The sequence below is a fragment of the Salvelinus alpinus genome, chromosome 12 (genome assembly GCF_045679555.1).
Source record: "Salvelinus alpinus chromosome 12, SLU_Salpinus.1, whole genome shotgun sequence".
Taxonomy (NCBI): Eukaryota; Metazoa; Chordata; class Actinopteri; order Salmoniformes; family Salmonidae; genus Salvelinus; species Salvelinus alpinus.
The window spans coordinates 50,123,296-50,267,474 of record NC_092097.1 but is presented as its reverse complement, the minus strand read 5'-3'; the positions used below and the strand labels follow the sequence as shown (position 1 = coordinate 50,267,474).

Genomic DNA, 144,179 nt, shown 5'->3' with positions numbered 1-144,179 from the left:
GAGGGTCGGAGGAACACGAGGACGGCTCAGAGGGTCGGAGGAACACGAGGACGGCTCAGAGGGTCGGAGGAACACGAGGACGGCTCAGAGAGTCGGAGGAACACGAGGACGGCTCAGAGGGTCGGAGGAACACGAGGACGGCTCAGAGGGTCGGAGGAACACGAGGACGGCTCAGAGGATTGGAGGAACATGAACTGTTAGCCACTAGATATGTTAAAATGTTAAATAAATCACTTGGCATAAAAGTGTCTCCCCTAAATTACCACATCATTAAACAATAATGTTGTTCAATTCACAAAGTACAGTACATTCTCAAGTGACAACAATAGGGATTTAATTTCACGCTCAGGTTTTCCCTTGTAACTCCCCCATAAATTAGTGTTAACGTAGTGTTCAAGTGAATTCAATCTTGCCATGGCTTGGGAGAGATAATATGACATTTATAGATGGGCTTTCCACAGCCTTTACTAGCCTGTTCAACTGTTTTAGTGAGGAGCTCCGGTGTGAAGGGAAATGGGGAGGGAGTCGGCTCCAGATGCCCGGGATGTCTGTACAGTATTCACAGTGGTGTAAAGTACTTAAGTAAAAATACTTTAAAGTACTACTTAAGTCATTTTGTAGGATATCTGTACTTTAATTTACTATTTATATTTTTGACAACTTTTACTTCACTACATTCCTAAAGAAAATGATGTACTTTTTACTCCATACATTTTCCCCGACACCCAAAAGTACTTATTACATTTTGAATGTTTAGCAGGACAGGAAAATGGTCCAATTCACACACGTATCAAGAGAACACGTGGTCATCCCTACTGCCTCTGATCTGGTGGACTCACTAAACACAAATGCATATTTTGTAAATTATGTTTGGAGTGCGCCTCTGGGTATCCATAAATGTTAAAAACAAGAAAATGGTGCCATCTGTTTTGCTTAGTATAAGGAATTTTAAATTATGTATACTTTGATACGTAAGTATATTTTGACAATTACATTTACATTTGATAGTTAAGTATATTTAAACCAAATACTTTTAATCAAGTTGTATTTTACTGGGTGACTTTCAGTTTTACTTGAGTCATTTTCTATTAAGGTATCTTTACTTTTACTCAAGTATGACAATTGCATACTTTTTCCACCACGGAGTATATTCACAGTGGCTGTACAGTATTCACAACCGGGCGGGGCTGTACAGTATTCAGTGGCTGTACAGTATTCACAGCCAGGGGTGGTTTTACAGTATTCCCAGTGGCTTTGTACACGGCAGCTGTGATGTGCTCATCCATATTAGGGACCATCACATTCAGCTTGACCTCTGCCCCCTGGATCCCACCCATCCCCCTCTGACACACACACGCACACACACCCCTCAGCAGTAACATCTAATTTAGTTGAACCAGTACAGGCTTGCCAAGACCTAGTGGAAGATTAAAGAGAGGAAGATTAAAGAGAGGAAGATTAAAGAGAGGGGCGTAAAGAGAGAGGGGGCGATGGCATGAAGAGAGAGGGAAAGAGGGAGGTCAGAGATTAGGGTGAGGGAGGAGAGGGGAAATATGAGAGGAGGGGTAGAATGAAAAGGCCAGACACAATATTAACAACAGAGTAAAGTAAGCCTGGCCGACATATTTAGCCCATTATCAAAAGCTCAAGGCAATTGTTCTCACTCTCGCTCTCTGACAGACCGACAGACTCATTCAGAAACACACACAATGTCTGACAATGTAATAATACAAAAATCATATGCTTGTGTTTCTGATGCCAAGTGCCTTGTCCAAGAGTCTCATCAAACTCAATAGATGGTTATGTCAGACATTTATAAGGCTTGGTGCAGACGACCCGAGCCAAACTTCCTAATCACACTTAATGATGTCCATTCGTTGGCTTCAGACAGAATCACTTTATCTGTAGTGCTACAAATCCTGGAAGTACATCTATATTAGGACAGCTTCAGTCTATTCTTTCAATTCCTGCTGAGACTAAGGTTATCCTAATATGGACATCCTAGGGAAGAACACTTGCTTGACAGGAGTCTTCATGACTTCCATCTGCTTTCATCAATAAGGTGACACTGAGTCCAAAGTGTAAAATAATCAGAACGAGTAGGTCTATTGGTATGTTTTCAAGTCAAACCATACTAAAAACAGCCTGCATCTATGGTACAGCATCTTGGAAACACGACATTGATTTCAAATCATACAAGACAAAACGTTTTGATACTTCTTCCACAGCAGTTTTCAAAGGCAAATCAAATGAGAAATGAACATCAGATATAATATTGTCCTCATAGCGTGAAGCGCTTGCTTACCTAGCTAGCTACATTAGGGGAGAGTGCGGTATGTTGCCATTTTTTTACATTCAGCATCACTACTTCAATGGAAATATAATATTCTTTCTAACAAAGATATCTTCATATATTTCAGAATGTTGTGCATCCCTGAAAATAATCACAATTCATGTTAACATAGCTTGTCTGAAAAAAAGTGGTCTCTTCGCACAATTTACGGCAAGTTGAGCCTCTATTCTACAAATTTCTTTGCTGAATGAAAACTTACCACCACCTTTTTAAAACCATGTCTATCTTTATTTCACAAAAACGTTTCAACACAATCACATTTTTCTTTTAATTGTTTTAAGCTTCTTTTAACACAGGTTTAACACTTAAAGATGCGCTCTCTAACTTTTGATTTCAGCCAGTAGTTTTGAAAGTGGTGCTCACGAGCCAAAAGTGGTCCCCGTTTTTTGTGTACTATGTCATCAAATTGGGTACATCATCCATTTCGTATATATGTTACATCCTGCAATGCCAAAAATATATACATATTGCCAATTCGTATGATTCGTCCTATATGTTAAGAATTTGAGTGCATCTTTATCATAGGCTTAACACCTAACGCTTTGTACTTTTTAAAACACTTTTAGCATAGGCTCAGGCTCTGGTGTAACCTCATATCACAAATACCTGTCCATCACTGATGCCAGATTATCAAAGAACTCACCCACATTGTGTTTATTGAAGGCAGTGGCCCTTGCCAAGGATGTGGCCTGTGATGTCTGGCATGATAGATGTTGAGTTTAATGAATTGGAATGGGGGTGTGGTAAATTGTATATCTTAAATGTTAGCCTACATTCAGATATAATGTAGATCTCTCTGTTTAATATCACTCACCCGCTTTTCCATTTCTTGACCAGTTGTCTGGGACGGGGATGTTTTGATGTGCCAATTCATAGGCGAGTTCTCTGCATTTGAGGCTACTAAGCCCATGAAACTGGTCCTCAGAATACTTGATATGTTTAGCAAGCTCAGACACGATGTCAACAGATAAGTGACCGATCCCCTCGATTCGGTCTTATGAGGCAAACATTTTAAATTGTGTTTTTTACATTGGATAAAAGTAGAGACTCAGAGCTAGAAAATGGTATATCATACACTGCAGTTGAGGAACAATAGGAAAGTAATTCTGCTTTGAAAGTTGATAAACTTGTAACCCTACATTTGAGAAAATGGCCCTTGAATGTTTTAGTACACCTACTTTGTCTACACCTATTCAGCATCGTTCACACCCTCATACGCCTTAGTCCCATTCATCTCTTTAAGGATTCATATGTGAGGCCATGTGGGAAACACATGTTATATCAAATAAAATATATGTTTATTTGTCACATGTACAGGATACAGATGGTGTAAACGGTACAGTGAAGTGGTTACTTGCATAGTAGCGATATCAAAAACAAAGTGTCCAGATAAAAATATTGTAAAAATATTTTTGCATTATTAGGTGACGCTTACCAGACACACTTGTCTAAATTGATGGATCATGTGAAGGAAATGCTATAACCACTCCTCACCCACATCTAGCTAAGTGGATGGGTCACTATTGTCTAGAAATGTACACATGTTCATTAAATACAATTGATAGCCATAATCACCCCCAGACACACCTGCTAAATTGATGGGTCATGTAATAATCCAGCCGAAGTCTTTTGTTTAGACATGTAGGTAGCTAGCTAGAGAAACAATGAACCGCCATAATCTCAACTCATACTACTACCAATACAAACATTGTCATAGCTGTAGTATGAATCTGCAGGTAGCTAAAGCTAACAAACTAGGTTTAATGTTAGCTAGCTAACATTAGGCTATAACTAGCATTTTTCTTTTTCTCTGATTCGAAAAATATTACTACACAGATCATAAACGTAACGTTAGCTATCGAGCCAGCAAGCTAATGTTTGCTAGCCAACTAACAGTTGTTAGCCAACTAACAGCTACATCTTGTTTGGCCAGCATTGTGTCAAGTCACTCCAGTTCACACTGACCGTGGCGTGTGCAGAAAGTAGCCAATCACTTTTTTCAACTGATCTGTCAATCGCAGATACTAAACTCAGTAGCAAAACTTTTGTAGTTTCTCGATGGCTAACATTATATCTTTCAAAAACGGCGCAGTAGAAATGACTGTCAACACATACTGAACAGCGCCCTTTATAGACGGAAGCATGTTACATGGCAGACCAATCCAAACTCATCTCCCGGCATGTCCAGCCCGCCCATTATCTCAGCCAATTATGGCTAGTGGGAAGGTTCCTGACTTTTTCCGTGGTTACACCAACTAGGCTCGTAATTTAAAATTTTTATTTCTGTTTATGGATGGAATACAAGTTTGCTATTAAGACACATTGAAGTCCACATGTTCCAGAAGGCATTTCTGCCCAAAAAAAGCATTTTGATTAAAAAAATACATGTTTACGTTCAAATGCCGCTCCTGTGACATACACCTAGTTTCCTGAAACGAGTCACAGAAGATATTGTGCCTCTGCTTCTCCAGCATAGCCCCTCTTTTGCACAGATACATGTTTGTGTTTATTTTTTTGTCAATATAACTCTCCAGTGTCATTCTTTTTCATCCCTTGCTGCTGCTCAAGTGGACTACTTCCCTTCCCTCACTTGCTTGGCTGCTCCCTTCAATAACTTCGGGGGGGGGGGGGGGGGGGGGGTAGACCCCTGCTTGTTTTACATTTGTATACACGGGACATGATGATGTCTGCTCTGTAACAATAAAAATGCAATATCTTGAGTTCAAATTATGTCATCTTAATTTGTATGGAGTACAGTATGTTGAGCCAATCTCTGGCCAAATGACACAATTTACCATGAAGCAACCACTTTGACTATATTCACCCACAAAGCTACAAGGATGGACTTCCATGCTAGGTTAAGCTTACAAAGACCCCAACTGATTAATAAAACAGTCTTAAAACGATCTACTTTGGTTTAGATACAAGCATACAATACATTAATTTGACTTTCTGAAAATCTGTATTATAGGCCAAACTTGCTTACCACATTTTCCATGTGGTTAATTCTTTCAACTACTCCATGAAATGATGACCTCTTCCTAAACATCTGGTCACATGATTCATTTTGTATATGGTTTCCTAGAAACAGGGGGTGGCTCGACTAACCATTTGGCACAACTTACCCCAGTCTCCCCTACATCACTCCCCCAAAAATAAGTATCCACCCTATGGCCCCGTACACACTCAGCTTGTACAACTGATGTACAAACCATTTGACACAACAGTTGTTATACAACAGATATTTTGTGATATAATGGAGAGTTTGTCTACAAAAAAAGGATTACACAACCATCTTGTGGTGTCTCGACAACTGTTGTTTACATTTTTGTGCATACAAATGATCTGTTGTATCAAAACAGTTGTGTCAAATGTGTTGTACATCAATCAATCAAATGTATTTATAAATCCCTTCTTACATCAGCTGATGTCACAAAGGGCTGTACAGAAACCCAGCCTAAAATCCCAAACAGCAAGCAATGCAGGTGTAGAAGCACGTACATCAGTTGTGCAAGCTGAGTGTGTACGGGGCCTATGAGATTCCCTTGTACTGTCTGCATTGTAAGATAACCATCGATTTAAAGAGCAATGGGGTTGTGGGAGTTTTTAATTTCCTGCATTGTAGGAACGTTCTCCTGCAACAGGGTGTTCAAGATCCTTTATCTGTAGTGCACTACTTTTGACCAGAGCCCTATGGGCCAGGGTAAAAGATTGTGCACAATAAAGGGAATATGGTGCCAGTTGGGACTTAGCCGAAGAGAGGGGAGTATAGAAGAAGGCTTTGTGAAAGATCACGGAGTTGAAAAGCTGATAAGACTCTGGTCAACAAACAATCTTAGGGAGATGATTTCATGTTTTTTTGGCAAAGGATTGTCTGGCTCAATGTAAATTCTCTCATATGTACGTTAATAATAGAGCTTTAACGTCCAACTAATGTTTAATGAAATGTTTTCAATGTTGCTGAAAAAAGAAAACATTTAATCCTAAACTGTACGAAACACAGGTCAAATCTAGTCTTTTGGACTAAGAACCACTTTCAATGGGGAATCTCCATTGAACATGATTCTTATTTAAAATACATGACTAGGTTCAGGGCCAGATTCAATCGTTTTTGTGTTGTGTACTGGCCAAGTCCAGTGTGTCTGCCTGCACAGTATTCAATCCTTTTGTTCTGCTGCAGGGATGGATGATGAATTCTCCTGCAGGGATGGATGGTGGGAATACATTATTTATCACCCTCATCCTCAGTCTCTGTCTGCGTCCCACATGGCACCCTATTCTCTATATAGTGCCTTACCTTTGACCAGAGCCCTATGTAGAAAGTAGGGTGCCATTTGGCCCTGGTCAAAAGGATTGCACTATGTAGGGAGAAGGGTGTCATTTGGCCCTGGTCAAAAGGAGTGCACTATGTAGGGAGTAGGGTGCCATTTGGAATTAGCTATGGAAATTGGTCACTTGCCTTCCCTTGCTCAGTGTGTGTCTCACATACTGTACACATACTCTCAGACAGGCAGACAGGAAGGCAGACAGACGCAGGCATGCATGCACACAGCACACGCACACACACTGCAAACAACTATCTAGCTAGGTTGAACAAACTACACTTTACACTGTCATTGACTCGTCCTCTGTGGTGGTGTCTTTCACTGTGTATTAGCCGTGGAGATTCCGGCCCGTCTCTAGCACCTTGCTAATCAGGCTTCGCTTGCTCTTTGTCAGTGGCATGTGAGGCCAGGCCAGGTAGCTGAGCGATGTGGAATTTCACATAGCTTCCCTGGCATGTTATGTAACCCCTCTATGGTAAGTGTCACTAGACGGGTATACGGTACGTGTCACGGACAGGCTTTCCCAGACCACAACGCTCCGTGGGATTGATTTTCCACAGCCATGAATATGTTTTTATAAAGGATAATATCGCACCACTGTGGATAGCTTTATGGGTTGTTAGGAAGGTTACTCAAGGGCTGAGGGGAGCAGAAAACGGCATGTATCCATAATGCAATATTCACAGATGTCCTTGGTTTTTGACACAACGTTGGGTCTGTCAATGACTTCAAATGAGCAAACCTAACATTTTGTTAGAGCAATCCATTGAGGATAATGTATAGTAATAGTAATGAAAACCCTACAGGGCGTACTACTGTATTTTTTTTTTCACCTTTATTTAACCAGGTAGGCAAATTGAGAACACGTTCTCATTTACAATTGCGACCTGGCCAAGATAAAGCAAAGCAGTTCGACACATACAACACATAGTTACACAGTCCAAGTGAGTAAAACAAACATACAGTCAATAATACAGTGAAAAATAAGTCTATATACAATGTGAGCAAGTGAGGTGAGATAAGGGAGGTGAAGGCAAATAAAATATATATATAAATATAAAAATATAAAAAAAGGCCATGGTGGCGAAGTAAATACAATATAGCAAGTAAAAAACACTGGAATGGTTGGTTTGCAGTGGAAGAAGGTGCAAAGTAGAGATATAAATAAAGGGGTGCAAAGGAGCAAAATAAATAAATACAGTAGGTAAAGAGGTAGTTGTTTGGGCTAAATTATAGATGGGCTATGTACAGGTGCAGTAATCTATGAGCTGCTCTGACAGCTGGTGCTTAAAGCTAGTGAGGGAGATAAGTGTTTCCAGTTTCAGAGATTTTTGTAGTTCGTTCCAGTCATTGGCAGCAGAGAACTGGAAGGAGAGGCGGCCAAAGGAAGAATTGGTTTTGGGGGTGACCAGAGAGATATACCTGCTGGAGCGCGTGCTACAGGTAGGTGCTGCTATGGTGACCAGCGAGCTGAGATAAGGGGGGACTTTACCTAGCAGGGTTTTGTAGATGACCTGGAGCCAGTGGGTTTGGCGACGAGTATGAAGCGAGGGCCAGCCAACGAGAGTGTACAGGTCGCAGTGGTGGGTAGTATATGGGGCTTTGGTGACAAAACGGATGGCACTGTGATAGACTGCATCCAATTTATTGAGTAGGGTTTTGGAGGCTATTTTGTAAATGACATCACCGAAGTCGAGGATTGGTAGGATGGTCAGTTTTACAAGGGTATGTTTGGCAGCATGAGTGAAGGATGCTTTGTTGCGGAATAGGAAGCAAATTCTAGATTTAACTTTGGATTGGAGATGTTTGATGTGAGTCTGGAAGGAGAGTTTACAGTCTAACCAGACACCTAGGTATTTGTAGTTGTCCACATATTCTAAGTCAGAGCCGTCCAGAGTAGTGATGTTGGACAGGCGGGCAGGTGCAGGCAGCGATCGGTTGAAGAGCATGCATTTAGTTTTACTTGTATTTAAGAGCAATTGGAGGCCACGGAAGGAGAGTTGTATGGCATTGAAGCTCGCCTGGAGGGTTGTTAACACAGTGTCAAAAGAAGGGCCAGAAGTATACAGAATAGTGTCGTCTGCGTAGAGGTGGATCAGAGACTCACCAGCAGCAAGAGCGACATCATTGATGTATACAGAGAAGAGAGTCGGTCCAAGAATTGAACCCTGTGGCACCCCCATAGAGACTGCCAGAGGTCCGGACAACAGACCCTCCGATTTGACACACTGAACTCGATCAGAGAAGTAGTTGGTGAACCAGGCGAGGCAATCATTAGAGAAACCAAGGCTGTCGAGTCTGCCGATGAGGATGTGGTGATTGACAGAGTCAAAAGCCTTGGCCAGGTCAATGAATATGGCTGCACAGTATTGTTTCCTATCGATGGCGGTTAAGATATCGTTTATGACCTTGAGCGTGGCTGAGGTGCACCCATGACCAGCTCTGAAACCAGATTGCATAGCGGAGAAGGTATGGTGTGATTCGAAATGGTCGGTAATCTGTTTGTTGACTTGGCTTTCGAAGACCTTAGAAAGGCAGGGTAGGATAGATATACAGTGGGGCAAAAAAGTATTTAGTCAGCCACCAATTGTGCAAGTTCTCCCACTTAAAAAGATGAGAGAGGCCTGTAATTTTCATCATAGGTACACTTCAACTATGACAGACAAAATGAGAAAAAAAATTCCAGAAAATCACATTGTATGATTTTTTATGAATTTATTTGCAAATTATGGTGGAAAATAAGTATTTGGTCAATAACAAAAGTTTATCTCAATACTTTGTTATATACCCTTTGTTGGCAATGACAGAGGTCAAACGTTTTCTGTAAGTCTTCACAAGGTTTTCACACACTGTTGCTGGTATTTTGGCCCATTCCTCCATGCAGATCTCCTCTAGAGCAGTGATGTTTTGGGGCTGTTGCTGGGCAACATGGACTTTCAACTCCCTCCAAAGATTTTCTATGGGGTTGAGATCTGGAGACTGGCTAGGCCACTCCAGGACCTTGAAATGCTTCTTACGAAGCCACTCCTTCGTTGCCCAGGCGGTGTGTTTGGGATCATTGTCATGCTGAAAGACCCAGCCACGTTTCATCTTCAATGCCCTTGCTGATGGAAGGAGGTTTTCACTCAAAATCTCACGATACATGGCCCCATTCATTCTTTCCTTTACACGGATCAGTCATCCTGGTCCCTTTGCAGAAAAACAGCCCCAAAGCATGATGTTTCCACCCCCATGCTTCACAGTAGGTATGGTGTTCTTTGGATGCAACTCAGCATTCTTTGTCCTCCAAACACGACGAGTTGAGTTTTTACCAAAAAGTTCTATTTTGGTTTCATCTGACCATATGACATTCTCCCAATCTTCTTCTGGATCATCCAAATGCTTTCTAGCAAACTTCAGACGGGCCTGGACATGTACTGGCTTAAGCAGGGGGACACGTCTGGCACTGCAGGATTTGAGTCCCTGGCGGCGTAGTGTGTTACTGATGGTAGGCTTTGTTACTTTGGTCCCAGCTCTCTGCAGGTCATTCACTAGGTCCCCCCGTGTGGTTCTGGGATCTTTGCTCACCGTTCTTGTGATCATTTTGACCCCACGGGGTGAGATCTTGCGTGGAGCCCCAGATCGAGGGAGATTATCAGTGGTCTTGTATGTCTTCCATTTCCTAATAATTGCTCCCACAGTTGATTTCTTCAAACCAAGCTGCTTACCTATTGCAGATTCAGTCTTCCCAGCCTGGTGCAGGTCTACAATTTTGTTTCTGGTGTCCTTTGACAGCTCTTTGGTCTTGGCCATAGTGGAGTTTGGAGTGTGACTGTTTGAGGTTGTGGACAGGTGTCTTTTATACTGATAACAAGTTCAAACAGGTGCCATTAATACAGGTAACGAGGGGAGGACAGAGGAGCCTCTTAAAGAAGAAGTTACAGGTCTGTGAGAGACAGAAATCTTGCTTGTTTGTAGGTGACCAAATACTTATTTTACACCATAATTTGCAAATAAATTCATTAAAAATCCTACAATGTGATTTTCTGTATTTTTTTTCTCATTTTGTCTGTCATAGTTGAAGTGTACCTATGATGAAAATTACAGGCCTCTCTCATCTTTTTAAGTGGGAGAACTTGCACAATTGGTGGCTGACTAAATACTTTTTTGCCCCACTGTAGGTCTGTAGCTGTTTGGGTCAAGAGTGTCCCCCCCTTTGAAGAGGGGGATAACCGCAGCTGCTTTCCAATCTTTGGGAATCTCAGACGACACGAAAGAGAGGTTGAAAAGGCTGGTAATAGGGGTGGCAACAATTTCAGCAGATAGTTTTAGAAAGAAAGGGTCCAGATTATCTAGCCCGGCTGATTTGTAAGGGTCCAGATTTTGCAGCTCTTTCAGAACATCAGCTGACTGTATTTGGGAGAAAGAGAAATGGGGAAGGCATGGGCGAGTAGCAGAGGGGAGGGCAGTGCTGTTGACCGGGGTAGGGGTAGCCAGGTGGAAAGCATGGCCAGCCGTAGAAAAATGCTTATTGAAATTCTCAATTATAGTGGATTTGTCGGTGGTGACAGTGTTTCCTATCTTCAGTGCAGTTGGAAGCTGGGTGGAGGTGTTCTTATTCTCCATGGACTTTAGTGTCCCAGAACTTTTTTGAGTTTGTGTTGCAGGAAGCAAATTTCTGCTTGAAAAAGCTAGCCTTGGCTTTTCTAACTGCCTGTGTATATTGGTTTCTAGCTTCCCTGAAAAGTTGCATATCACGGGGGCTGTTCGATGCTAATGCAGAACGCCATAGGATGTTTTTCTGTTGGGTAAGGGCAGTCAGGTCAGGAGAGAACCAAGGGCTATATCTGTTCCTGGTTCTAAATTTCTTGAATGGGGCATGCTTATTCAAGATGGTGAGGAAGGCATTTAAAAAAAATATCCAGGCATCCTCTACTGACGGGATGAGATCAATATCCTTCCAGGATACCTCGGCCAGGTCGATTAGAAAGGCCTGCTCGCTGAAGTGTTTCAGGGAGCGTTTGACAGTGATGAGTGGAGGTCGTTTGACCGCTGACCCATTACGGATGCAGGCAATGAGGCAGTGATCGCTGAGATCTTGGTTGAAAACAGCAGAGGTGTATTTGGAGGGCAAGTTGGTTAGGATGATATCTATGAGGGTACCCGTGTTTACGGAATTGGGGTGGTACCTGGTAGGTTCATTGATAATTTGTGTGAGATTGAGGGCATCAAGCTTAGATTGTAGGATGGCTGGGGTGTTAAGCATGTTCCAATTTAGGTCGCCTAGCAGCACGAGCTCTGAAGATAGATGGGGGGCAATCAGTTCACATATGGTGTCCAGAGCACAGCTGGGGGCAGAGGGTGGTCTATAGCAGGCGGCAACGGTGAGAGACTTGTTTTTAGAGAGGTGGATTTTTAAAAGTAGAAGTTCAAATTGTTTGGGAACAGACCTGGATAGTAAAACAGAACTCTGCAGGCAATCTTTGCAGTAGATTGCAACACCGCCCCCTTTGGCCATTCTATCTTGTCTGAAAATCTTGTAGTTAGGGATGAAAATGTCAGAATTTTTGGTGGTCTTCCTAAGCCAGGATTCAGACACGGCTAAAACATCTGGGTTGGCAGAGTGTGCTAAAGCAGTGAACAAAACAAACTTAGGGAGGAGGCTTCTAATGTATGTACGATTACCACACTGTACCACACAGGTGGGAAACCAGAAATCTTACTGATATGGCAAATCTCCTAATTAAGTCGCACAAAAAGAATGCTTTACATCCCACCAGATAACATATGCCCAAGTAAAAAGATGAAGGGAATACTGCAATGACAGACTAACCCTCCATCCATCTGTGTGTGTGTGTGTATGTGTGTGTGTGTGTGTCTACCGTCCCCCTCTAAGGACCCCAGCTGACTGGAAGGAATGTGGGACTGCGATGGGGGGGTTGTGTGATTTATGAGTGGGGTGGAAGGAATGTGGGACTGCGATGGAGGGGTTGTGTGATTTATGAGTGGGGTGGAAGGAATATGGGACTGCAATGGGGGGGGTTGTGTGGGGTGGAAGGAATGTGGGACTGCGATGGGGGGGTTGTGTGATTTATGAGTGGGGTGGAAGGAATATGGGACTGCGATGGGGGGGGTTGTGTGATTTATGAGTGGGGTGGAAGGAATGTGGGACTGCGATGGGGGGGTTGTGTGGGGTGGAAGGAATGTGGGACTGCGATGGGGGGGTTGTGTGATTTATGAGTGGGGTGGAAGGAATGTGGGACTGCGATGGGGGGGTTGTGTGATTTATGAGTGGGGTGGAAGGAATATGGGACTGCGATGGGGGGGGTTGTGTGATTTATGAGTGGGGTGGAAGGAATGTGGGACTGCGATGGGGGGGTTGTGTGATCTATGAGTGGGGTGGAAGGAATGTGGGACTGCGATGGGGGGGTTGTGTGATTTATGAGTGGGGTGGAAGGAATGTGGGACTGCGATGGGGGGGTTGTGTGATTTATGAGTGGGGTGGAAGGAATGTGGGAGCACCACATGTCTGAGGGGTTACATGCTTACACACACAACATACACACCCACCCACACAACATACACACCCACCCACACAACATACACACCCACCCACACAACATACACACCCACCCACACACACACACTCCCCGCAAGCAACAGTTGGGGTACTGCGGGTGGTTGGCACCCCCTCACTAGCATGGGCATCACCTTTCAGCTGTGCCACTCTGCCCCCCTCGTACCACCAGGGGAAGTGTGGTCGCGTGATGTATGGCTGGGCATATAGGAATGGACAATCCATCCCAATCACTCAATCTGAGCAACCGAAGGAGAACAGTGATGCTCGTTATTCTGCAACTGTCCGGTATTGACACACCATTTACTGTATATACTTGACTGTATAGTCATTATTGTGTCTGACCTGGAAAAGCCTAATCTAATGCTTGTTTTTTAATCTGTGATCAAATGTCAGGTATTTTATGGCTTCTCTTTAGCTTCTTCTGTAACTGAACTGGTTAGACTTTGTTACTCTTTGACAACTTCTATCAGACCAAAACCTCCTACTAATGGAGGTACGTATGTGAGGAGGAAGAAGTGAAAAATATTTGCGTTGTCACCAAGAGACGAACATCCATTAGAGAGCTAAAGTACTTTTGTTGTGCTAAACAGTCAATAAGAGACTAGAATTGCACAAGAACATGAGTACTAAATTGCCATCTTATTAGACCAAATTACAATTATACAGTTAGACGATTGTATATTTGAAATATTCGCAAAACTTAAGTGTAGTGTATTCGAACTGAGGTCGGGGATGGCGTGGGGCCGCCGTGGGATGTGGGGCGGGAGAGTAAAGATTAGTGCAATGTCAAATAAAAACATTTGTTCACAAAAAAGTAAACGTCAATTCAACGCAATAAAATGACACAGCACCTTCCAATCCACTGATGTGAGCATATAGTGTATCCTCTTTAATTACAGGACCTTTAATATGTGGAGCAGAGGACGAGATGTACCAGTCCAAGTGAGGATTTTCAATGGCTTCAGCTGAAATATAGTTTAGTTGTCAAATTCCAATTTAAATTGTTACCTGGGTAATTAAGGTGGGTATTTGAGTAAAGTAGAACCTCAGAGATACAGCCTGACCATTCAACCGAATAGGAAATATAAAACTCTATGCTGCTTACATGTGCTAAAACACATATTATAAAGCAGGTAGTTTGTGTTCTGTATGCTGATTGGCATCCCTCCCCAAATTTGTCCAATGGAAACTTAAGGTTACTTTTGTAACGCCGGTTCTCTGAGTGAGATGTATCACTATGGGATTAGCTCCAGGTGAATCACTTCTAGGAAGAACCAATCACACAACATCTGTCGGAGACAGACAGGTTGAGTGGCGAATGAGGTGAGCCCCTTCTTCTTTATAATGCACCACTTGCACACGTTCTGGTTATGTGCTTCTCTTCCTGGCACCCTTGCGAGCAGGGAAACGCAATGATACATATCAGTCATATCAGAGAACCGGGGTTACGAAAGGAACCTTAAGTTCTCTTTCAAATATTTGTTTTCGATACACTATACTATTATCTTGGCCAGGTCACAGTTGTAAATGAGAACTTGTTCTCAACTGGCCTACCCGGTTAAATAAAGTTGAAATAAAAATATGGTCAACTCCAGTCTCGCAGACGTGCTCTCTGTAGCCAGGGTAGTCCCAACAGTATCACCCTTCAGACATGCTCTCTGAAGCCAGGGTAGAACCAACAGTATCACCCTTCAGACATGCTCTCTGAAGCCAGGGTAGAACCAACAGTATCACCCTTCAGACATGCTCTCTGAAGCCAGGGTAGTCCCAACAGTATCACCCTTCAGACATGCTCTCTGAAGCCAGGCTAGTCCCAACAGTATCACCCTTCAGACATGCTCTCTGAAGCCAGGGTAGAACCAACAGTATCACCCTTCAGACATGCTCTCTGAAGCCAGGGTAGAACCAACAGTATCACCCTTCAGACATGCTCTCTGAAGCCAGGCTAGTCCCAACAGTATCACCCTTCAGAGATTCCAACACTGAGGACAGAAGGTGCCAACGAAGGTGAAGTGATATCCAGTCGGTAAACACCTCATCAATGCATGAGGAATGGCCCAACATGCCATATGGGGCGGCAGGGTAGCCTAGTGGTTAGAGCGTTGGACTAGTAACCGAAAGGTTGCAAGTTCAAATCCCCGAGCTGACAAGGTACAAATCTGTCGTTCTGCCCCTGAACAAGGCAGTTAACCCACTGTTCCTAGGCCGTCATTGAAAATAAGAATTTGTTCTTAACTGACTTGCCTAGTTAAATAAAGGTAAAATAAAAAATAAATAAATATCCCAAATCTCCTGTAAAGAGATGCCTTTGGTGTTAAAACAGTGGAACGAGCCCTCAGGCCCTCCGGGGGCTGTAAACCCTTGCTATTATAAGCCAATATGAGTAGCCTCCACTATCCAATGGGATAGCAGTTTGCGAGAGAGGGGCCAAGATATTAAGAGAGGTAATTCTTACTTTATACTCTTGTTCTATCCAAGTAAATTTGCAAAGCGCATACTGGACGTAAACATTGGAGACTCTCTCTTCTTCCGTAGAAGTGAAGGGCGGCGAGACAATTATAATTCTCAGAGACCATAAGCAAGGTGCAAACAGCAGGCACCAATGGTGGACTGATAGTGCCTACAGCTCACTCCTAAGGGCAATCAGTAAAGCGGTTTTAAAAGGAGAGATATTTCATCTCCCCGCTTTCCAGCGGCTCAAAAAGGCTGCTGCGAAATAGCCTCAAGCACAAATCAAATCAAATTTTATTGGTCACAGACACGTGATTAGCAGATGTTATTGCGGGTGTAGCGAAATGTTTGTTTCTCTAGCTCAGACAGTGCAGTAATATCTAACAAATTACACAACATATACCCAACACACACAAATCTAAGTAGGAATGAATTAAGACTATATACATATGGATGAGCGATGTCAGAGCTGAACGGACTAAGATACAGTAGAATAGTATAGAATACAGTATATACATATGAGATGAGTAATGCAAGACATGTAAGCATTATTAAGTGACTAAGATACCATAGAATACAGTATATACACATGAGATGAGTAATGCCAGATATGTAAACATTAAGTGAATGAGATACCGTAGAATAGTATAGAATATAGTATATACATATGAGATGAGTAACGCAAGATATGTAAACATTAAAGTGACTAGTGTTCCATTCCTTAAAGTGGCCAGTGATTTCTAGTCTATGCCCATAGGCAGCAGCCTCTAATGTGCTAGTGATGGCTGTTTAACAGTCTGATGGCCTTGAGATAGAAGCTATTTTTCAGTCTCTCGGTCCCAGCTTTGATACACCTGTACTGACCTCGCCTCCTGGATGATAGCGGGGTGAACAGTAGACGGGTCCCAAGATGGCGCTGAAGGCTTGGAGAATCGGCATAAGTGACATAATAGAGGAGCTTTCCCACCGTGTTATTGTCGAGGCCTATATGACAGGCCGAGATAGTGAGTAAATAGACCTTTACAGCGGAGAACCTTCCCTCAGTCCAAAGAAGGTCCTACAAAAAGCATAGAACCTCACATACAAAGCATTGGTAAGGAATGATCTGCCTTAGATCGCACCATTTCTCAAAAACACACCACTTGTTTCCTTTACACTGTGCATGTAGAAGGGGCTCTGGCACTCTGGATACTCAATGACCTAGAGTTGCAAGCCTGTCACATTCAGATCCATCCTCTCACTGCCAGGCCCAAAATGTCCTCTTTTGCTTGGGTCAAAAGATTCCTGTGTAACGATAGCTGCCAGCTTCCCTGGTCATGGAGGGGCTCTAAGATGAGGGATACGCCTTGTTCCCTTGGTTACCAAAGTGGAGAGTATAAGGCATAGAGGAGGAAAAAGTGTCACCCTTGCCAGGGGTGCGCTAACGCTTCCACCCCTAATGGTGCGTTTTCACCACTTGGGGATGGAATCTCCAAAAACCCTCACAGGGTTGTCACTAACAGTCTGGGTGTCAGTCTGGATAGACTCGAGAAGTGGGTGCTCTAGAGGCTGGAATACCCCAGCCTCTTTTATGCGCACCCCAGTGTGCAACCATGCTGCAGATGGGGTGGAGAGTGTGTCCCAGTAACTGGGATACCTTGTAATGTGTCTGAAACATATCAGCAATGCGTTCTTTTCTTGATAAACATGCTCAATCCGCTTGGACTGCGCCCCTAGTGAGCGGTGAAAGGTATGGCTTTACCGAGCGGGAAAGAGCAGCCAATCCCCATTAGTTCCTGCTAGGGCAGCAGCTACTCTTGCTTGGGTTTATTAAGAATCTCCATTTGTTCATGCCCTTTCCTGTTTCAGCATGACAATGCCCCCATGCACAAAGCGAGGTCCATAAAGAAATGGTTTGTTGATATTGGTGTGGAAGAACTTGACTGGCCTGCACAGTGCCTTGACCTCAACCCCATCGGACACCTTTGGGATGAATCGGAACGCTGACTGCAAGCCAGGCCTAATCGCCTAACATGAGTGCCCGACCTCACTAATGCTCGAGGCTGAATGGAAACAAGTCCCCGCATCAATGTTCCAGCATCTAGTGGAAAGCCTTCACCGAAGAGTGGAGGCTGTTACAGCAGCAAAGTGGGGACCAATTCCATATTAACTCCCATGATTTTGGAACGAGATTGTCAACGAGCAGGTGTCCACATACTTTTGGTCATGTAGTGTAACTTCTTACTTGTAAATAAATCTAAAACTGCCAGTTCTGGAGAGTGTAGTTTTTTGATAGATTCTCAAATGTATTTATCCCCTGGTGATACCTAGTCAGTCCTCTTTCATCCCATAATTGAAATGTATCACCAATCATACTTGGTTTAAAGTCACCATTCATTACAATTTCTTGCTGGTAGATCAGGTTTGTTTGGATGCTTTTTGGTTATCTTTGTCCAGACCTTTATGGTGTTATTTATACAAGTATTTTCTATTTTCCTAGTGTGTGTATTGATTGTTTTCATAAATATAGTTGTACCTATTGGTGTTTCATCTTTCTCCATTTACTTGTTGATACAAAAATGTATTTTAGTTGGGTGGCTATATAATAATTCATTATGTTTTTGGTAATGCTAGTCCCTCTGTTGTTTACGTTGTTTGATTGTTTTAAGTTTGACAAGCCTTTAAGCAGTAGATCTCAGCTTGCTTTTTGACTGCGAAAGTGATCTTGACTCACTTTTGCGTTGTTTTCTCAGTCTAAATTGCAAGTCATTTCTGGGCCTTTGGCCCACTATCGTAATATTGCTGTTTGGTAAATATCAACGCTTTTCTATATTTTCCGAGTTCTTTTTTTTCTTTTGTTTAATATTGGTTTTTATTTTGACATTGTAACCTGTTCAAGGTATTTTGAAGATCAAATGTTGCTTTCTCTTTAACAAAAAAAAGAAACGTATGATATTATCTCTCCTCAAAACACTGCTTTGTCCCATTCCCATACCATTATGGGGGAGACCTCTCCATCATCATTTATTTGCAGATATTGTTTCAGTGTTGCCCTGATTCTACTCTTAAATTCATTGTCATGAATTGTTAAATCTCCAAACTGTCAAGCCTTTCTCTAGTCCTATATTTACTTTCATATTAGCAGCTATTGACCAATGAATATTCATGTGGGTGTGGCCTTACACAAATGCCTACAAATCAGACAAGGATCTTGATATTGTTTTCCAAACACGGTCAAGACTCAAAATATCTAAGCAAATTTAGATTGACCACATGGTGGAGCTATAACAGGCAGATGTTTTTCTCTTGATCTGTTTGACTCAGATTGATGAAAGTTGATGCAGATGCTCAGGGATAAGAGTCTAGCTAAGTTGTAAAGTATGATTTAGTTCGGTACATGGTGGTGTTATTTACAGGAAAAGCATTTCACCCAAGCTCATTGGCTTGTAGCGGCCATGTTTGAGATAGAGTCTTGTAAATTCCTGTGTTTAAAGACAACTGCGGATAGATGCTATATACCAAATGGGGTGTTGATCAGTCCCGCGATTCTGGAGAAGAAGACTTTTAAAGTAATTGAAATCATTGGAAAATGTCCAAAACAGGCATTTTGTATGATCTGTTCGATTTGGCAAACAGGGTATAAATTAGAAAGTATTTCATCCTACGGGAATGGGTGCAATTTGTCATGATGGTGGTGCTATGGAACCAACAATGCACCAACAGCTTCCCCACACAATCACAATCATGAAACCAACACTTTACATGTTCAGGTTATATTTTTGTTCAGTATAGCTAGCTAAGTAAGGGTGTTGTACAACTATACTCAGCAATGTGACGTTGCACGAGCAGCACAACAGATATTGCGATAAGAGCGATGCAAGACTTAGCGCTCACACAGTCACACACAGTATCTGCACATGTGCACAAGCCCCTTCACACAGTTACAATGTGATAGATACAGGACCACTACAGTGGAGAAGTTGAGCCTGATCCTTCTAAACCAGGCCTGGGCAGTCCCAGTCCTCGGGGGCCTGATTGCTGTTTGACTTTTCCCCCATCCCTAGCAAACACACCAGATTTAAACTAATTGCATTTTTTACTGAAGATCATGATTAGCTGATTGTTGGAGTCAGGTGTATTAGCTGGGGCTGGGGAAAAACTGTCACACTAATCAGGCCCCCGAGAACTGGAGTTGTCCAGGCCTGCTTTAAACTGTGAGTTGCGGAAATTTACCCATTTGGCAGTTTACATACTGCACCAACGTCACATCACTGAGTCTATAACAAGTTAGCTAAATTGTTTGGCGTTTTTGCAAGTGGTTTTATCTAAGTTATTTGTTTGCGCCTAGTGTTTGAGACTTTGACAGTGCCACAAGTTGAGCTCAATTGGTTAGGTGGTAGCTAGCTAACTTAATCTTAGCTGGCTAGCTAGCTACGCTTAGACATGTGTAATAACGTTAGCTGCGTAATGTTACTTCACGATGCTTAGGCCTCTAGCTAGCTACGCTTAGACATGTGTAGTAACGTTAGCTGCGTAATGTTACTTCACGTTGCTTAGGCCTAGTCTGTTTTTAAGTGTATTTGCCACAGACCACTAAACTTCATCTAGCCATAAGGCACTAATCGAATTAAAGTTAGGTTTAGAAACGAGTGTACAGTTTCATAAAGGTTCAGATGAAGCATAACATTTACAGTGGGTTAAAAGAGACTGCTGTCAGCATGTTGTAATACTAAGAACTGACCTATGTAAAGGTAGCCACAATAGTTGATTTCACGGATTACCTTCAAAATAAAAGTCCCTCGGACAAACTGATGCAAACGGACTTGTGCCATATTTCAACCAAATAATCCTAAACAAGATTGGAATACATTTACATTACATTTAAGTCATTTAGCAGACGCTCTTATCCAGAGCGACTTACAAATTGGTGCATTCACCTTATGATATCCAGTGGAACAACCACTTTACAATAGTGCATCTAACTATTTTAAGGGGGGGGGGGTTAGAAGGATTACTTTATCCTATCCTAGGTATTCCTTAAAGAGGTGGGGTTTCAGGTGTCTCCGGAAGGTGGTGATTGACTCCGCTGACCTGGCGTCGTGAGGGAGTTTGTTCCACCATTGGGGTGCCAGAGCAGCGAACAGTTTTGACTGGGCTGAGCGGGAACTGTACTTCCTCAGAGGTAGGGAGGCGAGCAGGCCAGAGGTGGATGAACGCAGTGCCCTTGTTTGGGTGTAGGGCCTGATCAGAGCCTGAAGGTACGGAGGTGCCGTTCCCCTCACAGCTCCGTAGGCAAGCACCATGGTCTTGTAGCGGATGCGAGCTTCAACTGGAAGCCAGTGGAGAGAGCGGAGGAGCGGGGTGACGTGAGAGAACTTAGGAAAGTTGAACACCAGACGGGCTGCGGCGTTCTGGATGAGTTGTAGGGGTTTAATGGCACAGGCAGGGAGCCCAGCCAACAGCGAGTTGCAGTAATCCAGACGGGAGATGACAAGTGCCTGGATTAGGACCTGCGCCGCTTCCTGCGTGAGGCAGGGTCGTACTCTGCGAATGTTGTAGAGCATGAACCTACAGGAACGGGTCACCGCCTTGATGTTAGTTGAGAACGACAGGGTGTTGTCCAGGATCACGCCAAGGTTCTTAGCACTCTGGGAGGAGGACACAATGGAGTTGTCAACCGTGATGGCGAGATCATGGAACGGGCAGTCCTTCCCCGGGAGGAAGAGCAGCTCCGTCTTGCCGAGGTTCAGCTTGTCAAATACTGTCAAATAATTGTGTATTTGTGCTTGACTATGTGCATTTATGTATGTGAAATGTTTCACTGTGAAACGCTATCAATACTCCGAACGCACCTCTTCAGGTAATACGAACACTTTTGCCATCTTATAACAACTGCTCAACTCAATTCAACATTTACCAACAATGGATAACAATACCTGAACCCCGGCTACACTGCACGCAGCTTCAATTGTACTTTTATTTGTTCCGTTGGCCGTGTTTTTTTTCAACACAGTCTTTATATATTGTTTTGTTCATATTGTACTTTAAGACATTAACAAGCCCAAGCGGAAGGCTATTCAAAATAAACTAAATTACCTCCAATGGTGCCCCCACTTCCCTTGGGTAGCACTTTTTGATCTTCACATGGATCCTATAAGAAATTGGAACACTTCCCTTGAAAAGAGCTCAAAATACCACATACAGCACAAACACAGGTTAGCACCGGTAAGCATTTACAACGCTGTCACCTCAGTTGTACTATATAACATTTGTAAAATTATTTTAGAAAATAAATTCCATGAATGCATTAATTCCTTTCAAATTAGATAATACACGTAACAATGTAGGCACTTTCTACAAAAAGATAATTACCTTTAACCAGGAGCAGTTCGTAGAAATGAACCATTTATAATATATTATTTATTATTATTTTATATTACAACATGAGATTCAACGTAGTCCGTGTATCTGGTCATACTTCATACCAATAATAACGATAGGTAGGAACAGAAGTTATGATTCTAGCGTACATTTTTTTTACTATAAAGTGTATATGGTATAATTTGTCAAGTCATTATCTTCCAAAACTGAGATTTAAGAGATTTATTTAAGCTGCTACGTTCCTACAGTAGATCCTTGGATAATTCAGGTCTGTTTTTCGATTTCAATCATGCCCACTAACATGGGATGGTAAGGCCTAGTTAGAATGACCACACCCTGTAACTCTCCAGGACCAGGGAGAATGACCACACCCTGTAACTCTCCGGGAACAGGTTTGATGGTCACACCCTGTAACTCTCCAGGACCAGGGAGAATGACCACACCCTGTAACTCTCCAGGACCAGGTTTTATGGTCACCACCCTGTAACTCTCCAGGACCAGGGAGAATGACCACACCCTGTAACTCTCCAGGACCAGGTTTTATGGTCACCACCCTGTAACTCTCCAGGACCAGGTTTGATGGTCACCATCCTGTAAATCTCCGGGAGCAGGTTTGATGGTCAACATCCTGTAACTCTCCGGGACCAGGTTTGATGGTCACCACCCTGTAACTCTCCAGGACCAGGTTTGATGGTCACCACCCTGTAACTTTCCTGGACCAGGTTTGATGGTCATCACCCTGTAACTCTCCTGGACCAGGTTTGATGGTCACCACCCTGTAACTCTCCTGGACCAGGTTTGATGGTCATCACCCTGTAACTCTCCAGGACCAGGTTTGATGGTCACCACCCTGTAACTCTCCGGGAGCAGGTTTGATGGTCACCACCCTGTAACTCTCCGGGAGCAGGTTTGATGGTCACACCCTGTAACTCCCCAGGACCAGGTTTGATGGTCACCACCCTATAACTCTCCAGGACCAGGTTTGATGGTCACCACCCTGTAACTCTCCGGGATCAGGTTTGATGGTAACCACCCTGTAACTCTCCAGGACCAGGTTTGATGGTCACACCCTGTAACTCTCCAGGACCAGGTTTGATGGTCACACCCTGTAACTCTCCAGGACCAGGTTTGATGGTCACCACCCTGTAACTCTCTGGGAGCAGGTTTGATGGTCACCACCCTGTAGCTCTCCGGGAGCAGGTTTGATGGTCACCACCCTGTAACTCTCCGGGAGCAGGTTTGATGGTCACACCCTGTAACTCTCCAGGACCAGGGTTGATGGTCACCACCCTGTAACTCTCCGGGACTAGGTTTGATGGTCACCACCCTGTAACTCTCCAGGACCAGGTTTGATGGTCACCACCCTGTAACTCTCGAGGACCAGGTTTGATGGTCACACCCTGTAACTCTCCAGGACCAGGTTTGATGGTCACACCCTGTAACTCTCCAGGACCAGGTTTGATGGTCACCACCCTGTAACTCTCCAGGACCAGGTTTGATGGTAACCACCCTGTAACTCTCCAGGACCAGGTTTGATGGTCACCACCCTGTAACTCTCCAGGACCAGGTTTGATGGTGACACCCTGTAACTCTCCAGGACAAGGTTTGATGGTCACACCCTGTAACTCTCCAGGACCAGGTTTGATGGTCACCACCCTGTAACTCTCCGGGACCAGGTTTGATGGCCACTGTACATACATAGATGTAGAACCATAACACAGCGTTGTACTGCCTCTACACAGGGGCCTGGACTTTTGTTGTACAGTCTGTCAGGCTTTCACCTCTGCACTGTACACGCTACTGCTCAAGTCCAGCTTTATTTTCTCTCGAGACACAACTATTAGGCTGTGTGAGAGGAGATTGGTATTCACTAACTACTAGCATGCAGAACAAGTTCTGACTAATCGTTTATATCATACAATCACCCAGTGTGTATGTTTGTAATCATTAACCACTAGCAAATATTTGGGGTGTGTGTCTGTTATCATTTATCTTTTGTCTGCAGTATCTGTCATAGTCAGTCGGCTCCTAAGTCCAAGACCGGGTTCTCCTTTTCTCCGCCTACGATGTCAGTGGACAGTTATTTTAAAACTCAACCTCTTGTTGACCCCAAATGAAATACATTTTTCTGTGCAAACAAAATGTCCCTTCTACCTCCACAATAGAATCTTAACAACATGGTAGGATATCAAAATAGATTGTTTCAACATGGTAGGATATCAAAATGCCTGAAGCTGGTCAGCATCATTGAAACCCAATCAAAATCAACTGAAACTTCCATTGCTTGCATTTCTGTTGAGCATGAGGTGGCCATTTTGTAAATGACTCCCTCTCAGTGGAAGAACTATCAGGTTTTCATCACATTGTGCTCCATCATACTTCGGGGCGTCTTCTTCCCCCTTAGAAACGTACTGTACACTGCTGCAAAGCATTAGGAATCTGACTCCAACACTAAATTCCTGGGGATGTTTGCTAGCCCCTGTAGCCCTGTCTACAGAGCCCTTTCTTGCTCCATGATTAATGGGCCAATAGAATGCCACGGGTGGGATTTGTGGAAGTGGAGGTCAAGGTGAGGCCCGAAAAGTGAATGTAGCGCAAAGTTGTGAAGAGCGTGAGAGAGAGGGAGATGGTGTGTTGAGAGAGAGAGCAAGTGAAGGGAGGAGAGAGGACAAAGAGCAGGGAGGAGAGAGGACAAAGACCATAGAGGAGGATGGGGTTGAACAGGGTTGTAATCACAGTAGGGTGTGGAGAGAGGGACACTTTAGAATCTGTGTGGGTGTGTTGTGTGCATGCATGCATGTGTGTGATGTAAAATGTTTATATTCATATGAATTTATTCTGGAACTGTAAATGCTAGAAATGTACATGTCTTTCCCACTGAATACGGAGAATCCGCTGAATAGAATGGTATACGGCTGGTCGAGTTCCAGGTATCACAGCCTACGTACAGTAAGGCGACTGCAAATGTACAGTTCATCTGAATTACCCTCGAGACATCATGGGATGGTATTACATCTTACCTCGATGTATACCGATCTAAACTTTGTTAGCCAATCACAGACTTTATTGTGCTCTTGTCCTAGGTGGTCAGACAGCCAATAGGAAGTCAATCAGTGGTTCTCAGTAATCCGTTACTGTTACTAGTTACCTGTCCAAAATTACCCAAACTCAGTAATGTAATCTGATTACTTTCCCCTTAAAGGGGAATTTCACTCTGGGGGAATCCGGGCTTGTTTTCATCATGTCTGAGGCATTTCTATGACAGTGAGATGTGTTTCACACATAATTGCCCAGGAGAAAGGCAACTAAAAATAAATGTAGTCCTGCTATGGCATTTTGCGAAGAATCTATGTTAAACTGATCACACAAAACGTTTTTGTGGGTGTAGATATGGACGTCTTTCAGCGATGTTCCTATCGACGGATTCATTGCTAAATATCTCTGAAAGACTACAACTTGTGTTGGGCGGTGCTTCGTGCTCTGGCCCCTGTCCCTCCCCCAAGACGGGCTTTTTTGAAAAAGAGGCGGACACTAACAACAGTCCTTTGGGCAAAACTGAATGAACTGACCTTTGACGATGGAGTATCCATTAGCTACGTATTGACATTCAACCATAAATGTTTCAACTGGAATAAAGTGAAGATTCAAAACAAAGAGTTGGATTTAGCTAACGTTAGAAACTCAGCTGACGCCAGGACCAAGAGGGCAGATGACAAATATGGTGCCTAGCTAAGTAAATTATGTTTCCTGTGAGTCACCTAGCTAGCTAACTTTAGTTTATCTACTGAAACCCATATTGTGTATTGCCGGCTAACATACTACTGTGCTACAGTGGGAGGAAATCAAATATTTTTTCTGTTTGCTAACTTAGCTAGCTAGGTATCTAACTAACTAAGTTAGCTAGCTAAACAACTACTGGTAGCCATATTTATAACTAAAAATAAAATAGGTTTTACAATTGGAGATCTATTGTATCTCGCTTGTAAAACCTCTTCTCTTTTTAGTTGTAGATATGGCTAGCTAATAAACAGCAAGATACAATGTTACAACCAGCCACCTAAAAGCTAGGTTTACCAGCAAATGTTAACACATGACTGGAGTTGGCTAGCTAGTTAGCCTGGTGCCTGCTAACTTGTTAAGCACCACACCTCGCGTTTGTAACTTGTTAGCAAACATGTGTAACATCAGCAACTGTAAATTTTACTAGCTAGCTATGTAACATAATGACCGTGGATGCATTAACATCTCACAGAATTATAGGCATGATGCAAGATGTAATTTACATCTGTTTGGAATCCTACGTATTGCATATCCAGTGAGGAGAAACAATAATACAACAATTTAACGGTGTAATTCTCTAAAACTGAAGCTGGTTTGACTATAAAAAAATATTTGCCTAAGTATGCTTGATAGACATGGCTGTAGGCAGATACTGTCTGCCTACCTACAGTTGAATTCGGAAGTTTACATACACCATAGCCAAATACATTTAAACTCAGTTTTTCACAATTCCTGACATTTAATCCAAGTAAAAATTCCCTGTCTTAGTTCAGTTAGGATCACCACTTTATTTTATGAATGTGAAATGTCAGATTAATAGTAGAGAGAATGATTTATTTCAGCTTTTATTTCTTTCATCACATTCCCAGTGGGTCAGAAGTTTACATACACTCAATTAGTATTTTGTAGCATTGCCTTTAAATTGTTTAACTTGGGTCAAACATTTCGAGTGTCCTTCCACAAGCTTCACGCAATAAGTTGGGTGAATTTTGGCCCATTCCTCCTGACAGAGCTGCTGTAACTGAGTCAGGTGTGTAGGCCTCCTTGCTCGCACACATTGGAAGTATGCTTGGGGTCATTGTCCATTTGGAAGACCCATTTGCGACCAATTTTAACTTCCTGACTGATGTCTTGAGATGCTGCTTCAATATATCCACATAATTTTCCTTCCTCATGATGCCATCTACTTTGTGAAGTGCACCAGCCCCTCCTGCAACAAAGCACCCCCACAACATGATGCTGCCACCCCTGTGCTTCACGGTTGGGATGGTGTTCTTCAGCTTGCAAGCTTCCCCCTTTTTCCTCCAAACATAACGATGGCCATTATGGCCAAACAGTTCTATTTTTGTTTCATCAGACCAGAGGACATTTTTCCAAAAAGTACGATTTTTACCCCATGTGCAGTTGTGACCAGTAGTCTGGCTTTTTATGGCGGTTTTGGAGCAGTTGCTCCTTCCTCGCTGATCGGCCTTTCAGGTTATGTTGAAATAGGACTCGTTTAACTGTGGATATAGATACTTTTGTACCGGTTTCCTCCAGCATCTTCACAAGGTTCTTTGCTGTTGTTCTGGGATTGATCTGCACTTTTCGCACCAAAGTATGTTCATCTCTAGGAGACGGTGGTGTGATGGCTGCGTGATCCCATAGTGGTTATACTTGCGTACTATTGTTTGTACAGATGAACGTGGTACCTTCAGGCATTTGGAAATTGCTCCCAAGGATGAACCAGACTTGTGGAGGTCTACAGTTTTTTTTCCTTGGCTGATTTCTTTTGATTTTCCCATGATGTCAAGCAAAGAGGCACTGAGTTTGAAGGTAGGCCTTGAAATACATCCACAGGTACACCTCCAATTGACTCAAATGATGTCAATTAGCCTATCAGAAGCGTCGAAAGCCATGACATCATTTTCTGGAATTTTCCAAAGTTGTTTAAAGGCACAGTCAACTTAGTGTATGTAAACTTCTGACCCACTGGAATTGTGATACAGTGAATTATAAGGGAAGTAATCTGTCTGTAAACAATTTTGGGAAAAATGTTGTGTCATGCACAAAGTAGATGTCCTAACCGACTTGCCAAAACTACAGTTTGTTAACAAGAAATTTGTGGAGTAGTTGAACACTTTTTAAAAAACTTTTACTGACTCCAACCTAAATGTATGTAAACTTCCGACTTCAACTGTACGTGGGCTCATTTGTACGGTCTGGTCACTGTGAAAAGGTTGAGGGTTATGACATATTTCTTTATTAGGCTAGATATTGTTGTAAATCTAATCTCCGTGCCTGTCCACATGTATGCTTGTTCATCTAGTCTACCCTAAAGTTGATGTTATGCTGGCACAGTTCAACTGTTGCTCAAACTGTACAAAGGAAAATAGACTGGAGATGATCACACAAGCAGCAAACTAGAGGGTTCTCTACAGGGAGAGAAATAACTAGGCAGTCACCACAAGTGGTGAGAACTCTGAATAAGACTCACTTATGTGGCAAGCTGAGGGAAAATAATATTATATCTTCACCAACAAATCCCAGAAAACATACCCAATAGATCAACAATAAAAGCATGGCTAACTTTACCTCAATGACTTCAAAAAGCACAGGCCATGTTGCCATGAACTCCTCTACAACGGGTGTGTCACGGACAACTTCATGTCTCCTGTATGCAAACGTCTTCTCCATTTTGAACTTCACTGTCTCTCTGTTGTTCCTTTTCTTTACATCAGACAGTGTAGCTTACCGCGTGTCCTCGAGGCTCTCTTCGGTTTCTCCTGAGGGATATGTGGGGCAAAAGTTCACTTCTGCTCTCTTTGACTTTTTAACACCATAGGCTGCACTTGACTTCCCTGCAGGTTTGTGCCTCAAGTAGGCCCCTCTGGAGATCCCGGTCTTCTCAGGCGAGTGCGGTAGTTTGCCAGTTTGTATTTCAAACTGGTTTTCCATCCTCCACATACAGTGAAGGAACACTTCTCAGTCAGATTTTTAGTAACCTCTGTTGAGTGGACATTACTTTGGTGCACAATTAAGGCATTCCGGGTCTTAAATGCGCATGGACAGTCAATGTATGTACATGGGTAACGGACAGTATGGCCGTAATGTGGGTGCTTTAACTTGTAATGATGCAAAAGTTTGGACCTACTTGACACCAATTCTGAACACCCCTTACATTTCCACAACACTGAAAAAGAGAGAACAGAAATACCATAAGAACTAAAGACTGACATTTGGAGCAATTTTTTTATTAAAACAACCTCTGATAACAGTACTCACCAACACTATATAGCATTTGAATTGGTAGACAAAGCAGCACAAATGTGGTAGGCAAATATCATGGACCTGTAAATATATATTTTTTTCATTATTAATGTTAGACTCAATTATCTATTGATTTATGCATATATGCACATACGTTGAATTATTAGTATTTTTGTCAAATAATTTTAAACGTATTGATAAATGGACACCCATAATATAAAGTAACACTGTTCAACTGCAAAAATTAACTCCACATCCCATTTCAATAAGTCTACAACATGAAGGTAGCCATGGGCAAACTGTTAAATTTCATTAAAGCACCAATCTCATATGAGTAGGTGTATAATCATTAGATCTTACATATGTAAAGAAAAACAATTTACTTAAAAAAAAAAAGTAAATACATTAACTTTTATCATTTTTAACTGTTACCTCACAAGACAAAAAATATTGCTGCACTAAATGCTGCTGTAAAGTGATTGCAGATGATGTCGTGCACAAGCATTAGTTAGCGAGCAAGTTAGCTAGCATGTTAGTTAGCTCAAGCGGTGTGCAACTAAGAAAACCTTAGTTCTTGGCTTGGTAAATTCAAAGTTCTTGAAAAATAGGTAACTATCATGGTGTTTTGCCAACTAACTTTACCTTCTTGCAAAATGTTAATCTTGACCTAGTCCTGTTTTACTGTTCACAGAAGCTAGTTAGCAACATCGTCTTTTACCATTAGCTGCCATGCCAATATGTTTCAGACTCAAGAGCACAAAATGAGGATATGGAGCAATCACTAATGACATTACTACTTACAATCCTGACTATAACCTTGACTATGACCAATCCTGACTATAACCACACAGACAAACGTTGAACAGAACCAACCATCATGCTTACCTTGACCAAGATTCTAGCTACTGTCTTCTCTGCTAACGTGCCAGCGTTCTTTCTGGAAGATTCTTCTCTCGCGCGGCTTGAATTGTTCCTGATTACTAGTCATGAATTAACTTCATTGGTTCACACTCCCCCTACATGCTTCAAACTAGTACATCTGATTCACATTGAGAAACAAAACATGTTTGAGTAAATCACACATAATATGTTTTCGTAAATCTGACAGTCCACCTTGTCCCGTTTTTTCAGTGTACAGGAGGTTAGCTCTCCAGGAACAGGGTAGGAGACCCCTGTTCTACATGGTCTTATGCTAAGCCACAGTGTCTGTGTTTGCACAGGCGGCCCAATTCTGATATTTTTTCCACTAATTGGTCTTAATCACATCAGATCTTTTTCAGAACTGATCTGATTGGTCAAAAGACCAATTAGTGAAAAAAATATAAGAATTGGGCTGCCTGTGTAAATGCAGCCATAGTCTTTTATCCGGGAACGGTACAATGGAAATGGTGTTTGGCATAGTGGGCTGTGGAAGCTGAGACTATTTGTGCTTATAGCGAATGGTATTGTCCTGTCTGCAGTGAACGACCAGCTGAATAAGACTCTGCTGAAAGTGGTGTAGGGCTTCTTAACCATCAGCTGTTTGGTCCTCTTGCAGAAGATTTGCTGGTACTGCACGTCTCTTGGAAAGACATGGTTATAGTGTTAGCATTTAACACTTTTTGTGGAAGGGACGTAGTGCAACACGCCTTTGTTGGTAAAGGTTTCAACAGAACTGGACCGGCTAGCGTATTGTTTAGGGACAATGAGGGGACATTGGGAGCTGCTTTTGAGAGGAATGATCAGTCAACAAAGGAAATGGGCCGGGGGGCCAAAGAATGTGTGAAAAGTCTTAAAAATGGCAGTTCTTCCACAGAATGAACTGTTGTGTGTGGGAGATTGAAGACAAATGGCACCTCAATCGCTCTCATACACAACAATACATTTACTGTTTAAGCACAACACTGCACAACCAAAAACACCTTCCTCATCTCAAAGTACGGTATGTAAACCTCCCCCACCACATTGACTTTGACAGATCATTCTTGTCAATAGTAGCCCTTTGCAGGGGAATTTTGTAGAGGTGTCTTTGTATTGTGTTTTGAGAATCTGCAGAGAGAAGAATGAGGTGGTTGTGTCATTACCGTTGTAGTCTTGATTTATACCTTTCAGAGTCCCTTGCCGGTTTCTATCCCACAATATTGTTGTGCTCCATAACCGCAAGGTGTGGCCGCTCCCTCATGCTTGTGTACCCAGAATGCCCCGCTTTGGGGTATTTTTCAGCAGGGCGCTATGGAATGACTCCAGATAACCAGAGTTTTACGAAAATAAAAGACAAAAAGAGAAGAGGGGTAGACTAAATTGATTACATGGTCTGGAAGGTACTCTGTGGTCCTCAGGCTACCTCTAACCACCTGTAACCCCATAACACCAAACCATACCAACACTACCCAATTCATGTTTATACCATGCTTACTGTAAATTGAGCCATCTTAGCCGTCAGATTTTGGCCAATTTACCTTCACCTTGTGCAGAGCTAGGGGTTGGAAACGCATGATGGTGGAATCAGATTCTGTACCACCTACAACAAAACACACAACAATTACACAATTTAACCACCACACTAATTCTATTGATCTCTATTAGACTGGCTAACTAAGCATAGCTAACATGGACATTTTAATATTGTCAGCTTGCTGTTAGCTAACTAGCGTCACTAAATTAGCAGCAAGATTGCTAACCAGCTGAGACTGGCTGAGAAACAACCATAGATGATTTATACACATTCATCATTGCTACCAACACACAAACAGAGATTTAGGTAGTTATATCGACAATTATATTTTTAGTAACGGAGTGTTTTCCAGACAAGGATGGAATAGATGGCTAGCAAATTGAGATACTCTTATTTGGTAACATTAGCTAGCTTACGTTAGACAACGCCAGTCAAAGATAGAAAGAACAAACAAACATGTTTACTCTGTTGAAAGTCTAGCATTGAGTACCATGGCATAGGCGATTGACCGTGTGTATAACAAAAGATAGCTAATATGATTTAGCTGACGGCTTTCAAAGTTCAATAAAGGACTGTATCGGAACTTACTCACTTAGGCAAGCAAGATAGCTAACATTGCTACCTCTAATTGAGACTCTTCAGTTTTCTTGTGAAGAAAAAAAAGTTAATGGTATCGCATCATTTCTCAGCTGTCCTTGAAATGGATTCCCCATCAGTTCAGCCTGAAAATCCCTCTGATAATCTTTGGTCACCGCATCATTCTTGATAGCCGCAAGCCACTGGCAGAATTAGCACAGCCAGGCACAGAACACCACACGGTATGATAACAAACAGTGATAAACAAACTTTTTCATTTTTTTTTTGCATTCGTTATGAATGCCAGACTTTGTGGTTCACTATGAGCAGACATATACATAGGGAGTCCAAACTTCATGATTTCTACCAGTGAAATGAACATTTGCTAGTTCTAGCTTGTGGAATGGATAATTGTGATGTTTATGATAAAAGCGTAATGTTGTTAATATGACTAAATGCTGTGGCAGAGCCCGGGTGAAATTACCCTTTAACGCAAATTGTTCATTGGGGTCAATGGGAGAGTTGTGTGTGAATAGTTAGATGCACTATTGTAAAGTGGTTGTTCCACTGGATATCATAAGGTGAATGCACCAATTTGTAAGTCGCTCTGGATAAGAGCGTCTGCTAAATGACTTAAATGTAAATGTAAATGTAAATCTCAAGTCAGAGTTCCGCCCACACTGAATAAACTGCATTTAAATACAATAGACACAATTAGACGTATAAGCACTGAGAAAGTTTCAGTAGGCTCCATAGAATTAGGATTTAGAATACTAATTTAATAGGATCTCTATGGTAGGCCTATTCACAATGCATTGCATTCGAACACAGTTTATTGAATAAAATGTAAAACTGTGACATTTCGTATTTGTAGATGAAGAAGAAGACCAGAGACAATATATGAATAGCAGTGGAGGCTGCTGAGGGGAGGACAGCTCACAATAATGTCTGGAATGGAGCTAATGGAATGGGATCAACCACATGGAAACCACTTGTTTGGTACCATTCCATTCACTCCATTCCAGCCATTATTATGAGCCGTCCTCCCCTCAGCAGCCTCCACTGATGAATAGGCATATGATTGTTGTATTATTCAAAACCAAGCAAAATGGCCTGCTAAAGTAAGAGAGATCATTTCACAACGTTCCTTGAAAACCTGACCTTGACAAAAGGTGAAACACCGTCTCCATGCAGGAACAACATCAAAGTTGGGCTGAGAACATGGTACATATTTCCAGGTCTCTTGCACGCTTTTTCATGTGTATCATAATAATCTTGAGACTTGCACGCTGACAAGTCAGGACTTCTTCTGGTTTAATACTCTTGCCAGTGCGCTTTGATATACACAATAGCCAGCGGGCACAGAGCAGAGCAATGTCACAATGAGCTCACACGCCACAAGCCAAGCAGGAAACCTTTGAGACATGCAGGTAAAAACAACGACGGAATCCAAACCCATCTGTCAACAATCACAGTGCGTGCCTCTCTACAATGAGCATATGATTACAGTTTTAGTTTGTAACACACCTGCTCAATCAAAAGATAAAGGGTGGAAATTCTCCTATCTTCTCATGATGACTTTGAAGTTGAGTTTTAATGTCACATGCAGTACAGTGAAATGCCTTTCTTGCAAACAGTACAGTGAAATGCCTTTCTGCAAAAACCAACAATGCAACAATCACTAACAATCTATTACTAGAAAAATATGAAATATGAAATGTACAGTAAAGTAAGAAAGTAAGCATAGTATATACGGGGAATATTTAAAAATGCCAGATTTAAATTCAATTCAACCAAATAAACTGAAATGGGTTAAAGGGACAGTTGACAAATGTCTATGGACATAGTCTTACTAAGTCTATGGACATAGTAAGACAGCAAGGTAAAGAAAATCACAGCATGATTGCCGGCTTACCTTGTCTATAGACTGCTTACAGAGTAAGGAAACCAATGCAATTTTAGTGAACTATCCCTTTAAGATTGAATGTTGAATAGTAATTTATATAGAAGTTGAACATTTTTATTCTTCTTTTTTTTGTCTTTGAAACTGTAGGGTAAATGTTTTATAGAGTGATTGATTAACACAGCTTTTTCAGGCCATTAGGTCCGATTGGAAGGATATACTGTTTCTCCGAGACCAGGCCCAAATCCCCATCATTTGCATGAAGAAAAGACAGAGGTACAGGGGGGCGGAGATCGTGGGTAACCCGCCTCTACAATCTGTTCTATTGGCCAACATGCAATCACTGGAGAATAAACTGGATGAGCTCCGTTCGAGACTATCCCACGAACGGGATATTAAAAACTGTAATATCTTATGTTTCACCATGTTGTGGCTGAACGATGACACAGATAATATACAGTTGGCTGGGTTTTCCGTGCATCGGCTGGATAGAACAGCTATGTCCTGTAAGACGAGGGGTGGTGCTGTGTGTCTATTTGTCAATAACAGCTGGTGTGCAATGTCTAATATTAAGGAAGTCTCGAGGTATTGCTCACCTGAGGTAGAGTACCTCATGATAAGTTGTAGACCACACTATCTACCAAGAGAGTTTTTATCTATATTTTTCGTAGTCGTCTATTTACCACCACAAACCAATGCTGGCACTAAGACCACACTCAACGAGCTGTTTAAGGCCATAACCAAACAAGAAAATGCTCATCCAGAAGCGCCGCTGCTAGTGGCCGGGGAATTTAATGCAGGCAAACTTAAATCCATTTTACCCAATTTCTACCAGCATGTCACATGTGCAACCAGAAGAAAAAAAAACTTTAGACCACCTTTACTCCACATACAGAGACGCATACAGCTCTCCCTCGCCCTCCATTTAGCAAATCTGACCATAATTCTATCCACCTGATTCCTGCTTACAAGCTAAAATTAAAGCAGGAAGTACTAGTGACTCACTCAATACGGAAGTGGTCAGATGACGCGGATGCTACGGTACAGGACTGTTTTGCTAGCACAGCCTGGAATATGTTCCGGGATTCATCCAATGGCATTGAGGAGTATACCACCTCAGTCACCGGCTTCATCAATTAGTGCATCGACGACGTCATCCCCACAGTGACCATACGTACATAAACCAACCAGAAGCCATGGATTACAGGGAACATCCGCAACGAGCTAAAGGCTAGAGCTGCCACTTTCAAGGAGCAGGACACTAATCTGGACGCTATGCCCTCAGACAAACCATCAAACAGGCAAAGCGTCAATAAATACAGGACTAAGATTGAATCCTACTACACCGGCTCTGACGCTCGTCGGATGTGGCAGCGCTTGCAAACTCTTAGGAACTACAAAGGGTAACCCAGCCGTGAGCTGCCCGGTGCCGCGAGCCTACCAGACGGGCTAAATGCATTTTATGCTCGCTTTGAGGCAAGTAACACTGAAGCATGCATAAGAGCACCAGTTATTCCGGATGACTGTGTGATCACGCTTCCCGCAGCCGATATGAGCAAGACCTTTAAATAGGTCAACATTCACAAGGCCTGCAGGGCCAGACGAATTACCAGGACGTGTACTCAGAGCATGCGTGGACCAACTGGCAAGTGTCTTCACTGACATTTTCAACCTCTCCCTGACCAAGTCTGGAATACCTACATATTTCAACAGACCACAATAGTCCCAGTACCCAAGAAAGCAAATGTAACCTGCATAAGTGCTTTGGAAGGCTGGTCATGGCTCTCATCAACACCATCATCCCGGAAACCCTAGACCCACTCCAATTCACATACCACCCCAACAGATCCACAGATGACGCAATCTCAATCACACTCCACACTGCCCTTTCCCACCTGGACAAAAGGAACACCTATGTGAGAATGCTGTTCATTGACTACAGCTCAGCATTCAACACCATAGTGCCCACAAAGCTCATCACTAAGCTAAGGACCCTGGGACTAAACACCTCCCTGGACTTCCTGATGAGCCGCCCACAGGTAGTAAGGGTAGGCAACAACACATCTGCCACGCTGATCCTCACAGTCCCCTCCTGTACTCCTTGTTCACCCACAACTGTGTGGCCAAGCACGACTCCAACACCATCATTAAGGTTGGCCAGGACAACAACCTCTCCCTCAATGTGAGCAAGACAAATAAGCTGATCATGGACTACAGGAAAAGGAGGGCCAAACACGCCCCCATTCACATCGACGGGGCTGTAGTGGAGCGGGTCGTAGAGTTAAGTTCCTTGGTGTCCACATCACGACAAACTATCATGGTCCAAACACACCAAGACAGTCGTTAAGAGGGCACAACAACGCCTGCATGCTTCCCCCTCAGGAGACTGAAAAGATTTGGCATGGGTCCCCAGACCCTCAAAAAGTTCTGCAGCTGCACCATCGAGAGCATCCTGACCGGTTGCATCACCGTCTGATATAGCAACTGCTTGGCATCCGACCGTAATGCGCTACAGAGGGTAGTGCGTACGTCCCAGTACATCACTGGGGCCAAGCTTCCTGTCATCCAGGACCTATATACTAGGCGCTATCAGCGGAAGGCCCAAAAATTGTCAAAGACTCCAGTCACCCAAGTCATAGACTGTTCTCTCTGCTACCACACGGCAAGCTGTACTGAAGCGCCTAAGTCTAGGTCCAAAAGGCTCCTTAATAGCGTCTACCCCCAAGCCATAAGACTGCTGAATAATTAATCAAATGGCCATCCGGGCTATTTACATTGACACCCCCCCCTGTTTTTACACTGCTGTTACTCGCTGTTTATTATCTATGCATGGTCACTTTACACCCTACCTACATGTACAAATTACCTCGACTAACCTATACCCTCTCCGTGTATATAGCCTCATTGTTGTTACTTTTATTTAATTTTTTTACTTTAGTTTATTTAGTAAATATTTTCTTAATTCTATTTCTTGAACTGCATTGTTGGTTAAGGGCTTGTAATTAAGCATTTCAAGGTAAAAGAACATTTGATTTGAAATAAATTGGATTTACTTTGTAAGTAAGCATGCGAGGGAAAAAAGAAACCACACACTGCTCTTGATAGTATCACTGATCTTCAATAAGTTTACGTATCGGCCTCACGGCCTTCGTCAGAGCTTTTCAAGGTAAATTAACATTTGATTTGAAATAAATTGGATTTATTTAACTCAGTGGGCATGATGATGAACAGGCATTGGAAACTGTGGTTGATGTTTCGAGAAAGACAGAGACGCTGATTTACATATCCTTAATGGACTTCCAACTTACGATGTGACTGCAATAGGTACTACGAGCCTGGTAAAAACAAGCTTAACAAAACAGATATTTTTGTCCATAATACTCTCAATCACAATGGGCACTCGGCTAACTTTTTACATAGCATCATTTTGGACATCTTATGATGTCGCAACCCCAGGGTGAGGTAGGGGGAGACGGTGGAGGGAGGAAGAGGTAGGTTTTGGGTGAAGAGAAAGGGTAGGGTTACAGACTCATAAAAACATACCCTGCTAGTTACTCTTGGTATCCGCTCTCCACTGTTACAGTCCAGATGGGAACGAGTGCCTGCTTCCCTCTGTACTTTTCTGCCCCCACCCTCCATCTTTCTTCTTCCTCCTTGATTCCCAGTCATTCGTTGTGGCTCTGGCATCCCTCTCCCTCTCCCCTCATTCTTATCCTTCCCCTCGCCACCATTTACTAGCCATAAATCACAATTGATACCAGACTGCATGTATGGAGCGTTCTCAGTGCTAACATAAATTGTATTTGGATATTGAATTTAATATTTTTTTATTTGTAATGCACAAATAGAATCATTGAATTAATAAATTGAACTTGTATCTCATGATTTCAAACTGAATTGAATGAATATTACATTCAGTTTTACATTAATTTAATTGAATATTCCAATTGAATATTTATATATTCAGTTTCAATAAAGTAGATATTGCATTCATTGTCTGTATCGAGTTTACAAACTATAATTTCTAGTTTATTAAAGTTTCATATACTGTATTCAACTTCTCAGATGCATTCAGATTCAGTTCTCTAAATTCAGATTCAAAACCAAAAACAACATCCTGGTACTTTGCAAGGCAGGAAAGGTAGAGGAAAACAGATAGAATCAAATGCTCTTTGTGGTAAACAGAAGCTGCTGGTGGTTTCTGAAGCCAATGTTGAATTTATTTTCTTCCTATGAATTTGACTCTAGCATTTGAACCGTTTTGCTATTATGACCCCATTCCTAAAAGCTAAGATTCTCTGGAGCATGGATGTGCCTTCAGTGTGTGTGTGCGGCTGGGGTCCAGGTCTTGCACTAAGCTCCCATGCCTGGTATCGATAGCAGTTACTAAGAGTGGTGCAGGAGTGAGTCAGTGTGTTTACTGTTTTCACAGATGGAGTTCTGACACTGTCAGGGTAACTGAGATAAATGACTAGCACCCGAGAACAGCAGATGGGGGGGGAAACAACAGCTGCGCACACACACACACCACACACTCAGCATGAGTACCTATGTGCCACAAACATGCATGCTTAAACATGTGCACACACACACACTCAGCATGAGTACCTACGTGCCACACACATGCATGCTTAAACATGAGTGCACACACACACACACAGGAAAACTCCAATAAACAAAAGGTCACAGTTCAGGTGCACACATAACTCACACCAAAATAATCAGAGAGAGACACTAGTATTCTGCAACGGATGGCATGAAATAAAAAAACTTGTTGCCTACATCACCTCGGATATATTTTTCCTTCCTAATTACAGTACAACAGTAGACCGCAGAACAACTTAGACACTCGTTAGTCGTGTAGTTTCTGCACTAGATTGATTCAATATGGACCGATTCTTGCGGAGAGAGCCCATCTGTTGTCAATTAACAGTTCAATAAATACATGTTTGTTAGGGTATGAACCTTGCAGTGAAAGACACAGCCAGTATCTATAATCTACTGATGAAATGTTAGCGTTCGTGAATAGGTTCGATAAAAGGTTAGATGAAAGATTATTTCATTTATTTCAAAAGCTACCAGTGATCAATGTTTTATTAGTAAGCCTACAACATGTCATACATCCATGCCTTTGAGTTTTGCATTCTTGTTTGTAAATAAGTAAATATAACAAAGAAACATAAGGAAAGTAGATTAGATCTATCTTTACTGGACTGTAATCTTGTTTGATTAGGATAATTTATGCAGGCTAATGAGGGCGTCGCTTCACAGCTAGTGGCCATGCTACAACAGTTAGTGGCCATGCTACAGTCAAATGCTGCCTCCTTGTGGTTGACTAAAAAGAACATCTTGAGAGTACTGTGGAGCGTCTCAAATGGCACCCTATTCCCTATATAGTGCGCTACTTTTACCAGGGCCCATAGGGCTCTAGTTAAAAATAATGCACCTTATTCCCTATATTGTGCACCAATTATAGGGAATAGAGTGCATTTGGGACATCCCCACTCTGTGTAACTGCTGCGTCAGTAACTTCCTGTACGCGTTGTATCTGATTGGTCTCCTCCTCCTCATAACAGCAGAGGGAAGCAAGAAGGGCATTGGAGAAAATATTCTACTCATATCTTCTCATCCAATACCCTCCTCGCTTGAATCCAAATACTTTTGAAATTCACTCCAGGGCTTTTTCTGAATTCCTCTTTCCTTGATCCCTCACATCCTCTCTCCTTCGCCACCTCCTCCAAATCTGTAGGAGAATAAGGTCAGAGAGGAGGGACCCTGGACCTTGTCTTCCAACATGGTTGAGGAGGAGATAGGATGCAAGGACTCGCAGAAAGACAAATTGAGATCTGGAGAACAAAACTTCTCACTGGACTCATTATCAAAACAGGCGATATGCATGGAGGGGAAATTTAAAGTGTCAACAATATAGGATAAATCATCCCATATATCTCGTAGGATAATACAACAATCAGAATAACTTGCATTTTAAATTATAATGTTGGTCATTTATCCAGAGCAACTTAGTCAGTGCATTCAACATACACATACCAAGACTTAGCCAGCTGGCTAAAACTGGCACTTTCACAGAAATGCAATAAAGTCCATTAAAAGGACACAAACACTGAGATATGAAAACATTGTATGAAAACGCTCTTGAAATATAATTTATTGCACATTTAAAGATAACATAAAGTGGCACAATACCCATTTCAATCCAATCCTGATACGCACAAAAAAAGAGAAAATAATATTGTTTACAAAATCCTCAATCTTCTGATATTGTCCATTTCAAATGAATAAAGTTTTAGTAATGGTAAACCAGAAACTGCATAGGTTAATAAAACATGTTGGACAGGGAATCAAGAATCTAGTCCTTGGCTTGAAATTATTTGAAAAATTTGTCCTCTATTTCATCCAACAGATTTGAAAGAAGCGGTGGTCCATATTTCAATATATATTAGAATACATTTCAATGCTTTACCTGCAGTACAATGGCCTCAAGTTGTCCTTGTCAATGTACCGACAGGTTCAAATATTCAACTGAAAGTACAAAGAAGCCTATGCAGAATTTGGCCATGTTTTGATGTTTATCTACCCCTCATTCAAAGTACAAAAAGCTACAGAGATTATTCAACCCCCCAAAATAAGTCATGTACCCCATTTACAGTATCAAGGGGCCACAAATCAGCCCAGGCATTTCTACATTTTTTATTATTATTTTTTTCATTGAGGCCCCCATACTGGCCCATTTTGTTCCTCGAGGCCCCCATTATTGGCCAGATGATCATTTTGCGCAATAAACCAAAGTTAGATAGGCCCACTGGGCCAAAGAATTGACTGGCCCATCTGGCATTTGCCCCAAAATGTTAGATGGCCAGTTCGTCTGTGTCATTGCATCATGTTGGGTGAAAGAAAATGGCAGATTTAGGGAAAATAAACAATCAAATAACAGGATCGTCAGTCATTCATTTTAGAAATATTTACACCTACATCACTACCACACATTTCGTACTTCTATTATTAGATACTGGGACCCATTTTTCAGCATACATGTCAACATCATATTGATCAAGATTGTTGAACACTGTTTCTCACTGAGGAAGTTCTTGATTTCAAAGCAAACCATGGACAGCACTGCTTTCTTATTGCTATGTCACAAGTCATCTTGTTTGTGTAAGGTCTTCAATAACTTTTACTGTAATCTAAAGTCTACAGCAGTTCGCCTGAATACTCAATTAACTCTTCTGTACTCTTATTCCTGGTGGGTGAAGGGCATCAACATACCAGTGATGCCCTTCACAACCCCTAGGCACTTAAGCGCCTTTCAGAGTCCAAAACGTGTGCTTGTACACACAGCAGTGTTCTAGAATATTGGACCGTTGGCTTTCATACTTCTTCAAATTCTCAGCGCGGCTCAAGCTATTTCTCCAACTGTCAACACATTCAAATGAATAGAGGACTTGGGGTGGTCCGGGCAGTGCGTACCCCGCTGACACTGGTCTCAGAGCCACAAAGCTGGTCTCAGAGCCACAAAGCAATGGACGCCGGACTGTCACGTCTCTGTGTCTTTACACTGAATTACGCTTTATGCAGATCTGAAATGATAAGATCCGTATAACTATAAACAATATGGAGAAAATTCCGACCACATGGTGAAGCAATTGCCATATTGTAAAACTTATCCGATTCTTTTAGATCTACAGGAGTACCTATGGAAGAGTGGTGGGGGGGGGGGGTATCTGTACTATACTAGTTTATATTTGATAACTGACTTTTACTTCCCTACATTCCTAAAGAAAATAATGTACTCTTTACTCCATACATTTTCCTTGACACCCAAAAGTACTCGTTAGATTTTGAATGCTTAGCAGGACAGGAAAATGGTCCAATTCACACACTTATCAAGAGACCATCCCTGGTCATCTCTACTGCCTCTGATCTGGTAGAATCACTAAACAAATGCTTTGTTTGTAAATGATGTCTGAGTGTTGGAGTGTGCCCCTGGCTATCTGTAAATAAATAAAAAATGTTGTGCCGTCTGGTTTGCTTACTATAAGGAATTTGGAATAATTTGTACTTTTACTTTTGATACTTAGGTATATTTAAAACCAAATACTTTTAGACTTTCACTTGAGCCATTTTCCATTAAGGTATATTTACTTATACTCTTTACTTTTGGGTACTTTTTCCACCACTGCTATGGAGTAGGGGCTAGGGTCCTGTTCAAATTCTGTAGAAATGCATCCTTCCTTGTTTCCTCCAGTTAAGCATAGGTCAGACTGGATAGGTGTAAGCAAGATTTCAACAATCTCACCAATTCTGATCTGTGATAACTTCAAAAGGAGGTAAGAAGGAGATATTAATTTCTGAAGTATTTAAACCAGGGCCATGTTCTCACCTCAGTGCACTCATATGACCCATCTAGACCAGAGAAATCTAATGCATGATCAAGTAGGCAGCTCATCATAGCTTCAAAATGGTCCTACTGCTTCTACCCGGGGACCAAACTACTCCAACACAAACAAAACAGCAATGAATGCACTATGCAGATTGGCTTCTTGAAAAAGGGACGATACAAAATGCATCCTACTGGGGGTTATATATACAGTATGTGACAACTGCGATTGAAAAAGACCATCTGACATTGTCGAATCAATTCAAAAGAACAGTATCAGTTGATGGCACAAACATTTTGAAGATTATTCTCCCCCAGAGTCACCTCCCCGTCCCTAATCCAAAAGTAAACACGCAATCTCAAGGTACAGTACAAATACAGACTAGCCAATGATCAAGAGCATCCTTATTTGACTAAATACAACAGCATGCTAAATAGCTCTAGAATTAGCTAGAGTTCAAATGATTAAAATCCTCGCTATTCAGGTTTCGTCGACTTGGTAGCATACTGTGTCGGGATGGAAGATAGTCAGTTGAAAAATCGTAGGCCGAACCGTTAATGCCGTTAACATAGTCTGTACCACTGGTAGTTATAGACTAGTACATCAGGCTGATTGGTTGCCCATTGAACTACAGTGAGTTCAGGCGTAACAAAAGTACACTATGTACATGGACAGCAGTACAAATATATATATATGGCTTTCATTGGCACAAAATGCAGTAGGCTTTCAGGGCCAGTGCAATCAGCTGAACTGAACAATGCAATCAGTAGCCATTTCACATAAGACCAAGTGTGGACCAATTCGGTTTCTTCTTTCGAGGTCTTTTGGTTATCTTTAGCAGTAGAGGTTTAGGATTGCAAAACTCCGGATATATTCCCAAAATTCAGAGGGAGTAAGCAGAAAATCCGTAATCCTCCGACTAGGATTTCTGGAAAAACTGGGAATTTAGGGAATGTTACTGGAATTGTACAAACCTAGTTTTAAGTTCCCATGTCTTTCTCCTTTGAGCTGCCTACGTAACACTCTGCAGCATCTCCCAGGAAATGTATTTGTCATGTGTCACTCTCAGATCACGCTACATTCCAGTTAAATCAAGGTTGATCAAAATGTACACGTTGGAAACCACCGAAAGCTACTCTCTGCAACCCATATCCGTTTCACCTCGTGAAAACCCAAGGTAAGGGATTCAAGCAAAAACACATAAAGCTACTCTCTGCAGCCCAGATGTTTCACCTTGTGAAAACACAAGGCATCGCAAGGAAGAAATTAACTGGTACTACAGTTTCAAGAGGGAGCAGAAGAAAATTCGGAGACAGGATTGATCTGATATCCAACTCACTTTGTCTGGGGAAACCAGCCCTCAGATTAAGCCTAGTTTCTCACTAAGAAACACTTTTTTTTAAAGCATGCCCTTTGGTCCAGGACTAGGCTTAAAGGTGGAATTTGCTCTAGGGGAAACAGCGCCATCTGCCTGCCCCCCCAGCCGTTGTTCTGGTTTTTGTTTTGTTGACGATGCAGAGCTGAGGAGCATCGCTCCGCTTCGTCAACAACACAAAACCAACAACAGTGGCTGTGGTGAAAAAAAACATACAAAACGTGCATATGCTGCTGTTCTATCACATGTGCAATGATGTCCAAGGGGGGGGGGGGGGGGTTCGTTGTTTGCAGTAATATTTTGCAGTAATACTTTGTTGTAATATCACAAACGGCCGAGGCAGTTTCAACTGGATTCCAGCTTTAATCTAGGTCTGGGAAACTAGCCCTTAATGTTGTGTTGCTGGGAGATGTATTAGTTACAATATATCACTAATACATGCATTCTACTGGCTGAGGTTAGATGGCAGCATTGACTGTATATACATCATACACCTAATGTCCTCCAGATCCATTGAAATAGTCCTAGGTCCTGTTCGGATATCTATAAAATGCATCCTTCCTACCTTCCTCCCTTACTTGAGGTAATCACTGATCTGTAAGTGAGTGGATTGGTGAAGACATGGTTTCCACTCCATTGCTTTCACTAATCTTACCGTGTTAGATCAGTGATATTTGCACTAGAACCAAAAATGACAGCAACGCCCCCTGCAGGTCCCTCTCATTGTCAGTTCAGAACACCAAATCACTCAAACCCTTTTCACACTACTGAGCTTAGCCGCACTGTACTGGCCTGGTTTCACATCCACCATAATGGTATGGTTCGGGACAGTACAGTTTGGGTGAGCACAATAGTGTAAAAATTGTGTATATTTCCCCACCCGTCTATCTGCCTGTGAAGGATTGTGGCAATGTTACGATTTATAAGGGATTTCACAAGTCCAAGGGGCTTTCTAATCATTAAACATATTACTTAATTACCAAAAAATATTTAGTCGTGGTTCATTACATAATTACTGATCATTGGGGGATAAAAAAGCCACCTAAATCCCAATAACGGATGAACGGGGTTATTATTTAAAGATGCATAGCTTCTAGTGCCAGATTTGATTAGCAAAGATTTAGGGATTGAATTGACCCACACACAGGAATTCACACAGCATTTAACTCATTGTGCACGTTTGCAATCCTTCATATTTGACTGGCTCTCAGTACCCTGCTTATTTCACAAACCACATTAAAAAGGAATGCATTTAAGAATGAAAGTTTTGGGGTCCTCAATAAGCCTTTCTAATGATTGTACAACTGAGTCACAATAATCTCAGGGTGATTGCACACAACAACAAAATAACAGGGCTGTGTTCAATAGGCACCCAACGGAATTAAACGGACGGAAAAAGGCATGGACAAAGTGGGCTTATCTAATAACAAACCCTACATTTTCATTTTCTGTTGCAAAATGTTTTTAAAGTCGTGAACATGACCCAGGTGCAATTGTACTAACAGGGAGTCTATTCGCACCCAGTATGCTTGACATCACTTCTATGAGTATACAATGCTGTCATCCGATACATTTCATGTGAAACTGTCTGGGAGCTTTACAACATTTCAGTTTTATTGACAGAGGAAGAAAGAAAGAAGCAGCATCTTTAGACAACAAAACAAATAAAAACTTTCAAAAAATTCAATGTGAGAGTTGGAGACCTGGAGGAAGCAGCACTTGAGAATACTGGAGAGAGGAGGAAATAGACAAAGAAAGGGAGACAGAGAGACAGACCCACAGAAGTTACATCCCTAATGGCTCCCTATTCCCTACATAGTGCACAACTTTTGACCTGAGCCCTAGTGTCCTATTTTTGACCCTATTCCCATAGGGCTCTGGTCAAAAGTAGTGCACTACATGTATGTAGGGAATAGGGAGCCACGTTGGTATGCACAAGAGAGAGGGAAAACAGACGGATGTTCCTACGGCACCGGGGCCACGTTGGCAGCGCTCTGCAAGAGGAGAGGAGGTGGAGGGAAAACAGACGGACGTTCCTACGGCACCGGGGCCCCGTTGGCAGCGCTCTGCAAGAGGAGAGGAGGTGGAGGGAAAACAGACGGACGTTCCTACGGCACCGGGGCCCCGTTGGCAGCGCTCTGCAAGAGGAGAGGAGGTGGAGGGAAAACAGACGGACGTTCCTACGGCACCGGGGCCCCGTTGGCAGCGCTCTGCAAGAGGAGAGGAGGTGGAGGGAAAACAGACGGACGTTCCTTCTGCACCGGTACCACGTTGGCAGCGCTCTGCAAGAGGAGAGGAGGTGGAGGGAAAACAGACGGACGTTCCTTCTGCACCGGGGCCACGTTGGCAGCGCTCTGCAAGAGGAGAGGAGGTGGAGGGAAAACAGACGGACGTTCCTTCTGCACCGGTACCACGTTGGCAGCGCTCTGCAAGAGGAGAGGAGGTGGAGGGAAAACAGACGGACGTTCCTACGGCACCGGGGCCACGTTGGCAGCGCTCTGCAAGAGGAGAGGAGGTGGAGGGAAAACAGACGGACGTTCCTTCTGCACCGGTACCACGTTGGCAGCGCTCTGCAAGAGGAGAGGAGGTGGAGGGAAAACAGACGGACGTTCCTTCAGCACCGGGGCCACGTTGGCAGCGCTCTGCAAGAGGAGAGGAGGTGGAGGGAAAACAGACGGACGTTCCTACGGCACCGGGGCCACGTTGGCAGCGCTCTGCAAGAGGAGAGGAGGTGGAGGGAAAACAGACGGACATTCCTACGGCACCGGTACCACGTTGGCAGCGCTCTGCAAGAGGAGAGGAGGTGGAGGGAAAACAGACGGACGTTCCTACGGCACCGGGGCCCCGTTGGCAGCGCTCTGCAAGAGGAGAGGAGGTGGAGGGAAAACAGACGGACGTTCCTACGGCACCGGGGCCACGTTGGCAGCGCTCTGCAAGAGGAGAGGAGGTGGAGGGAAAACAGACGGACGTTCCTTCTGCACCGGTACCACGTTGGCAGCGCTCTGCAAGAGGAGAGGAGGTGGAGGGAAAACAGACGGACGTTCCTACGGCACCGGGGCCACGTTGGCAGCGCTCTGCAAGAGGAGAGGAGGTGGAGGGAAAACAGACGGACGTTCCTTCAGCACCGGTACCACGTTGGCAGCGCTCTGCAAGAGGAGAGGAGGTGGAGGGAAAACAGACGGACGTTCCTACGGCACCGGGGCCACGTTGGCAGCGCTCTGCAAGAGGAGAGGAGGTGGAGGGAAAACAGACGGACGTTCCTTCTGCACCGGTACCACGTTGGCAGCGCTCTGCAAGAGGAGAGGAGGTGGAGGGAAAACAGACGGACGTTCCTACGGCACCGGGGCCACGTTGGCAGCGCTCTGCAAGAGGAGAGGAGGTGGAGGGAAAACAGACGGACGTTCCTACGGCACCGGGGCCACGTTGGCAGCGCTCTGCAAGAGGAGAGGAGGTGGAGGGAAAACAGACGGACGTTCCTTCTGCACCGGGGCCCCGTTGGCAGCGCTCTGCAAGAGGAGAGGAGGTGGAGGGAAAACAGACGGACGTTCCTCCGGCACCGGGGCCACGTTGGCAGCGCTCTGCAAGAGGAGAGGAGGTGGAGGGAAAACAGACGGACGTTCCTACGGCACCGGGGCCCCGTTGGCAGCGCTCTGCAAGAGGAGAGGAGGTGGAGGGAAAACAGACGGACGTTCCTACGGCACCGGGGCCACGTTGGCAGCGCTCTGCAAGAGGAGAGGAGGTGGAGGGAAAACAGACGGACGTTCCTTCTGCACCGGTACCACGTTGGCAGCGCTCTGCAAGAGGAGAGGAGGTGGAGGGAAAACAGACGGACGTTCCTTCAGCACCGGTACCACGTTGGCAGCGCTCTGCAAGAGGAGAGGAGGTGGAGGGAAAACAGACGGACGTTCCTACGGCACCGGGGCCACGTTGGCAGCGCTCTGCAAGAGGAGAGGAGGTGGAGGGAAAACAGACGGACGTTCCTTCTGCACCGGTACCACGTTGGCAGCGCTCTGCAAGAGGAGAGGAGGTGGAGGGAAAACAGACGGACGTTCCTTCTGCACCGGTACCACGTTGGCAGCGCTCTGCAAGAGGAGAGGAGGTGGAGGGAAAACAGACGGACGTTCCTACGGCACCGGGGCCACGTTGGCAGCGCTCTGCAAGAGGAGAGGAGGTGGAGGGAAAACAGACGGACGTTCCTACGGCATCGGGGCCACGTTGGCAGCGCTCTGCAAGAGGAGAGGAGGTGGAGGGAAAACAGACGGACGTTCCCACAGCACCGGGGCCACGTTGGCAGCGCTCTGCAAGAGGAGAGGAGGTGGAGGGAAAACAGACGGACGTTCCTTCTGCACCGGTACCACGTTGGCAGCGCTCTGCAAGAGGAGAGGAGGTGGAGGGAAAACAGACGGACGTTCCTACGGCACCGGGGCCACGTTGGCAGCGCTCTGCAAGAGGAGAGGAGGTGGAGGGAAAACAGACGGACGTTCCTTCTGCACCGGTACCACGTTGGCAGCGCTCTGCAAGAGGAGAGGAGGTGGAGGGAAAACAGACGGACGTTCCTTCAGCACCGGGGCCACGTTGGCAGCGCTCTGCAAGAGGAGAGGAGGTGGAGGGAAAACAGACGGACGTTCCTACGGCACCGGGGCCACGTTGGCAGCGCTCTGCAAGAGGAGAGGAGGTGGAGGGAAAACAGACGGACGTTCCTTCTGCACCGGGGCCCCGTTGGCAGCGCTCTGCAAGAGGAGAGGAGGTGGAGGGAAAACAGACGGACGTTCCTACGGCACCACGTTGGCAGCGCTCTGCAAGAGGAGAGGAGGTGGAGGGAAAACAGACGGACGTTCCTACGGCACCGGTACCACGTTGGCAGCGCTCTGCAAGAGGAGAGGAGGTGGAGGGAAAACAGACGGACGTTCCTACGGCACCGGGGCCACGTTGGCAGCGCTCTGCAAGAGGAGAGGAGGTGGAGGGAAAACAGACGGACGTTCCTACGGCATCGGGGCCACGTTGGCAGCGCTCTGCAAGAGGAGAGGAGGTGGAGGGAAAACAGACGGACGTTCCTACGGCACCGGGGCCACGTTGGCAGCGCTCTGCAAGAGGAGAGGAGGTGGAGGGAAAACAGACGGACGTTCCTACGGCACCGGGGCCACGTTGGCAGCGCTCTGCAAGAGGAGAGGAGGTGGAGGGAAAACAGACGGACGTTCCTACGGCACCGGGGCCACGTTGGCAGCGCTCTGCAAGAGGAGAGGAGGTGGAGGGAAAACAGACGGACGTTCCTACGGCATCGGGGCCACGTTGGCAGCGCTCTGCAAGAGGAGAGGAGGTGGAGGGAAAACAGACGGACGTTCCTTCTGCACCGGGGCCACGTTGGCAGCGCTCTGCAAGAGGAGAGGAGGTGGAGGGAAAACAGACGGACGTTCCTACGGCACCGGGGCCACGTTGGCAGCGCTCTGCAAGAGGAGAGGAGGTGGAGGGAAAACAGACGGACGTTCCCACAGCACCGGGGCCACGTTGGCAGCGCTCTGCAAGAGGAGAGGAGGTGGAGGGAAAACAGACGGACGTTCCTACGGCACCGGGGCCACGTTGGCAGCGCTCTGCAAGAGGAGAGGAGGTGGAGGGAAAACAGACGGACGTTCCTTCTGCACCGGGGTCACGTTGGCAGCGCTCTGCAAGAGGAGAGGAGGTGGAGGGAAAACAGACGGACGTTCCTACGGCACCGGGGCCACGTTGGCACTTGCACACTCCCCCTTGTGGATTTCAACAATGAGGGTGGATTTCAACAATGAGGGAGACTTCCTCTAGTCTAGCCAATGCTTACACTAATCCAATGCTTGACAGGTAGTGCACAAGTGCACACTTTGGGAAAAGTTTGAACGGATTCCGGGCAAAACCTTTGATGAGAAGGGGACGAGGACAGAGAGGGAGGGTCAAAACAGTGGCCATGTTCCGTCTCACTATCCTCCGTCCTTCCTTAGGACACTTTGGGTTGAAGTTTCTCCTAGCTACAGATCTAGGATCAGCTTCCCCTCCCCTGATCTTAACCATTAGTGGAGAAAATGCTAAATTGACCCAAGATCAGCATCCAGGGGCAACTGCACCCTACTCCACCTTAGGACACTTACCATCTTTCCTCCACAGATCTAGGATCAGCACATTTCGCATCAGTCCAACCCTCAACCACTATGACAGTCCCCACAAAACCGGTCTCTGTAGCTTCAGGTTAGAAGTCACTCATAACAACAGGTCTAGGATCAGCTCCCCTTTTCTTCCCACTCCTAAACCATCCTTAACCATAGTCCATTACAGTGGGGAAATAACACTAACCTGACCCGTGATCAGCGTGCAGTGAGGGGTGGGCAGTGACATGGGTGGGCATTGGGCAGGGGTGGGCATTGGGCAGGGGGGTGGGCAAGTACATCCATGAGGCCCGGGGGGGGGGGGGGGGTGTTGATGTCCCTGAGCCTTATAGGTTCTCCCCAGGCTGGTACTGGGGCTCGGTGGAGGTGAAGTAGTCTTCCAGGAAGCCCTGGAGGTACTCGAAGGTGGGGCGCTCCTCTGCGTCCTTCCTCCAGCAGGTGAGCATGAGCTCGTGCATGGAGGCTGGGCACTCAGCAGGGCAGGGCATCCGGTAGCCACGCTCCACCTGATCCAACACCTCCCGGTTCACCATGCCTGAAGACAGTGTATGGAGGGGATAGATAAATAAATAAAAGAGGGAGAGAAGAGAGAGAAACACATTCGACAGTGTTTTTCTATAAAACCTGTTAAACTTTTGTACAGCACATGATTCCACTAGGAAATCAAATAATAGCTGAAAATAACATAGCATTCAATCCAACACCCCTCTAATATATATTAGAAATAAACACACAGAAAAAAGACCAACCCTTCACTTCCTTCTAAGTGCAATTGTATGCAACTCCTCATCTTGGAAGACTGTTTAGTCAAAGTATACGGTATATGTAATCAAAGTATACGGTATATGTAATCAAAGTATACGGTATATGTAATCAAAGTATACGGTATATGTAATCAAAGTATACGGTATATGTAATCAAAGTATACGGTATATGTAATCAAAGTATACCGTATATGTAATCAAAGTATACCGTATATGTAATCAAAGTATACGGTATATGTAATCAAAGTATACGGTATACGTAATCAAAGTATACGGTATATGTAATCAAAGTATACGGTATATGTAATCAAAGTATACGGTATATGTAAACCTGCAGAAGCATTGTGTGTCAACACGTTGGTGTTTTATACCTATTGTGAGCAGAGTGTGTACTACTTGTCTTAATGTTTCATGGAGAAAAATCACTGGTACCTGGATATGGGACTCTGCCTTTAGTGGCCAGTTCAGTGAGCAGGACCCCGAATGACCAGACATCTGACTTGATGGTGAAGCGTCCGTAGAGTGCAGCCTCTGGCGCCGTCCACTTAATGGGGAACTTGGCACCTGGGGAAACAAAAACCTGATTGATGACACACTCTGATAAAAGACCATGGTAGCAAAAATGTCACTGTTTTAACTAGAATACATCAATACAAGACTATTTTCCTAAAACAAGGCTAGAGTTGAGCCTCTCTACAAATGGAAAACTTGACGGTTACTTTCGCTGTTCTAATTTTGCTGGTCTCCAGTGGGCCTGGTTGTGATATACATTGGTCCTTTCACAGTCAGAATTAGTACATTTTCCTGAAGTTATTTAGCCCCTTTATTACAATCACTGAAGTCACAAAGTCTGCATTTAACAACTTTAAAAACAATAAACACAAGTAATCAAGAGACCAGGTTAAGCAGAAGCCTCATCTTCTATGAGGAGGGGGCGGCAGGCTAAAGTTGTCCACTTTACACACCGAGACCAGTTGGAAAGAAAACCAGAATAAACAGAGGTCTTCCAAGACCAGGATAAACAGAGGTCCTCCAAGACCAGGATAAACAGAGGTCCTCCAAGATCAGGATAAACAGAGGTCCTCCAAGACCAGGATAAACAGAGGTCCTCCAAGACCAGGATAAACAGAGGTCCTCCAAGACCAGGATAAACAGAGGTCCTCCAAGACCAGGATAAACAGGGGTCCTCCAAGACCAGGATAAACAGGGGTCCTCCAAGACCAGGATAAACAGGGGTCCTCCAAGACCAGGAAAACAGAGGTCCTCCAAGACCAGGATAAACAGGGGTCCTCCAAGACCAGGATAAACAGGGGTCCTCCTAGACCAGGATAAACAGGGGTCCTCCAAGACCAGGATAAACAGGGGTCCTCCAAGAACAGGATAAACAGGGGTCCTCCAAGAACAGGATAAACAGGGGTCCTCCAAGACCAGGATAAACAGAGGTCCTCCAAGACCAGGATAAACAGAGGTCCTCCAAGACCAGGATAAAAAGGGGTCCTCCAAGACAAAGTTTAGGACACACAACTAAAGATTTGGCCTTGACTGAAGCCTTGCCCTGTCTGGCAGCGTACTAAAGCCTTGCCCTGTCTGGCAGCGTACTGAAGCCTTGCCCTGTCTGGCAGCGTACTGAAGCCTTGCCCTGTCTGGCAGCGTACTGAATGAAGCCTTGCCCTGTCTGGCAGCGTACTGAATGAAGCCTTGCCCTGTCTGGCAGCGTACTGAATGAAGCCTTGCCCTGTCTGGCAGCGTACTGAATGAAGCCTTGCCCTGTCTGGCAGCGTACTGAAGCCTTGCCCTGTCTGGCAGCGTACTGAAGCCTTGCCCTGTCTGGCAGCGTACTGAAGCCTTGCCCTGTCTGGCAGCGTACTGAAGCCTTGCCCTGTCTGGCAGCGTACTGAAGCCTTGCCCTGTCTGGCAGCGTACTGAAGCCTTGCCCTGTCTGGCAGCGTACTGAAGCCTTGCCCTGTCTGGCAGCGTACTGAAGCCTTGCCCTGTCTGGCAGCGTACTGAAGCCTTGCCCTGTCTGGCAGCGTATTGAAGCCTTGCCCTGTCTGGCAGCGTACTGAAGCCTTGCCCTGTCTGGCAGCGTACTGAAGCCTTTCCCTGTCTGGCAGCGTACTGAAGCATTTCCCTGTCTGGCAGCGTACTGAAGCATTTCCCTGTCTGGCAGCGTACTGAAGCATTTCCCTGTCTGGCAGCGTACTGAAGCCTTGCCCTGTCTGGCAGCGTACTGAAGCATTTCCCTGTCTGGCAGCGTACTGAAGCCTTGCCTTGTCTGGCAGCGTACTGTAGCCTGACTGAAGCCTTATCCTGTCTGTCAGTGTACTCGTTGACTGAGGCCTTACCCTGTCTGGCAGGGTACTGTAGCCTGACTGAAGCCTTACCGTGTCTGTCAGTGTACTCGTTGACTGAAGCCTTACCCTGTCTTGCAGGGTACTGTAGCCTTACCCTGTCTAGCAGTGTACTCGTTGTCCTCTATGAGGCGGGCCAAGCCGAAGTCGGCCACTTTACATGCCAGGTTGTCCCCGACCAGGATGTTGGCAGCCCTGAGGTCTCTGTGGACGTAGTTCATTCTCTCTACATATGCCATCCCTGCTGCAATCTATACACACACAGAGACACGGAGAGAGAGAGAGACACGGAGAGAGAGAGAAAGAAAATTCGGAGTAAAAATGAACAAAAGAGGAGAAAAACTTAGAATCAACTGAAATAAGACCATTATGCCAAAAGGTATTGAACATTGTAGCGTTTGTCCCACCTGAGATGCCATATCCACTAACTGGGGAAGACGTAGCAGCTTGCCCGTGTCACCTTTCAGGAAGTCCAACAGGCTACCTGTGGGAGCGACAGTGTTATCAGAATACTGAGAGAGAGAGAAGGCAGGAGAAAGGGAACACAAGAACAACGTGTGTGTGTGTGTGTGTGTGTGTGTGTGTGTGTGTCTGTGTGTGTGTGTGTGCATACACACGTGAAGACCAGCCTGTACCACAGCCCATGTAGTCAGCGATGATGATGATGATGATGATGATGTTTGCTCTACTGTTACCTTGGCTCATGTACTCGGTGACAATGTAGATGGGTTCCTCAGACACCACGGCGTAGAGCTGCACCAGTTTCTCGTGTCTCAGCTTCTTCATGACCTGGGCTTCCTGGAGGAAGGCCTCTGGGGACATGGTACCTGTCTTCAGGGTCTTGATGGCCACCCGCGTTGTACCATTCCATGTCCCTGTAGAAACACAGTAGCCATGGGTCAGAGTACCCAGAGTACCTAGCCAACGAAGCTAAAGGAGTACACAGAACAGCCCATGGAACAGACCCACGTTTCTGCCACAACCAACTACACAGTCCTTATATGAAGTTATAGTTGAAATACATGAAGTTGGAATAAAAGTGTCTGTTAAAAGACTATTTATTATTCATCTATACTTCAAAAAACTGTGTGTGTGTGTCTTACCCATCCAGACCTCTCCGAAGCAGCCCTGGCCCAGTTTGAGGTCGAGGTGGAGGGACTCCCGGGATATCTCCCAGGCGTCGCGGGCCAGGCCCTGGGTCTGAGGCTTCAGCACCGGACACACCTCTGTCAGACAGTGGCACAGTCCATCTGCATGCTCTGTGGTTCGGTACGGGAAGACAGAGCGAGGCATACGGTCACCGCCTAGACAACTGGAACTGTCCACCCTTGTTAACACTATCCACCTAGACAGTTGTTTTGGGTTTTCTGAGAGATTGGCACATCTGACAAGTGTCAGAAATGTGTTTGGCCTCCCGAGTGGCGCAGCCGTCTAAGGCACTGCATCGCAGTGCTAGATGCGTCACTACAGAACCAGGTTCGATCCCAGGCTGTGTCGCAGCCGGCCGCGATCGTTAGACCCATGAGGCGGCGCACAATTGGCCCAGCGTCATCCGGGTTAGGGGAGGGCTTGGCCGGCCGGGATGTCCTTGTCCCATCAAGCTCTAGCAACTCCTTGTGGCGGGCCGAGCGCATGCACGCTGACATCGGTTACCAGGTGTACGGTGTTTCCTCCGACACATTGGTGCGGCTGGCTTCCGGGTTAAGCGAGCAGTGTGTCAAGAAGCAGTGCAGCTTGTCAGGTTCGTGTTTTGGCGCACGCATGACTCTTGACCTTTGCCTCTCCCGAGTCCGTATAGGAGTTGCAGCGATGGGCAAGACTAACTAATTAAATACCATGAAATTGGGGAGAAAAACAGGTAAAAAGTTTAAAATAAAGACGTGTGTTCAATATTCTTATTGAGTTATTCTATCTGTGTAGCCTGTATTCGGTTTCACTTTGATGTATTATTGACAAAGACACTGCATACCATGTAACAAAAATTATATATTTAATATATACAGTTGGGTCGGAAATTATTGACAGCCTTGATAAAAATGAGCAAAAATCACAATACAAAATAAATCATTCGAATACTGAGCTATATTGTTTGCAAAAAAACTTGGGAATTATATGTTTTAATACAATTGATCATAGAAAAATATTTTGTTTAACAAGTAAACAATACCTCATCTTGCAAGGATTACAAAACTGAGCCTTTTTCTAAAATGTTTTATGAGGTTGGAGAACACATTCGGAGGGATCTTGGACCATTCCTCCATACAGAATCTTTCCAGAACCTTGATATCCTTAGTCTGTACTTATGGACTGCCCCCTTCAATTCAAACCACAGGTTTTCAATGGGTTTCAAGTCCGGAGACAGATAGCCATTGCACTTTACACTAGTTGGAAACAATTGTGAAACAGAACGACTGAATTGCCCAAACCAGGCCCTTGACTTTATACCATATTACAGTACATGAACAAATAAACACCAACACATTCACTTCAAGTTTGGTGTTACACGCTGTATAATAATCATGCTTGTAAGCATCTATTAACATATAAGGTGCTAATAATGGGCTTATAATGCATCACTCAGCGCGACACCAACGGACCAGCGGGTCACTCAGCGCGACACCAACGGACCAGCGGGTCACTCAGCGCGACACCAACGGACCAGCGGGTCACTCAGCGCGACACCAACGGACCAGCGGGTCACTCACTATGACAGTAATAGACCAGCGGGTTACTCACTATGATAGTAATAGATCAGCGGGTCACTCACTATGATAGTAATAGACCAGCGGGTCACTCACTATGATAGTAATAGACCAGCGGGTCACTCACCATGATAGTAATAGACCAGCGGGTTACTCACCATGATAGTAATAGACCAGCGGGTTACTCACCATGATAGTAATAGACCAGCGGGTTACTCACCATGATAGTAATAGACCAGCGGGTTACTCACCATGATAGTAATAGACCAGCGGGTTACTCACCATGATAGTAATAGACCAGCGGGTTACTCACCGCGACAGTAATAGACCAGCGGGTTACTCACCGCGACAGTAATAGACCAGCGGGTTACTCACTATGATAGTAATAGACCAGCAGGTTACTCACTATGATAGTAATAGACCAGCGGGTTACTCACTATGATAGTAATAGACCAGCGGGTTACTCACCGCGACAGTAATAGACCAGCGGGTTACTCACCATGATAGTAATAGACCAGCGGGTTACTCACCATGATAGTAATAGACCAGCGGGTTACTCACTATGATAGTAATAGACCAGCGGGTTACTCACTATGATAGTAATAGACCAGCGGGTCACTCACTATGATAGTAATAGACCAGCGGGTTACTCACTATGATAGTAATAGATCAGCGGGTCACTCACTATGATAGTAATAGACCAGCGGGTCACTCACTATGATAGTAATAGACCAGCGGGTTACTCACCATGATAGTAATAGACCAGCGGGTTACTCACCATGATAGTAATAGACCAGCGGGTTACTCACCATGATAGTAATAGACCAGCGGGTTACTCACCATGATAGTAATAGACCAGCGGGTTACTCACCGCGACAGTAATAGACCAGCGGGTTACTCACCGCGACAGTAATAGACCAGCGGGTTACTCACCGCGACAGTAATAGACCAGCGGGTTACTCACTATGATAGTAATAGACCAGCAGGTTACTCACTATGATAGTAATAGACCAGCGGGTTACTCACTATGATAGTAATAGACCAGCGGGTTACTCACTATGATAGTAATAGACCAGCGGGTTACTCACTATGATAGTAATAGACCAGCGGGTTACTCACTATGATAGTAATAGACCAGCGGGTTACTCACTATGATAGTAATAGACCAGCGGGTTACTCACTATGATAGTAATAGACCAGCGGGTTACTCACTATGATAGTAATAGACCAGCGGGTTACTCACTATGATAGTAATAGACCAGCGGGTCACTCACTATGATAGTAATAGACCAGCGGGTTACTCACTATGATAGTAATAGACCAGCGGGTTACTCACTATGATAGTAATAGATCAGCGGGTTACTCACTATGATAGTAATAGACCAGCGGGTTACTCACTATGATAGTAATAGACCAGCGGGTTACTCACTATGATAGTAATAGACCAGCGGGTTACTCACTATGATAGTAATAGATCAGCGGGTCACTCACTATGATAGTAATAGACCAGCGGGTTACTCCCAGCGACAGTAATAGACCAGCGGGTTACTCACTATGATAGTAATAGACCAGCAGGTTACTCACTATGATAGTAATAGACCAGCGGGTTACTCACCATGATAGTAATAGACCAGCGGGTTACTCACCATGATAGTAATAGACCAGCGGGTTACTCACCGCGACAGTAATAGACCAGCGGGTTACTCACCATGATAGTAATAGACCAGCAGGTCACTCACTATGATAGTAATAGATCAGCGGGTCACTCACTATGATAGTAATAGACCAGCGGGTTACTCACAGCGACAGTAATAGACCAGCGGGTTACTCACTATGATAGTAATAGACCAGCAGGTTACTCACTATGATAGTAATAGATCAGCGGGTCACTCACTATGATAGTAATAGACCAGCGGGTTACTCACTATGATAGTAATAGACCAGCGGGTTACTCACCATGATAGTAATAGACCAGCGGGTTACTCACCATGATAGTAATAGACCAGCGGGTCACTCACTATGATAGTAATAGACCAGCGGGTCACTCACTATGATAGTAATAGACCAGCGGGTTACTCACTATGATAGTAATAGACCAGCGGGTTACTCACTATGATAGTAATAGACCAGCGGGTCACTCACCATGATAGTAATAGACCAGCGGGTCACTCACCATGATAGTAATAGACCAGCGGGTTACTCACCATGATAGTAATAGACCAGCGGGTCACTCACCGCGACAGTAATAGACCAGCGGGTCACTCACCGCGACAGTAATAGACCAGCGGGTCACTCACCATGATAGTAATAGACCAGCGGGTCACTCACCATGATAGTAATAGACCAGCGGGTCACTCACCATGATAGTAATAGACCAGCGGGTTACTCACTATGATAGTACTAGACCAGCGGGTTACTCACTATGATAGTAATAGACCAGCGGGTTACTCACTATGATAGTAATAGACCAGCGGGTTACTCACTATGATAGTAATAGACCAGCGGGTTACTCACTATGATAGTAATAGACCAGCGGGTTACTCACAGCGACAGTAATAGACCAGCGGGTTACTCACCATGATAGTAATAGGCCAGCGGGTTACTCACCATGATAGTAATAGACCAGCGGGTTACTCACCGCGACAGTAATAGACCAGCGGGTTACTCACTATGATAGTAATAGACCAGCGGGTTACTCACTATGATAGTAATAGACCAGCGGGTTACTCACTATGATAGTAATAGACCAGCGGGTCACTCACTATGATAGTAATAGACCAGCGGGTTACTCACCGCGACAGTAATAGACCAGCGGGTTACTCACCATGATAGTAATAGACCAGCTGGTTACTCACTATGATAGTAATAGACCAGCGGGTTACTCACCGCGACAGTAATAGACCAGCGGGTTACTCACTATGATAGTGGTAGACCAGCTGCTGCAGACTGCTGAACTGGGTGCGTGAGGTGATGTAGAAACCACCGCTGTCTAGCTTGCGTATCTTGTAGTGTTTGACGTTGAGACCTTTGGTGTTGTCGTAGTCCAACACGGACAGGCAGTAGGCTCCTGTGCAGAAAAATAAAATGACAAAATAATTTGATACATTGTCTGCATCATCTCTATGCTTCTGTGTGTGTGGAAGGAGTAATGTGTGGGTCAAAACCAGTTAACTTCAAGTTTGAATGGATCACCTGGACATCTGTAGTTGTCATACTCCAATCAAGTCAGTTACGCATCTCGTGTTCCACACTACACACACCAGAACACTGCGTGTTCACAGCATAAACTACACCACATGACCTCATTACCCCAGAACCCTCAAACTCAACTCTGGACCTACAAGCCAGTTTCACTGCATTTTTGTCATTGTTCGGGGGAGAGGGACAAAGTGCCTCTTCAACCATTTGGTGGGTTCATTCCGTGTTCAAATTTACAACTTCACAATAGAAAGAGGAAACTTCAACAGGGAATTTGACAATAACCTAACAGTGCTTCTACTCCACGTCTAAAATGTCTGTCGCTCTCTGAGAGGTTCTTCTCACCCTTGGTGGTCTCGCTCTCTCGGACCAGGAAGGTGCCTCGTCGGTTCTGTAAACTCAAAAGGAGCCTCTCTGAGTCGCGCCGAGTTATTTTCCCAAAATACCACCTGTGAAAGTGGGCCAGAGTGAGTGAGAAAGAACAGTGAGAACCTGCCACTGAGCAAAGTGAAATTGCACTCCAAAAGCATAGTTGGGTCACGTATTCAGACCTCAATAAAAGCGTAACGTCAACGAGTCCACGTTCCAGTGGTATTGTGTCGATCCAGCTTTATAAGCACATCATTTTTGGGGGGGAAATTATACAGTGCTTATCTTTTCCAACATATTTTTGTTTGTGGCATATAGGTGAATCTACAAAACAGATGGCCTGGGACATGGAGTTATGCCATCAGAAGGCCACTTTTGAGAAATGAAAATGCCTAACAAACTGTGATTTTGGAGGGAAACTGTCCCTTTAATATCCTTATGGAGCACCACTGAAGTACATCTGAGACCAGGGTATTTTACTATCCAGATGGGTTTCTCCATAATCATACATCTTAGAGAGAGTTTGGCCAATGTTATTAAAGCTGGACGCCATGCTGCTTCTTCTAGGGTTGCAACATTCCAGTAACAAAATTCCCAGGTTTGTCCACATTGCCTGATGATTCCAGGAATCTGCCAACCAAAATTTCTGGAAAAACTGGGAATATTGGGAAAGTTACCAGCATTTTGCAACCCTAGCTCCATCTCAGCATTCTAAACCCACGGCTGTTTAAAAAAGAAAAGAAAAAAATCAACATTTTATAACCTAACAAAAACAGGAAAGATCGAGATAAAAAAACGAAAAGAAAAGTTGATGTACTCTTCTGCTTGAATGGAGTCAGAGGGGGCCACATAGTTGCTGGGGATGTAACCGCTTTCTCCGGTAGTCAGAGACCGAGCCAGCCACCAGTCCCCTTCCCTGCAGCGAGACAGAGGAGAGAAGGAGGTGATGACAGGGTTATTGACTTGGACAACCAGAAGCCCTCCCTGGGTTCATTCAGAGTACTAACTGGTCACTCACATCAGATAGACACATTTGGCGGTGGTTGAAGCCTAAAAACAGCCCTGGGAGTAAACCAGTGGAGGACACTGTGTGCTCACACCATGACATTCATAGGATCAAAAAAGATCTTAACCTCTCTTGACTAAATAATAATAAAATAAAATAAAAAACAGGGAAACCAAGTGAAAACAATGACAAAACATATTTCACACACTGTCATTTTGCCTTTGTGTTCATAAGCACAAATGGTTTGGTTTGTTGTAGGTTGAGCTGACAAACATCACCTCAGCGCACACTGAAGAATAACGGGGTTGATAGGAAAGAGGAAAGGTGACGAGAAGTTAAGACAGGGGGATCACAAAGGATTAGTTCACTGACCTGAAGCTGTACTTTCTCCTAAGAGAAACCATGAAGCGTGAGAGAGGGAAATAACAGACAGCAGAGAACATCAAAAACACACAGAAAGAAATGCAGCAAACAGCAGAGCACACAAGACCAGACCATTGAACAGTAGCAGCAACTAACCAGTTGAAGTAAGAAGTTAACATACACCTGAGCCAAATACATTTAAACTGTTTCACAATTCCTGACATTTAATCCTAGTAAAAATTCCCCTCTTAGTTCAGTTAGGATCACCACTTAATTTTATGAATGTGAAATGTAAGAATAATAGTAGAGAATTATTTATTTCAGCTTTTATTTCTTTCATCACATTTCCAGTGGGTCAGAAGTTTACAAACACTCAATCAGTATTTGCCTTTAAATTGTTTAACTTGGGTCAAACGTTTTGAGTATCCTTCCACACGCTTCCCACAATAAGTTGGGTGAATTTTGGCCCATTCCTCCTGACAGAGCTGGTGTAACCGGGTCAGGTTTGTAGGCCTCCTTGCTCGCACACTCTTTTTCAGTTCTGCCCACAGGGCTTTGTGATGGCCATTCCAATACCTTGACCTTGTTGTCCTTAAGCCATTTTGCCACAACTTTGGAAGTATGCTTGGGGTCATTGTCCATTTGGAAGACCCATTTGCGACCAAGCTTTAACTTCTTGACTGATGTCTTGAGATGTTGCTTCAATATATCCACATAATTTTCCTCCCTCATGATGCAATCTACTTTGTGAAGTGCACCAGTCCCTCCTGCAGCAAAGCACCCCTACAACATGATGCTGCTACCCCCGTGCTTCACTGTTGGGATGGTGTTCTTCGGGTTGCAAGCCTCCCCCTTTTTCCTCCAAACATAACGATGGTCATTATGGCCAAACAGTTCTATTTTTGTTTCATCAGACCAGAGGACATTTCTCCAAAAAGTACGATCTTTCTCCCCATGTGCAGTTGCAAACCGTGGTCTGGCTTTTTTATGGCGGATTTGGAGCAGTGGCTTCTTCCTTGCTGAGCGGCCTTTCAGGTTATGTCGAAATAGGTCTTGTTTTACTGTGAATATAGATACTTTTGTACCCGTTTCCTCCAGGATCTTCATAAGGTCCTTTGCTGTTGTCCTGGGATTGATTGGCACTTTTCACACCAAAGTACTTTCATCTCTAGGAGACAGAACACGTCTCCTTCCTGAGCGGTATGACGGCTGCGTGGTTCCATGGTGTTTATACTAGCATACTATTGTTTGTACAGATGAACGTGGTACCTTCAGGAGTTTGGAAATTGCTCCCAAGGATGAACCAGACTTGTGGAGGTCTACAATTTTTTCTGAGGTATTGGCTGATTTCTTTTGATTTTCCCATGATGTCAAGCAAAGAGGCACTGAGCTTGAAGGTAGGCCTTGAAATACATCCACAGGTACACCTCCAATTGACTCAAATTATGTCAATTAGTCTATCAGAAGCTTCTAAAGCCATGACATCATTTTTTGGAATTTTCCAAGCGGTTTAAAGGCCCAGTCAACTTAGTGTATGTAAACTTCTGACCCACTGGAATTGTGTTACAGTGAATTATAAGTGAAATAATCTGTCTGTAAACAATTGTTGGAAAAATTACTTCCTAACCGACTTGCCAAAACTATAGTTTGTTAACAAGACATTTATGGAGTGGTTGAAAAACTAGTTTTAATGACTCCAACCTAAGTGTATGTAAACTTCCGACTTCAACTGTGTGTGTGTGTGTGTGTGTGTGTGTGTGTGTGTGTGTGTGTGTGTGTGTGTGTGTGTGTGTGTGTGTGTGTGTGTGTGTGTGTGTGTGTAAAACAGGTAGAGACCATCCTGTACCCAACTCCCACATGGCCTGACCTGAAATTGATGTTTTGAAACAGTGCATTTTAAAATGTCTTCCTATAGTGAGCTATGAACTGTCTTCCTGTAATCCAACTCTGTTGTATCTGGGTATGACGTATTCTCTCCTGCTGCAACCAAAATACCCAGTGATGGAACAAAGATATTTTGGAAACAAACTGGCTTGTGTCTGTCAGAGTGATGCATTTGGAAAAGACAAACTTGAACTATTAGACCCAATCAACAGTAGAAGGGCTAGAATCAGGATTGCGATCATTAGGGCACACAACAGAAAACATTTTACAGCAGTAGTGCCTCGTTGTTTCAGTTTGTTTTCTTTGGTTTGGTGCCTAATGAACATGACCTGACAAGGTTGCCCTTGTAAGATCTGAAAACATTAGTAGTAATGTTGTACACAGCAGATGGGGCGACAGAAGGGGACAGACAGTGTTGTCTGGCTAACGAGGAATTATGAATAAGTCAGCACTCACTGGGACTGTGTGTGTACAGTGTGCATGCTTGTGTGTCCACACGGTGTGTGTTTGGGTTTGTCTACGTCTGGATGAGTGTGTGTGTCTAGGTGAGAGTACATGGTGGACATGTAGTATCTCAACAGGAAGACGACGGAGTGGGCATCTCCTTACGTGTTGTTGATGATCTGCAGCCGCTCGCCTTTCTTGAAGGTCAGGTCCGAGGCAGTCCGTGATTCATAGTCATAGAGTGCCACAAATGTAGTGACACCTCCTACAGGACGGACACACACACAATGTTAGAGATGGGAGAGTTTTGGGCTAACACACAAGCAGCTCAGGATTGGCATCTCTCAGGGCAAAGTACAGTATCCTCTTTTTGTAATACACTATATTCATATAGAACTACTAGTGCCTTCAGAATGTATTCAGACCCTTGATATTTTCCACACTTTGTTACGTTACAGGCTTATTCTAAAATTGATAAAATTATATTTTTTCCTCAATCTCCACACAATACCCCATACTGACAAAGTGAAAAACAGAAATACTTTATTTACATAAGTATTCAGACCTTTTACTATGAGACTCGAAATTGAGCTCAGGTGCATCCTGTTTCCACTGATCATCCTTGAGATGTTTCTACAACTTGACTGGAGTCTACCAGTGATAAATTAAATTGATTGGACATGATTTGGAAAGGAACACACACACACGTCTATATAAAGGTCCCACAGTTGACAGTGCATGTCAGAGCAAAAACCAAGTCATGAGGTTGAAGGAATTGTCCGTAGAGCTAGAGCTCAGAGACAGGATTGTGCCGAGGCACAGATCTGGGGAAGGGTACCAAAACATTTCTGCAACATTGAAGGTCCCCAAGAACACAGTGGCCTACATCATTCTTAAAAATGGAAGAAGTTTGGAACCAAGACCTTCCTAGAGCTCTTCCTAGAGCTGGCCGCCCGGCCAAATTGAGCCATCGGGGGAGAAGGGCCTTGGTCAGGGAGGTGACAAAGAACCCGATGGTCACTCTGACAGAGCTCCAGAATTCCTCTGTGGAGATGGGAGAACCTTCCAGAAGGGCAACCATCTCTGTACCACTCCACCAATCAGGCCTTTATGGTAGAGTGGTCAAGGCGGAAGCCACTCCTCAGTAAAAAGGCACATGACAGCCCACTTGGAGTTTGCCAAAAAGGCACCTAAAGGACCCTCAGAAACAAGATGCTCTGTTCTGATGAAACCAAGATTGAACTCTTTGGCCTGAATGCCAAGCGTCACGTCTGGAGGAAACCTGGCACCATCCCTACAATGAAGCATGGCGGTGGCAGCAACATGCTGTGGGGATGTTTTTCAGCGGCACAGACTGGGAGACTAGTCAGGATCGAGGGAAAGATGAACGGAGCAAAGTACAGAGAGATCCTTGATGAAAACCTGCTCCAGAGGACCTCAGACTGGGACGAAGGTTCACCTTCCAATAGGACAACGAGGCTAAGCACACAGCCAAGACAACGCAGGAGTGGCTTCGAGAGAAGTCTCTGAAAGTCCTTGAGTGGCCCAGCCAGAGCCCGGACTTGAATCTGATCGTGCATCTCTGGAGAGACCTGAAAATAGCTGTGCAGCGACACTCCCCATCCAACCTGACAGAGCTTGAAAGGATCTGCAGAGAAGAATGGGAGAAACTACTGAAATACATGTGTGCCAAGCTTGTAGCGTCATACCCAAGAAGACTCCAATCAAGTCAAATGTTATGTCACAAGCGCCGAACACAACAGGTGTAGACCTTACCATGAAATGCTTACTTACAAGCCCTTAATACCAACAGTGCAGATCAAGAAATAGAGTTAAGAAAATATTTACTAAATAAAAAGTAACAGTAGAATTACATAACAATAACGAGGCTATTTACAGGGGGCACCGGTACCGAGTAAATGTGCAGGATACAGGTTAGTCCAGGCTGTAATCGCTGCCAAAGGTGCTTCAACAAAGTACTGAGTAAAGGGTTTGAATACTTACATAAAATGTCATTTCAGTTTAAAAAATTTTAATACAATTGTAATAAATTCTAAAAACATGTTTTTGCTTTGTCATTATGGGGTATTGTGTGTAGATTGGTGAGGGGGAAAAACTATTTAATACATTTTAAAATCAGGCTGTAACATAACAAAATGTGGAAAAAGTCAAGGGTCTTAGGCAGTAGGATAATCAGCTCTGTTGCCAACGCTTAAAAATTTGTCTGAATTCATTTCAATTTAATGTTTTGGCATTCACATCTTAGAATATTACATTGTTTTTTGCACCCTGCCCAAAAAACAACAACTATGGGAAACGTTGGGCTGTCTAATCCAATGTACATTTCCTGCAAAGAGATACCGGCATTTACATTAGGGCTGCCTAATAGTCCTTGATGGTCACAACATCTATAGTTTCTCAGCTATCCCTTTATAACGAGCACCTGGTTTCAACCGGGGAATCTTTGATTAGTTAATTAGATGCCAGGGGGGGGGCTCTAGCCAGCAGAAAATCCCAGAAATTAAAGTGCAACCAATCACTTTACAGGAGACGCAAAATAATGATTGACCATATGGTCTAGACACACTATAGTGTCATGTCAGGTCTGTGAGAGTCTTCGAAGTCAAACTGGAGACGGGCTTGGCACTCCTGGAGACGGGCTTGGCACTCCAAGCAGATGTAGCCTTAAAGAAGGTTTTTCCATGATCATACCATTCCCATCTCAACAATACCAGTATGTTTTTCAGTCTTCACAAAAAGCAAACTTAGTACATTATATTTATTGTAATTCAATATTCGCTGTCAACAGATGTTGCAAATACACTAGTGGAGGCTGGTGGGATGAGCTATAGGAGGACGGGCTCATTGGAATGGAATAAATGGAATGGTTTGAGGGAAAGGTAATCCCGTTTCCTCTTCCTAACCTGCGCCAAAGGAGGTAGTCTACACAAACCGCCAGTACACTAGAAGGTGCTGAAAGAGAATAAAAACACACTTCGGTCCCAGAAAGCACATTATATTGCAACTATAGCATAAAGCTAGGGGAAATAAAATGTGTTCACTGATTGCTGACAGCATAATCGTTTAATAGTTACTTCACCTTCTCGTCATAGTGTACCAACTCGTAAAAACTGGTATTACAATAATATTACTGTAATTTGGCAGAGACTTTTTATCCAAAGCAACCTAAAGTCATGTGTTCATACATTTGTTATTGTATAGGTGGCCCTGGGAGTTAAAGCCACTATCCAGGCGTTGCAAGAGCCATGCTCTACCAACTTAGCTACAGAGGACTAGACATAGCGAATCAGGCAGTTGGCCACAAATCCCAGGTGCTCGGTGATAAACCCCTGAATCCCCTCCTTGTACTTGTTGCAGACTGCAGAACTTTTGCAGCACTTGCTTCCTCGCTCTGTCGCCATCAGCATGCAGTTGGCACATGAGAACATGTTTGAAATGTGATCACATGGCTGTTTGAGTCAATTACTTAAATTTTAAGCAAGACAGACGATATACACTTAACGGAAATAGCCAAATGGAAAGCTTTACCATCAAAGGCAATCACCATTGTGATAGTAGCTAAAACAGGACGGCTAATAATAAATGGCTGAAACGGGGAAAATGGAAGGGCATCAAACACATGGAAACCATTTATTTGATACCGTTCCACCTATTCCGCTCCAGTCATTACCACGAGCCCGTTCTCCCCAATTAAGGTGCCACCAACCTCCTGTGGCTTGTACATATATAGCTGAACAACCTGGCTATTTTTAGTCTTGGTTAACCCAGAACTAAAATACTACGTAATTTGGTCAGCTGTGTGATTTACACTGAACAAAAATATAAACGCAACATGAAACAATTTCAAAGATTTTACTGAGTTACAGTTCATATGAGGAAATCAGTCAATTTAAATAAATTCATTAGGCCCTAATCTATGGACTTCACATGACTGGGCATACAGATATGCATCTGTTGGTCACAGATAACCTTTAAGTTTAGGCGTGGATCAGAAAACCAGTCAGTATCTAGTGGGACCACCTTCAGAAAACCAGTCAGTATCTGGTGTGACCACCTTTTGCCTCATGCAGTGCGACATCTCCTTCGCAGAGAGTTGATCAGGCTGTTGATTGTGGCCTGTGGAATGTTGTCCCACTCCTCTTCAATGGAAGTGTAAGGTTGCTGGATATTGCCGGGAACTGGAACACGCTGTCGGATACGTCAATCCAGAGCATCCCAAACATACTCAATGGGTGACATGTCTGGTCCTGCAGGCCCTTTCAGCTTCCAGGAATTGTGTACAGATCCTTGCCACATGGGGCTGTGTATTATCATGCTGAAACATGAGGTGATGGCGGCGGATGAATGACATGACAATGGGCCTCAAAATCTCGTCACGGTATTTCTGTGCGTTCAAATTGCCATCGATAAAAAGCAATTGTGTTCGTTGCTCATAGGTTATGCCAGCCCATACCATAACCCCACCGTGGGGCACTCTGTTCTCAACGTTGTTATCAGCAAACAGACGGGTTTCTGACCGTCTCAGGGAAATTCTTCGGTTGTGCAAACCCACAGTTTATCAGCTGTCCGGGTAGCTGGTCTCAGGTGATCCCGTAGGTGAAGAAGCCAGATGTGGAGAACCTGGGCTGACGTGGTTACACGTGGTCTGCGGTTGCGAAGCCGGTTGGACGTACTGCTAAGTTCTCTAAAATGACTTGAGGAGGCTTATGGTAGAGAAATAAACATGAAACTATCTGGTAACAGCTCTGGTGGACATTCCTGCAAACAGCATGCCAATTGCAAGCTTCCTCAAAACTTCAGACATCTGTGGCATTGTGTTGTGTGACAAAACTGCACATTTTAAATGGGCCTTTTATTGTCCACAGCACAAGGTGCACCTGTGTACTGATCATGCTGTTTAATCAGCTTCTTGATATGCCACACCTGTCAGATTATCTTTGCTCACTAACAGGGATGTAAACAAATTTGTGCCCAACATTTGAGAGAAATAAGCTTTTTGTGCGTATGGAAAAGTTCTGGGATCTTTCATTTCAGCTCATGATACATGGGACCAACACTTTACATGCTGTGTTTATATTTTTGTTATATATACACACACACACACACACACACATTCAAAAGTTTGGGGTCCCTTCGAAATGTCCTTGTTTTTGAAAGAAAAGCAATTTTGTCCATTAAAATAACATCAAATTGATCAGAAATATGGTGTAGACATTGTTAATGACTATTGTAGCTGGAAACGGCAGATTTCTTTATGGAATATCTACATAGGCGTACAGAGGCTTATTATCAGCAACCATAACTCCTGTGTTCCAATGGCACATTGTGTTAGCTAATCCAAGTTTATAAATTTAAAAGGTTAATTGATCATTAGAAAACCCTTTTGCAATTATGTTAGCACAGCTGAAAACTGTTGTTCTGATTAAAGAAGCAATAAAACTGGCCTTCTTTAGACTAGTTGAGTATCTGGAGCATCAGCGTTTGTGGGTTCGATTACAGGCTCAAAATGGCCAGAAACAATGACCTTTCTCCTGAAACACGTCAGTCTATTCTTGTTCTGAGAAATGAAGGCTATTCCATGCGAGAAATTGCCAAAAAAACAGAAGATCTCGTACAACGCTGTGTACTACTCCCTTCACAGAACAGCGCAAACTGGCTCTAAACAGAATAGAAAGAGGAGTGGGAGGCCCCGGTGCACAACTGAGCAAGAGGACAAGTACATTAGAGTGTCTAGTTTGAGAAACAGACGCCTCACAAGTCCTCAGCTGGCAGCTTCATTAAATAGTACCCGCAAAACACCAGTCTCAACGTCAACGGTGAAGAGGCGATTCCGGGATGCTGGCCTTCTAGGCAGAGTTCCTCTGTCCAGTGTCTGTGTTCTTTTGCCCATCTTAATCTTTTCTTTTTATTGGCCAGGCTGAGATATGGCTTTTTCTTTGCAACTCTGCCTAGAAGGCCAGCATCCCGGAGTCGCCTCTTCACTGTTGACGTTGAGACTGGTGTTTTGCTCCACCTACAGTATACATTGCCCACTCCAACCAAAGGCTAAATGACTCCAGTGTGTTCTCCTCACAACATACAGTGGCAAGAAAAAGTATGTGAACCCTTTGGAGTTTTCTGCATAAATTGGTCATCAAATTTGATCTTCATCTAAGTCACAACAATAGACAAACATACTATGCTTAAACTAATAACACAAACTATTGTATTTTTCTTGTCTATATTGAATACATAATTTAAAGATTCACAGTGTAGGTTGGAAAAAGTATGTGAACCCCTGGGCTAATGACTTCTCCAAAATCTAATTGGAGTCAGGAGTCAGCTAACCTGGAGTCCAATCAATGAGACGAGATTGGGGATGTTGGTTAGAGCTGCCTTGCCCTTCAAAAAAAAACTCACAAAATTTGAGTATGTTATTCACAAGGAGCATTGTCTGATGTGAACCATCCCTCGAACAAAAAAGATCTCAGAAGACCTAAGATTAAGAATTGTTGACTTGCATAAAGCTGGAAAGGGTTACAAAAGTATCTCTAAAAGCCTTGATGTTCATCAGTACACGGTAAGAAAAATTGTCTATAAATGGAGAAAGTTCAGCACTGTTGCTACTCTCCCTAGGAGTGCTCAATGGTCAATGGAGGTTAAGAAGAATCCTAGAGTGTCAGCTAAAGACTTAAAAGAAATCTCTGGAACAAAAAAGATCTCAGAAGACCTAAGATTAAGAATTGTTGACTTGCATAAAGCTGGAAAGGGTTACAAAAGTATCTCTAAAAGCCTTGATGTTCATCAGTACACGGTAAGAAAAATTGTCTATAAATGGAGAAAGTTCAGCACTGTTGCTACTCTCCCTAGGAGTGCTCAATGGTCAATGGAGGTTAAGAAGAATCCTAGAGTGTCAGCTAAAGACTTAAAAGAAATCTCTGGAACATGCTAACATCTCTGACGAGTCTACAATACGTAAAACACTAAACAAGAATGGTGTTCATGGGAGGACAGCATGGAAGAAGCCACTTCTGTCCAAACAAAACATTGCTGCACGTCTGAAGTTTGCAAAAGTGCACCTTTATGTTCCACAGTGCTACTGGCAAAATATTCTGTGGACAGATGAAACTACAGTTGAGTAGTTTGGAAGGAACACACCACACTATGTGTTTGGGAAAAAAAGGCACAACACACCAAAATCAAAACCTCATCCCAACTGTAAAGTATGGTGGAGGGAGAATCATGGTTTGGGGCTGCTTTTCCTGGGGCTGCTTCAGGGCCTGGACAGCTTGCTATCATCGACGGAACAATTAATTCCCAAGTTTATCAAGACATTTTGCAGGAGAATGTAAGGCTATCTGTCCACCAATTGAAGCTAAACAGAAGTTGGGTGATGCAACAGGACAACGACCCAAAACACAGAAGTTAATCAACAACAGAATGGCTTCAACAGAAGAAAATACAATTTCTGGAGTGGCCCAGTCAGAGTCCTGACCTCAACCCGATTTGAGATGCTGTGGCATGACCTCAAGAGAGCAGTTCACACCAGACATCCCAAGAATATTGCTGAACTAAAACAGTTTTGTAAAGAGGAATGGTCAAATTCCGCCTGACCGTTGTGCAGGTCTGATACGCAACTACAGAAAACATTTGGTTGAGATTATTGCTGCCAAAGGATGGTCAACCAGTTAATAAATCCAAGGGTTCACATACTTTTTGCATCCCGAGTGTTAATGTTTACACGGTGTGTTCAATAAAGAAAAACGTATAATTGTTTGTGTGTTATTAGTTTAAGCAGACCTTGTCTATTGTTGTGACCTAGATGAAGATCAGATCAAATTTTATGACCAATTTATGCAGAAATCCAGGTATTTCCAAAGGGTTCACATACTTTTTTTTGCCACTGCATGGAATCATGTAACCAAAAAAAGTGTTAAACAAATAAAAATATATTTTATTTTTGAGATTCTTCAAAGTTGCCTTAATTCTTCAAAGTTGCCTTAATGACAGCTTTGCACACTCTTGGCATTCTCTCAACCAGCTCCATGTGGTAGTCACCTGGAATGCATCCAGGCACTCCGCGTTACGTCGTGCATAAGCCCTTAGCCAGAATGAATAATTACATTTTGGATCTTCCTCAAACAAGATCAATAGAAAGGTACTGTACTTTGGGGGATGTATTTTTGGCATACACTTGAAATATGTATCCAAAATTTTTATTGAGAAGTAATTCAAAGAAATGTGGAACATTAACATGTTTGTTTTACATAACATATTTCCATCTGAACATTCCACAATGCTTTGCCATGCTAATCGCAGCCCAGCTGAACGTTCCAAAACATTTCCCCCTGCTGAAAGCAGCCCATCTAAACGTTCCACAACGTTTTCCCCTGCTGAATGCAGCCTAAGAACTCCCTGCTCCACCTACCTGCCAGTTGTCCTCTGTGAGGGGAGGTGATACTGCTCGTGTGGTCTACTCCACCGAACAGCGCCAGCTCGGGGGTGTTGGTGGGAGCATGCCCGGGGTGGTGGCCATGCCTGGCGCCCCCTACGGCGGGACTCCTGTTGGGGGTCTGGGTCTGCTGGGTCGAGTTGAGGTGGTGGTGGTGCCCACTGTCCGAGCCCGTGCCAATGGTGCCATCGAGACTCAGTGAGCGCTGACCTGGCTCCTTGGGCTTGCTCTTGCCCGCCCCCATCAGCAGGCCTGAGAAAAATAACCAATGATTAAAATCTCAAATGGATTCATTTCAATCTGGCTCAATGCAGTTCAGTCCTGTTTGATTCAATGCAATCACTCAATTCAATACAAACTCTGAATTGAATTCACTCAAGCTCAAGCTGGTGATTGGATGGAGAGAACCATCTCTTCCTGATGTGTATTTGAGTATCTGGTATTTAAATAAGTACTTTTATTTTAGTATTTAAATGGTTATTTGTAAAAAACAAATAGTCTACCAAATTGTATTTAAAATACTATTTTGAAATACATGGGTTAAATGCATGGGCGTGTATTTGGGTCAGTGGATTTTAAAATACTTTCCAAGTGTATTTCCAAATACATTAAAATATTAAACTACTTGTCTTTTTTTTTTAAATCAATAATGTAAAAGTAATTGATATTTGAAATAGTATTTGAACCCAGGTCTGGTTCTATATTATCCCTTTCCCTGCAACAGTAGAATCATTCAGCAGGGTGGTGTTCATTAGGAACCAAATGGAAGAAAACTGGCTGAAAGGGACTACCTGGTCCAATATGGCACACACATTTTCCATTGCGAAACATTTTGAAAACGTGACCTTATGAACACGACCCTGCTATTGAGTCTCCATTCAGGGTCCATTCATTGAGTTTCCTTAGAGATCTTCCAGTTTCAGTTGCTGGATCCGCTTACAAGGCAAATACACCTTGAAAAAGTCAACAGACAGCGACGGGTGTTTGTAGATTCAAGGTCATATATGTTGATTCAACCTGGTATTAAATAAATACAGATCTACAATGTACACAATATAAGACAAAGTGTATGACAGCCCTGAGCGGAAACTTTGGCCCTGGCCGACATTGACAACAAGAATTTTATCATCGTCGGTAATTCTACAGTATTTGGTTCATCACCCTTGCATTTCAAATTGAATCCTATTCTTACAGACTCTGTTACAATCATGGACGCAAACACCAGTTAAATTCTTCCCTCTGTACAACAGAATGAGTCACAATGGAAACCTATTACAGGCTAGATGACACGCACGCACACACACACACACACACACACACACACACACACACACACACACACACACACACACACACACACACACACACACACACACACACACACACACACACACACACACACACACACACACACACACACACACACACACACACACACACACACACACACACACACACGGCTTGTTCCGTTGTGTGCGGCAGTTAGTGTGTGTGTGTGAGCAGCTGTTCTTCTGTCCCTGAGAACAGAAGCTCTGACACACACACACCCCGTGTCTCTCACGTCTCGTTTCCAACACACTCACTGTGACTGTGTGTGTGTGTGTGGGGGGGGGGGGGGGGTTTGCTTCTTCTATCCTTGCGGGGACCTAAAATCCCCAAATTACCTCACAAGGGTAGTAAAACAAGAAAAATTATCCATGAGGACAAAGGCTATTTTAAACTCAGGGGTTAAGTTTAAGGGTTATAATTAGGGTCAGTTTTATAATTAGGGTTAGGGGGTTAGGATTAGGAGTTAGCGTTTGGGTAATTTTGAATGGAAATACATTGCAGGTCCCCACGAGGATAGAAGAACATAACGTGTGTGTGTGTTGACAGACAGACAGGGCTGAGTGTGACTAACAGTGGGTGGGGAAGGAGCAGGGAACTAGGAATAGCTGAAAAAGGACTAGAGAAGGTAGGACGTGCTGCAGCATCTAGGGTTGAGTCTGGTGTGTACAGTATGTGGGAGTGTTGCTGCAGCTTCTGGGGGTGAGGTTGAGTCTGGTGTGTACAGTATGTGGGAGAGTTGCTGCAGCATCTGGGGGTGAGGTTGAGTCTGGTGTGTACAGTATGTGGGAGTGTTGCTGCAGCTTCTGGGGGTGAGGTTGAGTCTGGTGTGTACAGTATGTGGGAGAGTTGCTGCAGCATCTGGGGGTGAGGTTGAGTCTGGTGTGTACAGTATGTGGGAGTGTTGCTGCAGCTTCTGGGGGTGAGGTTGAGTCTGGTGTGTACAGTATGTGGGAGAGTTGCTGCAGCATCTGGGGGTGAGGTTGAGTCTGGTGTGTACAGTATGTGGGAGAGTTGATGCAGCTTCTGGGGGTGAGGTTGAGTCTGGTGTGTACAGTATGTGGGAGAGTTGCTGCAGCTTCTGGGGGTGAGGTGGAGTCTGGTGTGTACAGTATGTGGGAGAGTTGCTGCATTGTCCATGAGTGTGAAAAGACCTCGACACAGTCAGGTGTTGTGCTTTGGGGTTTTTAATACACCACTGAGTGTTCAAAACATTAGGACATAAACTGACCAGGTCAATCCAGGTGAAAGCTATGATCCCTTATTGATGTCATCTGTTAAATCCACTTCAATCAGTGTAGATGAAGGGGAGGAGACATGTTAAAGAAGGATTTTTAAGCCTTGAGACAATTGAGACATGGATTGTGTTTATGTGCCATTCTTAGCGTGAATGGGTAAGACAAAAGATTTAAGTGCTTTTGAATGGGGTATTGGTAGTAGGTGCCAGGCACACCGGTTTGAGTGTGTCAAGAACTGCAACACTGCTGGGTTTTTCATGCTCAACAGTTTCCCATGTGTATCAAGAATGGTCCACCACCCAAAGGACATCCAGCCAACTTGACACAACTGTGGGAAACATTGGAGTCGACATGGGCTAGCATCCCTGTGGAACGCTTTCAGCACCTTGTAGAGTCCATTCCCCGACGAATGGAGACTGTTCTGAGGGCAAAAGGGGGTGCAACTCAGTATTAGGAAGGTGTTCCTAATGTTTTGTACACTCAATGTACACAGTTTGTGTGTATGTAAATCTGCAGTGTGCATCTGTATATAGGGAAGGGAATGTGTGTGTGTGTGTGTGTGTGTGTGTGTGTGTGTGTGTGTGTGTGTGTGTGTGTGTGTGTGTGTGTGTGTGTGTGTGTGTGTGTGTGTGTGTGTGTGTGTGTGTGTGTGTGTGTGTGTACATTAGGGCCGGGACGATACCAGTATCGCAATATTTTTTCCATGGCAAGAAATAAACCACGAAGCAAACAAAACTCTATGGTCCTTTAAAAAGCTGCTGTATGTAAATATTGGGTGCTACAGCTTGGAAAATAAATACATGTAACTCCGGATGACAACATAATGATGCTTGTTTTCAACATTAGAGCTGATTTCTTAAAGAAGTTAAATCCGCTTTGTATTTTGTTTCCTTGCCATGATTCTGTCTTAAACTCAGCTGGCCACTCCGCGGATTTTGTGTTAAACGCTCTAGAACAAAGATTTCTTAGTGTCCAACAAGCTTTCTCTACCCTTAACCTTGTTCTGAACACCTCCAAAACAAAGGTAATGTGGTTTGGTAAGAAGAATGCCCATCTTCCCACAGGTGTTATTACTACCTCTGAGGGTTTAGAGCTTGACGTAGTCACCTCATACAAGTACTTGGGAGTATGGCTAGACGGTACACTGTCCTTCTTTCAACACATATCAAAGATGCAGGCTAAGGTTGAATCTAGACTTGGTTTCCTCTATCGTAACTGCTCCTCTTTCACCGCAGCTGCCAAACTAACCCTGATTCAGATGACCATCCTACCCATTCTAGATTACGCAGACGTAATTTATAGATCAGTAGGTAAGGGTGCTCTCGAGCGGCTAGATGTTCTTTACCATTCGGCCATCAGATTTGCCACCAATGCTCCTTATAGGACACATCACTGCACTCTATACTCCTCTGTAAACTGGTCATCTCTATATACCCCTCGCAAGACCCACTGGTTGATGCTTATTTATAAAACCATCTTAGGCCTCACTCCCCCCTATCTGAGATATCTACTGCAGCCCTCATCCTCCACATACAACACCTGTTCTGACAGTCACATTCTGTTAAAGGTCCTCAAAGCACACACATCCCTGGGTCGCTCGTCTTTTCAGTTTGCTGCAGCTAGCGACTGGAACAAGCTGCAACAAACACTCAAACTGGACAGTTTTATCTCAATCTCTTCATTCAAAGACTCAATCATGGACACTCTTACTGACAGTTGTGGCTGCTTCGCGTGATGTATTGTTGGCTCTACCTTCTTGCCCTTTGTGCTGTTGTCTGTGCCCAATCATGTTTGTACCATGTTTTTGCTGCTACCATGTTGTGCTGCTGCCATGTTGTGTTGCTACCATGTTGTGTTGCTACCATGTTGTTCTCATGTTGTGTTGCTACCATGCTGTGTTTTTAATGTGTTGCTGCCATGCTATGTTGTCATCTTAGGTCTCTATGTAGTGGTGTGTTGTCTCTCTTGTCGTGATGTGTGTTTTTGTCCTATATTTTATTTTATTTTTAATCCCAGCCCCCGTCCCCGCAGGAGGCCTTCTGGTAGGCCGTCACTGTAAATAAGAATTTGTTCTGACTTGCCTAGTTAAATAAAGGTTAAAGAAATAAAAATACTAACGCGTATGGAGATACTGGTATCGTCCCGGCCCTAGCGTGCATGCCTACTGTATGTGTGTGAGTGTGGACGTGAGTGTCTTTGATTCATCCGGAGCCAGAATGAAAGCCAGCCTAGTGAAGGGGTTAACATCTTCCTCAGTTTCATGCTGCTTAGTCACACAGAGAGAGACCTGGGGGGGTAGATGACTGCTCAATGTTAGTGGGCGTTCGATGAGGCTGGCCAGAGCCTGGGCTATATTATATTAGTACTGGCTGGTCTTGCTACTGTTATTATGGGACCAGAGGGACTAAAAGGACAAATACTGTACACATGCCTGGCCCTGGACAAAATACCATCAGCTGGGGTCAAAAGTCTGTACCAATGTATTAGCTTAGCATAGTGGTAGCTAACTAGTTAAGATAGCTCGGCGCATTGGCCGGGCCCTGGACCAAACAGCATCCAGTCCAAAAGCCTGTACCAATGGCCTAGCATTAATTGGTGTAAACTAGGTTAGCTAGCTCGTGTACAGGTCTGGATTTGGACAAAACATTCAGGGCCAAAATCCTGTACCAATGTCCTAGAACAGTGGAAATTTAGCTAGCTCAAGCAGTGACATCACCTTCCCTGACCTGGCTCATTACGTTCAGAACAAAATGGGAGAAACCGCTCAATTTCATTTTTTTTTGTGTTTCATAAATCTTCTGTCCTGATGTTTTAGAAGTATACCAGTGGGCCAGTGGAGGCTGGTGGGAGGAGCTACAGGAGCATGGGCTCATTGTAATGGCTGGAATGTAATAAATGGAAGTCCAACATGTGGTTTCCATATGTTTGTTGTTTTTGATACCGTTCCATTAATGCCATTCCAGCCATTACAATGAGCCCGTCCTCCTATAGCCACTCCCGCCAGCCTCCTCTGCAGTAGACCTACTGCTGACATTTACTTTGGAGAGCAGAGTGCTGGTGGGAGGGTGGTACAGAATACCAGCGTGATTTCTACATTAGCACAGCATGCAACTTACTGTATAATAGAAAACCCTACAACCCTAATTCAAAGAACACTCCAATGAACCTTTGGCCTATGCTACTGATCAGAAACGGATGGGTTTCCATGGTTACAAGTTTGGTCCCTCAAAAGGTTTCTCTCTATGGATAACTCCTGGACATTTTTCTTGCCCCTAAACTTGCCTTCAAACAATTTAGCCTGAGTGCATTATTGCTCAGTGACCTGTGACAAAAGACAAGCACAGTATCATACAAATCGATTTAAAAGTAACTAGAAGACGAGAGACCACGGTGAAGGATCAAGATGGAGTTTCTTCCCTTTCGACTTCAACCTGAAGTGCTGGAGCAGTCTGCGGTACAGAATGTACTCAACAGCCTCAAACAACCTTTTCCATGACCCCATTGGGGTTGTGTTGCGATTCTCTACCCTTCTCCCTGGGTGTGTACTTGCACACTCCTTTGTCATGGATTTAAAAACTTTGGGTTGGTGCAAGAATTAGTTGGAGGGTTCCCACCATTGTTCCTACACCAGTACGTTCCCTTTAGATTAATGAGAGGGATTGTGCAAGGGCATTGGGTAGAGAAGCAGGACAAAACCATGCTCCTGTTCAGTGCCATCACCTGGGCCACGTAGGCATATGCAAGTAGAAAAGTCGCAAATAGAGCGTACGTGATTCCTTTGTTTACATGTAAGGGAAGAGTGTTTGTTCTTCATAATGTATTTGGGCTCTCGAGTGGCACAGCGGTCTAAGACACTGAGCCGTCACTACAGACCCTGGTTCGATTTGAGGCTGTATCACAACTGGCCGTCATTGGGAGTCCCATAGGGCGCCGCACAATTGGCCCAGCGTCGTCCGGGTTAGGCCGTCATTGTAAATAAGAATTTGTTCTAAACTGACTTGCCTAGTTAAATAAAATAAAACATATTTATATCTGAAAGATCTACAATATAGTGCTCTGCTGGCACCAATCATTAGCAATGAGGGTTTTGAGGAGAAGAGGGATGGAAGCCATTTAGCAGTACTGAGAGACTGTTGAAACCTCTTAAGGGACTACGACTGCTCTTGGCCAGGAGGAAACTGTGAACAGCACACCCTTAGCAGCCTGTCACAGTGCGTAAACAACGGAACTAATGCAACTAGTAGCGCCTTCCCCTAATATGGAGCCAGAGTGCTTGAACATCAGGATCTGTGACTGTGTGATTTGTTCCTAGTTCCCACATTCAGAGAGATTGAGAGGGCGGGAAGGGGGTAGGAGAGACGGGAGAGGGGGAGAGGAAGGAGAAAGAAAGAAGAGAGAAACAGGGGGAAAGAGGGGTGAGAAAGGAGGGGGGATTGTAATCCTGTGAGTCTCAGAACTTTGCTATTCACCATAAGACTGTAAGAATGTGGGAAAAGCAGAATCCTCCAACAGGCACCTGAGGGTGAAGACATTTTAACCCCTGTTTGTGTCATCATTCTGTTTTTGTAAAAATGTCAGTGGAAATGTGTTATATTCTTTGTGCATAGAGTTGTATGGTCTGTTTAATTTTGCAATCGATAGTTTTTGCCTGACATACATTTTAAAGTGAAAAATCTGAGACTCAACATCATTTTTTTTACCGTGGAATCGAGCTCAGTAAATTTGGTTGGGAATCATTGATAGACAGCAATATTCAAACCTTGTCTCTGATTTTCAAATGTCTTTTAAAAAGGTCTGGTATTCTGGTATGTAATTTGCATTCAAAATGTGTAACTGTCCCACTGTAGAATAGCCCAGGGTTTTCAGATGCCTCCACCAAGTATTCACTTCTATTAATTTAGAAATTTTTCAATCATTTTCTTTCACTTTGAAAATGTGTAGATCTGTAGGGAAAAAATATCTAAGTGAATCCCTTTTTAGACTGAATGGAAGGCAGCGAAATCTGACAGTGTAAGGGTTGTGTAGACTTTCACTAGGCATTGTACGTGCTGCACACGCCCAGGCACATTCTGTAAAAAACAAAAGTGGAATTATGGTTACTTTGGTTTCTACATGTCCTGCTGCTCCATTGAGGAAATTAGTTGGGACTTTCACTTGAGACTGATGGTAAAATCAAAAGACTCATCTGAAACAAAGAAAGGAGTGTGTGCACCTCATTCTGACATAGGTCTACCTGGTTCCTTGGAGCGAAAACAAACACTAAATTTAGACCCCCCCCCCCAACTACTCTACTGCGAATAGATCCACAATCCTCAGAACAATCCGCAATTCTGCTAAATATAGCCTGGCCACCAAATTGAGGCTTATTTCATAGAAAATTGCAGTAATATGGCAGTGATATACAATTGCAATAATGCTTGCATGTGCCAGGGTTTCTCTCAAATGGTACCCTATTCTGTATAGTCTAAGGCACAGGACTCTGGTCAAAAGTAGTGCGCTATACAGGGAATAGAATGCCATTTAAGATGCAGGCTAAGAATGGACCAAGAATCACCTTGATGTTGTCTCGTGGTCCCCGTTAAAGGATGATAAAAAAGCTCCACAGGAGATGGTAGTGTCTGTCTCCGCAGTCCCAGAGTCCTCAGCTCTCCAGAAAACAAGGTTTTATCGGCCTGTCCCATCTAATCTTCTCTCCTCCATTGCTGTGCAAAGACAATGGAGGGAGAGGGGGAGCGGGGTACAGGAGGAGTGCAGCCAGGGGAAAACCCAGGTGATAAACTCAGCGCTGGATCCACTTCCTCCTCTGTCCGTCACTTAGTACGGTACTGTCCCTGAACAAGCCATGTTCCGCACAGTAAGAACAGGAAGTAGATACACAGTATCAACCATTGACAGACAATGAGCCATAAAAACTGACTGAAATAGGAACTGGGCTTCTGTTCCCTTTTAATAGACACATTCTATAGGTTATATTGAAACCATCTCAGTCCTTGGATAAATCCTTAGGGAACGCACATCAACAAGAGCCGATCGACAAAGAAAGACTCAACAGCACATTAATAGATTGCCATGCAGTACTGGCTGCATCTCTGACATTAGAAATATGCCAACTTGCAAATGTTATTCTTATGTTGGCAAGGGTGTTATGAATCAGTGTATTTGGAGCGTATCAATATATTTGAGGCTGTGTTATTCTATTATAATGCAATGGTGTGGTTCAGCCAGACTGGAACAATAGGCTCCATTCAGATATGCTGACACTTGGCAACAGCCCACACCAAAATTCCCAGGGATGCACACCTGTTTCATTCAAACCAGTAAATATAGGCTGTAGCTAAAATAAGAGGTTGGGGGGGAGGGGGGGGGGGGGGGCAAACATTGTATGGGTTGTCTCTATCTAAATTATAATTTTAATAGTATAACCAAAAATTCCGAAAGAAATTATGTTCCTCACAGACGGTCACTATTTACGCACGTTGTCCTATGCAGTATTGTAACACCATTGGTGAAAGATGGGTCACGCCTTTGATAGGAAAAACCAACATAATTTCGTGACTGTAAATGGATATTGGCTAGGGTGTATTTTAGTTCAGGTCATGCTTATGCATACTACTATGAATACGTGCTTTGTAGGCTATAATAGGACTGTATGAATCAAATCAGATGCTGTTATAACTCCATTTTGAATTTCGATGGCCTGTGTGTGTTTATTGATTATTGTTATACCTTCATTTCAATCGAGGTGTCGGACATACATGATACTATAGTAGCCCATGTAGGCTGTGCGGGAGATTAAATCTGTCAACGACAGTCACTATAAATGGAAGGGTACACATTTTATGAAATAGACTAACATTCTACTGTCAACATAAAACATTGTGGGGTGGGAACAATGTGAAACCAGCAATAGAAACGCTGTCAAATTAAGAATCCTTTGTGTAACGTCAAGAAAATGTATTCTACTAAAATGTGTTGACATTCCTTCACCGGGTGAAAGCTAAATATTGTAGGCTAATCAACACTTACCTTTGAAGCAAGCGTCTTGAGGTTTACGCAAGGCACAGAAGAGTGCGTGAAGAACCAAATCAAATCCCCACAGTAGTCTTCATTTGATGAAAAGGATTCGAAAACGAATGATGTCTAACTTCTTTGAGAACACTAGTACCGAAGGAAAATGCCATTTAGCGAATTTGAAAGAATAGACAGGTCATGACGGGAATTGCCTTGAGCAGAGGGCACAACTCAGATTGCGGTGGCGATCCAATTCGCTAAAATAAACGCAAGTAGGCGGTGGAAATGGACATCCATCCGTTTAGGATATCAGTAAAATTAAGTAGGCTTAATGAAATGCGAAGTGATAAATTAGGGCTATGAAATTAATCCCTGTGCCAGATACGAGGGATATAGTGAAAACATGCCTTGTAGGGAAAAAAGGCAAGATCACTATGCATCACTGACGAAACAAGACAGCACAATATGATAGGGGAGAATGAATTACGTTTTTTGCGCAATTGGATGGAGTCAGGAATACAGCGTAGCTACGTTGAATAATTTAGTTCACGTAGACAAGTCCAATATCAACATCTTTTTAAACACAACCATTTAGGGACAGTTTCCCGGACACAGATTTAGGCTAGTCGTGGACTAAATAAAAATGTTATGCTCATTGAGCATGCTTTTAGTATAGGACGTTTAATCTGTGTCTGGGAAACCTGTCGTTATATTTTGGAATAGATGCTGTATTAGGTTAGGAATCGTTTGTGAAAGACAAGGGAACACGTTCTACCATCCATTTCCCATTTGATATTACTGTACTATCTGTACCAATCTAATTTTACTTTTGATTACTTTTAGTTAGATTCGTTCTAGTTAGATTAAAATTGTGAAAACTGAAAAGTGAGTCTCTAACCAGGTTTCCATCCAAACTTGTATGCAAGTAAAGTACATGTTGGATAAAACATGTCATGACAGGCCTGATGGAAACAGCACATTTTGTCGGTAAACTTTCCAAATGTCGACAAAACAAAATACACTAGACAACGTGGCATCTTGTGTCGGTAAAATTAATTAGGAAAAATGCCGGTGGAAACGCTTTAATGCGCAAGTATTAATACATGAATAGTAAAGGCCCTGTGCACTACTTTTCTGAAAAAAATTATATACATGTATTTGAGTGTTTACCAGCATTTGTAACTTGAGTTTGATAATTATCTGTACAAAACAGTTAATCTGATAATACTTGTGGAAAATAAAAAATACTTGCTTGATATATGTTTTCCAGTTTCTTGAAATACTTGGCAAATGCAATTTATTTCTATTTGAAAACTGAAATAGTCTATTCATTCCTTTTCCATTTTAGTTGAGTTTTTATCCAGAGCAAATCATACTGGTCCCCTGTGGGAATCAAACCCACAACCCTATCATTGCAAACACCATGATCTACCAACTGAGCCACATCATCACAAACCACTTGATGTGTCAATGTACTCAATTACTGTATTGTGCATTGTTTATTGTCATGGTGATAGAAAGTCTACAGGTACGAACCTAGATGACCAGCCTATGTACAATATAGTAAAGTATATTCACATTAAGTGGTTTTTAAGGATGTTAAATTAATACTGCACAAAAAGTGTTTCTTTCCACCATGTTATTTGATCAAGAAAAATATTTAATTTGATATGGATGTTTTGTGTCTTTGCCCATAACTTTGCACCTTTTGATGTAAATGTTTGAGGACAGGGTTTTGTTCTTTCTGGATTCCGTTGGAATGACATCACAGAGAAAGAGACAGGGTTTTGTTCTTTCTAGATTCCGTTGGAATGACATCACAGAGAAAGAGACAGGGTTTTGTTCTTTCTAGATTCCATTGGAATGACATCACAGAGAAAGAGACAGGGTTTTGTTCTTTCTGGATTCCGTTGGAATGACATCACAGAGAAAGAGACAGGGTTTTGTTCTTTTTGGATTCCGTTGGAATGACATCACAGAGAAAGAGACAGGGTTTTGTTCTTTCTAGATTCCGTTGGAATGACATCACAGAGAAAGGGACAGGGTTTTGTTCTTTCTGGATTCCGTTGGAATGACATCACAGAGAAAGGGATAGGGTTTTGTTATTTCTGGATTCTGTTGGAATGACATCACAGAGAAAGATACAGGGTTTTGTTCTTTCTAGATTCCGTTGGAATGACATCACAGAGAAAGAGACAGGGTTTTGTTCTTTCTGGATTCCGTTGGAATGACATCACAGAGAAAGAGACAGGGTTTTGTTCTTTCTGGATTCCGTTGGAATGACATCACAGAGAAAGAGACAGGGTTTTGTTCTTTCTGGATTCCGTTGGAATGACATCACAGAGAAAGAGACAGGGTTTTGTTCTTTCTGGATTCCGTTGGAATGACATCACAGAGAAAGAGACAGGGTTTTGTTCTTTCTGGATTCCGTTGGAATGACATCACAGAGAAAGAGACAGGTTTTTGTTCTTTCTGGATTCCGTTGGAATGACATCACAGAGAAAGGGACAGGGTTTTGTTCTTTCTGGATTCCGTTGGAATGACATCACAGAGAAAGAGACAGGGTTTTGTTCTTTCTGGATTCCGTTGGAATGACATCACAGAGAAAGGGACAGGGCAACAACTCTTATATTTCCAACTATTGAATCCTGCAATATACTGTTCTTAATTATACAACTACCTTTTTTGCCAAAGTAGAGATGCTGAAAATATGTTTTTGACTGAGCTACATACAGTGGGGCAAAAAAGTATTTAGTCAGCCACCAATTGTGCAAGTTCTCCCACTTAAAAAGATGAGAGAGGCCTGTAATTTTCATCATAGGTACACTTCAACTATGACAGACAAAATGAGAAAAGAAAATCCAGAAAATCACATTGTAGGATTTTTAATTTATTTATTTGCAAATGATGGTGGAAAATAAGTATTTGGTCAATAACAAAAGTTTATCTCAATACTTTGTTATATACCCTTTGTTGGCAATGACAGAGGTCAAACGTTTTCTGTAAGTCTTCACAAGGTTTTCACACACTGTTGCTGGTATTTTGGCCCATTCCTCCATGCAGATCTCCTCTAGAGCAGTGATGTTTTGGGGCTGTTGCTGGGTAACACGGACCTTCAACTCCCTCCAAAGATTTTCTATGGGGTTGAGATCTGGAGACTGGCTAGGCCACTCCAGGACCTTGAAATGCTTCTTACGAAGCCACTCCTTCATTGCCCGGGCGGTGTGTTTGGGATCATTGTCATGCTGAAAGACCCAGCCACGTTTCATCTTCAATGCCCTTGCTGATGGTATGCTTTGTTACTTTGGTCCCAGCTCTCTGCAGGTCATTCACTAGGTCCTCCCGTGTGGTTCTGGGATTTTTGCTCACCGTTCTTGTGATCATTTTGACCCCACGGGGTGAGATCTTGCGTGGAGCCCCAGATCGAGGGAGATTATCAGTGTGTCTTCCATTTCCTAATAATTGCTCCCACAGTTGATTTCTTCAAACCAAGCTGCTTACCTATTGCAGATTCAGTCTTCCCAGCCTGGTGCAGGTCTACAATTTTGTTTCTGGTGTCCTTTGACAGCTCTTTGGTCTTGGCCATAGTGGAGTTTGGACTGTGACTGTTTGAGGTTGTGGACAGGTGTCTTTTATACTGATAACAAGTTCAAACAGGTGCCATTAATACAGGTAACGAGTGGAGGACAGAGGAGCCTCTTAAAGAAGAAGTTACAGGTCTGTGAGAGCCAGAAATCTTGCTTGTTTGTAGGTGACCAAATACTTATTTTCCACCATAATTTGCAAATAAATTCATTAAAAATCCTACAATGTGATTTTCTGGATTTTTTCCCTCATTTTGTCTGTCATAGTTGAAGTGTACCTATGATGAAAATTACAGGCCTCTCTCATCTTTTTAAATGGGAGAACTTGCACAATTGGTGGCTGACTAAATACCTTTTTTCCCCACTGTATATGAGCAGTAGATGAGAATGTAGTATCAGTAGACAAAACATGAACCTGAACTAGTATACTGTTCTCTCTCTTCAGCTATGTGACAGCCTCAAAAATTATACCCCTGTGTAAGGGTCTGCAGCGAATCACAGCCAGCCGCCAGAGAAGCAAATGTAACCACAGGACATGTGACAGAGTTGATGGACACCCTATGTTCATCAATGGACAGAAAGGTCCACAGAATGGAATATAATCACGTGCTATCAGAAACCGCTGCACTTGACCCCAGGTTTAAGAAGTTAGCCTTCAGTGATGCCAGAGCGATTGATGAGGCTCTTCAAAGATTAACCTCAGCACCAGGGAGAAACAGCCCCAGCAATCAGCTGGCTCAGGCACCAGGGCAACAGGAAGAAGAGGGATCAGATGGAGCAGAAGCACCAGCAGTAGTGCCACAAACGTCTGCTGTTTGGATGCTGTTTGACGAGAGAGCAACTGGGGATGCAGCACGAAGGAATCCCTCAGCAGATGCCATAATGGAGGTCCGATCCTGTTTGGAGGAGCTCCTCCTCCAAAGATCTGCAGATCCTCTGAGCTGGTGGAAGAACAAGGCCTCTGTCTACCCACAGCTTACTAAAGTCATGACATGGAGACTCTGCATAGTGGCCACATCCGTTCCCTCTGAGAGGGTCTTCTCGAAAACGGGACAAATAATTACTGAGAGAAGAAACTGCATCAGCCCCTCGAAAGTGAGGCAGCTTGCATTTCTGAATGCAAATCTCTCATAAAAGCAAAATATGGTCAGCATTGCTGTGTGCTGCTGGTTATAACATGGCAATAAAGAAGAGAGAAAAGAGGGACCAGTTTAATGTTTTAAGTGGGATGCTGCAGTTTTGCACATTGTTATTTATTTTTCTTTGATATGGTGCAATATTATATTATTATGTTGTTCAGATTGTATTCGTTTTGAAATGTTACATTTATATGTACTTTGTTTATATACATTAAAAAAGTTATACTTTAAATGCACATATGTAATAGCATCCTTATTTTTTACAGTTATTTAAATTTGTGGGATGCTGCAGTTTTGCAAATTGTTATTTATTTTTCTTTGATATGGTGCAATATTCTATTATGCTGTTCAGAATGTATTCATTTTGAATGGTTAGATTTATATGCACTAAAGTTGTATTTTAACTGCAAATATTTAATAGCATTCTTTTTCATAACAAACCAATGCATTTTTAAATACATTGTGGTTAAGGTAGAGTATGATTTCGTTTAATAATTTAATTAGAATTGTTTTAACACCAATCATAGTCAAACTATCGCAAACTGTTTGACTTGAAAAAATACAAGGCATATTTTTTTTAAAGAGCCGTTTGGGAGCCAAAAGAGGCGGCTCTTTTTTGTGAGCCGAGCCAAACGAGCCGGCTCACTGAAAAGAGCCGGAATGCCCATCACTAATTCGGCGAATCTAACCATACAATTTCAAAGAAAAGCTTACTAGGGCACTTACTCAATTCGTCATTCGTTCTTTTTACAGCACCAAACACAACATTGAGTGTTCGTGAGTTCAATGTAATTTGTATCAGGGCAAAAATTATGATACAGCGCTAACATTTGCATCGGAAGTCAAGTCATTGTGGGAAGTCAAGTCATCAATCCGCTTGCTTTCTTAATTTAATTTAATAAAGGGTTTCCACTAGTAACCATCACCACAAAGTCAAAATTGGCTGTTAAAACAAAAATGTTATTTTTGGTCTTCATTTAAGGTTGGTGTTATGCATACGGTTAGCAGCATGGTTAAGGTTAGGGATAGGTTTAAAATAAGATTTTAAGAAGATAAATTGTAGAAATAGGCGGGGTTTATGACTTTGTGGCTCTAGTAACTACAGTAGGGCCTACCCTGGGAAACGTCGCCCTCTACTGTAATTTATTTTTACAATTTACATTTTAGTAATTTAACAGACGCTCTTATTCAGAGGTATACAATTAGTGCATTCATTTTAACATAACTAGGTGAAACAACAAAGTATTTATCAGCAAAGTCAGTGTTAGTGGAAAAGGGACAAGTGTTTTGTTTGTATTCCTAAAAATAAAATACATACATTGAGGGGGTCGTCATGGGAGCCGTGCGAGTTATCTGAAGATAGGAGAAAGCTTGTTCCACAATTGGGGTCCCAGGAAAGAGAAGAGCTTTGACTCGGCTGAGCAGGAGCTGCCCTCCTGCAGGGATGGGTGGGCCAAGAAACCAGAGGTGGCGAAACGGAGTGCTCGAGTTGGGATGTAGGGTTTGAGCATGGTCTGACGTAAAGAGGGGCAGTTCCCCATTCTGCACCGCAGGCAAGCACCAGGGTCTTGAAGATGATGCAAGATTCGACGGGGTAACATGGGGGAATTTAGGAAGGTTTGATGGCACATGCGGGGAGTCCAGCCAACAGAGATGTGCTACACCCACGATAGCTACTGTGATTATTAATATTTGACCATGCTGGTCATTTATGAACATTTGAACATCTTGGCCATGTTCTGTTATAATCTCCACCCGGCACAGCCAAAAGAGGACTGGCCACCCCTCAGAGCCTGGTTCCTCTCTAGGTTTCTTCCTAGGTTTTGGCCTTTCTAGGGAGTTTTTCTTAGCCACCGTGCTTCTACACCTGCATTGCTTGCTGTTTGGGGTTTTAGGCTGGGTTTCTGTACAACACTTCGAGATATTAGCTGATGTACGAAGGGCTATATAAAATAAACTTGATTTGACTTGATAATATATACGGGAGATTACAAATGCCTGGATTAGGACCTGCACCGCTTCCTGTGTGAGGAAAGGTTGTGCTCTACGGATGTTGTAGAGCATGAAAATGTTTTTACCAAGAGATAATCTAACCAAAATGAGATGAGAGATTACAAAAAATGAGACAATGGAATGAAGTTGGAAATTATATTAAGGTCTATAACATGCAAAATGAGATAAGAGAAGAAGAAAAATGAGAGAGTGGAAAGATTCTGACAAATGAGTAAATTAAAATGATCAAATGAGCCTACAAGAGACATAATTATATTTTTCCTCAACAAACAGAACTTTACAGATCTCCAACACTTGATTGTAATTAGAATTCCATGCCGATGTAACAATACAGGTTCACAATACAAAACAAAGATATTTATAACTACCCCAAGATAGTTCATCTGTGCCGTTTACAGTGGGAACAAATTAAGCATAGTGGGCAGAACAAGCAAGGAGGTGGGCAAAGCCAAACACGAGCTAGCAAGATCCTATTGGCGCGTTGTAGCGTGTATTTGCATGTTTCTGTTAGGGGACGCCTCATCTGTAGAGTGCTCGTGTGCACAAACAATTCGCCCTTGCACTCCCTTCTAACCAACGCAATTTTGTAAAACTTTGGTAAAGCGTCAACTTTATAAATGTTAGTATACTGTGTTCGTAACAGAGTTTAGTTTTGGGAACAGAAAAATTGATTGAGATCAGATGTTTCATCAATGATAAAATTAGAAGACTGTCAGCCCAGTTTCACCTAGTTCCATCCTCTCTCACTACCCGCGACTAGACTTTCTCTCACTACCATATTTGATGGTGAGAAAAGGTTCTAAACGGATGCTTCAGCTTCATAGCCCCTCTGATGTGTCTGGGTTTCCCCTTCTGTCTGTGACACCAATGCATCATCATCATTTTTGGTTTCTAAGAACACAGTGGCCTACATCATTCTTAAATGGAAAAAGTTTGGAACCACCAAGATTCTTCCTAGAGCTGTCCTCCCGGCCAAACTGAGCAATCGGGGGAGAAGGGCCTTGGTCAGGGAGGTGACCAAGAACCCGATGGTCACTCTGACAGAGCTCTAGAGTTCCTCTGTGGAGATGGGAGAACCTTCCAGAAAGACAACCATCTCTGCAGTACTCCACCAATTAGGCCTTTATGGTAGAGTGGCCAGACGGAAGCCACTCCTCAGTAAAAGGCACATGACAGCCCGCTTGGAGTTTGCCAAAAGGCACCTAAAGACTCTCAGACCATGAGAAACAAGAATCTCTGGTCTGATGAAACCAAGATTGAACTCTTTGGCCTGAATGCCAAGCGTCACATCTGGAGGAAACCTGGCACCATCCCTAAGTTGAAGCATGGTGGTGGCAGCATCATGCTGTGGGGATGTTTTTCAGCGGCAGGGACTGGGAGACTAGTCAGGATCGAAGCAAAGATGAACGGAGCAAAGTACAGAGAGATCCTTGATGAAAACCTGCTTCACATCACCCAGGACCTCAGACTGGGGCGAAGTTTCACCTTCCAACAGGACAATGACCCTAATCACATAGCCAAGACAACGCAGGATTGGCTTCGGGACAAGTCTTTGAATGTCTTTGTGTGGCCCAGCCAGAGCCCGGACTTGAACCCGATCAAACATCTCTGGAGAGATCTGAAAATAGCTGTGCAGCAACTCTCCCCATCCAACCTGGCAGGGCTTGCGAGGATCTGCAGAGAACAATGGGAGAATCTCCCGAAATACAAGTGTGCCAAGCTTGTAGCTGTAATCGCTGCAAAAGTTGCTTCAACAAAGTATTGAGTAAAGGGCCTGAATACTTGTGTAAATATGATATTTCAGGTTTTTATTTTTAATAAATTAGCAAAAAAAAAAAAAAAAAAGTTTTTGCTTTGTCATTATGGGGTATTGTGTGTAGATTGATGAGGGCAAAAAAAAAATTGAATACATTTTAGAATAAGGCTGTAACCTAACAAAATGTGGGAAAAGTCAAGGGGTCTGAATACTTTCCGAAGGTACTGTAGATAGATAGATAGATAGATAGATAGATAGATAGATAGATAGATAGATAGATAGATAGATAGATAGATAGATATTCCCAAGCATCTAATAACGTCTCTCCATTGGTTGATGAGATTAATGTGTGGGAGCCAATCAACTGTATTGGTTGACCCTCTGCCATACAGTTCCTCCTGAAGGACCTGAAAGATGAAGCCGTCAAGCCCAGTGCTGAAACAGCTTCAAGTGGCCTGACTCAGGATCTAAACATGGGCTGTGATGCCCATAATGACTGCTGTTTCCACCCTGCTCTGAGCTGGTAAGGATTTTGCATCAGTTCATTTTGTGTAGAAAGAGATAGCAAGGTGCTAAATCAGGCCTATAGACATAGTCACTGTAGGATGTCATTACTTAGCAATTTAACCAAATACAAAATAGCCTACATATTGAATGATTGTTTTATGCTTCAGCTACAGTATATGTGGAATGTGCATCAGTTGAGGCTCCTTCCATCTCCTGTACAGATTGGGAGCCCAGTGCCTCCACCATCTCCTGCCTATGGGAACATCTCTTGGCATTCAAAAAAATTTGACGTCTCACCTACTAGTGACCTGGTCTCTGAACTATAATTTGATTTTGATGAGGAATTCAAACCTCGACAGAAGGATAGTTTGTCCATCATTTCTGATTACCACCTCACCAGAACCACACAGGCAGGTAATGCAACGGACGTCAAGATCAACGGTTCCTCCATTTATGTTCATATCACACGGCAAGAGAGGAAGAGACCGTCTGCTTCCAAGGCCTCTGGAGACTATTTGTATAGGGATAGAAAAACACAACAATAGCCTGCTATGCTGTTATTCACCACTATTACTCTAGGCCATTACTCAAATGTTGCTCACCAGATTTGTATAAGCTAGATTTAAGTTTTTGTTTATTTATAATCTTTTTTAACCTTTTTTAAACAGGAGAAGTACCTTCCAGCATATAAAACATTCAAACCCAAGGATGAGCTGAGCGATGGTGCAGGTACCTGCAAGAAGCAGCCACTAGAAGGCAGAGGGGAACGTAGACGTTCTCAGCCAAGGGGAAAATACCTTCCTTTCAATCTACTGCATCTGATCACCCCTCGTGGTTCAGCCATGTTTAGACAGCCTCACCTTGGTGTTATTGGAGAACCCCTCGTGGTTCAGCCCTGTTTAGACAGCCTCACCTTGGTGTTATTGGAGAACCCCTCATGGTTAAGCCATGTTTAGACAGCCTCACCTTGGTGTTATTGGAGAGACCCTCGTGGTTCAGCCATGTTTAGACAGCCTCACCTTGTTGTTATTGGAGAACCCCTCGTGGTTCAGCCATGTTTAGACAGCCTCACCTTGGTGTTATTGGAGAACCCCTCGTGGTTCAGCCTTGTTTAGACAGCCTCACCTTGTTGTTATTGTAGAACCCCTTGTGGTTCAGCCATGTTTAGACAGCCTCACCTTGATGTTCATTGGAGAACCCCTCATGGTTCAGCCATGTTTAGACAGCCTCACCTTGATGTTCATTGGAGAACCCCTAATGGTTCAGCCATGTTTAGACAGCCTCACCTTGATGTTCATTGGAGAACCCCTCATGGTTCAGCCATGTTTAGACAGCCTCACCTTGATGTTCATTGGACAGACCCTTTATTAATTAAACAAATGTTATTTATTTGTGTATTTATTTTTCATCAATGAAAAGCGTGCACTATTTCCTCATAAATAAGGGGTGTAATATTAAACTACAACCAACAATCGTTAGAAGTCTTATAGAAAATACAATGAAATGTACAGCTGTGACGACATTTATCTCACGCCTCCCGAGTGGCGCAGTGGTCTAAGGTACTGCATTGTAGTGCTAGCTATGCCACTAGAGATCCTGGTTGAGTCCAGGCTCTGTCGCAGCCAACTGCGACCGGGAGACCAATGGGGCGGCGCAAAGTTGGATATAATTTTTGGTATATTTGATTACATTAAAAAGTCATCATCCAGAAGAGGTATGGCACCTTTGGTAGGGTTGGGTTATGTCCAATTAGATTGACTGCATTGGTATTACAAATCAATGGAAATCTGTGATTGCTACATCCATTTTTGGACTTTTAAACTCATGACATATAGACATTGATTTATTTCGAGATCCATTTAATCAACAAACAATAAGATTTTAAATATATATTTTAATGACAGGCAGACTAAATAAAATAATAAAATAAAAAAATAAAATGAAATTGCCAACATCATGACAGAAAAAATATGTTTCTCAATCATATTCAGTTTTTTTTCATAATTTTCTTAGTAATTACAGACATTTTCATGAAGTTGTTTTTATTTACAATTACAAAAGCTTACATTGAGGCTACATACATGATTACACATGATAAAATAATAAAACTGTTTAAAAGGTAGCCCATGGTCAGCACACTTATTGAAATCCGGCACTGCATACCCCTAACTGGATACCATCTGCATCCACAATACAGTATATACAGTACGATGTTGGTGAAAACGCACTTTGGCTCTTTGGTGATGAAATGTAACATATCCTTAGCATTATATCAAAAAAGTTGGATTTGTACGTAATACATTCGATAATGAGCACCGAGCTATGTTGGCATAGCCGTGCAGGTTTCTTTTAACAACTTTTGAGGATTTTACATGTTGTGGTCGTCATCTTTAAAGTTGTTTCCGCGGGTCACAAAAATCTAAATTAGCATGACACAAACTGAATTAAATGTTAAAAGGCTTTGAAAATTAAAATGTTTGGTATACGCTCAGTGGCGTGTATTCATGAATGCCAAGGGAAGCAAGGCTTCCCCAAATATTTGACCAATACATCGTTCTTCTCTCTGTGTTTTCATAATTTTCCTTCAATTCGCAAGTGGCTGAATCTCACCGGAGAAATCTCATCTGAGTGAGGGAAACAGCGCCCCTCTGTCTCAGTATGTATCGCCCATGTATCTGATGCTGTCTGGAACAAAAGAGTATAACATGTTGACGCTGTAGCAATTGATTAATTGATGCCAGCAAGCATTTGGCCTCCCTTGATTTAAAAAAAATTATAATTAGCCAATCATCGTTGAGCTAAGCTCAACTGTGGGTTGTTCTGGTGCAGCAAAACGCCCCCCAAGGGAGGCCAGTTTAGATTTGGCTTCACACCAATCAAATCAGATCTTCTGGATCACTTGTGTTGATGTACTGCAGTAGCTAGCTTGCTAAATTGGCCCTTTCCTAAGCCATGGATGGAGATGTGGATTTAGACTTGTGGTTTTGACTTAATTCTCTGTACAGGCCAATTCTGATCTAACCATAAATGAATATGTTGTGCCACTGGCCTGAGATGATTTAAGTTCAATATGTAGCCTAGATGTAGTCTAGTAGGCTCACATTAACTAGCTAGCTAACTTAGCTGGTTCATTGTTGCCCATGCGAGGAAGTTAGGCTAGCAAGCATTTTAGCTAGGTAGCCTATGACAACAAAACTAAAAGTGTACTGTATGACAGAGCCCTAGACCGTTGTGCCAACATGAAAGTGAGGAGGATGGCATTGGCGTTCAACTAGTCTACCAGTAGGGGGAGTCCACATTTTTTGTTTTACTTCCATGCGCACACACACATACATACACACAGACTGACAGAAATCAATACCATGGACAGCCACATGATATTTAGCAACATTGATTGGACTAAATCGTTTTTGGTATCTTTAAGTTTGTTTTCAGAGTATTAAACTAAGCATATATAGCCTTGTTGATTTGATGATGTTTAAATGTTTAAGTTGAAATGGTGCTGAAATAGCAGACGCAGGGCTCTTTTTGTCTTTGTACTGACTTGCGGTAACTTGCGGTAACATTAACTTGCTTGACTATAATGCAGGTGATATAACTGTTTGTTGCATGCAATATTTGCTTTGTGGACTTCACTGGACAGATGTTGCTCTCCGGTTTTGTGAAACAAACGTATGTGTAGTTGAATTTATTCCGCCACTGTGTGACTGTTGTCTTTTTGTTGTCACGGGCCTTATTGTATATCACGGTGGCGTATGAACGAATGGGTTATAGAGCAAACAACGCAATTATCACAACGTAGGTTGTAATATGACTTTTTTACTTTCTTGGCTTGCTCAGGGGTTTTGCTCAGGGATTTTACCCACTTGCTTCTGGTACACGCTCAGTGAAATCTTCAAAAAATAACAGGAAATTCAAATGAATATGAAAAGCATATACTAAAATATGAAAATACAACATGTCTTCTCAAAATCGATATCCATCTTACCTCTAAATAGTTTTTTGTCCCAATGGGAAAGTGAGCCTGTCAGGTAGCCGGTAGCCCAGAGTCCAGCCTAGCTGATCCAATGCAATTTTCCTGATTTTTAACTTTTTAGATTTTTTTCTCTGGCATCCATTGATTTAGTCACCGTAATTCTGGCCATCCTACAAGGGTAAAAACTCCAATAACTTGTGAACATATTATGATAAAGATATGAGGTTTGGACCATTTGTTTTCTTAGAGGATTATCTACACAATTAACATATTATTCTACCCATTTGTCAAAAGATGCGATTTTGACTTAACACCCTATATACAGTACATATGAAGGGGGGCAATCAGACAGTAGAATGACGTCATGGCCTTTCTGGAGCCCGTGTGATTGTTGGTCACAATATAGATGCTCTTTACTGCTCGTTACTGCGGACAGTCAGATCATTCCTTATGATGTCATTCACTGGAGAACAAGAAAGTGTGGGATAATGGTTAGGACAGTGTGTAACACATAGGCCTGTAGTACTTCTAATGGTGTACTGCCAGTTTACAAATCGCATTGACACTTATGCTCCACAAGGTGTCATATCACTGTTTTTTCCTAGCAACCACAGGCAGAGATCATCTTTGCAACAGGTACTCACTTTATTTGGTAGTGCTTCCTGTTTCTGTACTACATAAGATCAAATGGAAACTTTTCTCTAGAATGTACAGATGTATATGTGTTTTCCGACACCTACAGTATAAGCTAACCAAGGGCATTGTTTCCATGTTAAACCACATTCTGTAGCAAACTAACTATTATAATGTGTCAGCCCTGGGTTCAAATACACATGTATATGAGTATCTGGTATTTAAAATACTTTTTTCTGTGTATTTGAGCATTTTCAAATACACAGTCCAAAACAAGTACTCTTATTTGAGTATTGGAATGGTAATTTGTAAAAACGAAATAGTCTACCAATTTGTATTTGAGAGTATTTTCAAATACTTATTTCAAATACTATTTTAAAATACCTGGGTTAAATGCATGGGAGTGTATTTGGGTCAGTGTATTTTAGTATTTTCAAATAAGTGAAAGTGTATTTCCAAAAACATTAACAGAATTGAGCTTTTTCTTGGTTTCTTTTTAATGAATTTTAATGGTTATATATTGTCATTGATGTGTTAATAAAACAGAATGAATAAATTATACTGTAATGTATTATACTTTAACGTATTATACTCAAACATATGGCCTTTTTCTTTTTGCCTAATACAGTCCTCACCATATTTGAACAGTAAAGCAAACATTTTAATACTAACAATTAATACTTTTTTACTCTCCAGCATTTTAGATTTGAGATGAAATTATGAATATGAGGTCACAGTACAAGTTTGTACTTGGTATAGTGATTGCATGCAATGGATATGGGATCAAATATACTTCTGAGTACTTCTTTAAGTGAATTTGTCCATGTACTTATGACTTCTCCAAATGGGAGGACTAGATACATGAAGTGCTTTTACTTCTAAACGGTAAATCAGATATTTATGAAAATTGCCTCAAATAAAAGGTGACACGCTGTACTCTTGATCTCAAATCCAAAATACTGGAGTATAGAGCCAAAATGTAAAATGTTAGCTTCACTGTCCAAATATATATGGTGAGAACTGCATGTCAATTCTGTCCAGATCACATGCTCAACTTCATTTTATTTACCTCTGAAAAGCAATGAATCATAAATGAACACACAAGGTAACAAGCCTCTGCAATAATCAACACAATACACAAATAACTAGACGTAATGGCAGACTTCTACACAACATGTAGAGTTTAGTCATGACGAAGGCTTGCTAAATCGTCATTATTTGGATGCCAAAGCACATTTAGCGACTAGGGGAGTCTAATTGTATCCATTCTGAAATGATCGATAGCGTGTACTCTCACTGACCTTGCCAGGCTTAGTGTCGGTTCACACACAGATCAACAACTTCAGCTGGCTTTTAGCTGGGGACTATTTAAAGCTTTGACCCACATAGCTAGACAAGCATGGGAAAGGGAGCATCCACAAAAAAAAGTGTTACTCTGAATCCCATATCAACCCCTACACCCTTCCACCCTGCCTCCTGGGTCATATGTGTCAAACTCATTCCACGGCAGGCCGAGTGTTCACCCTTGTACTTGACACGTACAAGTACAAGAGTGTCCACCCTTGTAGTACAAGAGTGTCCACCCTTGTACTTGACACGCTAATTAGTGTTACAGGTTTCGGTTTTTCTATTTTCGAGGTAGCACATTAGCACGTAGGGAGCACTGATTTGTGTCACCTTGTTAGTAAGAATGTGTTACACCTGTGCTGGCTTGTCCATCTCGTTAGTCGGAAGGTGTTTCACCTGTGCTGGCTTGTCCATCTCGTTAGTCGGAAGCTGTTTTACCTGTGCTGGCTTGTCCATCTCGTTAGTCAGAAAGTGTTTCACCTGTGCTGGCTTGTCCATCTCGTTAGTAGGAAGGTGTTTCACCTGTGCTGGCTTGTCCATCTCGTTACATCGTTACATCTCTTGTCCATCTCGTCACACACACGCAGCGCCGACAGAGATGGCCGCCTCGCTTCGCATTCCTAGGAAACTATGCAGTATTCTGTTTTTTTACGTGTTATTTCTTACATTGGTACCCCAGGTAATCTTAGGTTTTATTACCTACAGTCGGGAGGAACTACTGGATATAAGAGCAACGTCAACTCACCATCATTACGACCAGGAATACGACTTTCCAGAAGCGGATCCTCTGTTTTGTCCACCACCCAGGACAATGGATCGGATCCCAGCCGGCAAACCAAAACAACGTTGCCGTAAAAGGGACAGACGAAGCGGTCTTCTGGTCAGGCTCCGGAGACGGGCACATTGCGCACCGCTCCCGAGCATACTACTCGCCAATGTCCAGTCTCTTGACAACACGGTTGATGAAATCCGAGCAAGGGTGGCATTCCAGAGAGACATAAGAGACTGTAACGTTCTTTGCTTCACGGAAACATGGCTCACTCGAGACACGCTATCAGAGTCGGTACAGCCAGCTGGTTTCTTCACGCATCGCGCCGACAGAAACAAGCATCTTTCTGGTAAGAAGAGAGGCGGGGGGGGTATGCCTTATGATTAACGAGACGTGGTGTGATCATAACAACATACAGGAACTCAAGTCCTTCTGTTCACCTGACTTAGAATTCCTCACAATCAAATGTCGACCGCATTATCTACCAAGAGAATTCTCTTCGATTATAATCACAGCCGCATATATTCCCCCCCCAGCAGACACATCGACGGCCCTGAACAAACTTTATTTGACTCTATGTAAACTGGAAACCACATATCCTGAGGCTGTATTCATTGTAGCTAGGGATTTTAACATGGCTAATCTGAAAACAAGACTCCCTAAATTCTATCAGCATATCGATTGTGCTACCAGGGCTGGTAAAACCCTGGATCATTGTTATTCTAACTTCCGCGATGCATATACAGTGGGGAGAACAAGTATTTGATACACTGCCGATTTTGCAGGTTGTCCTACTTACAAAGCATGTAGAGGTCTGCGTTCTGAGCCCTCTCCTGTACTCCCTGTTCACCCACGACTGCGTGGCCATGCACGCCTCCAACTCAATCATCAAGTTTGCAGACGACACTACAGTGGTAGGCTTGATTACCAACAACAACGAGACGGCCTACAGGGAGGAGGTGAGAGCCCTCGGAGTGTGGTGTCAGGAAAATAACCTCACACTCAACGTCAACAAAACAAAGGAGATGATCGTGGACTTCAGGAAACAGCAGAGGGCACACCCCCCTATCCACATCGACGGGACAGTAGTGGAGAGGGTAGTAAGTTTTAAGTTCCTCGGCGTACACATCACGGACAAACTGAATTGGTCCACCCACACAGACAGGGTGGTGAAGAACCTCAGGAGGCTGAAGAAATTCAGCTTGTCACCAAAAGCACACAAACTTTTACAGATGCACAATCGAGAGCATCCTGTCGGGCTGTATCACCGCCTGGTACGGCAACTGCTCCGCCCACAACCGTAAGGCTCTCCAGAGGGTAGTGAGGTCTGCACAACGCATCACCGGGGGCAAACTACCTGCTTTCCAGGACACCTACACCACCCGATGTCACAGGAAGGCCATAAAGATCATCAAGGACAACAACCAGCCGAGCCACTGCCTGTTCACCCCGCTATCATCCAGAAGGCGAGGTCAGTAAAAAACAGCTTCTATCTCAAGGCCATCAGACTGTTAAACAGCCACCACTAACATTGAGTGGCTGCTGCCAACATACTTACTCAACCTCAGCCACTTTAATAATGGAAAAATTGATGTAAAAATGTATCACTAGCCACTTTAAACAATGCCACTTAATATAATGTTTACATATCCTACATTACTCATCTCATATGTATATACTGTACTCTATACCATCTACTGCATATTGCCTATGCCGTTCTGTACCATCACTCATTCATATATTTTTATGTACATATTCTTCATCCCTTTACACTTGTGTGTATGAGGTAGTTGTTGTGGAATTGTTAGGTTAGATTACTCGTTGGTTATTACTGCATTGTCGGAACTAGAAGCACAAGCATTTCGCTACATTCGCATTAACATCTGCTAACCATGTGTATGTGACAAATAAAATTTGATTTGATTTGATTTAGTCAGAAGGTGTTTCACCTGTGCTAGCCAGGTGATATTTAAGAGTAGCTGGCCCAGTGCTCCAGTGGAGCTTGAGAGATGTTGGGAAAGCTATACTTCACGGCAGCTGAGGTGCAGTTTCGAGCTCAACCGTTTAAGTTTGAAAGAAGGCTGATTTTTGTTATTATCCCTGTTTGTTTCGCTCCATATTCTTTTTACTCCCTGTTGTTGTGGGTTTTTCTTTTAGTTTGTCTTTTCGGGAGGCCTAGTGGGCATGGGTGTCTTTTAGAACCCCTTACTAGTGGCTTTGCCAACATTCAGTGGGCACCCACATGGGTGCCTTTTCAGAACCCCTTTTTGTTATGCTTTGGTAGTCAAAATGTATTTTTCTTTGTTAGTTCCCTTTGTTGTGAGCGACACTGAGTTTGTCTTGTGGGAACGTAACATTAGTAAGGAACTCCCCTCACCTGGTTGTTTAGGTCTTAATTGAAAGGAAAAATCTCAAACCTTCAGACACCCCAGTCTAGGTACTTGTAGATTTAAGAGAACTGAATAAGTGTAAGCAACACCCTGGTAACTCCCTCTTGCCCTCTGATACACTAAGTGGAATTGTCACCATATTACTAGCTAGGTTTCCATCCAATTGGCAACAGAGTTTCATGTGAATATCAAAAATCTGCATAAAGAAAATATGCACATTTTCCCACCAGTGGTTTGTTTCCACCAAGCGGACTTGTGTATAAAAATCAGTGCGTGATGACATAGTGCACACAAAATGTACTTTTTCGCTTAAGTTTTCAAGTACCAAATAGAAATCTGAAGTTCAAAGTGTTTCCATCACATTTTGTCACAAACTGTTGTGTTAAATAGTAAATGTCTCTACTCTAGTTTTGGCATGTGCTCTCTAGCCAACAGCTCACAGATGCAGTGTGGGTTGGCTAGTCTACATGATGAGACTATTATGGATAATTATGGAATATTTTTATTTGTCAAATGGCAGTCAAGCATTGAATATGTCATCAGAATCAAACCCTTGATATTTATTGGAAAGGAGCATCAAGATCACCGTGCACTTTTACCACCCTGTGAAGTTCATCATAACTTAATTAATACAGTGGCTTGCGAAAGTATTCACCCCCCTTGACATTTTTCCTATTTTGCTGTTTGGGGGGTTTCTATCATTTGATTTACACAACATGCTTACCACTTTGAAGATGCAATATATTTTTTATTGTGAAACAAACAAGAAATAAGACAAAAAAAACTGAACTTGAGTGTGCATAACTATTCACACTCCCAAAGTCAATACTTTGTAGAGCCACCTTTTGCAGCGATTACAGCTGCAAGTCTCTTGGGGTATGTCTCTATAAGCTTGGCACATCTAGCCACTGGGATTTTTGCCCATTCTTCAAGGCAAAACTGCTCCAGCTCCTTCAAGTTGGATGGGTTCCGCTGGTGTACAGCAATCTTTAAGTCATACCACAGATTCTCAATTGGATTAAGGTTTGGGCTTTGACTAGGCCATTCCAAGACATTTAAATGTTTCCCCTTAAACCACTCGAGTGTTGCTTTAGCAGTATGCTTAGGGTCATTGTCCTGCTGGAAGGTGAACCTCTGTCCCAGTCTCAATTCTTGAGGTTTCCCTCAAGAATTTCCCTGTATTTTAGTGCCATCCACCATTCCTTCAGTTCTGACCAGTTTCCTAGTAGCGCCGATGAAAAACATCCCCACAGCATGATGCTGCCACCATCATGCTTCACTGTGGGGATGGTGTTCTCGGGGTGATGAAAGGTGTTGGGTTTGCACCAGACATAGCGTTTTCCTTGATGGCCAAAAAGCTAAATTTTAGTCTCATCTGACCAGAGTACCTTCTTCTATATGTTTGGGGAGTCTCCCACATGCCTTTTGGCGAACACCAAGCATGTTTGCTTATTTTATTCCTTAAGCAATGGCTTTTTTCTGGACACTTCTGTAAAGCTCAGCTCTGTGGAGTGTACGGCTTAAAGTGGTCCTATGGACAGATACTCCAATCTCCGCTGTGGCGCTTTTCTCTCCTTCAGGGTTATCTTTGGTATCTTTGTTGCCTCTCTGATTAATGCCCTCCTTGCCTGGTCTGTGAGTTTTGGTGGGCGGCCCTCTCTTGGCAGGTTTGTTTTGGTGACATATTCTTTCCATTTTTTAATAATGGATTTAATGGTGCTTCGTGGGATGTTCAAAGTTTCGGATCTTTTTTTATAACCCAACCCTGATCTGTACTTCTCCACAACTTTGTCCCTGACCTGTTTGGAGAGCTCCTTGGTCTTCATGGTGTCGCTTGCTTGGTGGTGCCCCTTGCTTAGTGATGTTGCAGACTCTGGGGTCTCTCAGAACAGGTGTATATATACTGAGATCATGTGACAGATCATGTGACACTTAGATTGCACACAGGTGGACTTTATTTAAATAATTCATGTATGTGACTACTGAAGGTAATTGGTTGCACCAGATCTTATTTAGGGGCTTCATAGCAAAGGGGATGAATACATATGCAGGCACCACTTTTCAATTTTTATTTATTTTTTGAAACAAGTAATTTTTTTCATTTCACTTCACCGATTTGGACTATTTTGTGTATGTCCATTACGTGGAATCCAAATAAAATATATTAAAATTACAGGTTGTAATGCAACAAAATAGGAAAAACGCCAAGGGGGATGAACACATTTGCAAGGCACTGTATGTAGCCTAATAAACTGCATAGTTTCCCGAGTCGTAGTCAGGGGACCACACACCAAATCATTGCATGACTCCAAGTTTACTTCGGTTATTATATCAATATTTGGCATGAAGGTGTTTCCACCACCATTTCTCGCATAATGCATTTTACCGAAACAAAAAGATCACACCATGTCGAACGAACAAATGATCTCTCTGCATTTCAAAAATGATAATGAAACTTCCTGTTTCCATCACAGCTGTCATGATTTTTTTTATACGTTGTGACTTTACTCACATACGAACTGTGGATGGAAATGTGGTTACTCATAGCTATCCAATCTTTCAAAAGGATACTTCGGGATTTTGGCAATAAGGCCCTTTATCTACTTCCCCAAAGTCAGATGAACTCATGGATACCATTATGTCCCTGTGTCCAGTATGAAGGAAGTTAGAGATAGTTTTGATAACTACCGTTAACGAAATGCCTGGAAGTCTATGGGTATCTATGCTAACACAACCTCAAACTGTACGCAAAGACATACACATGGTATACATAAGTTCATCTGACTCTTAGGAAGTAGATAAAGGGCCTCATTGCCAAAACCCCCGAATCTAGTGTTGGGTCTAGGAATTGATGTGATGCTGAGGGATTCAGAGTAGAAGACCCTATCCCTCCTCTGTCAAGGCCCAAAGGCTGGGGCAGTTTATAATGGGAGGCTACTGCTGGCACACATTCACATACTGACCGTTTTCACATGTGCTCTACACACACACAAAAAAATGAAGGTTCCTCAAGGGTTCTTTGGGAAGGGTGATGGTTCTATGTGGAACCCTTGTTGCACTTCAATGGTTCTTTAAAGTTCATAGAAGTTTTTTTTGCTATTTTAGTGATAATGTATGGGAGGTGGCTTACTTGAATATTTTGTTGCATGGTTTGCTCACAGCTCTTTTTGTGCAACCTCGAATGAGTGTGTCAATCCAGTTTACCTCAAGTGTTGTGTTATGCCATTACATATTACATATGACTATGGCCAGTGACGGTGTCTTGTGGTTATTTATAGATCCATTCTCCATAAAGGTTCTATAAATAACCATAAAGAAGGGTTGTAACCATTGCAAAACCCTTTTTTGGTACTATATATAACCTTTTTTAATGGTTCATTATAGAACCTTAGGAAAAAGGTTCTTTACAGCACCATACAGGTTCCATTTGGAACCTTATGAGCATGGTTCCTTTATTGAACCTTAAAAACAGGATTCCGCTATGGTTGCAAGACAAAGAACCCCTATCTGGTACTATTTAGAACGTTTGTTTGTGTGTGTATATGTTCTGTTTCTGTTTGTTCATCATCTGTATCTCATTAGTACGAACTGTAGTCAAGCTTAGGGATATGACTGAATGAGTTTCCTCTTTCAAACATATCAGAGTCTCTTTGAAGATGTTGCTGTGCACTGTATATCAGTATAGTCCATCTCAAGTTCCAGCATCAATAACCATTTAACCATACACATTGTCACGAATTCAAAACAACAAGTTAGAGGAGCCTGGAGTACAGTACGTTTCTGCAGTATCCAATATGTTTTGTACTAACTCACCATCATCCAGATAGGCTTGGTTCAGGTTTTCTTGCTTCGCTGTCACCTTCCCAGGGACTGGCCCACTCTGGCTCCCTGTAGCGGCTGGACCTCTCTGGGTCAGGATGTGGCTGTGTTGTGGTGGAGACCTGCTCAAGACAGGCACCACCGTGTGCATGAAGCCCTGGTACTGGCCTTCTGAGGAACAGGCCTCTGGCGAGTCACCAACCTTCCATAATGAAGCTGCAGCCTGGTACCCATCACCCACCATGGTGGCGTGCTGGTGTTGGGCCAATGGGACAGCTACGTTGACAACACGCTGATTGGTGGCCGAGCGAGAGGGGTGGAAGGGTTGGGACACTTGGCTGGAGTAGTGCTGGGTATAGGACATCTGAGATGGGGAACCACTGTGGATCATCACTGGGTGGTGGTTCATATCTTGATACAGGACAGGGGTGCTTCCCAGGCTTCGGCTTTTACTGGGGTAATAGACAGATGAGTCCTGTGGTTGATAGGCATTGGGATCGTGATGGCTTGCAAGCTGGCAGGATGCCAAGGATGTCATGCCAGCCACTATGTGGCTATTAGGGTTGAGATGGCTACTGGGGGTGTGGTGGTAGGACTTGGATGACATTCCTAGGATTTGGGAGACAGCGCAGCCCAGCTGGCCAAACTGGAAGTCATCTACGGGTTCCGTTTTAATGGCGGGAACTGAAAAGGACATCAAATCTAAATCAGATTTTGGATTATAATTAACAGTTGGTGCTCAAAACAAGTTAAAGGGATAGTTCACACATATTTAAAAAATGACACATTGTCAATATGTAACTTGGCTGAACTATTGCTTCAACTAGTAATCAATCCGATAGTGATGAATTGTGCAATGTAAGGTGTGGCCGTATCCAGTTCTAATGATGACTAAAAGATGTAAGGATAGAGCAAGGATGGACTCACCGGTTAAAGGAGTGTAGGTGAAGTGCTGCGCCTGACTGCGTTTTCTCCTCCCGTTGATCACATAGAAATTGACTTTAGCCGCGTGATGAATGGTGGGATCTCGATACGGAGGGATCTCCACAAACAGCATGCTCTAGATATAACATATGGTGCAGATGAACGTCAATCAGTCATTTGTCATAGAGAGTATCACTGGGCGACGGTAAGGACATATCTATACTAAGACTGTATGACATCATGTAGAAGAACATTGACAAGGAAAAGTACACTGTTAAAATGAAGTGCTTTGTAACACCACAACTAGTGGCAACTGAGCTACCACCAACTTGAAGGAGACAAAACCATATCTTTGCTGGAGTATTGAAACACATCCTCCTGAGATGTTCTGAAACATTACATGGTGTGTTGTAACACCACTTAATCAAGTGTTGTGCAACACCTTGCCAGGGACTGGCAGCACTAACAGAAAACATTGAAAACACTATTTTGGTGTTTCGACTCCTGTTTAGTGCAGAATTAGATATCTTCTATTTTGGTGTTGTTTCCACTCTCTAAAAGCTTCTGAACACCATTATGATATTTTAAGTCCCATTTAGGGCAAAATTAGATCCCTTTTTATGAAGTGTCTTAAAGCTTACATTTTTGGCCGGCATTGTCAAGTACAGTGTTCAAACAACCAGCACTAGCTGGAGGTTGAACTGCAAGAATAGAATGTCGGTTTTGATATGCGTTCATCATGGCACAACAAGCTTCATACTAATATACTTTTTTCCCCTTCAAACATGCATACAACATTGTTTGAAAGAATCAAAAAGTCAACTTATTTTTTTATTACACACAATCATGTGGCAAGATAGGAAAAGCAAGGTGATTAAAACCAAAGACTTCCAATGAGTTCAATCCCTCAATGTTCTCTCTCAGTCTCGTTGGTTATCCTCATGAAAGAAATTGAGCAACTGTCATGACTTCCGCCGAAGTTGGTCCCTCTCCTTGTTCGGGCGGCGTTCGGCGTTCGACGTCACCGGCCTTCTAGCCATCGCCGATCCACTTTTCATTTTCCATTTGTTTTGTCTTTGTTTTACACAACTGGTTTCAATTCCCCAATTACATGTTCATTATTTAACCCTCTGTTTTCCTCATGGTTTTTGTGCGTGTTTGTTTATTGTAAGTTCGGTCCGATGTTTGTGGGCTTGGTGTTACTTCATGTATTTAGAATTTTTGAGTCAAATTCCTTTTGTTACTCATCTCTGCTGTCCTGCGCCTGACTCCTCTGCACCAGCTACACCCAGATCCTTACAGCAACATATTCATTTGGATGTATTCTAACATTATTTTAGTAAAATTAAATTAACAAATCATTTATTTATTTTAATTTTAATTAAAACATATTTTAACACTTCATTGAGTCAGTTATGAAATGACAGAGGGGATACAGATACAGTGAGGGAAAAAAGTATTTGATCCCCTGCTGATTTTGTACGTTTGCCCACTGACAAAGAAATTATCAGTCTATAGTTTTAATGGTAGGTTTATTTGAACAGTGAGAGACAGAATAACAACAAAAATATCCAAAAAAATGCATGTCAAAAATTTTATAAATTGATTTGCATTTTAATGAGGGAAATAAGTATTTGACCCCTTCTCAATCAAAAAGATTTCTGGCTCCCAGGTGTCTTTCATACAGGTAACGAACGGAGATTAGGAGCACACTCTTAAAGGGAGTGCTCCTAATCTCAGTTTCTTACCTGTATAAAAGATACCTGTCCACAGAAGCAATCAATCAATCAGATTCCAAACTCTCCACCATGGCCAAGACCAAAGAGCTCTCCAAGGATGTCAGGGACAAGATTGTAGACCTACACAAGGCTGGAATGGGCTACAAGACCATCGCCAAGCAGCTTGGTGAGAAGGTGACAACAGTTTCTGTGATTATTCGCAAATGGAAGAAACACAAAAGAACTGTCAATCTCCCTCAGCCTGGGGCTCCATGCAAGATCTCACCTCGTGGAGTTGCAATGATCATGAGAACGGTGAGGAATCAGCCCAGAACTACACAGGAGGATCTTGTCAATGATCTCAAGGCAGCTGGGACCATAGTCATCAAGAAAACAATTGGTAACACACTATGCCGTGAAGGACTGAAATCCTGCAGCGCCCGCAAGGTCCCCCTGCTCAAGAAAGCACATATACATGCCCGTCTGAAGTTTGCCAATGAACATCTGAATGATTCAGAGGACAACTGGGTGAACGTGTTGTGGTCAGACGAGACCAAAATGGAGTTCTTTGGCATCAACTCAACTTGCCGTGTTTGGAGGAGGAGGAATGCTGCCTATGACCCCAAGAAACCATCCCCACCGTCAAACATGGAGGTGGAAACATTATGCTTTGGGGGTGTTTTTCTGCTAAGGGGACAGGACAACTTCACCGCATCAAAGGGACGATGGACGGGGCCATGTGCCATCAAATCTTGGGTGAAAACCTCCTTCCCTCAGCCAGGGTATTGAAAATGGGTCGTGGATGGGTATTCCAGCATGACAATGACCCAAAACACACGGCCAAGGCAACAAAGGAGTGGCTCAAGAAAAAGCACATTAAGGTCCTGGAGTGGCCTAGCCAGTCTCCAGACCTTAATCCCATAGAAAATCTGTGGAGGGAGCTGAAGGTTCGAGTTGCCAAACGTCAGCCTCGAAACCTTAATGACTTGAAGAAGATCTGCAAAGAGGAGTGGGACAAAATCCCTCCTGAGATGTGTGCAAACCTGGTGGCCAACTACAAGAAACGTCTGACCTCTGTGATTGCCAACAAGGGTTTTGCCACCAAGTACTAAGTCATGTTTTGCAGAGGGGTCAAATACTTATTTCCCTCATTAAAATGCAAATCAATTCATAACATTTTTGACATGCGTTTTTCTGGATTTTTTTGTTGATATTCTGTCTCTCACTGTTCAAATAAACCTACCATTAAAATTATAGACTGATCATTTCTTTGTCAGTGGGCAAACGTACAAAATCAGCAGGGGATCAAATACTTTTTTCCCTCACTGTAGGTGGGAGAAACAGACTGAAGGGTTGTAGCAGGGAATTTAACCCCGGTCTTCGGTGTGGAAACGGGTGACGTGTCTATGCCGGAGGCGTTACCGCTAGACCACAGGCTCTGCACCACTTGCATTCATTTTTATTAAGTAGGCCTATATGTTGGTCCATTTAAATTCACCCCAGAATAATTTTTTACATTGTGGCTGTGGTTGATTGAGTAAAATTTGAACTAAATGTACCATCTTACTGCCCCTCCTGTTTCTAATCTGTCTAAATAAAGCGTTGAACAAATAAAGGTGGAATTTCACAAAAAATATTGATATTTAGGCTATAAACTAGTAGCATTTGTAAACTATTGGTTGTATGAGAAAACACCGTTTTTGTGTTTTGATGCTGACTTTTACATGCACCAAAACCGTAAAAAGTGTTTTCACAACACTCTCTTAAAAACACCAATATTCAGGTTGAAGAACCACTTTGGGTGTTTCAGAGTACTTCATTTCTGTTTTAAAGGTTTTTAAATTTAAATTGCTCCGCCATTTCCTGGTTGCTAAAATTCTAATAGTTTGCCTTATTTCAGTTTATGTGACAAAACAAGCAATGCATAGTGTAGAGAATCATTGTACCATCTAAACTGCTGTGAAATATATTTTCAATAACCACAAATATTGTATTTTCAGCTGTTTGAAGCTGGTGTACAAAAACTTAAGAATGGGAAGCATAGAAATAGCGCACATAGAACAGATCTACCGCTCCTTAGAGTTGCGTTCAATGAGAATGATAGATCTTTAACTCACATTTCTATGTGAATTTGGTCGGGTCACCCAAAAAGTTACATATTACAGCGTTAAAACACATTCAGTGTGTCATAACTCTTATATTGGGTTTAGATTGAAACACCCTCCAAACACCAGATCTCATCTTAGGTGCACTACTTCTCATGGTTTCACTACACAGTCATGGTGTTTTGAGACTTTCTATTTTTTTACAGTATAGGAGTTAGCTAGTACTGTTGGTAAAAGTGATAGGACGGTAACTCACTTTCTGGCTCTTGTCTCGGTCCACTGTAGCTTCTGCTTCCCAGATTTGTAGCCCGTCTGAAAGAAAGACAATGCAGTGTACCTTAATCAGGAGGGGAGCAGAGATTGATATGAACAAACCATACAATAAGTAGAGAGGAATATGAAGGTAGGAATGTGAAGGAGGGAGTGTGAAGGCAGGAATGTGAAGGCAGGAATGTGAAGGCAGGAATGTGAAGGCAGGAATGTGAAGGCAGGAATGTGAAGGAGGGAGTGTGAAGGCAGGAATGTGAGGGCAGGAATGTGAAGGAGGGAGTGTGAATGCAGGAGTGTGAAGGCAGGAATGTGAAGGAGGGCGTGTGAAGGCAGGAATGTGAAGGCAGGAATGTGAAGGAGGGAGTGTGAATGCAGGAGTGTGAAGGCAGGAATGTGAAGGAGGGAGTGTGAAGGCAGGAATGTGAAGGCAGGAATGTGAAGGCAGGAATGTGAAGGAAGGAGTGTGAAGGCAGGAATGTGAAGGCAGGAGTGTGAAGGAAGGAGAGTGAAGGCAGGAGTGTGAAGGCAGGAATGTGAAGGCAGCTAGAAACTAGAAATACAATGTATTGTTATTATTTAAAATATAAGTATATAAAACAAGTTAGCTGGTGTATTTACAGTCAAATAGAATCTTTAACATCCCACAAACACTCACCAACAAACACAAGTCTGTGTTGGTAGCATCAAACTTAGCAATTACAAAAACAATTGTCACAATGTTAAGCAAGCATCTGTAAATCTATAATGGTGATGAGGATTTATATGAAAACCCCATATCCACCCCCATGTTCTTCTCAGAAATTGGTACGTAGGCAGTATCAGTAATGATTGCCATTGATCTCTGTTTTAGTATATTCCCATCTCAACGTTTACCTCCTGCTTACAGACCACGTTTTGAGTAAAGTGAGACAGAAACGTCTGTCTGCTTGGAGATGGTATCGATGTTTGTCTAACCACATCCTCTTGCACTAAACCACATGCTAAACAAGAGAGCAGTTTACAAGCTCATAACAGTGCCTTTATTCTGCACCCAGGCCTGGTTACCTAACACCTCTATGTTAGAAGACCCAGACCTTGTTACCTAACACCTCTATGTTAGAAGACCCAGACCTTGTTACCTAACACCTCTATGTTAGAAGACCCAGACCTTGTTACCTAACACCTCTATGTTAGAAGACCTTGTTACCTAACACCTCTATGTTAGAAGACCCAGACCTTGTTACCTAACACCTCTATGTTAGAAGACCCAGACCTTGCTACCTAATACCTCTATGTTAGAAGACACCGCACAGAGGCGTCATCATCCTGTAATGACGATGCAATGATGAAAATGAATAATTGAAATAATTATTGTCCTATGTGACTCAGTAAGAGCATAGCACTGGCCAGGCTAGATCATGGGTTCCATTCCCAGGCTAAGATCATGGGTTCAATTCCCACAGGAAAAAAAGTGTCTGCTAACTGGCATATTTGATTGATTTGTGTTCTTTGAGCATGTGCAGTGCATAACTGTTTTGTGACTGTTCCAACTCCAAGCTTTTGGGAGTAGTGCATCACTGTAAAACGATGATCTAGTTTCCCTTCCTGTATTGCAGTCAGGGTGTTATTATGACTGAAGTAGACATATCACTGCCCTGTACTATGGCCCCAGTGCTAACAGTTGCCTTGGCAATATGCAAACAAGATGGGAATACAAAATAAACAAACTAGATGATAATAATCATATCCATGTTGGGCTAGTAGTGGTGGTCTGAAATAAATCTTTGCATTATACAGCCATGGTGATGATTGAGAGCTTGGAGTCCATTGAAACCAGTCCATTGAGAACAGTAATCTATACAAATCTAAGCAGGTCAAAGCTGATCAGGTTGGTTTCAGAACATGCAGTACATTCATTCTGGATCACAACAGAGTAGAATTGCGAGAGAAAGAGCGAGCCAAAGGTTTAAAAAAAATAAAAAATAAAAAATAACTTTCTGGCAATTGTCATCTCAATAGGACAACTATTACAAAAATAATGATCAATTAGAGCTGTAGGAACTCAGTGGCCTTGTGGTTTGAGTGTCTGCTCTGAGATCGGAAGGGTGGGAGTTTGATAGTCGTAAGAATCTGACCCGGTGCATCTCTACTTGGCACTCAGCATTAAGGAGATAGATTTGGAGTAGGGTTGAATATTTTACAAATGTTCCATCCTGAGAATAAATCACTTTTCTCCCAGGTAACCCAGTATTTCCTGCCAAAATTTGTATTGTACAAGAGACAGAGATTATACACTTATGAATAACCCATCATTCATTAGATAAATGGCTAATACTGCATGAATGTTGTGTCTGAAAGGGGTAGGCTAGGACATCTATATGAAACAAAGGATCCCCTTACAAAAAAATATTGCAGTTAGAGTGCAGTATAACTGCAGTCAGAGTATGCTGCAAATACTGCATCCACAATAACACTGTGTTTTTTTACTGCAGTAATTTTGTAGTGTAAGTGCAGTTAGAGTGCGGAATAACACTGCAGTTATTCTGCAATTACTGGGTCCAAAATACCACAGTTATTTACTGTACATTTACTGCGGTTTCAAAACTGTAATCTTTTTTTGTAAGGGTCTATTTGGATTGGCTGGAATTTGAATGGAATTGTTGGAGAGAGAGAAAGACTACAAGAGCGTGCTCCCGCATGCATGCACTGATTTAAAACAACTACAATAAGGTACAATAAAAACATATGGTGGCCCCCGAAAGCCAGACGGAGATGTGTAAATTAGACCCGCATTCAGTCCTTATGTTACTGCAGCATAGGCAATGCTGGAGCAAATGTAGGGCCTACCTGTCACAAGAAAAAAAAGTTACCATGTTGAGATTAAACATGCGCTGTCTGTCCCCACCCTGAGTGTTGATCATTGATTATGCAGATAGCAGAGCGAAGGCCATAGAGAAGAACATATTTAGACATCTCATATAATTTAACAGTTCCATTTCACATCATGCTGTTCATATAAATAATTTATTATCATTTACAGGTTTATCGCGGGATGGGCATAGGGAGTGGTTTTTGGAGGGAAATCTCGGTATATCTCGGTAACCCGTTTCCCGGCATTCAACCCCAATTTGGGGTAAGGCCCTGCGATAGATTATAGATAGACCATAGCATCCTGTTCAGGGAGTGTACTTGTACATCAAGCTGCCTCACGCTATGCTCCGGGCTCACACAACCCAAGGCTACTAACTGCTGTATGAAGAAAAGACTTAAAGGCTTAGCCCATTTCTATAATTTACTACCATGATGCTGAACATTACTAAAGGTAGTGTACAGTATGCCATTATTAGATACAATTACTTTTTCCGTTCTGTTTGCTCTTAGGAGTCTAGGCAAGGTTACTGTAAAGTACAACTGTTGATATAAAAAGGGCTTCATAAATATATTTGATTGATTGATTGATGGATGGATGGATTGATTGTAAAGTCCTCACCAGGTGTCTTTTCTGTGAACACCACCTTGGAATCAGAGGTGAAGTTCTGTCCTGTCAGTATCACCTGTTGTCCCCCTAGAACCGAGCAGCGCTCTACGTCCTGGCGCTCTACAGTGGGAAGCTCGTGGGCCGACCTCTGGGCTGTGGAACGACAGTAGAACGTCTTTAGGAGAACATTAGAACAACCATAGGAGAACATGAGTCACATTCTGAGGTGCAACGTGTTGCACAAGCTGTAAGTAAAATAAGTGTAAAGGGAAAGGGAAAGGGAGATACCTAGTCAGTTGTACAACTGAATGCATTCAACTGAAATGTGTTTTCCGCATTTAACCATTTCAACTAAGAAATGAAGGCATATTATCCATTCCAATGCAAATGACTCATCATCACGTAGATGACTAAATTCTAGTTATATAATCCCCTCCTTTTAACGCACATCAATGAAGAAAAGTTTCTAATTCAATCGCTCTGCAGATTATTTTTTGTGGTTGATAGCGAAGCGTTATTGTTATTCTCTGTATTATTTTGTTTCTTTTTTTCTTGACAAATAATTCAAGAATAAACTCTTAGAAAAAAGGTGAAAGAGTTATTCGGCTGTCCCAATAGGAGAACCCTTTGAAGAACCCTTTTTGATTCCATGTAGAACCCTTTCCACAGAGGGTGGAAAGACATGCTAGCAGATACCCATAGACTTCCAGTCATTGCGCTAATGCTAGTTACATTGCCTTGTAAATCTACCTCTAACTTCCTTCATACTGGACACAGCGACATAGAAATGGTATCCACGAGTTGATCAGAAGTAGATAAAAGGCATTATTGCCAAAATCCCGAAGTATCCCTTTAACAATTCACTTTTTTGACTATATAATTCTTATGATTAAAATAATCATCAAATATCTTCTTCTCGTGGACTAAAAGTCAGATTCACTCCAAATTGTATCTTTGGAGAAAATAACGTTTGAGAAAATAACGTTGATGCATTCAAAGATGGCCACACTATAGCAGAAGATGAATATTAGCACATAAAATATGCAAACAAATTAATATTCTTCTCATGAGCCATAAGACCAAATTACACCAAATGTGGAATGTAATCAACAAAGTTAGAGAAAACCTAATGGATCGGTCAAAAGATGGCTTGAGTTAGTGACAAATCAAAAATCTGATTTTACATGTCCTTTTAAACCACTGTAAATTCACTCCACAGTGGCCTATCAACTTGAAACTTGTCATCGCTATCAGGGACGTCCCAAAGATGAACCTGACTGAATTTGGTAATCATCTTCTCCTCATGAACCATACATCATATTCACTCCAGATCAGTCTTTAATGGTTTTGCGATTTTTTGTTGTTGCTGCATTTAAATATGGCCACACTGTACCTATAGATGCACGTTAGCACATATGCTAATGCTAAATATACTTTAAAAATCTTCTACTCATGAACCACGAGTTAGATTGACTTCAGATTTAGTATACAAACTCAATGAATTAGCTTCTAATGAATTTAAGAATGATTATTTGCTGCATTCAAAGTCGGCAATGCTATACCAATAGATGGTAACATATCACACCAAGACTATAAGAACTGAACCGATGCACATGGGGCCATGAAATTTGGTATGTAAACCTTATGTAGATGTCCTTAGAAGCTGTGTGAATATAAAGCCACTGCGACTTTAGATGGCTGCACCAGAAAGGTTTGTGGCACTATAGATGTCATTGGCACCAGTTGCACATTAGGATACTAGAGCAATAACTATTTCTCAAGTGAACTTGAATGTTAGATTTAATGCAAATTAATGTTAGATTTAAATTATGCAGACGAAGAATGTAAGATATTGTGATTTGTATACGTACATTCAGAAAGTATTCAGACCCATTGACTTTTTCCACATTTTGTTATGTTACAGCCTTAATCTAAAATGGATGAAAATAGTTGTTTCCCCTCATCAATCTACACACAATAGCCCACATCTAAAGCAAAAAAAAATTTATTTTTATTTTTAGCAAATGTATAAAAAACTGAAATATCACATTTATATAAGTATTCAGACCCTTTACTCAGTACTTTGTTGAAGCACCTTTGGCAGCGATTACAGCCTTGAGTCTTCTTGGGTATGACGCTATGAGCTTGGCACACCTGTATTTGGGGAGTTTCTCCCATTCTTCTCTGCAGATCCTCTCAAGTTCTGTCAGGTTGGATGGGGAGCGTCGCTGCACAGTTATTTTCAGGTCTTTCCAGAGATGTTTGATCGGGTTCAAGTTCGGACTCTGGCTGGGCCACTCAAGGACACTCAGAGACTTCTCCCAAAGCCACTCCTGCGTTGTCTTGGCTGTGTGCTTAGGGTCGTTGTCCTGTTGGAAGGTGAACCTGCGCCCCCAGTTTGAGGTCCTGAGCGCTCTGGAGCAGGTTTTCATCAAGGATCTCTCTGGACTTTGGTCCGTTCATCTTTCCCTTGATCCTGACTAGTCTCCCCGTCCCTGCCACTAAAAAACATCCCCACAGCATGATGCTGCCACCACCATGCTTCACCTTAGGGATGGGGCCAGGTTTCCTACAGATGTGACGCTTGGCATTCAGGCCAAAGAGTTCAATCTTGGTTTCATCAGACCAGAGAATCTTGTTGCTCATGGTCTGAGAGTCCTTTAGGTACCGTTTGGCAAACTGTGGGCTGTCATGTGCCTTTTACTGAGGAGTGGTATTTGGTATTTTATAAGGATTCCCATTAACTGCTGCAAAAGCAGCAGCTACTCTTTCTGGGGTCTATACAAAACATGAAACATGACATAAAACAGAACATTAATAGACAACAGCTCAAGGACAGAACTACATAAACAAATAAAAAATGACAAAAGGCACACGTAGCCTACATATCAATACATATACAAAAACCATCTAGAACAAATAGGGGAAAGGCGTTGTCCTGTGAGGTGTAGCTCTATCTGTTTTTTGAAACCAGGTTTGCTGTTCACTTGAGCAATATGAGATGGAACGGAGTTCCATGCAATAATGGCTCTATATAATACTGTACGCTTTCTTGAATTTGTTCTGGATTTGGGGACTGTGAAAAGACCCCTGGTGGCATGTCTGGTGGGGTAAGTGTGTGTGTCAAAGATGTGTGTAAGTTGACTATGCAAACAATTTGGTATTTTCAACACATTAACTTTTCTTATAAAAAGAAGAAGCGATGCAATCAGTCTCTCCTCAACTCTTGACCAAGAGACACTGGCATGCATAGTATTTATATCAGCCATCTGATTACAATGAAGAACAAGATGTGCCGCTTTGTTCTGGACCAGCTGCAGTTTAACTAGGCATTTCCTTGCAGCACTCGACCACACAACTGGACAATAATCAAGATAAGACAAAACTTGCAGGACTTGCTTTTTTTTACAATCTAAGGTAACACAAAGTAATTTAGTCTCCTCAGCTTGTTCAACAGCCACACAATTCATAACCAGATTCAGCTGAGGTCTAGAACTTAGGGAATGATTTGTACCAAATACAATGCTCTTAGTTTTAGAGATGTTCAGGACCAGTTTATTACTGGCCACCCATTCCAAAACAGACTGCAAGTCTTTGTTAAGAGTTTCAGTGACTTCATTAGCTGTAGTTGCTGATGCGTATATGGTTGAATCATCAGCATACATGGACACACATGCTTTGTTTAATGCCAGTGGCAGGTCATTGGTAAAAATAGAAAAGAGTAGAGGGCCTAGAGAGCTGCCCTGTGGTAAACCACACTTTACATGTTTGACATTAGAGAAGCTTAGATTAAAGAAAACCCTTTGAGTTCAATTAGATAGATAGCGCTGAATCCACGATATGGCAGAGGTTGAAAAGCCATAACACATACGTTTTTTCAACAACAGGTTATAGTCAATAATATCAAAGGATGCACTGAAATCTAACAGTACAGCTCCCACAATCTTCTTATTATCAATTTCTTTCAACCAATCACCAGTCATTTGTGTCAGTGCAGTGCATGTTGAGTGCCCTTCTCTATAAGCATGCTGAAAATCTATTGTTAAAATTAGTTTACAGAGAAATAGCATAGTATTTGGTCGAACACAATTTTTTCCAACAGTTTGCTAAGAGCTGGCAGCAAGCTTATAGGTATGCAGTTAGAACCAGTAAAGGCAGCTTTACCACTCTTGGGTAGCATAGACTTTCCTCTAGACTCAGATTAAAGATATGACAGATAGGAGTGACTAGAGTCAGCTACCATCCTCAGTAGCTTTCCATCTAGGATGTCAATGTCAGGAGGTTTGTCATTATTGATCAATAACAATAATTCTTCCACCTCTCCCACACTAACTTCACAACATTCAAACTTGCAAATCTTTTCTTGCATTATTATTATTATAATAAAATGTATGTTGGCATTTCCTGCCTGAGTTTGCCCAATTTGCCAATTAAGTAATTAAAATAATTGGCAACATCAAATGGTTTTGTGATGAATAAGCCTTCTGTTTCGATGAAAGATGGAGTTGAATTTGTCTTTCTGACCATAATTTCATTTAAAGTACTCCAAAGCTTTTTTCCAAGATCATTGATCTTGGCTTCATAATACAGTTTCTTCTTCTTTTTGTTGAGTTTAGTCACATAATTTCTCAATTTGCAGTAAGTCAGCCAGTCCGATGTGCAGCCAGACTTATTAGCCACCCCCCATCTCTTTCAACCATACAATTTTTCAATTCCTCATCAAACCATGGAGCCTTAACAGTTCTAAAAGTCCGTTTCTTAACAGGTGCATGTTTATCAAATTGGAAGAAGCAATTTCATAATTTCAGCAAGTGCAGCGTCTGGATTAATCACATCAGACCAACAAATATTTGTAACATCATACACATAAGAGTACCAGCTAAATATTTAGTATGATCTCCAATACACTATTTTAGGCCCAACTTTTGGAACTTTGGCTTTCCTGGATACAGCCACTATACTGTGATCACTGCATCCAATGGGTACTGATGCAGCTTTAGAACAATGTTCTACAGTATTAGTAAACATGTGATTGATACATGTGGATGATCTTGTTCCTGTAGTGTTTGTAAACACCCTGGTCCCCAAGAAAGTAGACCTCTCTGTTAACATCACATACACTATCAAGCATTTCACACATATTATTTAGATACTGACTGTTAGCACTTGGTGGCCTATAGCAACACCCCAAAAGAAAAGGCTTTAGATGTGCCAAGTGAACCTGCAACCACAACAGTTCAATAACACTTGACATGAGATTTTCTCTAAGCATTACAGGGATATGGCTCTGAATATATATACTGTATATATACAGCAACACTTCCCCCATAAGCATTTCTGTGTCTTCTATAGATGGCATATCGTTGTATTGCTACTGCTGTATCATCAAATGAATTATCTAAGTGAGTCTCAGAAATGGCTAATATAGCAAGTTATTGGTTTCATGAACCTTATTTCTAAGGCTACGTAAATTAATATGGGCTATTTTCAGCCATTTCCTGTGTAGCTTATCAGAGATTTGGAAAATAGCAAACAAAGCAAGATAAAAAAATAAATACATTGAGCAGTACATTAATCAATTGGTATGTGTGTGCTGGCTTCCGTCTGGCCACTCTACCATAAAAGCCTGATTGGTGGAGTGCTGCAGAGATGGTTGTCCTTTTGTAATGTTCTCCCATCTCCACAGAGGCTCTCTGGAGCTCTGTCTCCGTGACCATTGGGTTCTTGGTCAGGGAGCCTTAGGAAGAGTTTTGGTGGTTCCAAACTTCTTCCTCTTAAGAGTAATGGAGGCCACTGTCTGCTTGGGGACCTTCAAGAAAGTTTTTGGTAGCCTTCCCCAGATCTGTGCATTGACACAACCCTCTCTCTGAGCTTTGCGGACATTTCCTTCGACCTCATGGCTTGGTTTTTGCTCTGACATGCACTGTCAACTGTGGGACCTTATATACTGTAGACAGGTGTGTGCCTTTCCAAATCATGTCCAATCAATTGAATTTACCACAGGTGGACTCCAAGAAAGTTCTGGAAACATCTCAAGGATGATCAAAGGAAACAAGATGTGCCTGAGCCCAGATCCGAGTCTCATAGCAAAGGGTCTGAATACTTATGTAAATAAGGTATTTCTGTCTTGTATTTTTAACGAATGTGCAAAAAAATTCTAAAAAACAGTTTTCACTTTGTGATTATGGGATATTGTGTGTAAATTGATGAGAAAAAAATTATTGGATCAATTTTAGAATAAGTCGATAACGTAACAAAATGTGGAAAAAGGGAAGGGGTCTGAATACTTTCCGAATGCACTGTATCTGTATAATCACATAGTGTTGCCCTATTATGTGGTCTGAACGTAGTGAAAAGTAGATATTTTATTTAGGAAAATTAGAAACCAGAAGTTGTGCCGCTTGAGCAGTCAGCGTATACAGTGGGGAGAACAAGTATTTGATACACTGCCGATTTTGCAGGTTTTCCTACTTACAAAGCATGTAGAGGTCTGTAATTTTTATCATAGGTACACTTCAACTGTGAGAGACGGAATTTAAAACAAAAATCCAGAAAATCACATTGTATGATTTTTAAGTAATTAATTCGCATTTTATTGCATGACATAAGTATTTGATCACCTACCAACCAGTAAGAATTCCGGCTCTCACATACCTGTTAGTTTTTCTTTAAGAAGCCCTCCTGTTCTCCACTCATTACCTGTATTAACTGCACCTGTTTGAACTCGTTACCTGTATAAAAGACACCTGTCCACCCACTCAATCAAACAGACTCCAACCTCTCCACAATGGCCAAGACCAGAGAGCTGTGTAAGGACATCAGGGATAAAATTGTAGACCTGCACAAGGCTGGGATGGGCTACAGGACAATAGGTAAGCAGCTTGGTGAGAAGGCAACAACTGTTGGCGCAATTATTAGAAAATGGAAGAAGTTCAAGATGACGGTCAATCACCCTCGGTCTGGGGCTCCATGCAAGATCTCACCTCGTGGGGCATCAATGATCATGAGGAAGGTGAGGGATCAGCCCAGAACTACACGGCAGGACCTGGTTAATGACCTGAAGAGAGCTGGGACCACAGTCTCAAAGAAAACCATTAGTAACACACTACGCCGTCATGGATTAAAATCCTGCAGCGCACGCAAGGTCCCCCTGCTCAAGCCAGCGCATGTCCAGGCCCGTCTGAAGTTTGCCAATGACCATCTGGATGATCCAGAGGAGGAATTGGAGAAGGTCATGTGGTCTGATGAGACAAAAATAGAGCTTTTTGGTCTAAACTCCACTCGCCGTGTTTGGAGGAAGAAGAAGGATTAGTACAACCCCAAGAACACCATCCTAACCGTGAAGCTTGGAGGTGGAAACATCATTCTTTGGGGATGCTTTTCTGCAAAGGGGACAGGATGACTGCACCGTATTGAGGGGAGGATGGATGGGGCCATGCATCGCGAGATCTTGGCCAACAACCTCCTTCCCTCAGTAAGAGCATTGAAGATAGGTCGTGGCTGGGTCTTCCAGCATGACAACGACCCGAAACACACAGCCAGGGCAACTAAGGAGTGGCTCCGTAAGAAGCATCTCAAGGTCCTGGAGTGGCCTAGCCAGTCTCCAGACCTGAACCCAATAGAAAATCTTTGGAGGGAGCTGAAAGTCCGTATTGCCCAGCGACAGCCCCGAAACCTGAAGGATCTGGAGAAGGTCTGTATGGAGGAGTGGGCCAAAATCCCTGCTGCAGTGTGTGCAAACCTGGTCAAGAACTACAGGAAACGTATGATCTCTGTAATTGCAAACAAAGGTTTCTGTACCAAATATTAAGTTCTGCTTTTCTGATGTATCAAATACTTATGTCATGCAATAAAATGCAAATTAATTACTTAAAAATCATACAATGTGATTTTCTGGATTTTTGTTTTAGATTCCGTCTCTCACAGTTGAAGTGTACCTGTGATAAAAATTACAGACCTCTACATGCTTTGTAAGTAGGAAAACCTGCAAAATCGGCAGGGGATCAAATACTTGTTCTCCCCACTGTATATATTATAAATATAAATATTTATATATAAACTCAATACATGAATGACTTTAATTCAAAGCTAACCAACCTACAGCATTAGACTACACTTCACCTGCGTCATCCTTGTGGTATTGAGAGATAATCATGGTAATGCCTTCACTGATTGCACATAAAGGAAGATAGTTCCTACATGCTTGCTTTGATATCCAACTGATCTTGTGTCCTTCCTGTCATCCTGTGAACCCCGTTCATTGCTGCTCGCAGCTAGATTTATGATTATTATTTGTAGTAGTAATAGAATTTTGGGTTTCAGGAACAAAAGTTCACTTACAACACTCGATGGGAAGGGAGGCCACTTGAAGAGAGACATACTGTCCTCCTGGTTGAGGAATATGGACCCGAAAGACAAGGCGGACACAGGTGTTTTTGCGTCCCATGTCTGTCTCGCCTGTCCTGAGCTCGATGTCAGCATTTCTCAGCTTTAGTATCCCAGCACAGTCAATCCTTTACAAGGGAAGTAAAACAATGTTTTATTAATTATTTTATACCCTAGCTCTGAAAACATATGTGTGTTTGTGTGCGCATGCATATGTATGTTTGTGTGTGTGTGTGTGTGTGTGTGTGTGTGTGTGTGTGTGTGTGTGTGTGTGTGTGTGTGTGTGTGTGTGTGTGTGTGTGTGTGTGTGTGTGTGTGTGTGTGTGTGTGTGTGTGTGTGTGTGTGTGTGTGTGTACTGTCTAACTTGACTGCTCTCCTTACACTGCTCTCATGTTGTTCTTGGGCTCCAGAGGGATCTCCAGGACCTTGGTGCCATGGACCTTTCTCTCTTGGCTTGGTGTGGTGACCGTTTTCCCCGTGATGCGGTGCACCTGGTAGAAGGCATGGGGTTTGAGGACCCTCTCGTCAGCCGTTCCGATGAACACCAGCAGACCCAGTGGAGCAGTGCCTCTGTACCCATGAAGCTGTCGAGATAAACAACCAAACAAACCGTTTTACCTTTAAGGGGACGTTACACTCCAAAAACCAACGTTTTCAGACCTCAATAGTGGTCTTGTGTTGAGATATGTCCACATCCCAAGACATCTATTGCGTAGAATCACCTATGTGCCAAAACCAAATCTTATTGGCTGCTTATCTTTTCCATTCATTTGTGGTTGAGGCAGAGCTGACTCTATGCAATCAATGACATTGGATGTGGGTTCTAAAAACAACTGACACACTTCGATCTTGGAGTGTATCCATTTAACATTTTTGATACTGTTGAATTCAAGACTGTGTCCTTTGTACTGCAGAGCTACAGTATTCTTACAGCTTTTAAACATGACAGTAAATAATCATATCATTCTAATATGTAATCCACGGGACCATAATTCATTCTACACTCTTAGAACAAAAAGGTGCTATCTAGAACCTTAACGGGTTCTTCGGCTGTCCCCATAGGAGAACCCTTTTGGAACCCTTTTCTTCTAAATGTACTTATCAAAATATGAACTGATAAAACTGTTGAAATCGGAGACGTCCATAATTACTTTGAGAACATCAAGGGTTAACTACCTCCAACAATATCACAGTTGAATTCTGTTACATAATGAAGGAAAATGACTTCATAGGTTACGAAAGGCCAACTCCCGACATAATTATTTGCATATGGCTAATGGTTAGCAGAAGGATAGCATCACTACTGTTGCCCTGGACCCAGAAATGGCTTTCACATCCTGAGATGAGAAGACAGCTCACTGCATTAGTAACTATACAATAAAACCAGCATGGCTTAGTCAATATGTCCCTGAACTTTATACTTCATATGGGTGGATCTTCCATAATTTAAAATACACTTGAAAGTTAACCTTGATCCCAGGCTTAAATGGTAAAGAGCCGGGAGCGTTTGGTACCCTGGCCCGTTCTATGTAGCGTGTGAAACACAAAGGAACCCTGGAACCCTGCGTCAGTAGCAGGTCCAGGATTCAGGACTGGCGTGTCAGGTATTGGGTTAATTGCGTGGAACTGTTTCCCCCTTGTAAACAAGCTAGCTTGCTAATGTCATGTTGAATTAACGTCTCGCAAATCATACCCTGAATCGGTTATTATCAGGTCATGTGAAACCAAAACGTAATTCTCACAAATGCTCCAGGAAACCAAACCAGCGTACCGATTTTCATATGAAAACGTCCTATGGTGGTTTAACTGTGCTGGTTTTGTGGTTGAATGGGTTTAGTCATAATAATGCAGGCTGATACATTTGTTCATTTACATATTGTTGCTGGGCACCTGAGACAGACATGGTGACGTAATGACAAGGAAATACCACCACAGACACATATTCATACACACAGGAGTAAAAGCTGCACTGTACACTGAGTATACCAAATTAGTCGGGGCATGGATCCAACAAGGTGTCGAAAGCGTTCCACATGTCAACACCCATGTATACATACATCAAATAAAATCACATTGTATTAGTCACATGCGCCGAATACAACAGGTGTCGACCTTACAGTGAAAGGCTTACTTACGAGCCTCTAACCAACAATGCAGTTTAAAAAATACGAATAAGAAATAAAAGGAACAAGTAATTAAAGAGCAGCAGTAAAATAACAATAGCGAGACTATATACAGGGGGTACCGGTACAGAGTAACGCTTGCCTTGCGATACTCTGTCTATGACTAGGGTGGCTTTAGTCTTTGAAAAGTTTTACATACATACTGTACATACATACAAAGGTTAAACAAACACACACTCCCCCATTCCCACACCCAGTACCTGAACCACAGTGTGTCCTCCGCTGGCCGCTTTGACTGCTCCCCTGCTGCCCTCTGTCTCGTAGTGGGCCCGGTGGTGCTGTTTAGGCTGCTGCTCCAGACAGAGCTCATACTGGTCGGAGTGACTGGGCAAGTGCCACTCTAGAGGGGGCAGAGATGGCACAGGGATGCCACTGATGAGAGAGAGAGAGAGAGAGAGAGAGAGAGAAAGAGAGAGAGAGAGAGAGAGAGAAGAGAGAGAGAGAGAGAGAGAGAGAGAGAGAGAGAGAGAGAGAGAGAGAGAGAGAGAGAGAGAGAGAGAGAGAGAGAGAGAGAGAGAGAGAGAGAGAGAGAGAGAGAGAGAGAGAGAGAGAGAGAGAGAGAGAGAAAGAGAGAGAGAGAGAGAGAGAGAGAGAGAGAGAGAGAGAGAGAGAGAGAGAGAGAGAGAGAGAGAGAGAGAGAGAGAGAGAGAGAGAGAGAGAGAGAGAGAGAGAGAGAGAGAGAGAGAGAGAGAGAGAGAGAGAGAGAGAGAGAGAGAGAGAGAGAGAGAGAGAGAGAGAGAGAGAGAAAAGGGTGTGGGAGAAAGAAAGAGAGAGGGTTTTCACTCAGAACATTTCCTGCCATAACACACAAAATACACATCAGTACATTACATCACAATTTCAAATGAAATTCCTCTAAGGTTTTCTTAATACTACTTATTTACCTGTCATTACAGATTCATGTGACTGTCATTACTTCTTAACCTGTCATTACAGATTCATGTGACTGTCATTACTTTTCATTCTTATGAGGGATCATCCTTTCATTCTTATGAGGGATCACATTATACCTGAAGGCTCCATGGGCTAGTGAAGCCGGCCAGAAAGATGTAGGGAGGATGTAGAAGGTCTCAGCCCCAGCTCTGCCTCTCCGCCCATGCTCCCCCTGGCTCTCTCCATACGTATAGCACTCAACACTGGGCCGCACCATCTTGGAGGGGACCGCCCTGGGCATGCTGGAGCTGAGGCAGCTCAACACCTCTTCAACGCTGGGCATCTGCTGAGGGGCATTGCCCTGTGGGTCAGCTTGGGCCAAGGGTCGTCCTTGGGGGTGGTGAGGCGAGGGGCTGGGGCTTGGGCTCCGGGAGCGCTGCTGCTGCTGGCTGGTGGTCCCCAGATTGGGGCCGCTGTACTGGTCGTAGGTGCGTTTTCCCTGAGGAGAGGCGGAGCGAGAGCGGGGGTAATCGTGGGAGTGTGGCGAGGAAGACCGCTGACTCTGCGGTACCAGGAAAGTCTCCTCTGTGATGCTGGTTCGCGGGGAGGTCCCAGGGGAGGAGTGGGCCGAGGACGTATGGATGCCCTGGAGGCCCGGGAGGAGGTCCAAGGCGGTCAAGCCAACCACGCCCCCACCACCACTGGGAGATACACAAGGCGAGACCCAGGGCGAGTAGGTCTCAGACAGCCAGCCCGTGGAGGAGTTGCTGCTGGCAGGGCTCTGGGGTTCTCGATAGGCCGTGTTCTCATAGCCAGGCACAGTCAGGGCCGTGGTTCTGGGGCTGGCGTCCAGGGGATGAGTCTGGTGAGGGTCCCCTGATGGGGTGATCTCAATCCTGGGGCTAGGAGAGGGAGCACCCCTTGGCCTGGAGGGGAGATCCAGCGAGTTAAACCCAGGCCCAGACAGGCTGTCAGGGACAGGTCCATGGTGGTAAGAGGAGTGGCTGGAGGTTGTAGGGGCGTTAGTGGAGCTTCCGTCACAAGGGTAGGGCACCATAGATGAAGGGTTGTGATCTCCGCGAGGGGGAACCCCTGAGTTGTCTGCTAAGAATATGGCAGGATGAAGGGAGTACTCATTTAGGCATTATGTATTGCAACATTTCAGGATCAGAATGGTGATTTCTTCTAAACTAACACATGCAATTTCAGTGACTATATTTTTTGTTCTTAGAAATTTTGTTACCAAGTATTTTTTTATGAACATCAGGCAATTACCAGCAATAATAGGAAACTTGTTCTTAAAACAGCAGGCATGTGAAATAGACATAGAGTTACACTGGGTCGAGGATTTTACAACATAAGCGTTCGACAGCTGAGTAGGCTGTTCCTCTATTATTGGATAGTCCATAATTCAACAGGGGTTAAATATGGCTACGGGACAGATCAACATTTACTGGTGGAGGGGCTGGTCCAACTCAAGGTATCATAAACAAAATGCACCCCCCTTCCCAAAGTCCAAAATACTTTCACATGACCCTCCCCTTGTACTTTAAAATACATTGAACACCCTCTCCCCTCATAGAATTAACTCAGAGTAATGTTTACGACCACAAATAACGGTAACTGTAGTGACCCTGTGTTTATAAATGTGGATATTGACGTAACTACTTCTGCATGCTTTTGTGGCACAGTCGATGCCACGCAGAGCTACGGGCCAAAGGTTGAGGGTTCACCGACCACCACAGACGAGCTCACTCTCACTGCCTGTTTCATTAAACTACGATCAGAGCTGTCTGCAGACAATGATCATCTGGGGGGAAATCAGACTTTCAACATTTTGATGCCATATTTATAAATATATTAAATATATGCAACACATTTTCCACCAACAGGTTTCTGTGCCAATAAAACATACAACCAATAAACAAAGCATACCGACTTCAGGCACTTCAATATCATGGTTTTCATTTTCAACACAACAATAAATAGACTACTGTATGTCAATCCCTCCCTACATCGTATGCTGACCCAGTAACACAGGCTTAGCTTGACAATCTCCGAATGTCATTAAACTTTTTTGGTGTTTTGTAACAGATGTCTATTTCAATTCCTCAATTAGCCGCTGCACAGTTTGGATTGATCGATTGATTGATTTTATTAAATATAAATATATGCACAAAGATGTTTTCAAGTGACCAGGATTCCACAATAAAGTCGGGGACTTATTTCCATTGTGGTCCCTATTTTTTTTTAACATAAATACATATACAATTCCATAGAAACAGACACATTTCAGAGATACAGACACATTACAGAGATACAGACACAATACATAGATACAAACACATTACAGAGATACAGACACATTACATAGATACAAACACATTACAGAGATAGCGACACATTACAGAGATAGAGACACATTACAGAGATAGAGACACATTACAGAGATAGAGACACATTACATAGATAGAGACACATTACATAGATACAGACACATTACAGAGATACAGACACATTACATAGATAGAGACACATTGCATAGATACAGACACATTACAGAGATACAGACACATTACAGAGATAGAGACACATTACAGAGATAGAGACACATTACAGAGATACAGACACATTACAGAGATAGAGACACATTATAGAGATAGAGACACATTACAGAGATAGAGACATTATAGAGATAGAGACACATTACAGAGATAGAGAAACATTACAGAGATAGAGACACATTACAGAGATAGAGACATTATAGAGATAGAGACACATTACAGAGATAGAGACACATTACAGAGATAGAGACACATTACAGAGATAGAGACACATTACAGAGATAGAGACACATTACAGAGATAGAGACACATTACAGAGATAGAGAGGAAAACATGCTCAACCTCCAGATGAGTTTGAGGGGGGAGTTTAAGTACAGTTCTTACAAGCTGGTTTGGCTGATATTTGGGGCTGCTGGTGAACCATGATGTGCAGCATAATCAAAGAGACACTGGACTAGCGTACTTGTCAGAGTCTTTAGGGGGTCTATAGGTTTCCATCCAACTGGCGACAGATTTTCATGCGAATATTCTAAAATCTTCCAAAAAGAATATGCCATTTCAGAGTTTCCTTTCGGAAAATTTGGAGGCGTACAACATGACAGCGAAGATTTTAAATTACCGAACATTTGAAAAATGTAATGTACATCCATATGCATTCAGATCCACCCTGTGGCAGCCAGCACCATCAATAACCAAGGGGCGTTGCCCAAATGAGCTACAATTACGTATACTTAAAAACAGCCTATAACAAATTACAAAAACACTATTCCTTGTGTTTCGATGTGTAGCATATGCAAAACTTTATAGCCTATTTTTCTGTTTTGTTTTTGGTTACTTTCCTAAAACAGGCATTGTCCACCTCATGGTTCAGCTGTCCGAGGCATTGCATGCATAGGCCTATATGTCACGTTCCTGACCTGTTTTCTCTTGTTTTGTATGTGTTTATTGGTCAGGGCGTGAGTTTTGGGTGGGCAGTCTATGTTTTCTGTTTCTATGTTGGTTTTGGGTTGCCTGGTATGGCTCTCAATCAGAGGCAGGTGTTTGACGTTTCCTCTGATTGAGAGTCATATTAAGGTAGGTTGTTCTCACTGTTTGTTTGTGGGTGGTTGTCTCCTGTGTCTGTATGTATGTTCGTGCCACACGGGACTGTAGCGGTTGTTTGTAGTCGTGTACCTGTTCGTGCGTTCTTCACGTTATATGTAAGTTCGTTTTCTGTCTTCGTTGTTTTGTCGTGTCTTAAATAAATCATGTCATCATACCTCGCTGCACATTGGTCTTCAGATCCCTCTCTCCTCTCCTCGTCGGAGGAGGAGGATTTAGAGTATCGTTACACTATAGGGTTAGGTGTCCACTGTATGATATTCATATTTTAATAAATAAATAAATATATAACGGAAGAAAAGCTTAGGCCTAACCCCAGAGAGAAGGAGAGAGAGATATGCTGGTGGCATGCTACGACACACATTTCTTTATGTCAGATTGTCTACTGTGTCTGCTATACAGACATAGATGTACAGAAACAGGGTAATTGGTTCATTTTCTATCAGAAATATTTTTCTAAAGATAAGCATTATGTTGTTAGATTATAGGAGTAACTCTGGTAGGCCTGAAACAGTCTTCCTCACCTCAAGTTAAACTGTGGGAGTCAGTTGGAGGTCCGGGGCACACTGCCTTCATATCATAGGCCTGCAGTAGCTAAAGCTTAATAATAGCCACATCCTACCAAACCTTCACAAACTATTGTAAACTTTATTAGGGTAATATCAAAAGTAAAAGCCATTGTTGTTAAGGGGAAATATGAGCAGAAGAGCGAGTAAACCAGGGAAAAACACACTACCCTCCCCTGTGCCCCCCAAAAAACCACACAACCCTCCCCAAAGCGAAAAACATTTTTTTGACAGCCCTCCCCCATTTTGGACCACCCCTCACAGTAAATTATGATCTGTCCCTAAATATAAACTAAATCACAAAGCCATGCATGAATTTGAACAGTGGAGACCACAGACCAGCATGTCAAAGCTATTAAAATGTATTCTATCACATTTCGGTTTGTGACTGTAGTCTTTTCTGACTAGGCTACTGTACAAAATATGATTATGTGATTAGGCTACTTTTGTTTTTTAAATCACGAATAAACATCGAATTGTTGTAAACTCCAATTTAAACATAAATGATTGATTGATTGCTCTTGACGGCACTTCAGGAAGATGCTCTGCACAGTTTGGATTGATCGATCGATTGATTTTGTCTGTCAGTTAAACAAATACATATATATATACATTGAGTCTGGGACTTATTTCCATTGTGGTCCCTATTTGTACATAAATACGTATACAATTACATCGATATAGAAACGTTACAGAGATAGAGACGAAAGAAATGCTCAACCTCCAGATAAGTATGAGGGTGGACTTTAACTACAAATCTTACAAGCTTTATTGGCTGATAGCTTATTTTTTTGTTAATGTTTGGGGCTCCTGGTAAACCAGGATGTGCAGGCATAATCAAAGAGAAACTGGACTACCAGAGTCTTTAGGCGACAGATTTTCATGTGAATATGCTAACATCTTCCATCTTTTCTGAGTAGGCTAGTGTACAAAATATGATTATGTGATTAGGCTACCTTGGTTATTTTTGTTATCCTGAATTAACATCTAATTGTTGTAAACTCCTATTTAAACATACATTATTGATTGATTGCCCTTGGCGGCACTTCAGGAAGATGCTCTTACCTTCAATCACGCGAAAGTCGTCAGATGGGTTGTACAAAAACAGGTAAGAAAAGTCCAACTCCTCTTGACTGTTATCTTGACCAAGATCTTCCACAAGCTCCAAAGAATGTGGGTCATTGTCTTTGTAGATGGAAGTCATCTTAAGCACGTAAATTATTTATCAAAATGAAAAGAGAGACAAAACAACAGCTGATGTCTGGCTATACTTTAGGCTTTTCACGACGATTCTGTATTAACTTCAGGCAATTGCAACAACGGAAGTCTAATGGTTCAAATGAAATATGACAGCCACATAAAAATAAATCAGGCTGTCGATATTGCTTCCTGTTTCTATTCTGTTGCATAGCCTAGTTGAGGCGGGTGATTCTGTGGTGATGATGTAACTGTGTCGGGTAATTTTGTATCAAATGTTTTGAGGCTGCAAATGTAGATGATATATTTGGATTGTTGCTCAATAAAATAACAGAGAAGGGAAACAGAAAAGAGAACAGAAACAGAAAATGCCACTGCATTTTGTATTTAAGGTGCAACAAAGCTATACTTCACTATTATAAGGCTAACGAGTGGCGCAGCGGTCTAAGGCACTGCATCTCAGGCGTCACTACAGTTAAATAGTTAGTTAAATAAAGTTTAGTTAAATAAAGGTAACAAATAAAATACAGACACCCTGGTTCGATTCCAGGATGTATCAAAACCGGCCGTGATTGGGAGTCCCATAGTGCGGCGCACAATTCTCCCAGCGTCGTCCGGGTTTGGCCGGTGTAGGCTGTCATTGTAAATAAGAACTTGTTCTTAACGGACTTGTCTAGTTAAATAAAGGTTTAAAATATGTATATATTTAAGAAATAATTGTACATAATTAACTTTATGTTTTAGATTAAACAGGATATAATTGACTGAGCCGGACAAACAATGTTTAATTTTGGAAGCATGTTAACATAATATAATACTAGTGACTTGGCTGATTTCTGTCACAAGTGGAATGAATAGGCCACTAATCCATTGGGTGGTGCTACTGTTACACGTACCCAACAGCCAATATGTCTTGTGTGGAATCCGTCATTTGGGGGCAAAGGATACTTTGAATGTTAAATCCAAAGTGGATTAATTTGAGCCAGGGCCCGTATTCATGAAGCATCACAGAATAGGGGTGCTGATCTGGGATCAGGTCCCCGCTGCCCATCTAATCTTGTGCTGTGATCTAAAAAGGCAAATCTTCTCCCAACTTCACTCTCAGACATTTTATGAATACCGCCCGGCACGGGCTAACAGCCCTGTAACCAGTAGGAGGCATAATAACTCTAGTTTTGTAGATCAGCCCCCAAACTTCACTCTGAGACATTTTATGAATACGGCCCTGCACGGGTAGCAGCCCTGTAACCAGTAGGAGGCATAATAACTCTAGTTTTGTAGATCAGCCCCCAAACTTCACTCTCAGACATTTTATGAATACGGCCCTGCACGGGTAGCAGCCCTGTAACCAGTAGGAGGCATAATGACTCTAGTTTCAGAAGACATGAGAAGCTATTATCACATGACAAGATACCCTGACAGGGATCATCAGATCACACACACACACACACACACACACACACACACACACACACACACACACACACACACACACACACACACACACACACACACACACAGGCATCAGGAAAAAAGTAATTGAGGGTTCACTGATAAGCCTGTTGTTGACAGAATAAACACATGTCTTCACCTGGACCCACCACAGTGTAGATTCATGTCTTCACCTGGACCCACCACAGTGTATACTAGATTCATGTCTTCACCAGGACCCATCACAGTCTAGATTCATGTCTTCACCAGGACCCACCACAGTGTAGATTCATGTCTTCACCAGGACCCACCACAGTGTAGATTCATGTCTTCACCAGGACCCACCACAGTGTAGATGCATGTCTTCCCCAGGACCCACCACAGTGTAGATTCATGTCTTCACCAGGACCCACCACAGTGTAGATTCATGTTTTCACCAGGACCTACCACAGTGTAGATTCATGTCTTCACCAGGACCCACCACAGTGTAGATTCATGTTTTCACCAGGACCCACCACAGTGTAGATTCATGTTTTCACCAGGACCCACCACAGTGTAGATTCATGTTTTCACCAGGACCCACCACAGTGTAGATTCATGTCTTCACCAGGACCCACCACAGTGTAGATTCATGTTTTCACCAGGACCCACCACAGTGTAGATTCATGTTTTCACCAGGACCCACCACAGTGTAGATTCATGTTTTCACCAGGACCCACCACAGTGTAGATTCATGTCTTCACCAGGACCCACCACAGTGTAGATTCATGTTTTCACCAGGACCCACCACAGTGTAGATTCATGTTTTCACCAGGACCTACCACAGTGTAGATTCATGTCTTCACCAGGACCTACCACAGTGTAGATTCATGTCTTCACCAGGACCCACCACAGTGTAGATTCATGTCTTCACCAGGACCTACCACAGTGTAGATTCATGTCTTCACCAGGACCCACCACAGTGTAGATTGCAGAAAAACTGACCCATTTGTCATGCCATTAACCTTGCAATAACCTGATCCTGTCAAGGTGACCAATCAAGATGTCAAAACTCAAATATCCCACCCTGGGTTTGTTTTGCAGGTATGTGTCCTGGGTTTGTTTTGCAGGTATGTGTCATCCATGGTCGCTGCGGAATAACAAGTTTATGGCTACAAAGTCTATATAGTAATCCAGTACACAAAATAGGTTCAAGAGACAGTGTCCTTGCTGCCGTGATTACGCAGCGAGCAGTTAACCATCAGCGATGATTACACATCAATGTGTAATACCTATAGGAGGTCAGTCACTCCATGGCCCCACTGCCCCCTGGGAGGGTAGCCAGTCACACGGGCGGCCAGTTGGACATGGGATGGTCATTTGAGCCTCTTCTGTAAACTCAGAGATCAACCCTGCTAGAAATCAAATCATATGGTATTGGTCACATACACATATTTAGCAGATGTTATTTAGCAGGCTGTAGCGAAATGCTTGTGTTCCTGGCTCCAACAGGTCTGTAGTATCCAACAATTCACAGAAATACACACAAATCTAAAAGTAAAATAATGGAATTAAGAAATATATACATATTAGATAGAGCAATGACAAAAATACAGTAGAATAGAATACAGTATATACAGTTGAAGTCGGAAGTTTACATACACCTTAGCCAAATATATTTAAACTCAGTTTTTCACAATTTCTGACATTTAATCCTAGTAAAAATCCCCTGTTTTAGGTCAGTTAAGATCACCACCTTATTTTAAGAATGTGAAATGTCAGAATAGTAGTAGAGAGAATTATTTATTTCAGCTTAAAACTCTTTCATCACATTCCCAGTGAGTCAGAAGTTTACATACACTCAATTAGTATTTGGTAGATGCTAGATGAGTAAAGCAGTATGTAAACATTATTAAAGTGACTAGTGTTCAATTATTATAGTGGTAGGTGATTCCAATTCTATGTTTATAGGACAGCAGGCTCTAAGGTGCAGGGTTGCGTAACCGGGTGGAAGCCGGCTAGTGATGGCTATTTAACAGGCTGATGGCCTTGAGATAGAAGCTGTTTTTCAGTCTCTCGGTCCCGGCTTTGATGCACCTGTTCTGACCTCGCCTTCTGGATGTTAAATAAAGGTTAAATACATGTTTTAAATGATAGCAGGGTGAACAGGCAGTGGCTCGGGTGGTTGTTGTACTTGATCTTTTTGGCCTACCTGTGACATCGGGTGCTGTAGGTGTCATGGACAGCAGGTAGTTTGTTCCCGGTTATGCATTGGGAAGACCGCACCACCCTCTGGAGAGCCCTGTGGTTGCGGTCGGTGCAGTTGCCGTACCAGGCGGTGATACAGCCCAACAGCATGTTCTCAATTGTTCATCTGTAAATGTTTGTGAGGGTTTTAGGGGCCAAGCCAAATTCTTCAGCCTCCTGCTGTTTCCTGAAGTCCACGATCAGCTCCTTTGTTTTGTTGACGTTGAGTAAGAGGTTATTTTCCTTGCACCACTCTCCCAGTGCACCCTGTAGGCTGTCTCATCATTGTTGTAATTAGGCCTACTACTGTTGTGTCGTCTGCAAACTTGATGATTGAGTTGGAGGCAGGCATGGCCACGCAATCATGAGTGAACAGGGAGTACAGGAGGGGGCTGAGCACGCACCCATGTGGGGCTTCTGTGTTTAGGATCAGCGAAGTGGAGGTGTTGCTTCCTACCTTCACCACCTGGGGGCGGCCCCTCAGGAAGTCCAGGACCCAGTTGCACAGGGCGGGGTTCAGACCCAGGGCCCCAAGCTTAATGATGAGTTTGGAGGGTACTATGGTGTTGAATGATGAACTATAGTCAATGAACAGCATTTTTACATAGGTATGCCTCTTGTCCAGATGTGACTGGGCAGTGTGCAGTGCAATGGCGATTGCATCGTCTGTGGATCTATTGGGGCAGTAAGCAAATTGAAGTGGGTCTAGGGTGGCAGGTAAGGTAGAGCTGATATGATCCTCCTTAACTAACCTCTCAAAGCACTTCATGATGACAGAAGTGAGTGCTACGGGGTGATAGTCATTTAGTTCAGTTACCTTTGCTTTCTTGGGTACAGGAACAGTGGTGGACATTTTGAAGCAAGTGGGGACAGCAGACTGGGATAGGGAGGGATTGAATATGTCCGTAAACACTCCAGCCAGCTGGTCTGCTCATGCTCTGAGGACGCAGCTAGGGATGCCGTCTGGGCCGGCAGCCTTGTGAGGGTTATACTCATCTATCTTGTTCACATCTTGCACCCATACACCTCTTACTGACCAATCAGATTGCTGCTACTCAAATCCACAAGATTATAGTATGTAAATGAAAACATTTGTTTATCGGTAGACAGTATAATAACAAAATGAGAATTATCGAAATACTGTATTTTTGTTTTATTCCACATGGCAATGAGAAAGATATTACAGACTAAATTAAATTGTGTAATATTAAAGGGATAGTTCACCCAATGGAGCCATTACAATCAAACCAATTAACATAAGCTTTCAGTAAGATTTTATTATTATTATCAGTCATCTTCACGATTTTTCACTTTTTTTTAGCTAGTTTGACCTATATGGTCTATATGGGCAGCAGCTAGCCTAGCGGTTAAGTGCGTTGGGCCGGTAACCAAAAGAGCACTGGTTCAAATCCCCGAGCCAACTAGGTGAATAATCGGCCAATGTGCCCTTGAGCAAGGCACTTAAACCTAATTGTTTCTGTAAGTTGCTCTGGATAAGAGCGTCTGCTAAAATGTAAAATATGGTTTGACAAATTGTCAATGCAAGCGAATTAACTTATTAGGTAGCTTAGCTCAAATCACATTTGTTGAAGAGTTGTTCTGAATTCAAAATCAATCAAATGCATTTATGTGGTAGTTATGACTTCATCGACTGGTAGAGACGAAATCCCATGAACCATCTGAACACACCATTAGCCTAGTTAACTATCCTTAGCCTAGATCAGAGAGTCTCAAACTACCGGCCTGCGGTCCCAATGCTTGTTTTAGTAAATGAGGCAGATTTTCCAAAGTTAACCCTGTTCTGGTTTGATATTTGTTAACTAGTGATAGTCTAGCTAGTAGCAATTGGCACACATGACGCATAACAACACTTTCCTATCGGGGAACACAGAGGATGACTACGCTCTTAGAAAAAAAGGTGCTATGTAGAACCTGATACCATGGTTCTTCGGCTGTCCCATTAGGATAACCCTTTGAAGAACCATTTTAGGTTCCAGGTAGAACCCTTTTGGTTCCAGGTAGAACCTTTTGAGTTCCATGTAGAACCCTTTACACAGAGGGGTCTACATGTAATGCAAAAGTGTTCTACCTGGAAGCAAAAACGGTTCTCCTATGACAGGGATCTTCAACTAAACTCAGCAAAAAAAGAAATGTCCCTTTTTCAGGACCCTGTCTTTCAAAGATCATTTGTAAAAATCCAAATAACTTCACAGATCTTCGTTGTAAAGGGTTTAAACACTGTTTCCCATGCTTGTTCAATGAACAATGAACAATGAATGAACATGCACCTGTGGAACAGTCGTTAAGACACTAACAGCTTACAGACGGTAGGCAATTAAGGTCACAGTTATGAAAACTTAGGACACTAAAGAGACCTTTCTACCGACTCTGAAAAACACCCCGGGTCCCTGCTCATCTGCGTGAACGTGCCTTAGGCATGCTGCAAGGAGGCATGAGGACTGCAGATGTGGCCAGGGCAATAAATTGCAATGTCCGTACTGTGAGACCCCTAAGACAGCGCTACAGGGAGACAGGATGGACAGCTGATCATCCTTGCAGTGGCAGGCCATGTGTAACAACACCTGCACAGGATCGGTACATCCAAACATCACACCTGCGGGACAGGTACAGGAAGGCAACAACAACTGCCCGAATTACACCAGGAACGCACAATCCCTCCGTCAGTGCTCAGACTGTCCGCAATAGTCTAAGAGAAGCTGGACTGAGGGCTTGTAGGCCTGTTGTAAGGTAGGTCCTCACCAGACATCACCGGCAACAACGTCGCCTATGGGCACAAACTCACTGTCGCTGGACCAGACAGAACTGGCAAAAAGTGCTCTTCACTGACGAGTCGCGGTTTTGTCTCACCAGGGGTGATGGTCGGATTCACGTTTATCGTCAAAGGAATGAGCATTACACCGAGGCCTGTACTCTGGAGCGGGATCGATTTGGAGGTGCAGGGTCCGTCATGGTCTGGGGAGGTGTGTCACAGCGTCATCGGACTAAGCTTGTTGTCATTGCTGGCAATCTCAACGCTGTGCGTTACAGGGAAGACATCCTCCTCCCTCATGTGGCACCCTTCCTGCAGGCTCATCCTGACATGACTCTCAAGCATGACAATGCCTCCAGCCATACTGCTTGTTCTATGCGTGATTTCCTGCAAGACAGGAATGTCAGTATTCTGCCATGGCCAGCGAAGAGCCCGGATCTCAATCCCATTGAGCATGTCTGGGACCTGTTGGATCGGAGGCTGAGGGCTAGGGACATTCCCCCCAGAAATGTCCGGAAACTTGCAGGTGCCTTGGTGGAAGAGTAGGGTAACATCTCATAGCAAGAATGGCCAAATCTGGTGCAGTCCATGAGGAGGAGATGCACTGCAGTACTTAATGAAGCTGGTGACCACACCAGATACTGACTGTTACTTTTGATTTTGACCCCCCCTTTGTTCAGGAACACATTATTCCATTTCTGTTAGTCACATGCCTGTGGAACTTGTTCAGTTTATCTCTCAGTTGTTGAATCTTGTTTTGTTCATACAAATATTTACATATGTTTAGTTTGCTGAAAATAAACGCAGTTAACAGTGAGAGTTTAGATTCAGCCGCAGGACAATTATTTCTTGAGCGGATTGTCATAATTTGTACACTGCAAATTGACTGCACTAAGCCCAAACATATATAATATTTTACTAAAACATAATCACCAAAACCTTGCTTACATTTATATACGATCACATAAATATTTTTATTATGCGTGAGTACTTTGGAACAGATCTTCGGAATTAAAATAACTTGCTGTCTTTTTATTTTTTTTGCTCAGAAAACTTAGGGGGCCATATTCGTTGTGTGTGACGCCAGTGGGGAACCTTGTACTATGGGGACAGCCAAAGAACCCTTTTGGAACACTTTTTTCAAAGGGTGTCCTCCTGCTCTGGATATAGAGTACATCTGGCACCACCTCACCCTCCCTTATCTGATGGCTCCTGAACAGGGGCACTGTGCTGGCGCCCACCCAGCCACACACTCATCACCATCACACACACAGGACCTAATGTCTCCATTACCCCCCCCCCCAAACTCAAATGCGTGTGTAGAGTTGAGCAAAGGTAGCCTGCCAGAGGTAGCCTACAAAACAACTAGGTCACGGCTAGCTAGTGTCACTAAAAAAGCATGAAATCGCATTTTGATTTGATCAACAGAATGACCTGAGGGCTTGCCATGTCAACACAGCCTTGGCATCACCTATTCTCTGGCACCAAAGTCAGACAGATGTTGTAACCAACCTGTGCTGTGAGTGGTCACAGAGGAGATTGTAGACACACAGGGAGAATTAAAGAAAAACAGGTGTGTGTTTATGTAGCAGTGTGATGTTGTTCCCCTAGATTACGCACCAAATTGCACACAAGGACCAATTCAAATAGGCCAGGTCAAGAGGGGATGTTAATAATTTGATAATAATAATAATAATTCAGTGTATTTTTTTATTTAATTACAGCTGCATAGCTAATGTTTTTATTTGGTGTACAAACACTTTTTCATACCAATATTGTACATACAAGTGATTGTAAAAGTTTTGTATATTTTGGTTTGGCCCATCGCGGGTTATCTGTATTCCCATACCACTTTATCGTTCTCTTTTGCCTGACCCTCGGCTAGCAAGGTGCCGGAGAGCTGTGACTGCACCAAGGGTAACGTGTGTGTTGTCTCTTCGTGTGCAGGGCAAATAAAAAGATTTCAACGAGCAGACCATCAGTTGTGGCAGCGTCCTAATTAAAAACTACACAACGCAGAATGAACCACGCTACAAACTGGTGCCGCGACCTGCCGACTGGTTAGCTCAAGCTGACCACCGGAGCTGTGCATGTGGAGGAGATGCGCGATCCGCGCATGCGCACTTGTTGATGGTTTGCTATAAGTGAATGTATACTGTAAATAGTGAAGGTGAATGTAGCATATTCACTAGATAATTGTATTGGTGTTTATTTGTATGTTTTGAGGGAATTTGTTTATTGCATTTTTTTTGTATTTGTATGCAGTAAATTACATTGTATCTTAGTTCTCTATTGAGCCATGGAAGACTCTCAAGTCCATAAGATGAGTTATGCTGGGGATTTTGGTGTGGTTAGTGTGGGTAGAGGGAGGGGTGTCCATGCATTTACACCATTTGTACAGTCAGCTCCTGGGAGTAGAGTGTTTGCTAGTCCTGAGTTTACAAGCACTGGGAGGGGTAGGCTGTTTACTCCACCTGACCAGGGTATCCCACCTCTGTCTCTTGATGTACCATCGTCCCCAGTCCTCAGTAATAATGGGACACCGAGTCAGCTTAGTGACCTTATAAAGCAGATTGGTTCAGAGATAGGAGAATCTATCAGGGCGAGTTTACTGCAGCCTGGGGCTTCAAGTCTTTCTCCTGCCCATTCCCCTGACCAATCCCAGCAGTTTCCCCTGCCTGAACAATGTGGGTCAACTTTTATTGATGCGTCCAAGCTGAATCTGGTTGTGAAGTCAGAGGTTAGTGCTCCACCTTTCTTCAGGGGTGATGGCTCAGATGAGTACTCTGTCCTGGAGTGGGAGGAGCTAATGGGAGTCTACCTAGAGAAGAGGGGTTACACTGGGTCTGAGAATGTTGGGGAGGTGATGTCTAGGCTCATGGGGAGGGCACGGGATGTGACCAAAGTCTGGATGCGTAACAACCCTGTTGTCACAGATGTTAAGGCAGTGTTCAGTGTTCTCAAGCAACACTTTGGGGATACTGTCTACTCAGGTATGCCATTAGCTGATTTCTATTCAATGAAACCATATGCTAATGAGGGTCCACTAGATTTCTGGATTAGGCTTAACAAAGCTTCAGATGCAGCTGAACAGTATCTTGTAGGTGAGGGTAGAACTTTGCCCAATCAGCGCTCAGAGTTGGCAGTTATGTTTGTACGCAACTGTCCTGATAAAGAGTTGGCCCAAGTGTTCAAATGCAAACCCCTTCGTGACTGGACAGCCAGTGAGGTACAGGATCGTTTGGATGAACTGTTAAGGGAGCGTAAAGCATGTAGAATACAACTTTCACAGCAGGTGGCTGCTGTCTTCGACTCCCCCCAGGAGGAAGTGGATCCTGAGAGCAGACCTAATGTGTCATCTTTTTCTCGATGTGGCCGTGAACCAGAACAGGCCCAATCTGTATCTGAGGGTGGGACATTAGAGAAAGTTTTGAGTATGCTAGAGAAGGCTCTTGTCAGCAATACTCAGTCTGTGAACAGAGGGCCCCGTAAACAGTTCCCCAAACGTGAGCATGAGTGCGCTGTCTGTGGAAGCACTAATCACTGGACCAAAGCTCACTGTCAGATGCACCAGCTGTGTTTCAAGTGCTTCTCTCCTGGCCACATGAGCTTTGACTGTAGTGAGACTGGGAAGCGAAAGAGCCCTGGATGTGGACAGACTGGCAGGTCTGGAAAACTAGAAAGCCTCCATTCTGAGGAGGGCAATGTGGGGCAGGCAAAGTTTTCCTCCGCTGATGATGATGATATCCAATCTGTTTATTCTTATTTTGGTGAGTCAGTACCCAAGAACAACACAGTAATTTTTCAGAACACAATGAGAATTTCTCAGAATGACAGTTTGTTTTACACCACCGTGCTAGTACAGGATAAAGTTGAGCTGAAGGGGATGTTAGATAGTGGGTCCATGGCTACTACTCTGCGCGCAGATATTGTACCTCGGTTGAGGGAGGCAGGAGTGGTAGAGGGGAACTTTCTAGCTCCTTCAGACATCATACTGGTGGGTTGTGGTGGGACGCAAACTAGCCCAGTGGGCATGTGTGACTTGAAACTACAGCTTTATGGCTTCAGTTATGTAGTCCCAGTGCTTATTGTAGATGGGCAGGTTGATGAACTCATTGTTGGCACTAACGTGTTGAAGTCTCTGATTAGACAGTTCAAATCAAATGACAGCTACTGGCGGGTGGTGGGTACGCCAGGTCCTTCTGGCCAGTGTGAGGACAGCCAGTTCCTGCGTCTCCTATCAAATCTGGAGAGATGGAGAGGAGACTCCATCCCAGATAAAGTGGGCACCATTAAGTTGAAGAGGGCAGTAACGCTCCAACCCATGAGTGAGCATCTGGTGTGGGGCCGCTTACCTCCAAAGACAAAACTCTCTGTGGGCAGTACTGTTCGTATATCGAGCCTAGCACGTCTCGTTGTGTGAATCGACACATACTAGTAGGGAGAGTAGTTACGCCTCTGTGGGGGGATGGATGGCTCCCTGTGAAGATTGTGAATCCAACAACTTCGCCAGTTACCCTGAGACGAAATGCTAAAGTGGCAGATGTGTACCCTTGTATTGCATTGGAGGATTTTGATGATGTCAAGCAGCAAGCTGCTTACCAGAACGTGGCAAAAGTACAATGTGACAGCTCACATGGCAGTCTTACAGCTAAGAGTTCAGTTGGTGGCAGTGTAGTTAATGACAACAGTACACTGAGCAATCTTGGACTTCAAGGCCTGTCTGTTGAGGAGTGTCCAGTTTCACAGTTCTGGAAAGACAAACTTGTCGGTTTAATTGAGAAGTATGACACGGTGTTCTCTAGACATAGCCTGGATTGTGGAGAGGCAAAAGAGTTCTGCCATCGCATACGGCTGACTGATGACCGCCCATTTCGATTACCTTATCGTAGGCTTTCTCCAGCTGATTACCAAAAACTCAGGGAAACACTGGATGATATGGAGGAAAAGGAAATCGTCAGAAAATCCAGCAGCGAGTATGCCTCACCATTGGTGCTGGTATGGAAAAAGAATGGGGACTTGCGTCTATGTACTGACTTTAGGTGGTTAAACGCCCGCACAGTGAAGGATGCTCATCCCCTGCCTCATCAGGCTGATGTACTGGCGGCGCTGGGAGGTAATGCCTTCTTCAGCACAATGGACTTGACATCTGGGTACTACAATGTGCCACTGCATGAAGAGGATAAGAAATACACAGCCTTTTCCTCTCCTTTAGGTCTGCATGAGTACAATCGTTTGCCTCAGGGCCTTTGCCACAGCCCAGCTACTTTTATGAGAATGATGCTGACCATCTTTGGGGACCAAAACTTTCTAAGTCTCCTTTGCTATTTGGATGATCTGATGGTTTTTGCTAAGACGGAGGAAGAGAGTCTGCAGAGACTTGAGATGGTTTTCCAGCGGTTGCAGGAGCACAATCTTAAACTGTCTCCGTCTAAGTGCAAGTTTTTGAGGAGGTCTGTTAAGTTTATGGGCCACATCATTTCTCAGGAGGGCGTAGCCACTGATCCTGCTAAGGTTCAAACCATTTTGAATGTGACTGAGAGTGAGATGATGGAAGCTGATGGTGTCACTCCGTCTCCTAGCAAAATCCGTTCTTTCCTTGGTATGGTAGTATACTATCAACACTACATTGAGAATTGTTCCATGGTTGCTAGGCCATTGTTTCAGCTGACTACAGGTCAGAAGAAGCCCAGGAGAGGCAAGGGCAGAAAGAGGCCTGGTCCCTCTCGCAGGCTCACTGCTGCAGACTGGACTGCTGAATGTCAACTCGCTTTTGAAGCTTTGAAAGCAGCACTAGTTGACCAGGCACTGCTGGCTCATCCAGATTTTTCTCAGCCATTTTTGCTTTCTGTTGATGCATCTACTAGTGGTTTGGGAGCTGTACTATCCCAAGTGCAAGATGGGAAGGCCATAGCCAGGCCAATAGCTTTTGCTAGTAAATCTCTTAATCATGCACAATCCAAGTATCCTGCTCACCGGCTGGAATTTCTAGCCATGAAATGGGCCATTCATGATAAGTTCAGCCATTGGCTGCGAGGGCATAAGTTTACGGTGTGGACCGACAACAATCCACTCAAATATATTCTTACAAAGCCGAGACTTGATGCATGTGAGCAGAGATGGGTTGCAAAGCTGGCACCTTTTGATTTTGATATCCAGTACATACCAGGGCCCAAGAATGTCGTTGCTGATGCTTTGAGCAGAGAGCCATTTGTCCGCTCCAAAGTTCTGCACCGACTGACAAGAATTCCATATAATGTCCTGCTGGAGGAAGCCAGAGGTCTTCGACTGGATGATGTACAAGACATGTTCCGTCTCTCCTGTGAGCAGCCCGAGGCTGGCTGTGGAACGTCTATGGCTCCTGGGAGTGAGTTGAGTAGAGCTGGAGACAATGTCAGTGGGTTGGTTTCCTGTGAAGAGGTGTCTGCTGTCCTCCATGCCCATCGCCGATGGGATGATGGTGCCACAGTGAGGGCCGTTTCACATGTGCAGCACCTTGAGAAGTTGATGTCCATGGGTCAGAGCCCTTTACCTGTCCTTACACACAAGGAGCTGTATGATAACCAGTCACTGGATCCTATCATCAGCAGAGTCATGTTCTTTGTAGATAGAGGCCGGCGCCCATCTAGGAGAGAGCGAGTCTTTGAAGCTAAAGAAACAGTTTATACTCTAAGACAGTGGGGGAAACTCACCACGCGGTTAGGGATTCTGTATCGTGTCTCAAAACACCCAGTGAGTAAGAAGAAAATATTTCAGTATGTCGTACCTGTGTCTTTGAGAGGCCTTGTGTTGAAGGGAGTTCATGATGATGCTGGTCATCAGGGTCAGCAGCGCACATTGTGGCTCACGAGACAGCGGTTTTACTGGGAATCTATGGAGAAGGATGTCAAGGAATACGTGGCCCACTGTAAGAGATGTGTGTTGAGTAAAGCACCTGAGCCTGAAGCAAGAGCTCCACTTGTCTCCATTGTGACAACGGCACCTTTAGAACTTGTGTGTATTGATTTCTGGACTGCAGAAGATTCAAACAACAAGTCTATTGATGTGTTAGTAGTGACTGATCACTTTACTAAGCTGGCCTGTGCGTATCCATGTCCAAACCAGTCTGCTAAGACTGTTGCTCGTGTTCTCTGGAATAATTTCTTCTGCATTTATGGGTTCGCTGATTGCATCCATTCTGACAGGGGTGCTAACTTTGAGAGTTTACTTATTGCAGAATTACTTCAGTTATCTGGTGTTGAAAAGTCCCACACCACACCTTATCATCCCATGGGTAACGGTCAAGCAGAACGTCTGAATCGCACACTGGGTGGGATGATTAGAGCTCTGCCAGCTAGGTCTAAGGCTAAATGGCCTCAGATGTTGAACACATTGACATTCTCCTATAACTGCACTGTTCATGAGACTACTGGGTTTCCACCCTTCTTCTTGATGTTCGGACGCACCCCTAGGTTGCCGGTAGATGTTATGTTTGAAAGTGTGCTGTTGGATGGGGACACAGTAGATGTGGATAAGTATGTCCAGTCTCTGGGTGAGGATCTGAGAGAGGCCATGACATTGGCCCAGCAGCATGCCAGTAAGCAACAAAAGAGACAAGCCGAGGTCTACAACAGACGGTCTAAGGGTCACTCGGTGCAGAAGGGAGATAGAGTTCTACTTGCTAACAAGGGGGAGAGGGGCAAGAAGAAACTGGCTGATCGCTGGGAGAGTGTGGTGTACATAGTGGTTGCAAAGAACAGCTCACTGAACACATATCGTATCCAACACCCTACCACTGGACGCATCAAAACTGTGCATAGGAACCTGATTATGCCAGTCAACTTTCTGCCTTTACCTTCGTGGGAGGAACCTGAGGGTCACGAATCTCTATCGAGTGGTGACGTGATCTCTGAGATGTCTGCAAAGTCCAGCCAAATGGATGGGAGTGACGCCAGGACTGTCCACTGGGTAGCAGGCCTTCCTGAGTCTTCTGGGAGGATACTCCAAGAGGATGGTGAAGTCCCGGCTGATGAAAGTGAGGTGGAACAACCGTATGAAGTCCCCTTAAGTGAAGTGTGCTCAGCAGAAGTGGACCAGAGAGATATCCCCGAAGCCTACAAGAGTTCTGATTGCGAAACTCCATTCAGTGTGGATGATGTTACCTTGGTTGAAGATGCTTCGTCAGTGTGGTCTGTGACAATCTACCAGGATTCTGATCAGTCGTCTGACACTACTAGTGTTGAGTCGGTAACTGAAAGTGTGCTGGCTCCGGAGATGCGGATCTGTAGTACTCCCCATCCTGAGGTTAGACCTCTGAGCAGGGTTAGTGCTGTCTGTGACATTCCTGCTAGGTTTGTGGGTGAGGGTGTTCGGACTAGACTAGGTAGACTTATTAAGCCAGTGGATAGGCTAATCCAAACTATGTCTACACAGGAAATGAAACAGTTCTTGGTTTCTCAGTGACGGTAGGATATTGCCTACCTTTTCTTTTGTAGGAATGTAGGAATCTAAGCATGTCTTAGAATGATTTTTGGGTTTGTCTAATATATTTGACAATTCATGTAACTTTGTGTGTAGTCCATCGGCATAAAATGTATATGGCATTTTTCGTATACGGTTGAATAAGGGATTAGCTACCCCTTATTTTTCCTAATCCTTCGCGGGATAGCTTTTCAGCTGATCGACCATTTGTGGGTCTAGAATTAAGGGACTACACTGGGTTACTCTGTCGCCCTGTGGGTGTGAATTTTTTTTCTTTCTTTGCTTTGTTACCTTTGAGGTAATGTGTTTTGTTTTGGGCCTATAATCTAGTGTAAAACAGTGGGGGTGAATGTAGCAGTGTGATGTTGTTCCCCTAGATTACGCACCAAATTGCACACAAGGACCAATTCAAATAGGCCAGGTCAAGAGGGGATGTTAATAATTTGATAATAATAATAATAATTCAGTGTATTTTTTTATTTAATTACAGCTGCATAGCTAATGTTTTTATTTGGTGTACAAACACTTTTTCATACCAATATTGTACATACAAGTGATTGTAAAAGTTTTGTATATTTTGGTTTGGCCCATCGCGGGTTATCTGTATTCCCATACCACTTTATCGTTCTCTTTTGCCTGACCCTCGGCTAGCAAGGTGCCGGAGAGCTGTGACTGCACCAAGGGTAACGTGTGTGTTGTCTCTTCGTGTGCAGGGCAAATAAAAAGATTTCAACGAGCAGACCATCAGTTGTGGCAGCGTCCTAATTAAAAAATACACAACGCAGAATGAACCACGCTACATTTATGCTAACAAAGTAGCCACCCTTTGCCTTGATGACAGCTTTGCACACTCTTGGCATTCTCTCAACCAGCTTCACCTGGAATGCTTTCCAATAGTCTTGAAGGAGTTCCCACATAGGCTGAGCACTTGTTGGCTGCTTTCCCTTCACTCTGCGGTCCAACTAACCCCAAACCATCTCAATTGGGTTGAGGTCGGGTGATTGTGGAGGCCAGG

General features: G+C 43.2%; 2 protein-coding genes across 5 annotated transcripts; both read right to left on the bottom strand.

Annotated features, from left to right (window-relative positions):
• Positions 1–40,138: 40,138 nt before the first annotated feature.
• On the bottom strand, positions 40,139–81,477 carry LOC139536315 (proto-oncogene tyrosine-protein kinase Src-like). 2 transcript variants are annotated; one of them, XM_071336750.1, is made up of 13 exons: positions 81,016–81,477; positions 71,402–71,677; positions 63,139–63,238; positions 60,655–60,672; positions 60,094–60,192; positions 59,253–59,356; positions 58,627–58,776; positions 54,111–54,266; positions 53,703–53,882; positions 53,415–53,491; positions 53,105–53,258; positions 51,089–51,220; positions 40,139–50,427 (listed from the first exon to the last, which is right to left on the bottom strand). In XM_071336750.1, exons 2-13 carry the CDS (start codon positions 71,667–71,669, stop codon positions 50,219–50,221), a joined length of 1,647 nt encoding a protein of 548 aa, XP_071192851.1. In that variant the 5' UTR covers positions 71,670–71,677; positions 81,016–81,477; the 3' UTR covers positions 40,139–50,218. The 2 variants fall into 2 exon arrangements, with proteins under 2 accessions (XP_071192851.1, XP_071192852.1); XM_071336751.1 differs by lacking the exon at positions 60,655–60,672.
• Positions 81,478–91,873: 10,396 nt separating this feature from the next.
• On the bottom strand, positions 91,874–128,463 carry LOC139536314 (nuclear factor of activated T-cells, cytoplasmic 2). Of its 3 annotated transcripts, none has more exons than XM_071336747.1 (10): positions 128,146–128,463; positions 122,987–123,953; positions 122,177–122,348; positions 120,175–120,377; positions 119,748–119,920; positions 111,420–111,560; positions 107,937–107,992; positions 103,861–103,993; positions 102,928–103,617; positions 91,874–94,438 (listed from the first exon to the last, which is right to left on the bottom strand). In XM_071336747.1, the coding sequence occupies exons 1-10, from the start codon at positions 128,282–128,284 to the stop codon at positions 94,389–94,391; spliced, it is 2,724 nt and encodes a 907-aa protein (XP_071192848.1). In that variant the 5' UTR covers positions 128,285–128,463; the 3' UTR covers positions 91,874–94,388. The 3 variants fall into 3 exon arrangements, with proteins under 3 accessions (XP_071192848.1, XP_071192849.1, XP_071192850.1); XM_071336748.1 differs by having other exon boundaries at positions 122,987–123,950; XM_071336749.1 differs by having other exon boundaries at positions 91,874–92,684; positions 128,146–128,462.
• Positions 128,464–144,179: the final 15,716 nt, after the last annotated feature.

What these genes read in the sequence shown, in the direction of transcription:
- LOC139536314 (XM_071336747.1), bottom strand. Translation starts at nt 128,284, where the DNA reads ATGACTTCCATCTACAAAGACAATGACCCACATTCTTTGGAGCTTGTG. An exon ending in CGACTTTCGCGTGATTGAAG is followed by an intron (nt 123,954 to 128,145) that starts GTAAGAGCATCT and finishes CCATATTCTTAG; the next exon opens with CAGACAACTCAGGGGTTCCC. An exon ending in GAGGACACACTGTGGTTCAG is followed by an intron (nt 120,378 to 122,176) that starts GTACTGGGTGTG and finishes TTATCTCGACAG; the next exon opens with CTTCATGGGTACAGAGGCAC.
- LOC139536315 (XM_071336750.1), bottom strand. Translation starts at nt 71,669, where the DNA reads ATGGGGGCGGGCAAGAGCAAGCCCAAGGAGCCAGGTCAGCGCTCACTG. An exon ending in TCACAGAGGACAACTGGCAG is followed by an intron (nt 63,239 to 71,401) that starts GTAGGTGGAGCA and finishes TCCGTCCTGTAG; the next exon opens with GAGGTGTCACTACATTTGTG. An exon ending in CTTCGGAGAGGTCTGGATGG is followed by an intron (nt 53,883 to 54,110) that starts GTAAGACACACA and finishes GTGTTTCTACAG; the next exon opens with GGACATGGAATGGTACAACG.